General features: G+C 38.8%; 2 protein-coding genes and 1 pseudogene across 6 annotated transcripts; all 3 read right to left on the reverse strand.

Moving 5' to 3' along the window:
- Positions 1 to 8,368: 8,368 nt before the first annotated feature.
- Positions 8,369 to 11,436, reverse strand: LOC140779251 (tryptophan aminotransferase-related protein 2-like). The gene is made up of 5 exons (XM_073124259.1): positions 11,187 to 11,436; positions 10,404 to 10,707; positions 9,199 to 9,476; positions 8,814 to 9,115; positions 8,369 to 8,723 (listed from the first exon to the last, which is right to left on the reverse strand). Exons 1-5 carry the CDS (start codon positions 11,315 to 11,317, stop codon positions 8,515 to 8,517), a joined length of 1,224 nt encoding a protein of 407 aa, XP_072980360.1. The 5' UTR covers positions 11,318 to 11,436; the 3' UTR covers positions 8,369 to 8,514.
- Positions 11,437 to 15,832: 4,396 nt separating this feature from the next.
- On the reverse strand, positions 15,833 to 46,862 carry LOC140778031 (uncharacterized). 5 transcript variants are annotated; one of them, XM_073122549.1, is made up of 6 exons: positions 46,434 to 46,862; positions 30,140 to 30,218; positions 20,677 to 20,713; positions 19,784 to 20,580; positions 18,655 to 18,912; positions 15,833 to 16,249 (listed from the first exon to the last, which is right to left on the reverse strand). In XM_073122549.1, the coding sequence occupies exons 1-6, from the start codon at positions 46,795 to 46,797 to the stop codon at positions 16,090 to 16,092; spliced, it is 1,695 nt and encodes a 564-aa protein (XP_072978650.1). In that variant the 5' UTR covers positions 46,798 to 46,862; the 3' UTR covers positions 15,833 to 16,089. The 5 variants fall into 5 exon arrangements, with proteins under 5 accessions (XP_072978650.1, XP_072978649.1, XP_072978648.1 ...); XM_073122548.1 differs by having other exon boundaries at positions 30,140 to 30,239; XM_073122547.1 differs by having other exon boundaries at positions 19,784 to 20,713.
- A 91,503-nt stretch (positions 46,863 to 138,365) lies between these two features.
- Positions 138,366 to 141,843, reverse strand: LOC140776989 (uncharacterized; annotated as a pseudogene).
- Between the last annotated feature and the right edge of the window lie 2,336 nt (positions 141,844 to 144,179).

Consider the following 144,179-nt stretch of genomic DNA (forward strand, 5'->3'; position numbering starts at 1 on the left):
TGAAGGGAGATTAATTTACTTCTACTTCTAAGTAATCTTACTCTTACTCCTCAAGTAAACTCAAGGCTAGAATACTTTCTCAATGTTTCTTGGATGCTTAACAAGAAGCCCAGCCCTTCTATATATAGAGATTGGTTACAACGAGTCCCCCTAAAGGTTGACATGAGTCAAATTAGGATTTGTCTTAAAGGCTTACATGACTTAATTAGACTTGCCTTAAAAGGTTTACTTGATTTAGCTAGACTTGTCTTAAGAGCTGTCATGACTTATTTTGACTTGCCTTATTGTCTCACATAACTAAACTAGACTTGCCTAAAAGGTTTACATCACGAAAATAATTAAAAGATAAATAAACTCAATCAATCGAGCCCAATGTCCCCATGAATTGATCCGATCAAATCCGGATCACATCTCTCCACCACGCTTCCAACCACCTTGCCCTCAAGGTGAGAAGTCTGGGAAGCACTGCATCAACTCAAACTCAGACTCCCAAATTGGATCTCCCGTTGGTTCCTTGAACCACTCCACTTATACTTGCATGATCAATCTTCCATCTACCGAATCCTTCTCTTGGCTAGAACCCGAAGTGGCATAGGCTCTTGGTCATGTGTGGCTGGATTGGGTATGTTGGCTGCAACAGCTGTCTTGGCAATAACTCAGGTTCGCAAAGCTGAAACATGGAACACTAGGTGCACCTACAAGTCATTTGGAAGATCAAGTTGGTAGGCCACCTCGCCTACCCGTTCAATCACTTGGTACAGCCCAAAGTAACTATGTGCTTGTTTTTGGTTCATAATGGGTCAAACCGAGGTCTAGCGATAGGGCTAGAGTTTGATGTAGACCTAATATCCTATTGCGAACGTTTGATCATGGTGTCGCCGATTGTAGATCTGCTTCATCCAGTTATGTGCAACTGCCAAGTTGGCCTTTAGCCATCGAATCTGAGCATCCCTATCCACTAGGGTTTCTCGATGTCTGTGCATTTTGTTCGTCGAGTCGGTGCGTAGGCAACCAAGCTAGGAGGCGGCCTACCATAAACTACTTAAAAAGGCGTGATGTCTATGGCTGAGTGGTGGGCAGTGTTGTAGGCCCACTCCGCCCATGGTAAGAAGTTGATTCATCACCTTGGTTGCTTTCTGGTGTAGCACCGTAAGTATTGCTCCAAACACCAGTTCAAGACCTCTGTCTACCCGTCCGTTTATGGATGGTATGCCGAGCTCATCCAAAACGTCGTGCCTTGTAGACAAAATAATTCTTGCTAGAACTTACTAGTGAACCAATTCCTCGATAACCAAGATCAGATACTAGTTCGTGATGGTGATGGCATTTAGTGCTTCGTAATCCATGCAGAATCGCCATGAGTTGTCCTTCTTTCGCATCAATAGGACTGGTGAAGAGTAGGCACTATGGCTTGGTTGGATGATGCTTTGGTCCAACATCTGTCGTACCAACCTTGTGATATCATCCTTTTGAGCATGTGGATATCGGTAGGGCCTCACGTTCGCTGGTCCAGCTCCCAGTGTGATCTCGATCCGATGGTTGTGGTCTCGGATCAGTGATAGTCAATGCTCGAATACTTGATCAAATCATTGGAAAAGTGAGTCCAAATAAGTAGTTATTGTGTTATTTGGGTTCAATTTCTCCGTGGTTGAGACCAACCACATCAACAAGCCATGGCAGCCGGCTTGTGGCAACTCAGTTAGGGCTTGAAGGCTAAACCTAGGGTCTGGCCCCAACCCTTTGAGTCGAATTGGTCTCCCCTCATACCCATAGTTCATCTACATCATGCTGAAATCAACTAGGATTAAGGCTTAAGCCCTGAAGCCATTGAACTCCTAGGACCAAGTGGCCCCTTGAGCGCTAATGGGTGCAAGTTCAAGTGGAACATCTCACCTTGAATCTGCACCTCAACTCCATCGTACCTACTATCAGTCTGCAAGACTGTTCCATCTCCAATGGCTACATCGAATCTGATGGTTGGAGTCACCCCCAATCCAATCTATCGCACCAACTCCTCATCCATGAAATTATGTGTGCTGCTCAAGTTGATTAGTATCTCAACTCCACTACATATAAGCTCATCTCGACATGCACCTCATCCTCATGGTCTACGGCTTCCATATCCACTACCTCCTCTTCATTGCCCTATGGCTCCATTTCTTTCTCCTCGTCTCCTCTAAGGAACATGATTGTCGCAGATTGTTTTCTACACTTGTAGCTCAGAGCAAACTTCTCGTTGTAGTAGAAGCACAACCCCTTGGCCCTCCTTTCCTCGATTTATGCTGGGGTTAGCCATCGGGAGAAGCTCTTCCGTTGCCCTCCAAAGTTAGTGAGAGGAGCACTAGGTGGTAGGGACTTCCCTCCTTATGGCTGAGTGAGGACCAAATCCAGCAGTGCTCAATGGAGTCGACCAAGAACCTCTCTAGTCCGTAGGGCTAGCACATTGGAGTTCTTCCTAGCTCCTTGACCTTCTCTTCCATCATGGCTGCTATAGAAAAGGCCTCCAACAATATCCTAGTCCTCTGGCCTTGACCTCCACTTGTATGTCAGACCCGAGTCCACTGATAAAGTTGCTACCAACTCGGTACACGATTACAAATTCTCTCAAACTCTTCTTGATAAGTTCAAACCATGGTCCATGAGTTAGCTTAGTCAAGATTGCTTGGAATCCTTCATACTCAATCGAACCGAACCGAGTACATATGGTAAACTCATCACCAAGATAATTGAGTTCGTAGTGCCGCTTGGAACCATCTAATTGCGACATCCTCCAAGTGGAACGAGACTATTAGAACTTTCTGGTAGTCTAGGTCCCTTGGTTGGTGAAGAACTGATCTGCTAGATAGAACCAGTCTAATAGATTGCCTCCAGCAAACTTAGGGAAATCAAGTCGTACGATTCAAACTTGAGCCCCTACAAATGTCCTATATTCATGGATGGCATGTACTCATTCCCTGCATGGGTCCCTTCTACCACATGGAGGGAGCCCACTATGGCATCGACTCCATGACCCATTGGTTCGAACCATTGCCTGCCCTAGCCACAAGTGGCTCGGGCCAATCTCTAGCTGCGAGTCATTCAAGCCCTAGTCTTGGTGCGAGCAATTCATGCTAGGGTCTATCTTTCTATATTTTAGGCCTAACCCTAGCTGCAGGTGGCTCGGTCCAATCCCTAGGCGTGGGTGGTTTTGGCCAAGCTCTAGACACCGTCAAGTTTGACCAAGTCCCAGCCATTGGATGTGGTGGAGTTTCAGTGCGCCGAACTCCATCTCATGTGCCTAACCCTAGTGAGTTCAGCCATTGGTGTGCACACTAAGGGATGGGTCCACCCCAAACCCTATGACATCCTCCTATTCAACTGGTTCAGTGCTCATCGGTTCGGGAGCTGCAACATTCAACTGGTTCATCACGGAGTACGCAAATAGCGGACATCATTTTAGCTATGAATCCTTGTATTGATTGCAATGATTGAAGCTCCTTCAGCTGAGCTGTCAAGGGTGGTTGGGTCGGCGAATTTGGTGGTGGACTTGTGTTCTTGGGTGGTATGGTAGTCGTGACTAACGGTCGATCCCTGACCGTAGAAGTCTCCCCGGACGTTTCCTGCCATCCCTCGTGTGATTGTCATCTAGTCTGAGGATAACGACGGCTCTGATACCAAATTGTTATGGACTGACTAGAGAAGGTTCACAACAAGAGAATGTAGGCTACGATTAGGGTGAATGATGGTAGATAGAGAGAGTGGAAGAAGGGATCATGGCGGTGGTGATGGTGAGGAAGATGAAAGGCAGCAATGGCGATGATGAAGGGAGATTAATTTACTTCTACTCCTAGGTTATCCTTACTATTATGATAAACTCAAGGCTAGAATAATTTCTCAATGCTTTGATACTTAATAAAGGAGCTCAACTTCTCTATATAGAAAAGTCGGGTACAATGAGTCGGACTAGGACTAGCCCAAAAGGTTGACATGACTCAAATTAGGATTTATCATAAAGACTTACATGACTTAATTGGACTTAGGACTTACTTGCCTTAACTAAATTTACTTTAAGACATGTCATGATTTAGTTGGACTTATCTTAATGACTCATATGACTAAACTAGACTTACTAAAAGGCTTATATCATGAAATAATTAAAGAATAAATCAAGCCCAATGTCTCCACGAATCCATCCGATCAAATTCAAATCACATCATTAATAGGAAACATTGTGTCAATATCTTAATTGACTCTAAGAGCACACATAATTTTCTAGATGAGCGGCTAGTTAGAGTCATTGGATTAGAAGTGGAAGCGACAACTGGCTTCACGTTGCCATTTGAGACGGCACTATCAATGGTGCCCCACTTCCTCTCCACCGTCCTGAGCGCACATGCTAATTTTTTAGGAACGAAAGGTATTTAGGGCTGGTTTAGACATGATCATCGGGCGGGCCAAGTCGTGTTCGAATCGCACTTTTCAGGCCAACCGAACTTAAGTTTTTGTTCACGGCCCGACCCACTAATTACTCGAGTCGGGTCGGGTTTAGGCTAGGCTAGAATAGTTTAGCCCATTACCGCCTATCGGCCCATGAGAGATTAGGCCGAGCCAGCCCAAACCACCAATCACTCGGCCCAACCCACCTTTTAGCTATTTTTAGTATTTTTTTGCCACTAGTTTATTTTTTAAAAAATATTTATGTTCCTCCATTTAAAAATATATATATATATATATTAAAAAAATTTAAACGTGTGCTTAAAAAAAATGTAAAACAATACAATACCCAAATTTTCGTTGGTTTTCACTCTAGCATAACGATGAGCTACTGTAGCAGAATGAGTGGGCCTAGTTGCGGGCCAAATGAGCAGCCTTCCGTGCCGGGCTAGGTGGGCAAAGGGCTGGTCCATGCTGCCCATGGGTAGTTCGGGCTCGGGTGCAGCCGAGCCCAAACCGGGTCCGGGCCGAGCTTAGCCTAGGCCGAGCATAGGCAGGCTGAGCCTTTGATAAGGTCTAGGCTAGTTGGAGAAAGAAGAGATGTAGCGAAAAAAAAACTTTTTCTTTTCTTTTCCTTTTTCTTTTGTTCTTTTGGACTTCAGCCCAATTTTATTATTTTTGTTCAGCCCAATTTTTTGCTTGCAAATCTTTCTCAATGTTTATTTTGGTGGCAGTTCACTAGTTCTATTAAACATATATATTCAACGATATTAAATAATAAGTGTAAATAAAAATATATCTTTTGTTGCATTAAGCTATGAGTATTGTTGTAATAATACATATGCCAAAATATTTTTGACTAGTGCCACTAAAAGAATATATGCAGCCCGCATCCTTCAGCTCACCCAATTATTTTATCATTTAGTTTACTAGCATTTCCCTAATGTTACTAAAAATTTTTATCTAACGGCCTTATATAACATGTGTAGATAAAAGTACATATTTTACAGCATTAAGCTATGAGTACTGTTATGCCAACAGTTTTTGTGTAATGCTACTAAAAGAATATATTAATGGCAATATTAAGTAATGTCTTAAGAAAGCATCGCAAAATTATAACATTGTTATAGTAAAAATAATTATTATACTCTTATTTAAAAATATTAGTGAACATACAAATAATTATTCTTAGAATAAATATCTTATTTTGATAATTATAAATAGTAATTATTATTTTTATTTCAATCATATTCTATGTGTCAACGAGACTACATGGAATAGCAAAAACTATGTGGGATGAAATATTTTGCTCTAGTGTTATCTCTAATGTTGCATTTATGACGTAGGAGAAAATTATTTTTTGCTATGGTTAATACTCATAGCATGACTAACGTCATAATCATACTTAGATCTCATAAATTATGGGGAAGAATAAACATGAGTTCGCTTTTAGATATAGAATATATATTTGTGGAGGTACTTCCGATTTAACCAAGTCCTTCCTCGTGATTTTATTTTTGCTCTATGTACGCGTTCTATAAAATAATATTGTTTGAGTTAGCTACCTAATTGAATATACGTTACTTTATTTGTGAACAATTTTGTGTATAAATAGATAGAAAATCTAGGAAAACATTAGTATCACAAAATCAATGAATGAGTGATTTTTATAGTAATCCTTCAATTTGCTAAACTAGCATTCACTTTAGGAATATCTTGTTTCTTATTCTGGACTAGGACATCTTAATTGAGAATTGCAAATAAATATAATATTAGCCCTATTTTAAATTATAAATACTATTCATCAAGATTAAATCCATTACCATAGGTAAACTTCAATTAGCATTTAAATATTGATTTGAGTGAAGTTATTTGAGATATTCCCTCTCCTCTTCCTAGATACCACCTACCTATATCATTCCACAAACTTAAAAGTTTCTATCTTTCAATTTTCTGTTTCCTACTGCCCATCTCTCTTATTTTTCACTGAAATTTATTCCTGATTTAGGAAAAATAGATGTGCTAACTATATTTTAGGAAAAACAGGTATAACATGTGAAAATTAGGTTTAAAAGGTAAAATATAAAATTTAGCTAAGAAAATGGTTGTTATTATCTTTTTAACCATAGCTCAGAGAAAACATGAATAATATGTGAAAAGCAAAATAGTAATTTTAATCGTAAAGAAAGGTAATATTTATAACCACAGTTTAGAAAAAATGAGTATAAAATGTGAAAACCAACATTAATAGGAAAAATAGTAATTTTAAAGGTCAAAATGGGCAATGATATTTCTTAATTATGTTTTAGGAAAAATAAAGAAAAGTTGTGAAATATAGGTTTAAAGGGTAAAATAGTAATTTCATCGATCATAAACGGCATTAATATTTATTAATTATATTTCAGAGAAAAATTGGTATAACACGTGAAAATCAGGTTTAAAAGCCAAATAGTAATTTCTATAGTCATAACAAGCATTAATATTTCTTAATTATATTTTAGGAATAATGAGTATAACATGTAAAAAATCAGGTTTAAAAAGCAAAATAGGTATAAAATGGGTACAACATGTCAAAATGGGTCATAACATATGTTAATACTTCGTAAATGTTTTAGTGAAAAATGGGTACGATTTGTGAAAATCAGGTTTAAATAGGAAAATAATAATTTTATCTATCGAAGGGGGTGTTAATATCTCAACTACGCTTTGAAAGAATGCGTATACATTTGGAAATCAGGTTTAAAGGAAAAATAATAATAATTTAATAGTCAAAATAGATGTTAATATTTCTTAACCATATTTTAGAAAAATTGATGTATGTGAAAATTAGGTTTAGAGGGAAAATAATTTCAAATGGTCCAAGCGGGCATTAATATTTCCTAACCATGTCAGTGGAAATATGGGTACATGTGAAACTAGATTTAAAAGGCTGTACAGTAATTTAGATAGTGTTATTTGAGTCATATAAATAGTCATTCCAAAAATAAATGTTAAAAAAATATAGTACTTTAATATAATGTTTATGGCAAATGGCAAACATTGAGTACATAGTGTAAATATGTACTCATTGCTTACATATATAATATTTATGTATCTATTGTATACATAGAATGATAATATATAACAAATAATATATAACAAATAATATATATAATATGGTTAAGGTAACGCATTGCATATGTAGTTGGAGTTTTGCACACCTACAAGTTGTATATGTATAGAAGGATGATAATATGCATAGATTATGGTGCTTTAGTAGTTCATCTACCCTACCAATTTAATTATTTTATATCAATTCAAATAATTTTTTCATAATCTTTATAAAAAAGAAAATATATTTTCTATTTTTTTATCTTTAATTTATATATATAGTAACTATTATGCTATTATTCTAATTTATAAGTGAAAATAAAAATAGCTATTCTTAAAATAAATATCATAATTTAGAAGTATGAATAGTTTTATTCCATAGCGTTATTCCCAAAGCAACAAAAGACTAAGATTCCAAATTCGTTCATTGAGTTTGCAATTTTTATTGAAATCTCTCAAAGGGATTCTTATTTGATATACCTAAATGGCATTTATGTGCGGTAAAAATCACCTATTTGTGTAAATAAATTTGACTCGCCTATTTAAATATAATATTTTGCATAGAAACCTACAATAGTAAAAACCTTATTTTGATTTAAGATTAAGTTTTGAACTCGATTATTTAGTCTTATTTTTTAGTTTTAATTTTCTTAAGAGTAAATTTAATTAGATATGAAAAAGATAAAAAGATATTTGAACCATTTCAGAGAGGATTTTTTAACTCAAAGCAAATAAGGCCCAGAGAAATATAAACAATTGACGTGTATATATATAGATATATGTATATTTATATTTATATATATAATGGTGCCAAATTGGGAGGGAGCTAAAGCTTCTTACGTGTCTTTGTAACAAATAACTCGGCTCTTATTATTTTTAGCGAAGAAAACAATGGGATTTGCTTATCCACAAATGAAATAAAATTTCTAGTCTGAAAAGGTGCATAAACGCAACATGAGAATAAAAAATGATGAACCAATAAAAGATTTTTGCTCACTCATTACATTCCTGTCAAACTTTCTGGGATAAATGTGAGGAACCAAGGGATGATATTCGTTTGACGAAGAGATCAAAGTTTTCATCCCTATCCAACATGCTAACTCGAACGAATTCGGATGCTACGCCAAAATGTTTGCCACTCCGAGTTAGGATATTATGTTCCTTCAGGAAGCCCTCGCAATCTCTGATTTCCTCTTTCTCACATTTGAGCCATGCAAAAGCTGTGAACAACCATGGAAGATGGAAAGCCCAGATGCGTAAATATATGATCAAGTAAATCGTTGCTAGAAACTGGCACAAAATTTACCTACCAGGATACGTTGCCGTCCTTTCTTTGAAGAACATACAGAACCCAGAAGAGAACTCGGGCAAGCTAAAGAATCCGGAGGCCTTGACGGCCTCGTGCAACCTCTCCCACCGCGCCGCCATGAGACGTCGGCCGAAGTCAAAGAGCTTGTCCATACCATCTGGATTCGGGAGCTCATAGCCATCTGAGACTACTTTAAGGATCTTGGCTGCTCGTAGCTGCGAGTCCTTAGACACTCCGATAGTGTTCAGCTCAATAAACTTGACCATCTTCTTTGCCACGTCCCTGTCCTTCACTAGAGCCCACCTGTAGATTTTTTAATCAAATATTACTACAGATCAACTTATCTGAATGTCATCAGATATACGTGTTCGTAGTTAATTTCATACCCAAGTCTCGTTCCAGCATGGCCCGTGCTCTTAGAAACAGTGAAGAGCATGATATCATGGTCGGCTGTGCCAACTATGGCGGTGTACTGAGGCCAGTAGTAGGCTAAGTCGTGGATCGTCTTACCAAATTTAGATTTCAGCACGGCTTCCTTGATGGTGCCGTCGGGATTATTTGGCGAACAGACCAGCTCGATGTAAGTCTCGCCCTTGAAGGCATGTGCATCGCCGGACCACCGGAAAAGACCTGACCGGAGGTAGTCTGTCACCGATGGATATGACTGCCATGAAGAGGTTTAGTCTTACTTTTTATATATCTTCACTTGAGACATTAAATCGATCGTCTATTTCTTCTCTATATATGCAACTAATGGACGTAACTAAACTACAAACTTCTCAATAATCAGACGAAAAGTATGGAACTTTACAGTTCTTCAGGAAACTAAGAAAGGAAAGCAATTTGATTCATTCTCTAATGTTGGATGTCAACTGCTCAGCATGTGGAGTAACTTGATTAATTATTTGAGAACCAAAATGTCGGTCAGGTTAAACATAAATCAATTCAAAAGGAACGCAGAACCAAACATAAAAGAAAAAATAACGCACAAAAGAGTATTGAATGCATATTGAGTGCTTTCCAGAGAATGTAAACAAATAGAGGCATATTAATGGAACGACACGTCACATGAATCCAACAAACTGCATGTAGCACGGCTGTCTATATTACTATCAACACATGCAGGCTCTATGTCAGTAGCTTTCTTTGATTTAGAAAAGATGAATAGATAGACTATCCAAATCAAGATTAAGATCTACATAGATGGAATGATAATTAATAAATAATAAAGTTCCAACCCGAATTTGTCTACCCAAGACCATTAACCATCACATGAATAGAGTGGGGAGTAGTGGAAAAATGGGAACAAAGAGACAAGGTTACTTAATAAACAATGGAAGGAAGCCCACTACCACTGTCTCCATACAGTAGTCATATCTTATTGTCTTGTGTCAACGATATTAGAGACATCATTATGGAAATAACCTAAGGCGAAGGCACACAGATAGTTGATAAGTAATTTAAGTATATGCATCTGACAATTATAGAAAATATTTCTTCACGTTCACCCTACAGTTTCAAAATCTACATTTCCTGAAGTACTAACATGTCCAAAACTCCACTTACACCTATTTGATAGAATGTAACTTACTGAATAATATGGCACAGCGGATACGACGCTCATCGGTTCACTGGCATCAGGAGGAGAAAGAGCATACAGCGCGGCCTGGAATAGCTGAGTGGATCCCGTGCCGACAATAACGTGCCGTTCCTCGACTACCGCATTACCCACGAGGCCATGGAGGCGTCGCACCTCGTGGGCAAAGTCGGGCTCGAGGAACCAGCACAATTTGGTTGCATCAGAGAAGTAGCTCATGGTCTGCCACCCCGGAATGACAATGGTGCCCTTCTCTCCGATCCGCCTCCAAAACGACTCGAACATGGTCGGATCACCACTGCATAATTTTTCACATCAATGTATCGTTATGCAAATGTTAGTTAAGAAGGAGGCACTTGCATATTGATTTGATCAGTAAAAGTAAACTTTGTCCTTCATGCTCAAGACAGCTTATAGATATACATTTTGTTTTCTCTAAATTCTTATTTTAACAAGGATTGCCATGCAGGCAGTAGTACAAATAATTTTGATTTAATTGAGAAGGATGTCTATAACTAAAAGAAAATTTCTTCTAAATATGGAAGATAGATTTCAGACGAAGCAAGAAGAATACTTGACAAAGATTGATCGATCGTTTCCATATATTGATACGGATCCCAGATTCGTTTGGGATCAAATGAACGGTCCCCAGTACTTGAACTCAAAAAATCCTCTAAACGATCAAAACCCTAAAAACTTCTCACCGCCGGTAAGGTGAAATGATCCAACATAAAACAAAGAAGAAGAAGAACTGTTAGAGACGGTGAGAATACTCACTGGTCGAGGTTAATAATCGCGGACGCGTTCGTAACAGCTCGGACGCCGTTCGTAGGACCGGCATAGACACTGTCATCATTCGCCGCTGCCATCTCGTCTCCTTCCTCCAGTAAACAACTCGACGTTTGCATCCTAAACTCGCCGAATCCTCTGCCTTTATGTAGGCCGATGAGGAGGGCAACCAAGACGAGGTTCAATGTAACGGACGTGACAATAGCGAGAGCCCATATGCGGCTTGGATACTCGTGGGTCCCACCCTTTCCCTCTCTTTACCATACCCATCGCTAGAACCTACCTCCCGAAATGGGTGGTGATGTGGATTGGGAATGAATGCCCGAGAGAGCGACTAAATACGACGACAATATCGGCCAGGGAAGTAATCCCCAGGATTCACTCCTAAAGTTTCGAGTGCTTTCCTCTCTTGCGTCTCGACCCTCTTCTTTCTATTGGTTTAGATAAGCATACGACTCCTCAGGAGCACTCTTTTCGCGAACAATCTTTGAACCGATCTACACACTCTTGGAAAACATAGTTCCCAGTCAAAACCCTCAAAATTGTAGCTTTATGCTCTCAAAGCACTCAAAATTGTAGTTTTCCGAAGACCCGGACCGCACTCGGTCTCCAGTAGCAGAGCGAAGAAGGAGATGCACTGTCCTCGGTCGGAGATAGAGAGAGACATCCACCTCGTTCACGCCATTACTCCGATCTCAAAACCGAAGTATCCCACTTTCAAGAGTGTCAGCTTTTTAAAACTTCTATCTCGTAAAACGTCAGGAATAAACAAAGAAGGTGAAGCGGTCGAAGTGAAGCATCGCCGAGGAAGAGCAAGTAGGGGTGAAAATAAATCAGATAAGTAGCTCACATTTGTACCCATATTTTTATTCAGATGAATATTTATCTAATAGCAAAAATTAAAACTATATTTTTACTAAACAGATATGAATAATTTTCAAATACAGATTAGATAGTTTATAAATATGGATCGGATATAAAATAGATATGTACTAAATCTTAAATGGATTATGATCTTTCTTTTAGACACAATTAACAAAATAATAATAAATCACTTCAATTGACCATTGATACAAATAGAACTTCACAAACTTCAATTAACTTCAACATACAATCACTTCATTTACATTAATTTAAAAAATTAAATTAACACATATTCAAATACAAAGTCCAGACAAAAGTTAACATTAACTTCGGGAAAATTAAATTAACACACACAAGATCTAACAGCCACATAGATTAATAAAAAAGAATGTAAACTTACAAGTTTACTTTTAAAACAAGAATTAGATCTTCAGTAAAAAAATTGAATTAGAATTAGATGTAAACTTACAATTTTACTTTCAAAATAAAATTCAGAATCAAATAATTGCATTGAATCCAAAACAATGAAATAAACCAAATGCTAATTAAGTAAAAAAGAAGATTAAAATAAACCAAATGCTAATTAACTAGCAACTGAGCTATAAATCAAAGCAACTATAAATAGATAATTTAACTCAAATTACCTATCAAATTACATATAAATTGGTGAAGTGATGGAGCTTAGCGATGGCAACATAGTGATGATGGCAATGAAGTGGTGACTTCGGCGAAGCTTGGTGATGGCGAGCTCGAGGAAGGAGGATGCAGAGCTTGGTGATGGCGACGGAGTGGTGATGGCATGGAGCTTGGTCACAACGAGCTCGAGGAGGGAGGAGGCGGAGCTTGGTGACAGCAACAGAGTGGTGATGGCGGTGGAGCTTGATCACGACGAGCTAAAGGAGGGAGGATAAGCTTGGTGAAGCGACAAAATGGTGATGGTAGGAGAGCTTAGGTTGGCAAGCCGTCGAGCTCAATGAGAAATAGGAGGAAGCGAGGTTGGTGATGCCGCGACAAGGGAGGTAATGGCATCCGGTGATTAGTGATGGCGAGGACGCCAAGGAGAGACCTTAGAGTTCGGGATGGAGGTGGCTACAAGCTCAATAGGGATTTGGGGGAGATTGAGAAGGTAGGGCTAGGGTGTAATAGATAAGTTGGGTATTTAAATAGCAAGTAAATAGATATTTGTTATTCGAATCCGTATTCGATAATATTATTCGTATCCGTATACGGATCCAAATATTTTCTTAATAGACTATCTATATCCAAATCTGAATTTGAACAATTTACTATGCTCCTATCTGTATCCATATCCGAATTTGGATCGGATAAGATTTTTCTATCCGTATCCGATTCGATCCAGATCGGGTCGGACTTAAACTGACCCGCAAAGCATAACATTTACTAGGAGAGCCAGAACAGAGTTCATGATTATCGAGGGGGTTGAAGAAGCCATTGACATGAAAAAGCCTCTTAATTTTTTAAATTAACATATTTGAGTTCCTCTGTTTTCAACACTTTTGAACTTCTTTTACTTATTTAGCCTTAGAAAAAGGATTGACATGTCCTAAAATAGAAGAACTAATTTCTGTCAAATTAGTTTTCTTTTTTACTGATTTAGCTTTAACAAACTAAACAAAGACTATCATGTCCTAGTAATACCCAGATAATCTATTTCCTTCTTAGCATAATTTTCTAAATACCTACTCCTTTCCCTCTCTTCTTCCATCTTCTACCTCTTCTTTTTCCATCTTCTTGTATTGTTTTCTCCTCTAAAATGGTCTTTATTTGACAATCTTGGAAGATATTTTCTTAATTCAACTTCTTTTCCATCTTGTTCAATGTTTATCTTCCTCGTCTTATTCTTCTTTGATTCAAGTACTCCAAAAGAATCTACAGGTTATGTGCAATATAAGCACAAAGATTCTAAAAGTCTTTGATGTATATTTATGTAAATATGCATAAATTGTATGTTATAGTCCAACGTCCTCTTCCCGATCTGGATCTGTTGCAGGAAGATAAACATACAATCTATGCAACTGATTTGCATAGATTGTATATTTATCTTCCTTGTCTTATTCTTCTTAGATTGTATGTTTTCTTTCTGATATGGTAGAATATTTGGTAAATATTCTACCATAATCAGAATATTACGAAACTAGAGGTGGTTAATCCGTAACTTTTTTATCTATATTTTTGGTATTTATGCTCTTCATAGATTCTAATTGTAACTGGGACGAAAATATGCAAAAGTGGGGGTGATGGTAGTGATGATAATGGAGGTGAGAGTGGATGGTTTGTAGAGTTTAAGGGATAAGAATGAATGGGGAGAAGGGGCCGAGATCCCAAGGAGGAGGGATAACTCAACAGACGAGGGAGGTTAGTTTACTGACGTCGAGATAACACACGGCTATGGCTTGAATGAAGGGGAAGAAAATGATAATTATTAACCCCAGAAATAGTGAATTCTCACCATCGCGTATTTCGAGTTCTCTATCGATGCAAATGTATGCAGGCTTTCGAACGAGGCATTCGAACTCGACCCCCCCTCCCCCGCGCCCTCACGTTCTAACACGACATTCACTTTGTCCTCAAAGTGATGGGTGGATGAGTTGCTCTTGCAATCTCACTTGACTCAGTTCAGCCAGATTAATCCAATTCGACATCGCTAGTTTAACTCGAGTCATTTGCATCCCCTTCAAGTTGAGCTCAATCACCCTTGATCCATTATAGCAAGATCCCTTAAGCTTTGATTTATTGGGAGGATCTGGACTCAGAATAAGGGCTAAGTTGGCCAACCCGATTTGACATGAATTCGACTTGACTCGCCGCAATGTCGTGCTTACCATAGTACCATAGTCTCGGGTAGAGCTATCAGTGATCGAGGCAAGTCCAGTGTCTTCCTCAACCTAAGGAGGTTTCGACAACCCAACCATCTCTAGTAAGTCTTCATGACACCTGATTTGAGGCAACCCAACCATCGGTTGTAAATTGGCACTCGTACCTTAATCTTTCTTTGAATAAAGACCAATGTCAATTGGATATAAAGTTTGTCACATATGAGATTAACAAATTTGTTAGTAATGACACAAGTGTTTTATAGGCAAATAAAATGCCGACAAGTTAGCGTGTTATTTAAGCTCAGCTACAATCACATTAGCAATCGTTACCTGAAAGTGCATAAAAGAAATGTCAAACTGTTTAGTATTTCTCTTTCTAAGAAAAGTGCTCATCTAATCAGCATTTTTCTTCAAAAGATAAAACATTAAATAATTTAGCATTTTAGGTAGATCTACAATTAATTTAACCCTTTTTCGTAATAAGTTTAGACAGTAATCCATTTTGGTAATAAATTTAGGCAATAGTCCGTTTTAATAAATTAATTTGCAAACAATGTTATTTTGGTCAAAAACTCTGATGAGAGTGACAACTTGTGAAAAGTCTAACGATTTAGTGTTCAGATACAAAAATGGAGTAGAAATGATTTCTCCACTTTCTTAAAATTATTCAACTTTTCTTGCTTTACTTCAATCACTCTTCCCACATTTTATATACTATATATAATTATTAATTATAATCATACTCATTTTTAGGAAACATTTTTTTAAAACAACTAACAATCCATGATTACTTATTTTGCTAAAAATTCTCATTACTTTCTTTTCTCCGCTTCTTATCAACCAAACAAACTTGAATCTAATATGAATTGAAATACCTTTACACAACATGATCCAGCATTCATTTGGAAAATCAAGCATAACCAAATCCTAGAGTTTAGTATTAGCATGTACTGCCATGACTTTTGAGCAATAGCAGAAGATTGTTACAAAGATTTTTACATCTGAAAGCAGATAGAGGTTCAGTAAGAATTGAGTTGCCAAATATACATACATCATAATAAGCTGTGAAGGGCAATACTGATGCCGGATTGTATAGATACTGTGCATTACTCGTATATCATAATCAGTTACCGGTCAATACTGATGCCAGATTGTATAGATACTGTGCATTACTCGTATATCATAATCAGTTACCGATCTAATGACGACATGTGCATTCCTTGTAAAGACGAGCAAGAAAATGGAAGGCCATTCTTAGCTGACTTGAGGTACTTGGTCAGTTCTTCTATTTGATGTCTCATCATATATACCTCTTCAGCATGATGCTTAGTGGACCAATCCTTTAGTGCCCTGCACGCAGAAAATAACAGGAGTTAATTAGAACCAAAACCACAGGAAATTTTGTCAGCAGAATATGCAGATTCGTTGTAAAAGACCAATAACATCTGATATTTTACAGTTAACTTAAATTCATATCTAGCACATGTCCTGTGGTGAACTATAAATAAAACAGGATTTGATTCATGACAGATATTAACAGAGATGATCATCTTCCATATTGCCATGCAAACTAGCAGTTAAAAGAGTGAACACATTCCTCTCTAATTGTTTCACAATAGGAAGTAGTTGATATCTGTTCTGCATTCATTCTAGATAAATTCTCGAGACTAAGACTTCGCTGATGATGCAAGGTATGGATATCTTCACCAGAAGGTGTAGTATAATGCAGGATATTAACAACTTTATCAAGACAGCCTTCAAAACCATTTGTGAGATAAAAGGTCAAGCGTGTTATAAAACCACACCTATAAAGTTTCCATCAAGCGTGTTATAAAAGGTCACGTACATGATGCAGCTAGCAGAACTGACGCATTCTTAAATAAATACATGATATATGTGCAAAAAATACTTTGCCATTAGATCTGTTAGTTAAATTTAACCCAACATTTTGGTTAAGTTAACTATACTAAGAAGATTATAAAAATGCCTTCAACTAAACCCAACTAAATTTGACCAACTAAACCAAACCAACTAACCAACTAATACCCAACCCAACTCACTAACCAACTAAACCCAACACAAACCAACTAACCAACTAACACCCAACCTAACCCACTAATCAACTAAACCCAACCTAACCCAAACCAACTAACTAGCTAAACTCAACCCTCCTCCCTTCTCATCATCCCCACCTAACACTCCCTTCCTCCCGCCTCATTCCCTCCTCCCTCCTCCCTCCTCCCTCTTCATCATCCCAACCTCTCTTGCCCGGATTTGGCATCCTCGACGTGATGGTAGGGGTGGTCGAGGTGTTGGATAGCGAGGTCTAGCCTGAGCACAAGATCCCCTATTGAGGACGTCGGATGCCCCATCGAGCACAAGATCTCCTCGGCTACGTCACCGGGATCGAGGACTCCGCCGACTACTCTCCCTTGGTGGCAACTCAACCTCGGGGATGCGGCCTAGGGTTGAGGGCTTTGGCGAGACTTAAGAATGCCGACGAGGGGCGAGGATCCCTTGGCGGCAGCTCCGCTGAGATTAGGGATCAACCTCAGGGACACGGGCGAGACTCAAGGACGCTGACAAGGTTTGAGGATGCCAACGGTCAACTTAAGGGCATTTCTGGTATTTTAGAAATAAAATATCTTTAATTAACGGAATATTCTCATAGTGTTAGTTCAAATCTAACCCAAGATGTTTTCTGCAATTTGCAAATAGTGAAAATGTAGAGTATAAATACAAATTTAGCTAAAAGGCAGGGTGTTATATATAAATTTCTCCTAAATATATAACACATAAAGTCAACATCTAAACTGGTGATCAATGTTAAAAGAACTACTGCACTATGAAGGTGGTCAAGCCAGTAGATAGCTCAAGCAATTGAAGCTGCAAATGCAAGTGCATGTATTGTCTATTAATAAAATAATTGAAAAACAAGTCAAGGTAAGCATCCAACTAGAACAAGGAAAATTAAAATTAGTCTCATATCCCTTTTCAAAAGATGAGAACTTATGACATCTCATTTAAATCATATATTTTTCAGCGAGAACTCGAACTCTCAACTAACAAGTTGGAAACCAAATGTCTCAACCACTAAGATTCAGTTTAGAGACAAAAATGAGAGATGGTGGGAATTTATGGTTAAACCAAAAGTCACCGATGAGGGGACTAGGGTAGTCACATTCTCAACCTTCTAACGTGGAACCATTGTCGTATCAGTCAAAAGATTTAAAACTAGCTAGATATCAAAACATCTATAATTAGATACCCAAGTGCAAAAGTAACTAGGTAGAAATTTGCATGCTTAACTTGTCTACCTAAAAAATGTGAGAATATGAAGGCTTGTCCATTGCCACATTATCTAGCTTGAATATGACTAGGTGTTGTCGTAATATTGTATATGCCACATGGTCAAAAGAACATTTGTGCATATGTGGGTGCATGCACCAGTTTTTAGGCATTTTGTGACCTAGTGTGCAGCTAACAAACTGAGTGCTAATTGCGAGTCATAGGTTCATTTAGCAAATTAATGAATAAAAACAATGAGGAAAAACTTTAATTTATACAGAAATAGCTTATCTAATATTTCCTCACATAACTAATATGCAAAATGGTTTTTAATTAGTAACTACAACTGCACATCATTGATCTCTTTTGCACATAAAACAAGTGCAGCTTTCCATTTTCTTAACTTTTTAATTATATATTGAACTGGAAAATGTAAAACAGAACTAATATATGATATAATAGCATACCTTGAATCAGCTTCTGAGGCAGTACTACAGTCTGAAAACAATACCTTTGCAACAGGTCGCAGGTCTGGGGTACAATGTGGTCCAATAGAATCATTTTCAAAGCAGTAGCCAGTAGAACACCATGCCTTCAAACTTAGAAGGACTAGCTGCAGCATTGAAGTTTTGCTTTTTAAATCCTTGACAATTGTGCGGAAAGAAATTTCATCTTCTGCACATTCAACCAGCAAATTCACAAATATTTTTTGCAAGGAATGTTTCCTGCCCAAAGAAGAGCAATACAGCTCATTATCATTTTACTGCTCAAACATGATTTTCAGCATTACGCATATGATGCATATCTTGTTAAGGAATAAGGTAAAACCACTGAAATTGGTATTCAGAGTCTCCACTTGGATGAGAACCTTTATGTCTTACCCTATAGGATTATATACTACTTTCCTAAAGTGGCTCTAGAAAAGGAAAGATGAAAAGGCTGCAACAGTTGTCTCTAAACATTCCTAATAGAGTCACAGGTGGTGCTTCCTTATTCAAAGAATTGCTTCTAACATACCAAATGTTGTCGGTAGACTCAATAACTTGACGCACATATATGTTAAAATTTATTATAGTAGTATATGCATGAAATTGCTACATATGCATATGTTAGAATGTAAAATATAAAAACCACCAATCTCTAATAGCTTAGGTTCTTAGAGTGTTTAGTAAGTTAATATGGTATTTGAGTTTGAGCAAGAAATATCCAAACAGGTCTATTTGTTATTTAAAATATAAAACCTCCACTATTTAAGTTAAGCCCACTTCCCAGGCCTATCAAACTGTCAGAAGCTCAAAAGTAAGAGCAAGTATTAGAATATAAAAACTTACCAATTCTCTAATAACTTAAGTTTTTAGAACAATTGGTGAGTTAATAACATCAAATGAATAATCCAATTATAATTTCGATCAAAACATTATAAAATGGTTAAATATTCTCCTTTAGAAGGATATAGAACTTCTACAAAAAGAATCTGATGCTTTTAATGTACTCATATTCATGAAATGCTAGAAATTGTGTTCATGAGACCATATGCATGAGTGCACTTGCATGTAATTCAAAACTAGGAGTTATACATCATTAGCAGCATCTAACCTCAACACATCATGAAGTCCACCAACAGGAGCGCAAGTAGAAATATAGCATTTAAATAGTCGTACCCCTCCATCTACTGGACCTTTTGTGCTTTTAGAAGGATATGATCCAAGAGGTGATGAGCAGTTCTTACATAAAAATTCAACCCATTCTACATCACTCGAAAGGTTGGAGGACTTAAAAAGAAAACCACCACCAAGATAAGTATTATATGGCCATTTGCAACTTCTTTGGGACAGCATACTATCTATGATCTTCTGATTCTCCATTGGTGTGACTGAGAAATCATGAACAGCTTTCTCAGAAATTTTTGTATGATTACAACAATGGCATGGATTCACTGAGGATAACTCATCTGCAGACTGTTGAAAAGTTCTTTCCATATTCTCAGGACAAGAATCCAAGTTAAGTTTCAGGAAATCTGCAGCAGTAACATCTCGTGTCTCTGCCAAATTAGATTGTGCTAGATTTCCATTCACTTTGTTTTCTTCAACAAAATTGCTGAAACAATCGGTTGACGAAAGCAATGGGAAAGACAAAGTAGAATCCATTTGATGAACAAAGGTTTCTATTTGAGGACTCAAATTCATGCTCTCCACCTTGCCAGCAGCATAAGGTTGTGTAGTACTGAGATCAGGGATGTCTTCATGAAGACTTCTATAGTTGCCTTCTTTAAATAAACCTACATTATCAACTGTTTGCTGCTGTACATATTCATCTGAGGTTTCGTGAAATGTATACCCCTCAAGATCATCCTTACAGACAATAACTGAAGCAACATCCAGAAGACATGTTCCCTGCGAACAATTGTAATTGTTAATATATCGAGATACCAGTTTCTCACTTATACCTCCAAATGAGCAGCAGCAATTGCCAAACCAATTATCAGCCACCTCTTGCCAGTCCACTGATGGCATTTCCACAATGTGTCTGAAATAGAGCTATTTTACAGTTATTTAACTCAGACTAGACAAATGTAAACATGACAGAGTGCTAAATTTAACCATCAAAGGTAGATAATGTACCAACAGAATCTTACCAAGAACATGCTAGAGGATGAAGAAAAATTCAATAGGTCAGTCAGATAAACTAATGTAAGAAAATAATATAATGATAAATAATTGTTGAAAGGTAAGATCACATCATTGCATATTTTCAAACAGTTACTTCATATATTTCCACCGACTAAGAGAAGACCATCTCAAGATAAAATCATACAATCAAAAGGTAATAAAACCTTTAAGACTAATTACAAAAATATCCTTTGCTACCTTTTTGATTGAAATGAAATACTATAAAGTAAGGTACATAAAAGAGTAGTAAGAGAGAACCTCAATATTAATTCTATTAAACCAATCAAAACTAATAATGGAATACCGAAGAAATCCCCATGAAAATACAAACCAATGGAATGCTCTCATAGTCTCTTATGAAAAGCAAGGAATATGATATGCTCTGGAACCAAAGATAGGCTACGCTAATATTCCTTTAAGATCTGAATGTATTACAGGAATCAATCCGCACAACCGTAGAAAAATATTCGTCAGATATTCTCCGGTAGTCAGAAAATTATGAAACTAATTGGATTGGATCCATAACTTCCTGATCTACAACTTTCGTATTTACGCTCTTCGCAGATTCGAACTGTAGCAAGTGACGGTGGTGGTGACGGGTGAAGTGGATGTTAAAAGTTATGGATGGGTATCGAGATGAGGACGGATTATAGAAGTAATTAAGGGAAGTAGACGAAAGGAACGAAGTGGTCGAGATCCCAAAGAAGATGGGTGGCTCGACAGTCGAGGGAGATTAGAAGCTAAGAGAAACCTTGCCAACGATAGAGGTGGAAGGATGGTGAAGAGGGAGGAGGGAGGAGTCTAGAGAAAAGATAGGAGGTAAGAAATTAAGAATCCAATAGCATAATGAAGTTGGCTGCCATCCACATATTTATAGAGGCTAGCCAACAAGTCCTTAAACAATATAAAACCCTTATTCTAGCGGATTCTCGTCAATCGCGTTCGAACGCACCCGATCGCGTTCGAATGCACTCAAAAAGCTCCATCTCTGGATGTGTGAACGCGATACAGGCGTTCGAACTCGCCCGACCGCGTTCAAACGCACAATATGCGTTCTCTGTATTTGCGAACCTGATACAAGCGTTCACAAGGGCGTTCAAACGCAACCTACAAAAATTTTATTTTAATGAAAATAAACACCTAATGTAATAAGAAAAGATCCTAACTAAGTATTTCAGCCCACCACGCTTCCCCTACCTTACCCTCAAGGTGAAAAGTTAGGGAAACACTTCAAGATATCAATCTCCAACTCCCATATTGTCTTATCAGATGGCTTGCCAAGCCACTCAACTAGAATCTCCATCTCCAATCTGGTACCATGTCGTCGTCGGCGTCTAACAAGTACTCGAACTAGCTCTACGATCTCTATCTCCTGCAATAGCTCCGGTAGAACCGATCTAACAATCTCATGATCTCCAATGCACTCTCTCAACAATGAGACATGAAAGACAGGATGCACTCTCGATCCCTCTGACAGCTCCAAACGATATGCAACCAGACCAATATGTTCCAACACCCGAAACGGACCAAAGTAGTGATGTGCTAACTTTTGGTTACGCATCGGATGCAAGGTCACCTATCGATACAGTTGCACCCTCACAAACACCCAACTGCTGATGTCGAACTTTTGCTCCCTATGGCTACAATCATAAACTTGCTTCATGCGGTTGAGCAAGTTTAAGATAAGTACACAACCTCCTCAATGTGGCATCTCTATCCATCAATGCTAAGTCTACCTCCGTCCTATCTGCCGATGCCACTGGATCATAAACGCGTAACGTCGGAACTATGCGTCCATATACCACCTCAAATGGAGTCATGCCAATGCTGCTATGGTAGGCGGTGTTATAAGACCACTCCGCCCACGGTAAGAACTCCAACCATCGTCTCGGTATCTCTCTAACAAAACACCTCAAATACTGCTTAATACCTCAATTAACCACCTCGGTTTGGCCGTTCGTCTGTAGATGGTAGGCCGAACTAAAGTTTAATCGAGTCCCCTACAATCTGAAAAACTCAGTCCAAAAGTCACTCATAAATACATGATTACGATCCGAAACCACGTAACCGAGCAACATCTCTAACAAAAATTTCAACCACTGACTTGGCTGAAAACGAATGTGACAATACTGAAAAGTGCGCATACTTACTCAATCTGTCAACTACCACAAAGATAATAGAATAACCACGTACCAGCAGAAGACCCTCTATGAAGTCCATAGAAATATCCTTCCAAACACAGTTCGGTATAAGTAAAGGCTATAGTAATCCGGCCGGTTTCAATGTGGTTGCTTTAGCCCTTTGACAGACTTCGCAAGCACGGACAAAACTCTTCACATCCCGCCTCAATCCTGGCTACGTGCAACTCTAAGATATCCTTCTATAAGTCCTCAAAACACCCTCATGGCCAGCCTTTGGAGTGTGGTGAAAGTGCTCCAATAATTTCTGCCGCAATCTATCATTTGCGGGCACTCGAATGCATCGGCGGTCCAGCAGCAAACCGCCTCGATTCTCCCACTCAAGATGGCGCTCCGGATCATCCATCACCTCCTGCAACAATCTCAAAATATCTGGGTCAAATGTACATGCATACCTCAGCTCGTCAAGTAAGAAAAATGTAGGAGATGAATAGGCTGCAAGCTTAGCGGTATCAGGTTGGCGCGATAATGCATCCGTCGCTTTATTTTCCGTTCCCTTTTTGTATTGAATTTCATAATCATACCCCAACAATTTTGTGACCCATCGCTGCTGTGCCGGAGCGTGTATGCACTGTCTCATAAAGTATGGAAAGCTCTTTTGATCGGTTCAAGTAATAAATTGCCTACCGATCAAACAAGGCCTCTACTTTGTCACCGCATACAAAATTGCCAACATCTCTCTCTCATAAGTCGATAATTGCTAAGATTTTTAAAATAAAGCCTTACTAAGATAGGCAATAAGACGTCCTTCTTGCATTAGTACAGCTTCTATGCCAACACCCGACGCATCATATTCAACAATGAATTCTTTGGTGAAGTCCAGTAGCGCTAAAACGAGTGCCGTCGTCATTACTATTTTTAATTTTTCAAAGGCTGAAGTGGCTTCATCCGTCCATCTAAAAGAGTCCTTCAACAAAGAAATGAGAAGAGCAGCGATCTTGCCATATCCGGCGATAAAACGTCGATAATATCCGGTCAGCCCCAAAAATCCTCTCAATCCGATGGTAGTAGTAGGAATAGACCAAACAGTCATGCATGCAACCTTTTGTGGATCCGCCGCTACACCATCCACTAAAATGATGTGACCTAAATACTTCACCTTTGGTACTCCCCATAGGCACTTAGACTTCTTGATCTTCAATTGATTTTGCTTCAACAAATTCAGCACGTCCTTCAAATGCCGCCAATGCTCCAATTCAGTCCTGCTATACACTAAAATATCGTCAAAAATTACCAAGACATACCTTCGCAAGAGAGGCCGAAATATATCATTCATGAGGCCTTAAAAGGTAGCTGGAGCATTGGTGAGACCAAAAGACATCACACAAAACTCGTAATGCCCGTCCGGAGTCCGAAATGTAGTTTTATGCACATCCGCCGAATGAACTCTAATTTGATGATACCTGACCTTCAAGTCAAGCTTACTAAATATAGTCGCCCCTGCAAGCTCGTCCAGCAACTCCTCGATAACCGAAATGGGATACCGGTAGGGGTGAAAACGGATCAGATACGGATCGGATAGTGCTCAACCCATATCCGGATCCGTATTTTTAGTTCGGATACGGATTCAGATACGGATATTAGACGGATAGCAAAATTTAAAACCATATCCTAACTAAACGAATACGAATAATTTTCGGATAAAGGATCGGATCTTAAACGGATATTGATTGAATTTAAAATAATTATAATATTTTATTTAAATATAATTAATACAAAATTATTAAGAGTTTTACAACAAATAATTTTTTTGTATGTCAAATATATAAAAAAAATTAGAGAAATTAATCTCTATAAATAATATATAATGTATTATTAATAATAATATTAATATTTACTATTTAAATAAGCAAACTAAAAACTATAAATCATTTAAAAAAATATGCGGGTAAACGGATATCCGATATCCGTATCCGAATCCGAAAAATATATCCGACCCGTATCCAAATCTGTATCCGAATTTTTTTCAAAAATTCTATCTGTATCCGAATCCGAATCCGAATCGGATAGAAATTTTTTATTCGAATCTGATCCGAGTCGGGTCGGATAGCAGGTCAGGTTGGAGTTAATCCGACCCGTTTTCACCCCTAGATACCGGTCATTGACGGTAATAGCGTTTAATGCGCGATAGTCAACACAAAAACGCCATGTCCTGTCCTTTTTTCGCACCAAAAACACGAGGGATGAGTATGAGCTATGACTTGGTTATATGAGGCCTTTGCTCCAACATCTCGGCTACCATCTTTGTGATAACTTCCTTTTGCACATGTGGATAATGATATGGCCTCACGTTCGCCGGTACAGCCCCGGGTACTCTATACGATGGCTCGCCGCTCTCCTCGATGGCAATTTCTGTGGCTCCTCAAACAGTCCAGAAAAGTTATTTAATAAATTAGACAATTCAATGGTAATACCTGAACTCGTTTGAGGCTCATCTCCTGCTGGTCCTGACTGAAGAAGATAAGCCAAATCATACGCACAAGGTAGCCCTACCATAGGCTGCATCGCAAGAATCAATGAAGACCGAACACCATCAACACGCACATATTTGTTTCCTTGTTTATATTTCATCCACATGCTCCGAAAATTAAATGTGACGAGTCCCAAACTCTGTGACCACTGAGCACCAAGGACAATGTTCACTCCTCACAGCGCTAACGGATACAAATCTACAATGATGTCGTGTCCTTACACCCACTCGTATACCGACTCAGTGACACAAGCTCTCCGCCCTAAGCTTCGTACCATCTCCAATAGCAACGTCAAACCCCATAATCGATTCGGCATCCAAACCCAATCTCCTCACTAGCCTTTCGTCTAGAAAGTTGTGTACTCCCTGAATCGATGAGGATGTGCACACAATGCTTTCTAACGAGTCCGTCTATTCGTAACATTCTCGACGCAGAAGTACCCGAATATACATACATCGATATTTCAGCTTTGATATATTCATCCACGCCCTCCTCAACGATCTCACGGGTCTCCTCTAGACACTCCATCATCAAGAACCTCATCATCCTCCTCAGGACCATCGATGAGCATCACACTCCCGATCAGTTTAGAACACTGATGACCAGGGGTGAAACACTCATCACATCGAAAGTAAAGGCTCTTCGCTCTTCGCTCTACCTGGGCAGGTGTGAGAGTTCGAATGGGGGGTCTAGTGCCTCCTCTAACATCGGAAGGTCTCAAAGGTGGTCGTGGTCTAGTATTCACAACCACTGTTTTTAAAACTACAGAATTTTTAGCTGGCGTTCTAGGTGCAAACCGCCCATCTCGGTTGCCCCAATTTGTTTTCGCTGCCATCTTTAAAACCCTATGCTTTTGTTCTATCCTCACGGCCTTCTCAAAGGCCTCCTCAAGAGTAGTAGGACATAGAGGACGAATATCCACTTGTATCTTATCCCGCAACCCTGAAATAAATGTACTCATCAATGTCCGTTCAGGCCACAGTGGCTCACAACGACTACTAACTCTTTCAAACTCAGCTTGGTACTCCTATACGGTTGTCTTTTGGACCATCTTGTTTAATATGACAGCAAAATCTTCATATGCTGCTGTCCTAAATCTACGTGTAATTCTTCTATAAAAATCAGCTCATCTGATAAATCCACCATCATGAATAACCGATCTATACCAATACAATATCGTTCCTTGGAGGTGTAAGCTTGCCATCTAGACTTTTGCATCTTTTGCTGTACCTTGACAATTAAAATATTGTTCAACTTGAAACACCCAATCCGTTGGATCACCGCCTTGGAACTTTGGAAAGTCCAAGCGTACGGTTCTCCTCCGAATAGCGTTGTCGGGTTCGCGAAAAATCCTTAGTTTAGATCTAAACCTTTGTGTATGTTGATCACCTTCTCTAAATCCTCGAGCACATCTATCACCATCTCCATAGGGATCAACCTCATCCTCATAGTGCCAATCCTCCTCATCGACGAAACGCACCAGTGCCGCTCGGGTTCCACCACCGCCGGTCTTGGATTTTGTAACGGAGGTGGGGGGTGATGTGAAGACATATGTAGGAGAGGATTATTAACACTCAAATGACACACCTGGACCTGTGGGGTATCGGTTTGATGAGGCCTCACTACTAGTCCTTAAAACTCCGTTCATCGTCGAGGAGATGACGAACCCAATCGATTCATGACATATTCATTGAATTCATTGTGATCCTTTTGCATGTTGTCAACTCTATGCAACAATGTCTGGAACATGTCCCTAAGTTCATCAATATTCAAACCCATAGATGTTGGTTGACTCGGTCCTACTGTGGTCACTTCAAAGGAATCGACCTCACAGTTAGGGTCATCATGCATTGAGTCCTCCCTTGTCGGTGTGCTCTCCATAGGTCTCCTCATTGATGTCATCTTTCTTGTTTCAACCATTAATGGAGGTCTGAGGTTTGCCGGCTCTGATACCAATTGATATGCTCTAAACCAAAGATAGGCTACGCTAAGATTTCTTCAAGATCTGAATGTATTACAGGAATCAGTCCGCGCAACCGTGAGAAAATATTCGTCAGATATTCTCCGATAGTTAGAAAATTACGAAACCAATTTGGGTTGGATCCGTAACTTCCTGATCTACAATTTTCGTATTTACGCCCTTCGCAGATTCGAACTGTAGAAGGGAAGAAAACACCAAATAACGTGGGTGATGGTGGTGGTAACAGGTGAAGTGGATATTAGGGTTATGGATGGGTATGGAGATGAGGATGGATTGTGGAAGTGATTAAGGGAAGTAGACGAAGGGAATAAAGTGATCGAGATCCGAAAGAAGAGGGATGGCTCGATAGTCGAGGGAGATTAGAAGCTAGGATAAACCTTGCCAACGGTAGAGGTGGAAGGATGGTAAGGGAGGAGGGAGGAGTTTAGAGAGAAGATAGGAGGTAAGAAATCAAAAATCCAATAGCATAATAAAGTTGGCTGCCATCCACATATTTATAGAGGCTAGCCAACAAGTCCTAAAACAATATGAAATCTTAATTCTAGAGGATTCTCGTCAATCGCGTTTGAACGCACCCGATCACGTTCGAACGCATAATATGTGTTCTCTGTATTTACGAACCTGATGCAGGCGTTCACAAGGGCGTTCGAATGTGACCCCTCTTGCGTTCGAACGCGACCTAAAAGTTTTATTTTAATAAAAATAAACACCTAATGCAATAAGAAAAGATTCTAACTAAGTGTATCAGAATATATAAGTTTCTATTTTTTTTCCCTTACACGTGAACCATTATTTGCTCAAATTCCCCTTAATAAGAACTGAATCAGCTTTCTGACAAAAAATTCTCCTTTTTCTTTGATAATTTGGAAAATAATTTAATCCAACAAAAGTGGACCAGTACATGCCCAAAAATAAGTATAATAGACTTGCAATTCAAGTTGTAAAATTAAGCAATGATCATTTCCGTTGAAGAAAAAGTGCCTAAGTGGCAATGAAGGAAAAGAGAAAGATTGATGCTAACATCTATTTAGAAGTAAGATGGGTGCAATGCATAGGACAGTCATAGAAGAAGTTGAATCTTGGTAAAAAGAGTTGATACGAAAGAAAAGAAATAGTTTGTTGGAACTATATTTATTGCGCAACCAGTTTCACTCCAAATAATTATATAATATCAACAAGTTGAGACTTGAGAAACTCACATAGAAATGAAACACAAAAATTGCTAATCTTTAGGGTTAGGAATGTAACTATTTATCTAGGGTTCTAACTTCTAATATTAGAAATTAAGAAAAATAGGTAATTTATGGTTGCTGAATTTTATGAAAAAACAGTAAGTGGAATAGGAAGAAGTAAAGAAAAAGGAAACGAAGGGTCAGGAAACATAATTTAACAGGCTCACTCTAGTGCCACAGATCCATCATAGGATTGTAAATGGCAAAAACCTATCACACACCTCACAAGCAAGAGAAACGAAAAATTATGTCTAAACATAATTTATTGATTTATTCAACAAATAATTGACTTGAGCATGTAGTCTTAACACTTTCTATAAGAAATCATTGACTGACAAGAAAGAGGACAAAGAAAAACGAAAGAAAGATATGGACCTGAAGAGAATAAGTAGTCACGTATGATCTTATCCAAAACTTTTTATTCACATTCTACTAATTAATGAAAAATTTGATTCTGAATTTTCTCTGCTGAGATCTCAAATTTTCATCTCTTTAATCTCCATTTCTCATAACTCAAAAGAGATCTTGAATTTCTTCTTTGGACAGGACAGTAGATGATATCTCGTTCCAAGGACAATCATTTGTCTGATTGCAAATTATTACAATAAAAATAATATGATTAAAATGTAAAAACAGAGAACCTTTGTAACATAAGAACTTAGGGAGTAATGAATAAAGAAAAACAGATCACAGAAATAAATGATGGAACTAGTTCCCATTATTTTCCATTTTGGGAATTCTACATGTCTTCATATGAACTTCATATCAGAAAATAGTTCCTCTGATAAAGACTCCAAGAAAGGATCTTCTTCATAAATAACCATATGTAACGTCAAGGAAGAACTGGTTCAAAAGGTTGATTAGTCTTCTTTTGCATCAATGACATATATCCTGACCATTTCTCTTATTCATATGGCAGAATTTCCTCATTTCATTGTTATATAGAGGAGACAATGTGGGATTTAGTTTTAAGTACCTTATTCTTTTCAGAAGTTCTCTATGCATATGTAAAGTAAGTACAGATAGAATATGAAGTCAAATATTTCATGATTTTCGCAACTACAACAATACCAATGTTGAGTAAATTTATGGATGTCCATGTAAATGTTTAGTAGCATCACAATTAGCTTTGGGTGCATTGGGGAAAAGATGATACAGAAGACAACTCAACTTTACTTTCTCAAACTATTAAAGAAAACGATGCACCACCAACAGAATGTATCACATTATGCAATCTCTCATGATTAGTTGGATTGTATTTCAATAATGCTCTTAAATGGCAAGAAAAGATATTAAGCAATTTTACATACTTGTTGGCCTTCATATGTCAGAGACTGCATATAAAACGAGATTACAAGAATGACATGTTTCTCCCTGAGTTGCAAGAATGTCAATTTCTACCTTAAAGGTTGTTTTGTCAACTTTGTTGAACAAGTCTTGCAGTAAAAATGAACGCCCCCAGAAGAAAGGTTCTTTATATCTGCACCCCAACAAATCAAATCTGAATCACATGAACATAATTAAAATTTAAAATGAGAGAAAAGAGCAACAGTATTTGATCAGGATTATATTATACTAAACTTTAATATTTATATGAACAAGATCTAATAATAACTGTGATTCTGACCAGCCAGACAAATTGCAAAAATAAAATCATATTATTTCTAATGTATTTGACAGCATATTAACTTAAAACTTAACTAATGGGAAGCATAAAATACAGTAACAATTCATAAGTATATAGCCTTTTGAAAGGGAAGTTTCATGTGTTTCCTTTCAAAGAAAGATACACTTCTTTATTGAAGATAGTGCAAGTATGCAACATCACCAAACGACCTTTACTGCATGAGAAACTCTTAAAATCTATTCAAGACAAAGGGATTTCATATCAAAGATTGTAAACAAACAATACTTTATGTCCAAGGAGGTCGACACAGTGGCCACATGCTAATCATTGTAACAAGTGTCCTGTCACTGTGCCACATATAGAATCATACTGACACATGAAAGGCCAGTATCCAATAGCTACTCGACAAACCACCTTGACAAAGAGATGTTCCAATTTACAACAAAATGCAATTTTCATTTCCTGCTGTAAGTTTGAAGAGCTTCCAAGTTGCCTATTGGGATGGGAATGTCAATATTAGGATGTCATGGAGCACTGATCATTGACTGGCAAATGTAATTTTGAGATAGAAGACCATAAAATCTGTTTATATTGTTGCCTTTTGCTTTGCCATTCATTTAAACTCCCAGAATAGATTGATGCAAGGATTGATATGTTTAGCTAGCACATTGCAGCATCGGACACCCATGGGACACGTGTCGGAAGTATCCCCAAAAAAAATATCGAACATTGTTAGGACATGGGTGGTATTTTGGATAATGTTTAACAGGTTGGGTCGGGTTCAATCAAATATTGTTAACCCACATCCAAATCCGATAATAAAAACTAAAACCCAAATCGTCATCCTCACCTTCACTGTTGAGCGATGAATCAAATGATCGAAGCTCTAAAACCCTCGAGCGGCTGCCGAGCGACGATCCAAGACGCGACGGACTTATGAGTGAGCGCGACGGGCTAAGCACGACGAGGACAACAAGTTCTTCTCTATCTCTTCCTCCCTCCCTCCCTCTCTCTCATTCTCTCTCTCTCTCTCTCTCTATCTCTCTCTGCCTCTCTCTCTCTCACTGTCTCACTTTCTCTCTCTGCCTCCCTCCCTTCCTCTCTCTCATTATCTCTCTCTCTCTCTCTCTCTCTGTCTTTACCTCCCTCCCTTTCTCTCATTCTCTCTGTCTCTCTCTCACTGTCTCACTCTCTCTCATTCTCTCTCCGTTAAATTATTTTAATTTCTGTTAGTTATCTTAATCTCTGTTATTAAATTGTTAAATTATATTAAAGCTTCTCTATTTGTTAAATTGTTGATCTGCTAATACATCTCTTTATAATATAGTTTTATTGCGGTTAAAGAAAAATAAATACTGAAAATAGTCTTGATTTTAGTCAAAATACTATATCTTTTGTGGATGATAATGCTTCTTTGTGGAGATATGTTACTAAGATGGAGAAATTGGAAAAAAGTGGAGGAAATCATAATTTTATATATAATTATTATCAACAAGTTTACGAGGAATCATATTATAGAGTAAATGCTCATTTGCTGAAAATTAGTGGGCATGGAATTAGAAGTCGTCCAAAAGTGAGTAGTGAACATGTTATGGAAATAAAAAGGATTGTTAATATGGCCAAGTTGAGAATTAAAAATTCAATACCTAAACAAATTCCTTTGCCAAAATTTGGACAAGTGGCATCTTCTATTAGGTCAGTTAGAGATGTAGGTTTTGATATAGAAGGAACATTAAGAAAAAAAAAGAAACAGGAATGATACCTATTGAGAAGTTATTTAATTTTGGCCTCCCAATCAATTATATTGTGAGATTGCAAGAATGTTTTATTTAGCTGGGTTGCCTTTTGATCTGGCAAGGAACTCTCACTATGTTAAGAGCCTTTCAATTTGCAACAAATAATAGTATTTTTAGATTTGTGCCCTCTTGCTATATTAGGGTCTTTTCTTATTCTATTAGTTGTTTATTTTTATTAAAATAAAATTCTTGTACGTCGCGTTCGAACGCGGAAGGGGTCGCTGATAAGTCTCTACGGTACCAAAAGATAGGCTCTAATACCAATAATAAGTCTCTACAGTACCAAAATATAGGCTCTAATACCAATAATAAATCTCTACGGTACCAAAAGATAGTTTTTGATATCAATAATAGGTCTACAAAACAATTCCTTCAAGATCTAAATTTATTGTAGGAAGCAGTCCACGCAACCGAAAAAAAATATTCACCAAATATTCTTCCGTAGTAAAAAAATTACGAAACCAAGTGAAATCGATCCATAACTTCCTAATCTACGTTTTTTGTATTTACGCCCTTCGTAGATTCGAAATGAAACTTGGACGAAATTATGATTTAGTGCGGGTGATGGTGGTGGTGATGGGTGGAGTAAATGTTAAGGTTATGGATGGTAACGGAGATGAAGGTAGATGGATGTTGTTTAAGTGATAAAGACAAAGGAAAAGAAGTGGTCGAGATCCCAAAGAAGAGAAGGGACTCGACAGACGAGGGAGATTAAAAGTTAGGAGAGACCTTGCCAACGATAGAGGTGGTAAGTTAGTAAAGATGGGAGGAGGGAGATTAGAATAAAACAAATAGAGAGAAAATAGGAGGCAAGAAATCAATAATCCAATAGCATTATGAATTTGACTGCCATCCACACTTTCATAAAAACTAGCTAACAAGTCCTAATAACAATAATTAACCATAATCCTAGTGGAATCCCGCCGATCGCGTTCGAACGCACAAAAGGCGTTCTCTGTATGTGGGAATGTGATGTAGGCATTCGAACATGCATTTCGCATTCTCTGTATTTGCGAACCTGATGCAGGTGTTCACAAAGGCGTTTGAACGCGCCCCTAACCGCGTTCGAACGCGATCTACAGAAAATTTATTTTAACAAAAATAAACTAATACAATAAGAAAAAATCCTAACTAAATATATCAGCCCACCACACTTCCCCTATCTTGTCCTCAAGGTGAAAAGTCAGAGAAACGCTAAAAAATATCAGTCTCCAACTCCCATATCGCCTCATCGGATGGCTTGCTAAGCCACTTGACTAAAATCTCCATCTCTAATCTGGCATCATGTCATCGTCGACACCTAACAAGTACAAGAACTAGCTCTATGATTTCTGTCTCCTCCAATGGCTCTAGTAGAACTGATCCAACGACCTCATGATCTCCAATCCGCTTCCTCAACAATAAAACATGAAAAACAGAATGCACACTCGACCCCTCCGACAGCTCTAAATAATATACAACCGGACCAATACGCTCTAACACCCGAAATAGACCGAAGTAGGGATGTGCTAACTTCTAGTTTCGAATCGGACGCAAAATCACATGTCGATACGGTTACACCCTCACAAACATCTAATTGCCAATGTCGAACTTCTGCTCTCTATAACTGCAATCATAAACTTACCTCATGCAATTTTGAGCAAGTTTAAGATGGGCACGCAACCTCCTCAACGTAGCGTCTTAATCCATCTAAGCTAAGTCCACCTCCGTTTGATCTGCAGATGCCACTGGATCATAAGCGCATAATGTCGAAGCCATATATCCATACACTACCTCAAATAAAGTCATGCTAATACTGTCATGGTAGGCGGTGTTATAAGACCACTCCGCCCACGGTAAGAATTTCAACCATCGTCTCGGTATCTCTCCAACAAAGCACCTTAAGTACTGTTCAATACCTCGATTGACCACCTCGATTTAGCCGTCCATCATTTACAGGCACCCGAATGCATCCGCGATCCAGCAGCAAACCGCCTCGATTCTTCAACTCTGAATGGTGCTCCGGATCATCCATCACCTCCTATAACAATCTCAAAACATCTGCAACCACATGAGTTGCCACCAAGGAGAGCGGCGGACCATCGCATAGAGATTATACCCGGAGCTGCACCGGCGAACGTGAGGCCATATTGGTATCCACATATGCAAAAAGAAGTTATCTCAAAGATGGTAGCCGAGATGTTGGAGCAAGGCCTCATACAATCAAGTCATAATTCATACTCATCCCCCGTACTATTGATGCGAAAAAAGAATAGGACATGACGTTTTTATGTTGACTATCGGGCACTAAACACTATTACCGTCAAAGACCGATATCCTATTCTGATTATCGAGGAGTTGCTGGACGAATTTGCAAGGGCGACTATATTTAGTAAGCTTGACTTGACAGCCGGATATCATCAAATTAGAGTTCACCTGGCGGATGTGCACAAAACTACGTTTCAGACTCCGAACGAGCATTATGAGTTCCGAGTGATGCCTTTTGGTCTCACCAATGCTCTAGCTACCTTTCAAAGTTTCATTAATGATATATTTCGACCTCTATTGCGAAGATATGTCTTAGTATTTTTTAACGATATTTTCGTGTATAGCAGGACTGAATTGAAACATTAGTGACATTTGGAGGACATACTGAATTTGTTGAAACAAAACCAATTGAAGATCAAAAAGTCTAAGTGCCTATAGGGAGTACCAAAGGTGGAGTATTTAGACCACATCATTTCAACGGATGGTATAGCGGTGAATTCTCAAAAGGTTGCATGTATGACCACTTGGCCTATTCCTACTACTATCACTGGATTGAGAGGATTTTTGGGACTGACCGGATATTATCATCGATTCATCATCGGATATGGCAAAATCGCTGCTCCTCTCACTTCTTTGTTGAAAAATGACTCTTTTAAATGGACGAATGAAGCCACTATAGCTTTTAAAAATTAAAAATAGCAATGACGACGGCACCCGTTTTAGAACTATCGGACTTCACCAAAGAATTCATTATGGAATGTGATGCATCGGGTGTTGGCATCATGAGATCGTTGGATCAGTTCTATCGAAGCCATTGGAGAAGATAGAGATTGTAGAGCCAATTTGAGTACTTGTTAGATGTCGACGATATGGCACCAAATTAGAGATGAAGATTCTAGTTGAGTGGCTTGACAAGCCATCTGATGAGGCGACATGGGAGTTAGAGACTGATATCTTAGAGTGTTTCCTTGACTTTTCACCTTGAGGGTAAAGTAGGGAAAGCGTGTAGGCTGATACACTTAGTTAGGATCTTTTGTTATTGTAATAGATATTTATTTTCATTAAAATAAAATTCCTGTAGGTCGCGTTCGAACACCCTTGTGAACACCTGCATCAGGTTCACAAATACAGAGAACGCATATTGTGCGTTCGAACGAGGTCTGGCGAGTTCGAACGCCCGCGTTCGAATGCCTGTATCGCGTTCGCACATCCAGAGATGAAGCTTTCTGAGTGCGTTCGAACGCGATCAACGGGAATCTTCTAGAATTAGGGTTTCATATTGTTTTAGGACTTGTTAGCTAGCCTCTATAAATATGTAGATGGCAGCCAAATTCATTATGCTATTTGATTATTGATTTCTTACCTTTTAGCTTCTCTCTAGACTCTCTTCCCCCTCCCTCTTCACCATCCTTCCACCTCTACCGTTGGTAAGGTTTCTCTTAACTTCTAATCTCCCTTGACTGTCGAGCCACCCCTTTTCTTTAAAATCTCGACCACTTCATTCTTTTCGTCTACTTCCCTCAATCACATTCACAATCCACCTTTATCTCCATACCCATCCATAACCCTAACATCTACTCCACCCGTCACCACCACCATCACCCATATTATTTCGTGTTTCGTCCCAGTTGCAGTTCGAATCTGCGAAGGGTATAAATACGAAAGTTGTAGATCAGGAAGTTATGGATCTAACCCAATTGGTTTCGTAATTTTCTGACTACTGGAGAATATCTAATGAATATTTTTCCACGGTTGCACGGATTGATTCCTATAATACAATCTTTTAGTACAAGAACCTATCAAAGTGGTATCAGAGTCTATCAAATTGGTATCAGAGCCTATCAAAATAGTATCAGAGCTTATCAGTGTGAATATGGGCTTGGCAGATGAACTTAGGAGCATGTTCCAAACATTGCTGTATAGAGTTGACGCAATGCAGAACGATCATAATGTTTTAAAGGAATATGTCATGAACCAATTGGCTTTGTCATCTCCTCAACGATGATCGGTGCCTTAAAAAAGACTAGCAATGGGACCACACTGAACTTATACCCCATAGGTTCAGGTGCAACATGTTAGTGTCAATAATCCTCTTTTACCTATGCCTACACATCATCTCCCATCTCTGTTACAAAACCCAAAACCGGCGATGGTAAAACTCGAGAGGCGAGCGGCACTAATGCACTTCGTCGAAGAGGATTGGCACTTTGAGGATGAAGTTGATTCCTTTGGAGATGGTGATGGATGTGCTCGAGGATTTAGAGAAGGAAATCAACATGCACAAAGATTCAGACATGAACCAAGGATCTTTTGCGAACCCGACAATACTATTCGGGGGAGAACCGCATGCTTGGACTTTCCAAATATCTTTTGCGAACCCGACAATACTATTCGAGGGAGAACCGCATGCTTGGACTTTCCAAAATTCCAAGGTGGTGATCCAACAGATTGGGTGTTTCAATTAGAGCAATACTTTGATTGTCAAGGGACAGCGGAGGACACAAAGGTCTAGATGGCAAGCTTTCACCTTTAAGGAACAGCATTGCATTGGTATCAATAGGTTATTCGTGATGGAGGATTTACCGATTGGCTGACTTTTGTAAGAGGATTACACAGATTTGGGACAGCGGCATATGAAAATTTTGCTACCACATTAAGCAAAAGGTTCAGAGGATAATCGTATTATAATACCAAGCTAAATTTGAAAGAGTTAGTAGTCGTTATAAGCCACCTTGGCCCGAACCGACATTAATGAGCACATTCATTTCAGGGCTGTGGGATGAGATAAAGGCGGATGTTCGTACTCTTTGTCCTACCACTCTTGAAGAGGCCTTTAAGAAGCCCATAAGGATGGAGCAAAAGCATAAAGCTCTTAAGATAGCAGCGAAAATAAGTTGGGGCAACCGTAATGAACAGTTTGCACCTAAAACCCCAGCTAGAAATTTTACGGGTTCAAAAACAGCAGCTGCGAGTACTAGACCACCACCACCTTTGAGACCTTCCGATGTTAGAGAAAGCACAAGACCCCCCGTTCGAACTCACACCTGCTCAGGTAGAGGAGCAAAGAGCAAAGAGCCTTTACTTTCGATGTGATGTACATTTCACCCCCAATCATCGGTGTTTCAAACCGATTGGGAGTGTGATGCTCATCGACGGTCTCAAGGAGAACAATGAGATTGTTGGTGATAGAGAGTGTTCAAAGGAGGCCCATGAGGAGGCCGTTGAGGAGGGCACGCAAAAAGATATCCAAGCTGAAATATCGATGCATATATATATGGATACTTCCACACCGAGAACGTTACGAGTAGACGGACTCGTTAGAAAGCATTGTGTGCACATCTTCATCGATTTCGGAAGTACATAACTTTCTAGACAAGAGGTTAGTGAGAAGATTGGGCTTGGATGTTGAACCGACCACGCGGTTTGATGTTGCTATTAGAGATTGCACAAAACTTAAGGTGGAGAGCTTATGTCGCCGGGTCGGTATTCGGATGCAAGGACACAACATCATTGTGGACTTATATCCGTTGGCGCTGCGAGGAACGGACATTGTTCTTGGCACTCGGTGATTACAATGCTTAGGACACGTTTTGATTTTCGAAGCATATAGATGAAATTTAAGTAAGGAAACAAAGATGTGCGACTTAATGGTGTTCGATCTCCGTCGATTCCTACGATGTAGCCGATGGTGGGGCTGCTATGTGCGAGTGATTTGGCCTATCTTCTTTAGTTATGACCAACAAGAGATGAGCCTCAAATGAGTCCAGATACTACCATCGAGTTGTCTAATTTATTAGACATTTGCTAGACTATGAGGAACCAAAGGAGTTGCCACCAAGGAGAACAGCAGACCATTGCATAGATATTGTGCCCAAAGTTGCATCGGCGATTGTGAGGCCATATCGATATCCACATATGCAAAAGAACGTTATCTCCAAAATAGTAGCCGAGATGTTAGAACAAGGCCTCATTCAACTAAGTCATAACTCATGCTCCTCGCACGTACTATTACTGCGAAAAAAGAATGAGACATGACGTTTTTGTGTCGACTATCGAGCACTAAACGCTATGACCGTCAAAGACCGGTACCCCATTCTGGTTATAGAAAAGCTGCTGGACAAGTTTGCAAAGGCAACTATATTCAGCAAGCTTGACTTGAGGACCAGGTATCATTAAATTAGAGTTCACTCGGCGGATGCGCATAAGACTGCATTTCGAACTCCGAAAGGACATTACGAGTTCTAGATGATGCCTTTTGATCTCACCAATGCTCCAGCTACTTTTCAAGGCCTCATGAATGATATATTTTGGCCTCTATTGCGAAGGTATATTTTGATATTCTTTGACAACATTTTAGTGTATAGCAAGACTGAATTGAAGCATTGGCGATATTGAGAGGATGTGCTGAATTTGTTGAAGTAAAACCAGCTGAAGATCAAAAAGTCCAAGTGCCTATGGGGAGTACCACAAATAGAGTATTTAAGCCACATCATCTCAGTAGAAGGTGTAGTGGCGGATCCTCAAAAGGTGGCATGCATGACCGCTTGGCCTATTCCTACAACCACCACCAGATTGCGAGAATTTTTGGGGCTGACCGGATATTATCGCCGCTTCATCGCCGGGTATGACAAAATCGTTACTCCTCTCACTTGTTTGTTGAAGGACTTTTTTAGATGAACGGATGAAGCCACTACAACCTTTGAAAAACTAAAAACAGCAATGACGACAGCGCTCATTTTAGCGCTATCAAACTTTACCAAAGAGTTTATCGTAGAATGTGATGCATCGGGAGTTGGCATAGAAGTTGTACTAATGCAAGGAGTGCGTCTCATTGCCTTTCTTAGCAAAGTTTTATCACAAAAATCTCAATAATTATCGACTTACGAGAGATATAATGGCAATTCTATATGTGGTGATAAAATGGAGGCCTTATTTGATCGATAGGCGATTCCTTATCCGACCCGATCAAAGGAGCCTTCCATACTTTATAAGACTGCGTATTCACACTCCGGCACAGTAGAGATAGGTCACAAAATTGCTGGGAGATGATTATGAAATTCAATACAAGAAAAGAACGAAAAATAAAGCGGCGGATGCACTATCATACAAACCCGACACCGCCGAGCTTACAGCTTATTCTTCTCCCACTTTTCCTTTTTTTGATGAGCAGAGGTATGCATGTACATCTGACCTAGATATTTTGAGATTGTTACAGGAAATAATGGATAATCCAGAGTGTTATCCAGAGTAAGGGAACCGAGGTGATTTGCTGCTGGACCGCGGATGCATTTGGGTGCCCACAAATGATCGGTTGCAGCAAAAATTGTTGAAACACTTCCACCAAACTCCAAAGGCTGGTTATGAGGGTATCTTGAGGACTTATAGAAGGATATCATAGAATTGCACGTGGCCAAGATTGAGGCAGGATGTGAGGAGTTTTATCTGTGCTTGCGAAATCTTTCAAAGAGCTAAGACAACCATATTAAAACCAGCCGAATTACTATAGCCTTTACCTATACCGGACCATGTTTGGAAAGACATTTCTATGGATTTCATAGAGGGTCTTCCACTAATACGTGGTTATTCAATTATTTTTGTGGTCGTTAATAGGTTGAGCAAGTATGCACACTTTTCGGCATTATCACATCTATTTTTAGTCAAGTTAGTGGCTAAAATTTTTGTGAGAAATGTTGCTCGATTAAATGGCATACTATGAACGATTGTCTCGGATCGTGATCATATATTTATAAGCGACTTTTGGATAGAATTTTTTAGATTGCAGGGGACTCGATTGAACTTCAGTTCAGCCTACCATCCGCAGACGGATGGCCAAACCGAGGTAGTCAATCGAGACATTGAGCAATATTTGAGGTGCTTTGTTGAAGAGATGCCGAGATGATAGTTGGAGTTCTTACCGTAAGCGGAGTGGTCTTACAACACCGCCTACCATGACAGCATTGGCATGACTCTATTTAAGATGGTGTATAGACGCACAATTCCGACATTACGCGCTTATAATCTAGTGGCATCTGCAGATCGGACAGAGGTGGACTTAGCTTTGATGGATAGAAACGTCACATTGAGGTTGCATGCCAATCTTAAACTTACTCAAAATCGCATGAAGCAAGTTTTTAATTACAGCCATAAAAAGTAGGAGTTCGACATCAACAATTAGATGTTTGTAAGGTTGCAACCATATCGATAGGTAACCTTGCGTCCGATGCGAAACCAGAAATTAGCACATCGCTACATCGGTCCGTTTCGAGTGTTAGAGCGTAATGGTCCGGTTGCATATTATTTAGAGCTACCGGAGGGGTCGAGAGTGAATCCTGTCTTCCATGTTTCATTGCTGAGAGAGCAGATTGGAGATTATGAAGTCGTTGGATCAGTTCTACCAGAGCCATTAGAGGAGACAGAGATCATAGAGCCAGTTTATGTACTTGTTAGGCACCGACGACGATATGGTACCAGATTAGAGATAGAGATTCCAGTCGTGTGGCTTAGCAAGCCATCTGATAAGACGACATGGGAGTTGGAGACTGATATTTTAGAACGTTTCCCTGACTTTTCACCTTGAGGACAAAGTAGGGGAAGCATGGTGGACTAATACATTCAGTTAGAATCTTTTCTTATTCCATTAGTTGTTTATTTTCATTAAAATAAAATTTCTGTAGGTCACGCTCGAACGCCCTTACAAATGCTTGCATCAGGTTCGCAAAATCAAAGAACGCAAAATGTGCATTCAAACGCAGTCAAGCACGTTCAAACGCCTGCATCGCGTTCGCACATACAGAGAATGTCTTTTGTACGTTCGAACACGATCAGGTGCGTTTGAACGCGATCGGGTGCGTTCGAACGCGATCGGTGGGAATCTTCTAAAATTAGGGTTTATAATTGTATTTTGGCTTGTTGGTTAGCCTCTATAGAGGTGTGGATGGCAGCCAAGTTCATTATGCTATTAGATTATTGATTTTTTGCCTCCTAGCTTCTCTCTAGTCTCTTTACCCTAATCTCCCTCCTTTCTCTTCACCAACCTACCACCTCTACCATTGGCAAGATCTCTCCTAACTTCTAATCTTCCTCGTCTGTCGAGTTATCCCTCTTCTTTGGGATCTCGACCACTTCTTTTTCTTCGTCTTTATCTTTAACATCAACCATCCACTTTCATTTCTATTATCATCCATAACCCTAACATCCACTCCACCCATCACCACCATCATCATCCGCACTAAAGCATAATTTCGTCCCTGTTGCAGTGCGAATCTGTAAAGGGCGTAAATACGAAAAACGTAGATCATGAAGTTACGGATCGATTCTACTTAATTTCGTAATTTTCTGATTACGAAAAAATATTTGGTGAATATTTTTCCTCGATTACGCGAACTGCTTTCTGCAATAAATCTAGATCTTGATGGAATCGTTTCATAGACTTATCATTAGTATCTGAGCCTATCTTTTGGTACCGTAGAATTGATCAAATGCACAGAGGAGATCGCTTATAAATTTTTTAGCGGTGACTGAGAATGGCCCTTTGTTCTTGAAGGTTGTGAATTGTGAAGGAGAATATAACAACAAATTTTCTATCTCTAATTTGATCATTAAAATCATTAAAGAAGTTGGGCCTCATAATGTAGTCCAAGTAGTTATGAATAATGCACCTGTTTGTAAGACAGTAGGGATGCTTCTTGAAGCAAGGTTTTCTCACTTTTTGGACTCCATGTGTAGTTCATACTCTTAACCTAGCTTTGAAGAACATATGTGCAGCAAAAAACACTAAGGCAAATGAGATTGTGTTTGATGTGTAGCTGGATTTCAATAATTGCAAAGGATATAATGTGCATAAAAAATTTTCATCATGCAACATTCAATAAGGTTGGCTATTTTTAATAAATTTGTCAATTTAAAATTACTTGTTATTACAGAGACTCGCTTTGCTTCAGTGATTATAATGTTGAAAAGATTTAGAAAGATCAAGAAGGGTCTTCAATCAATGATAATTAGTGATAAATGGAATTCTTACAGGGAATATGATATTGGCAAAGCACAACAATCCTCGATGACACTTGGTGGGATAAAATTGAATATATACTTGTCTTCACAGAGCCTATATATAGTATGCTACAGGTTGTAAACACAGATAAACCATGCTTACATTTGATATATGAAATGTGGGATACAATAATTGAAAAGGTGAAGACAATCATATTTATGCATGAAAACAAGAAAGAAGGCGAGGAATCTATTTTTTATTTAGTGGTTCATAAGATCTTAGTGGATAGATGGGGCAAAAGCAATACACCATTAAATTGCTTAGCACATTCTTTGAATCTAAGGTTAATTTAATTTCTATAGTCATCTTTCTTATGATTAAAAATGTTATTATTCTTTCATTGCTATTATTTACTAATTAGATGATTATGTTAATAAGTATTATAGCTCATCATAGATTCAAGAGGACTCAAATCGTGTACCACCGCATAAGAATTTGGAAATTTCTAATATGAAAAATAAATACTAAAAAAGGTTATTTCCAAATGCAGAAGAACGAAAAAAGATTAGCACTTAGGTTACTTGGGCAACTTTGCTCTTCTTTAGGTTGTAAGAGATATTGGAACACTTATTCTTTTATCCATTCATTGAAAAGGAATAAGATAACTCCATAGATAACTGAAGATTTAGTATATGTGCATACTAATCTTCGCCTACTATCAAAGAGCTCTCTAGATTATTTGAGAGAGGAGACCAAGATGTGGGATATTGGAAGAGATTCTTATGATTCCTTTAATGGTGCAAGAATGTTAGGAAATAAGGCAGCTAAAGATCAATGATCTACCTTATGTTGCTATTTTGTAATGATTGTTAGTTTTTAAACTTCTATGAAACTTAGTTACTTGGATAGTTGGACATGTTCTGCACTTTTGGGGCTTGTAATGATAATCTAATAACTTTTAAGAATTTTGTACGCTTTTGATTGTCTTTCAATTTGTTCTTATCTTTAAATTAGTTCTTATAGTTTGATGTATACTTTTTAGTTCTTTGAATGATACTTCTTAGTTCTTATAGCTTGATATACGTGTATTTAACACTATTAGATTGCAAACTTTTACTTTAGATGTATCAATAATATATTTTTTTATTTTTTTATTTCGTCGTGTCCATGTCGTGTCCGTGTCCTATATTTTCAAAATTTGCCATGTTAGTATCTGTGTTCGTGCTTCATAGGCAGCACCTTAAGGCCCTTAATGACATGTGGAACAAGGGTATATCGTCCATAGTCTATGTGTCACGCCCCGATCCGGGAACATGATTGCCGCAAATCTCTAGAATAAAACCTCAGAGAAAATATAAAAGCCCAAATAATAATCAAATCATAAAATAGATTGTGTCGAAATAGTACTCAACTTTCAAAGTCCTCACTAAGTGACTTTTTAAATTCTTGTAAAATAATAAATCCTCATGAGCTAGACGTGCAGCAAGTAACACACTCTACTAAGAATATATAAGATTGATGAAATTATGATAAATATAATTTGATATAAAGTAAAATGATGGATAGATATCAAGGGTAAATTAGTAATTGGGTTAGTGTGTAGAATATAATTTTGATAAATAGTATTTATATTTTATAATATATTGAAAGGCAACCGTGGGTGGCAAGCAATCACTTCACCGCCTAGTGCTAAGGTGGAAGGCAAACGCCAAGACAATTTAGTATTTTAATATACAAAAAATAAAAAAAATTATATATAATATAATATATGTACATATATATATAAATATATCGTATATTTTTTTTAATAGTGTAATCATATATATATATATATATTGTATATTGTATTTTTTTTTAATAGTGTAATTTACAATCATAACAATAAAATATCATAATTTACAAATATGTGTGTGTGTGTGTATATATGTGTGTGTGTGTGTTTACATTACATATTTTATTAAATGTATTTAAAATTAATAAAAGTTGATCTTTGGTGCATGTCGGCTAATGAGAGGGAGAGAGAAGAACAGACATTTGTCAGCTAGTGTTTTTTCCATTTAATCAAAATTTGGGTGCATGCCATCTAGTGAGGAAGAGAGTGACATTTGTCTTCCATGTTTTCTTCTTTCAATCTCTTACTGCCATATTTGAAGTTCCTATATCCAGAGCATCAAATAGCAAACTAAATATTCTAGTTTTTCTCAGGTTTGTCAAAAGAAAAAAAAACTTCTTTTTAGACAGTCCTTCCCTTAAGAGATCCCATTTTGAGAGAGAGAAGGTGATCACTTGCTATCGCCGACGCCAAGAGTGAAAGGGAAGAAGTAAAGAAAGAGAAAAGGAAAAGAGAAGAAAGAAGAGTTACCTGTCAGCTACCACCGGCACTACTCCTGCTACCGCTATTGCTTGTTGTTGTTGTTCAAAAGAGAAGAAAGAGTTAGAGGAAGATAAGAGATCAATTGGGTATTTTGGTTAGGGTTAATAGCTAGATTTTTTTAATTAGTCACTATCCATTGGATAGTCCAACCTTACCCGACCCACTATAACAACTAAGTAGGCCACGTGGGCCACCAAAAGGAAAAGGCGGGTTGTCAGGCCGCCTAGCTACATGGTGAGGTTGTTGGGTCGCCGCCCGCAATGGTGGCCGCTAAAGCTGCCTTTAAAACCACTGGTATTTAGAATATGGTTATTATGATTTTTAGCTCTTATTCTAAATTAAGGAGCTGTATTCCAAAATGGGAGCTAGATATACTCAAAACATATCTGACCAATTGCCTATAAGCTGAACTAGAACCAATATGATTATCTCAACAAAAATAAGGATAAAGCCAAGCTTAAGTCCAGATATGAATAGGAACAGATGAGACCTAATCAATTATTTTAGTTAAGTTTGACCTAATTTGATTATCTGAAGTCATATCAGATAAAACCGAACGCAAGACCAAATCAACTTAGAATCAAGTATCTGTACATGAGCTATATTCGAGAACCAAAAAAGATTATAAACCTTATCTAGTTCTACTCTAAAAGGCTCAGTAATAGATTGAATTAAATCCTAATCTGGGTGAAGTCAAACTCACACCCCATCCTTTGATATCCGAGATCACTTTTGATCCTTTTCCAATTGATCGTTATTCTGCTAGCTAGTCTCAAAACATACCAACAGACATTGTTATTTGATATACCTATCTTTGTATTTGAGAATCTGGATAGAAATTCAAAATTGATACTTTCTTCTACAAATACTGGCAATCTGTTTCACATTTGTTTTACTACTTTTAGACATTCACACTGATTCGATAATTTAGTAACCTTAGACTCTTGTACCCCAATTAATCATCTAACAACAAATTGCACATCAAGTCTTCTTTAGTATATATATTCTTCTGATTTGTCTCTATCTCTAATCCCTCATACTACTAGTGTCGTACTATGTGATTGGTTTTCTAATTACATAAGATATTTGAAATACACTAGTGACTACACAATTATGATCTAATAGATTCCTTTTATCTTAATCTTTTCACCCTTCGAAATCACTACTTTCAGGCTCTTTTTTATGGTTACAAACTGTAATTTTTCTGACGATAGTAAATATCATGTTTAGATTAAAAAACTACAAATGGCATGCCCAGCCTAAAGTGTTATGAGATTTAAAATTCGAGATTTTATCTTCTTACATTTTGTTATGCATTTCCACACTTTATCTCTTAAATAACAAAGTTTCATATGAATCTCGCACCGCCACTATGTACAATGAAGAAGCTATTGGGGCCAAAATGAAAGGAGACATATCTAGAATAAAATGCAAATGCAGACATGGTTGCCAAAATGTAGTCTCGAGGACGTAAGTATCCTCAGTATGATTAACTAAAACTCCCAATTTTCAATAATTCCCCGGCCCCAAATAATAATAAAAAAAAAACCCATGTTTTAATTTCAATCCATTCCAAAACATGGAGTACTACTGCCAACTAAAACTGAACACAAAGTAAAGAGGCGGAAGAAACCAATAAAGACGTAAACTTTTAGACTCACCATCACCTAGAGAGAGTGGAAGCAACTGTTCCGAACCATGAGCAGCGCAGAATTCTGCAACGAGCGGGTGGTCCACGGGAAGGACCAAAGCAAGCTTCATCTCGATGTGATCGACCTTAGCACAGCAGCCGATCAGGCAGCTCGGATCGATCAAAACCCTAGGTACCGGGACCCTAAGGCGAACTTCTGCTTCGCCATGGACGAAGGAGACGAGGAGCAGGGATTCCTCGAAACGGAGAGAGGCGTGGAGATCGAAGCATTGGGCGGAAGGATCAATCTCCGGGTGGAAGAGGTAGAGGCGGAGAGTGGGGATGTGAGCTAGAATTTCCCAAGTGAAGCGCCATTGCCTACGGTTTGAGCACATCTCTCTCCAAAGCTCAACTCTCAGTCTCTCCCTTTCTAGTCCCTAGGGTTTTGTGGGCGGTGGGGTTTAACTCACTCCCACCGAATTCTCTGGAAATATTATAATTTCTGCGGTATTCTTCAAAGGATTATCTGTACCAAAAAAATCCACTTAGTTTTCGATTTGGCAGCCAAGGGTCATTTTCCATTTTTCCTGCACTTCGGACTTCTTTCATATTCTTCTTCTAATTTTGTCCTTCTCATACTCGAGTATTGCTGCTGTGTTGTAGAAATCGCAATTATTGATTTAAAATAAAAAAATATAATATTTTTATTATCTTCTTTTGTACTTAAAGAACGAAAAAAGGTTTGACTAAGGGATATTCATCATAGCCATTGTCTTCTTCTACTCTAGGGTTTTCACTTTATCGATTATATTCCTCCTCGAAATCCCGTCTAAAGTTCCCTCTAAAAGTATTCTTCATCACCGGGAAGCAAGCAAGATCTTTCACTCCATTTTTTCAACTAGTAGCATTGAGGTTATTATTTAAAAATTTTCTCTTAAATTATTGTCGGAGATTTTTGTTTTTGTTCGTATTCTATAATGAAGATTATTTTGGTTTTGAATTTGTTATTTTGGTTTCGTAGTTTATTGACAATATTTGTATTTGTTATTTGGATTTTAATTAGCAAAATTAAACATATATTTGTGTGTTGTACACTTAAATACCTGCTAGATGTTTGAAATATTATATTCTTATGATTTCTGCAGATAATTCGAATAAATATAATGGCAAAGACCAAGAAGAGATATTTCACTAATCGCGGTGAATTGAAGGGATTTCAATCAAGTCAGACACTTCTATCAAAGAGAACGAGAGATTCCACTAATCGTGGTGAATTGAAAGAATTTAAATCAAGTCAAACCCTTCTATCAAAGAGGAAGAGGGACTCTGATCATAATTTTCAAACCAATCAGACCCCTCCATTAAAGAAGAAGATTGATAAGGCCACAGAGGGGTTTGATTCTCAGAGTCGTTGGAGAAAATACAAGCTCTTTTAAATCGTGTCTGATTACTTCACAATGCTATACAAGTAAAATAAGTGAGATGTTTAAGTTCGTTTGTAATCGACATATGGAGGTTGCTTCTAAAACACCTTTCAAGTATTTATTTGACTTTCATAATATCACACAAGACATACCACTCCTTTGAGAGGTAATTAAGGGATGGAGGAGTGGATCAACATTTATTTTTGAGAAATTTAAGCTTTAATTAAAGGTAGTGAAAACTGTCATAATTCTTGGATTACCTTTAAACGGTAAAAAAATAGTCTTCGACATGAGCAATCCGAAAAGTGAAAAAGTGAATGAGAATTGGTACAACATTCCTTTTGTAAAAAGACACTTCATTCATGGAACGACAATAATAAGAAAACAAATAGAGATTGTGTCACCTTTAAACGATGAAGAGAGTGTCATTGATTTGTTAAAGTGTATATTTTGTTAATTTTCAGTACTGTTTTATCTCAGTATAGTAATTATACTTGCCCTAAGAACTAATCCCCTATATTGGTAATCTTTAATATATTTGTAAATATAATTGGGGATTGGCTGTCTATGAGTTCCTCTTTCATTCCCTCCAATTTACAATTGAGAAGGTCAACTCTATGATGGCAACGAGGAGTTTGACCAATGAAGTGTTCATGAGTGAATGTACTGTTTTATTGACTGTAATCATGATTATGTTGATGATTATAAACCTATTTATTTTGGATTTTTCTAACTATCTTTACTGTCCTCATCATAGGTTTAGTTTCTAGAGTGTTGACAAATTTTGAAACCCAATTTTTCTGACATGACTTTCAGAATATTTTGATAGGCTGGTATTATCAAGTTTTGAAAAGACACTCTTGCAACTCTTATACCTCAATTGAGTGCTGAGAAGGTAGGTCTAATTAGAAAGTTATTTATAAAAAAGTTATTTAATTATGTCCATGACATGCTTATATAAACTTTATGTTTTGCAGAACCTTCTTTTCATGCAGCTTACTAAAAAGGAAAAATAAATGGTTAAAGGATTGGATCATGGCTTAGGTGAAATTCTACTCATTTAATAAAATATGTACATGTTGAGAAAAGAAAAAGAGTTGGTCAGGTATAGATTGAGTTGTACACTTAATTATTTTTATTAGATTATCAATAAGTTTATATATATTCCAAATTTCTTTTCTTCAGGATGAATCCAAATTAGGACTCCCTAGTGAACAAGAATTATCTATTTACGTGAGCTGAACAGAGCAAGAATCATTCATCCGCAACTTATGTGCAATTCTGGATGATTTGAAGAGATGGATGAGCCAAGTAGAATGAGAAATTATCGAATTGAAGATTAAAAATTTCCAATGCAAGAGACGATTTCAGAAAATAGAAAATGAGAAGATAGTTGGGATTGCTGAGTGGACTAGTTCAAGTAGTTTGGCATTTGTGGTAGACCTAAACAAGATGTTCAGATTTCAAAGAAGTCCTTACATGTTTCGTAGTAGATCCAACATTATTGAGCTGGCTAATGATTATTTTATGTTGGTGGAAGATGAAGAAGAGGAAGAGTATTATGGTGAACAGCATAAGGAAGATGAAGAGAAGGAAGAGAAGAAAGGGGAAGAGGAGAAAGATGAAGAGAAGGAAGAGGAGAAAGGGGAAGAGAAGAAAGAGAAAGAGAGAAGGGGAAGGAGAAGGAGAAGATGAGAAAGATAATGGAAGGAGAAAGGAGATAGAACAGTCTAATCAACCTTTCTTTAATGGACCTAGAATCTGGTGGCACAGTGAGGATAGTCGATGACATGTGCAAATCGGATCAATTACTTATTACCAAACTAATTGATTCGATAGAGAACATTCTCTCCGACAAACAAGAAATTTCTTTGGAAGACAAAGACGGTAAGAAAATAAAAGCCTATTCGAAAGGAAAAAAAAGAAAAGTGCCACATTTGATTATCTTGGAACAGAATTGTTGATGGAAGATGATAAACGTTTGATTAAATTGATGCTTTCATTTCTTGATACAAGGGTCCTTGTTTGGAAAAATGATCACGCGATGGTAGAGAAGTGTCAACTTCTACCTCTATTAAATAATTATGAACTAATTGATGATGAAGTGATTAATTGTTTTAGCAGAATTTGTTTCTATCGGTAATTAGAGGATTCTGGTTTGTACATCTATTACATATTTTCATCAATATTTCTTGATCAAGGGGTTCAAATGCAAAATGACTCGATAGTTGTTGAAATGACTGAAAATTATTCTTAAGAACTTAATAATGCAAAGTTCTAGTTTATCCCTTTCACACTTGCAACCATTGGCATCTTTTGCTGATTAGCATAAAGAACCGGAAGGGCATTAATTATAATTCTCTATGAGACCCTAGATATTAACAGGCTGCAAAGAAAATTGTAAATATTTTTTTACATGACATCATTTACTTAAGTATTTGTAGTGAGATATCTTAAATACTTAATTATATATGCATATGAGATGGGACAATAGATGGCTGCGTACTTTTGCATCGCAAATATATAGTATTTTGTCTCGACAAGTGTTGAAAGAAGGAAATCGCACAAGGATTGGAAGTTGTTTAAAGCCAATTGTTCGAAATAGGCTGATTTATAAGTCCATTTAGTAAATATGATGTAAATTATTCTTGAATTCGTAACTAACTCATATTGCATTCTTTTGTAGGGCTAATTGTGCAATATTTGTAATATTATATATTGACTATATCCACAGAGGGCAAGCATTTGATTTTGAATAGGAAGACATGTGTAGACTTAAGGCTTCCACGTGCTTTACAATTGTTAGGGACAGGAATTTCAGGGTGCTACCAGTACTAAAAGATTTAATTAAGCAAGAATCTTTATCCACGATTCTTATATAACCCTATTCGTCTTTGTAATAGTGAAGTTTATGAATTCTATAGTAAATATTTGCTATAGTTGTCAATATAGTTTCTAAAATTGTTAATATTGTTCTAAAAGTTGTTAATATGTTATTAATACAAGTTGTTATTATATTTGCCAATATTGTTATACAAGAAAAGTTGTTTATATAACTAGGCGTTTTAAGGCAGTTGATACTATATTTGTGAACGTTGTTATATAACTATAAAATTTGTTTTTATATTTACGAAAATTGTTATTATAACTAGCCGTTTTAAGGCAACTTGTTATTATATTTACATAATATGTTATTATGAATAGTCGTTTAAGGCAAGTTGTTTTTCTGTATATAACTACGAAATTTGTTTATATATTTGTGAAAGTTGTCATATAACTATGAAAATTGTTAATATGTCATTAATGCAAGTTATTATTATATTTGCAAATGTTGTTATATAACTACGAAAGTTCTTATTATATTTGTGAACGTTGTTATATAACTACAAAAGTTGTTATTATATTTGCAAAATATGCTATTATGAAGGCAAGTTGTTATTTTGTATATAACTACGAAATTTGTTTATATATTTGCAAAAGTTGTTATATTTGCGACAGTTGTAAATATAGTTTCAAAAATTATTAATATAGTTCTGAAAGTTGTTAATATGTCATTAATGAAAGTTGTTATTATGTTTGCAACAAAAAGATACTTTCTATTTACATTTTTAATGAACAATATAAGTATATAATTTAGAGAGAGAAGAGAAATCACATTAAACATGTGGTCCTTTAATGGAACCTGGAATATTAAGCCAAGGTAGTACATTATGTCTAGTCCGAATGGGAGTAATATCAAAAGAATGGATAGAGGGGCCACACCTTCCATAATTGAATTCACCAAAATAGGAAACGATTCAATAATTATCTCTTCTAAAATTGGGTCATGCCATGTTGGAGATTCTCGATCTCTATGTAGCTGCTGAACCCTTTGATTTGGGCAGCTCGATCCCATGCAAATGCTTTGGCGTGAACTCCTGTAATTATTGGATTAGAAAATATGGCTAGTGAAGGTGGTGGGATTTGGCCCTATGCTATCTAAGGAGAAGTAGAAATGCTTTGCTCTACTTCAATCTTCTCTTGCACAACCGACAAGGCATTATTCCTAGCAGGATTGGAACATTTGAAATTTTCATAGGTCTCCTTTCTCCAAAGAGACCAATCAACAACAACATCGTGTGTGCATGAAATTCCAAGGATATCCCATGCACGACAATTACAAGTTCTTTTTTTAATGTTCACAACATAACTTCTATCAAATGTGTTGATCTAGAATTCAAAAACAGATGATGGAATGACATTAACAAATCGAGCATTTTCACGAGAAATGTCTAGAGCATCTTCAATTTTTTTAACTATACGAGTATTGCATTTTTTGACAAGTGCTATTCGATTAAAATGAATTCAGCTATCTTTTGTCTTGTTGTCTCCATCAAATACTATACAGGCATAGCATTCGATTGACAAATAATATTGTTTAGGCTTTCAGACATGTTGGTTATTAGTGTAGAGTATCTATCCAGAAAATAATAATTAGCACACATACTTGTAAGAATTTTACTTATGTAAGCATACTGTTGAGGAAACTCTTATTTCATCTGCTTCATGAGGTAATTGAACTCTATCTCTCTATAAGCTTGTGCTGCTGTCAAAACTTATTATACTGAGGAGAACCCTTTGGAGCATTTGGAAGGTTTCGGGAGAGGTGCATCATACAATATCCATGACAAGGTTCAGGAAATGCATCATCTACTGAACGAATCAACCCCTTTTGTCTATTTGATAATACCGTTATATGCTCGAATGGTTCAATTTGTAACAACTAGAGAAATTAAACACCCAAATCTCCAAATACATATGTAAACCGCGTGGGTAAATCCCCCCACGCGGTGCATCACATGACCTATCAATACAAGGATTTCACAAGGCACACAACAGCACAAATTCATCATAATTATACTCAACCATAAGAGTTCGGATGCAAGTTCCATAAGCTACAACAAGCCTTCTAAATACACATCCAAAATACAATGTTAAATCCAAAATACATCATCCATCATAATGCCCTCGTAGGGGCTTAATACAACTAATAAACATACTGAAAAGGAAAAGGCAGCTACTCCTCGCTACCCGCACCTGTGTCCCCTAGCTCTGAAATAATGCCACCACGAGGTTGTGAGCTTACAGCCCAGCGAGTAGGATCCATACAATCTAAAATAATGAAATCACATGTGTATATCTAATATATGCCTATATTTGCTAACAATAACAATATGCTTGTTGAAATGACTTACCATAAATTACTAAATCAATGCAATTGATAAAGATTACCAGTCACTATCCTGGAACATGCTAGTTCCTAAACATATCACGATAAGTCCACGCAGATATAAAGCTTGATACAATCTCTTATTCGTACACATCTCAATCATAGTGTTTACATGTTATGTATAGCAATAAAAGAGCCGTTTAGTCATCTTATGCTTACCAAAGTATTAATCATACTCATCATCGCTCACCGAGCTATTCACTATATAGGGTAAATACTCTCAAGAAACAATCATCCATCACATAATCATCCATCATCTCATACATCGAGGGGATATATACACATCTAGCAGTAATGCCATCTACATGTGTATGGCAACACTATAAGTGACCGGTTGTCTGTGGCCATTAGACTAAGGACCCCGATCGTAAGCCCATATCTCACTCTCTCTAAATCATCACCGCCCTTAGCGGGAGAATCGGGAGCCCTCGGCTCATCAACAAACGCCCTAACCCTATGTCGTCGGGTACCACTAGAGTTATATCCCCGCCTCACAATCATGTTCTTCTATCATCATAATCTAGTCCTGACTATGCAGTATAACTACCTGAATGCCACACAGGCTCCCGACCTCAAGTGTAGGCCGCTAATAATATAGTCATATAAAATACACTCTACCCTTAATTCTAGGCTGAGTGAGTAAGGGTAATATCTAGTTAGAATCCGACTAATAATGATAGGTGGAAGTGGTGCAGTGTCTATAAGTGTATAAAGCATGTCATAGTCATTATAATCGTTACATTCTATATTCACAACAAATATACATCTATGTAAGGGTATACCATACAGGATACATGTAGAGCATTATCACACTAATGCTTATGCTACATTAACATTCTCATAATATTATGATGAGCAAGTTATCAATAACTGCATATGTAAAGATATAACATGGTGTACTAAATGCATGCATTAATACCGACATTTCCTAAAGTGTCATGACAGGTATAATGACTGTAATTATATTATTCTAGATTTGTATAACTTTACTCACCTAGGGAATCTCCATAGTATGGTAAATCTCGTCTGCTAGCCGACTCCTCCGGAATCTCAAAATCCTCCTCACGTAGTGTCAATCCTATTAATTTACGCAAGTAACGCCATACGTAAGATTAGCGAACTAATAGAATTAATTATCTTATTAGACCATTTATGTTTGGCAAATACATGAGTCAAGGGTCTCCTAGGGCGAGTCCTATGTTATCCTAAAATTCACATGATACTAAATTGTCATTACAGGGTTAGGATAATTAAATCAGGTGGAAATAGATAAACGGGGTTATAGAGTCCAAATGGTCCCAAATGGGCTAGGCTAGAGGTATTGGGTTAGGCTCAAACCTAACCCAATAGGCAAGGGGGGCCTTGGTGGGCTACAATTTGACTGCAGCCCACAAGGTTAGCTGCAATTGGACTACAGCCCACAAGGTTAGCTGAAGTGGGCTGGGGTCCAACCACAGCCCACCAAAGGCTTGGTTGGTGGGCTGCGGTCTGCAACCCACCCAACTCAAGCCTAGTGGGCTGCCCACCAAGGGGCTCAGTGGGCTGCGCGGTATGACCGCAGCCCACTAAGGGGGAGAGGGGGGGGGGGGGGGGGGGAGGGGGGGGGGGGGGGGGGGGGGGGTTAAACAATCCCCCCCACTCTCCCTCGGTATTTCTCTTCCGAGGGAGGAGACGAAGGGAGAGAGGAAAGCCCAAGGGGCTGCGACACTGGCGGTGCGGCACGAGGCTGACAGTGCCGGCGGCATAGCATGAGGCCGAGGAGGGGAAGTAACAGGGGAGAAAAAGGAAAAAGGGGAGGAGGGCTTACCGAAGGGGGGGGGGGGGGGTTGGTCGGCAAGCTCGGCTGCTCCGGTGTCGACAACCCACGACCCACGAGAAGGAGATGGAGAGAGGTAGTGAGGTGGAGAAATGGTGCGGTCGAGAAGGGAAAGATGGGGATTAATGGAGGTGGGGGGAGGGTATAGTGCACGGTAAGGGAAAGGGAAGAAGAAGGAGAAGAGAGGACGCGAGGGGGAGGGGGGGCAGGTACCTGTGACGCACGTGCTCGGTGCGTGCGTCACAGGATGTTTTTTATTTTTTATTTATAAATTTGGGTGTTACAAGAAATATCCAAAAAAAGAAATTGAGCGCGCACTTGTAGGGCACGTGCGCCCCTTTCCTCTTTTTCCCTTCCCTCTCTCTTTCTTCTTCTCATTTTCTTTTTTTTTTCTTTCTTCCTTCTTCTCCCCACTAGCTCACTCGTCCCCCATCTCCTTCCCACCATGCCAGAGTGTCGTCGGCACCGCCGACCCCGTGGATCAAAGCGCCAAAGTTGCCTCCCCCTCCCAATAAGTCAGATCTATAATTAAATAATTATTTTGAGTTTTCTCTCTGAAAGTTTCCCCTCTCGAACTCGCCATGATTTGGCCGGCCAGTAGCTTTGTGCCTTGTCACGCCGGTCCAGTGAGCTTCCTTTGTTTGCGGGGATGCCTTTGGTGGTGTCCTCTAAAGCTCTCGTGGCTGGAATCACCAAGTGGCCCCTTGCTTTGGCCGGTAGCCTTGGCAAGGACGATCCTCACCATCGGCCACCTTTGGCAACTAGGCTCCCCCTTCGCTAGCTTCTACTAGTTGAGGGGAGGGTGCTGTTGAGGTCGGGCGAGGGTGCCGGTGATTAGGACTGCCGACAGCTTCCCCCTCCCTATCATGGGGGCTTTTGGTTGCCTTGTTTGCAGCTATCTTTTCCTTCGCCGGCCAGTTGGCACCATGGTGCCTTCCTCAGCCGGCGAGGAGTCGATCGAAGTACGCTTAGCTGCCGACGGTAGTGCTCACCAACAGCCTTTTCTCCTTCTCTTCCTTGGCAAATCTGAGTCAAGGAATGGGGGAGGGGGTGGTTGGGCTGGGTCCCAGCCTGAGTGTAACACCCAAACTCTAAACACGTGCATGGCACGAGCCAACACAGTACGTGCGTAGCACTTGACCATTTGGTTAGATACTGACAATCAAATAAACTTGTAGCAACATCATAATTTTATCCACAACATCTAAACTAAGAATAACTCAAGTCTAACTGTCAATAGCATACAAATAACCCTACATGGGCCCTACACAGGCCACAACACATCATCAAGAGCTTTTTACAACTACATATACATAACGGTAGTATATACATAATTATACAAGTACAATGTCACCCACTAAAATATAAGACAATGATACATATACACTTTGGAGGATGTCCACTATTACATCAGATAAGATAACTCATCTAGCATAAAACACTAACCACACTTTACTCCTCACTCACTGGCAAGACCTCTAAGGGAGTATCCTGCTCCTCTTGTTCATCTGGGTTTTTGGAAAGGAGAAAATAAGAGAGTCATGAGCTAAAGGCTCAGTGAATAGACCTTATCCCGAATCAGTGAAGCCAAACAGAGAGTAAATCATGTACTGGATAATATGAATCAGAAAGCAGCATGATGCGATGTATGAACATGTATATATATATCCTCAATGACATATATATGAATGAAATCAATTATCATGAATGAGCATATTATATCCTCAACCAAAAATATGTCACATGATGAAATTACTGTATAACATCACCGAATATAGCAATATATCATGTATAACAATTATGATCCAATAATATTAGTCACATCAATGATGATGCATGGTGTATGCCAACCACTAGATAATCGTATATATCAGAGCTAGATATAATCCATATATCTCTCACTATCACAATCATCCGTCTCAATTCTGAATATCATCCACCATACTGGACTACGATATCCGGCCCCAAACTCGATACACATCATTTCACAAGCTCAGAGCATACTCTGTCATACGCTAAGAGTATCTCTGTAGATAAATCATACCCTGCCATACGCTAAGGGTATCTTAGAAGGAAGTAATCATACCCTGCCATACGCTAAGGGTATCTTTGTAGATAAATCATATCCTGCCATACGCTAAGGGTATATCAATGATAGTTGTACCCTATCATACACTAAGAGTACAACCATCAACCATTACTATACTCTATCATACGCTAAGAGTATATCCAGTACCAGTCCGGACCAGATACCATTCTAGCCACCACATCACATCACATCACATCACATACACATGTATTTTAATAATTTCCTATACATGATAGATCATATGCATATCCAGTACTATAACAAATTATACAACTCAGGAATTTAGGTGGTAAAAAGCCAAGAGAAAAATGATGTAATGCAAACTCCAACCATGTATCTAACACCTGCATACTCCTACTAGTCTATCACATGCACACTCATGCTAGAAATCATCTCGGTATAAAATCATAACAGTATAATTATCTTTAATCATCTCTATATATCACCAATGTATTCATATTCCAGATCAGCCTAATCAAATGCATGATAAAATATGCTTGACTGGAATCATTTCTATATAAAGTCATATAATCATGCTGGAGGCCAAAACATGCATGTACATAATATATAATATATCCTAATTTGAGAAAGGCGTCTAGGGGATAAGACTACTCACCCTACTATAAATACCAAACCACCACTCGTTCACACTGCTACGATAACAATCAAGCTTCGATAGCTAAGTCCACGGGGTCTTGAATAGGGGGGTCGGGATCTGAAATTATTTATAACAAATATGTCAGTCTTTCTATTAATTAAAATTAACCCGACAAAAAGATAGTTTCTTGTTGTAATTATATACTCTTCATTTCTATATTTGTTTTGTTATTTATTAACCATAATTATATTATTTAATAGTGTATTTAAAACATAATTATCTACCTATTATTCTCCTTGATAATTAAGAAAATAAGAATTAAGTTACTGCAAATAATTACGTAAGAATATACGTACATAACCCTAATAATTACTATTACCTACCTAGGATTAAAATAGTAATTTATATTGCAGGTATTTTGCTAAACATGATATAATTCGAATTATTTAATAACTATGATATAATTATATTTAATTTATACAAATTAAATACATTAATTAACTAAACTAATTGAATAATTAATAACATAATCAAATATAATTAGAAATTTAAAAAATGTGCATGTATATATATATATTTATTTATATTTATATTTATATTTATATAAACTATACATAGTGCTAGGCTCAGCCCAGCACCACTTGCAGGGTGCAGTCTAAGAGGAAAGAAGGGAGGGAGGAGGAGGAGGAGAAGAAGAAGAAGAAGAAGAAGAGGAAGAAAGCGAAAGGAAGGAGAGGGTTGGGCCGTAGGGGAGGGGTGTGGCCGCTGGTGGCCACTCAGCGGCCGACCTCTCACCGATGGCTCAATCCTCCTACAGTTATGAGAGGAAGTCGACAAAGAGAGAAAGAGAGATAGAGAGAGATAGAGAGAGAAAGAGAAAGAGAAGAAGGGAGGTTCACCGGCGTTAGTGGAGGTGGCGATGGCAGCGGCAGGCCGACGGAGTGACGGTGGTAGCAGGTAGAGAGAGAGAGAAAGAGTGTTTGAGAGAGGGAGAAAGAGAGAAAGGTGAGAGAGAGCCCGAAAGAGAAAAAGAGAGAGAGAGAGAGGAAGAAATGGGAGAGAGGCGGTGGAGAGGGAGGCTATGGCGACGGGGGCCCACCGCGCCAGTTGGCCCGGCCAGGTTGGCCGGGCTAGCGCTTGGGGCGCGTGGCGCCCTTCCCAGCTGCCACTACATGGCACGAAGCTGTCGTGCCATGTAGTGAAGAATATTTTTTTTTCCTACCTTGGGTTATTACATTTTCCTTCCCCTTTTATAAAAATTTCGACCTCGAAATTTACATACCTCTAAACAATTCTGGATATTTGGATCGTATCTCATCTTCACATTCCCAAGAAGCCTCTTCTACTGCATGGTTCCTCCACAGGATTTTTACTAAAGGTATAACTTTTGTTCTTAGTACTTTATCTCTTCTAGCAAGGACTTTCATAGGCTGCTCTTCATATGATAAATTTTGCTGCAGCTGAACTGGTTCATAATGAATCACGTGCAATGGATCCGATATATATATTTTTAATACTGATACGTTGAACACATTATGAATTTGTGCTAAGTCAGGGGGTAAAGCTACTCTATTAGCTACAGACCCCACTCGTCCAAGAATCTCATAAGGTCCTATATACCTAGGACTTAACTTTCCTTTCTTTCCAAAGCGAAACACACCCTTTCAAGGTGAAACTCTTAAGAATACTTTATCTCCAACTTGAAACTCTAAATCACGCCTCCTATTATCAGCATAACTTTTCTGTCTACTTTGTGCCACCTTCATATGTTCTCTATTAAAGTTATGCAAATATAAAAATTTTATCTCTAAACAAGATAGCTAACTTTTCCATTGAATCAGTAGTACTAATTGGTAAAAAGTGTGCTGATTTAGTTAGTCTATCAATAATCACCCAAATTGCATTCTTCCCTTTCTGTGTCTTTGGTAATCCTGTCACAAAATCCATATTAATATGTTCCCATTTCTATTCAGGAATCTGCAAAGGTTGTAATGCGCCTACAGGCCTTTGATGTTCAATCTTGACTTGTTGACAAGTCAAACACTTAGCCACAAATTCCCTAATATTTCCTTTCATTCCTTCCCACCAGAATTTCTTCTTCAACTCATGATACATGTTTGTTCCCCCGGGGTGCATAGCATAAGCAAAAGTATGAGCTTCATTTAAAATTTTATTTCTAAGTCCTTCACAATTAGGAACATATAATCTGCCTCTAAAACGCAGTATCCCGGTAGAGTCTATAGAGAAATCTAATTTACTAGAATTCTGTACTTGTTTCACAATTTGCATAGCCTTAATATAAGTCTTTTGAGATGCACTAATTCTATCTATCAATGTAGGTTTGATAGTAAATTGTACAAGTAAACCAACTCCGCCATCCTTGGTCACAATTGGAACTTCTAGCCTTTGCAGATCCTTAAGTATCATAGTTTGTTGGGTAATTAAAAATGCTAGACTCAGCTGACTTCCTACTTAAGGCATCTGCAACAACATTTGCTTTACTTGGATGATAATTTATGGTACAATCATAATCCTTCACTAATTCCAACCATCTCCTTTGCCGCAAATTAAGTTCTGTCTAAATAAACAAATATTTAAGACTTTTATGATCTGTAAAAATTTCACATTTTTCCCCATATAGATAGTGTCGCCAAATCTTTAAAGCAAATACTACAGTAGCCAACTCCAAATCATGAGTAGAATAATTCTGTTCATAATCATTTAACTGCCTAAATGCATAAGCCACTACATTACCATTCTGCATTAAAACACAACCTAATCCTTTACGTGAGGCATCACAATACACTTGAAATCCTATTCCATTGGAAGGAATAATCAGAATCGGTGCACAAGTCAATCTTCTTTTTAATTCTTGAAAACTATTTTCACACTCTTCATTCCACTCAAACCTTTGATTCTTCCGAGTCAACCTGGTAAGAGGCATAGCTATATTTGCATATCCTTCTACAAACCTCCTATAATACCCAGCCAGACCAAGAAAACTACGCACTTCCGTGATATTAGTTGGTTGACTCCATTTCAGTACAACATCTATTTTGGACTGATCCACACTGATCCCTTCCTGTGATACTACATGTCCTAGGAAGACCACCTGTTCTAGCCAGAACTCACATTTTGAAAATTTGGCAAATAACTTCTTTTCTCTCAAGATCTGGAGAATTAACCTCAAGTGACATTCATGTTCTTCCTCACTAACTGAATATATTAGTATATCATCAATAAAAACTATTACAAACTGATCCAAATAAGGTTGGAAAACTCTATTCATCAGATCCATGAAGACAACTGGAGCATTGGTCAATCCAAATGGCATGACCAAAAACTCATAATGTCCATACCTAGTACGAAAGGCAGTTTTAGAAATATCCTCCTCACGGACTTTTAATTGATGGTAACCAGTCCTCAAGTCTACTTTAGAGAATACTCTAGCTCCCCTTAACTGGTCAAACAAATCATCAATGCGAGGTAGAGGATATTTATTCTTTATTGTCACTTGGTTCAGTTGCCTATAATCTATACACAGCTTGAGTATCCCATCCTTTTCGTAACAAAAAGAACAGGCGCTCCCCAAGGAGAGACACTAGGTCTTATAAAGCCTTTCTGTAGTAGTTCTTCTAACTGTACCTTAAGTTCCTTCAATTCTATTGGTGCCATTCTATAGGGGACTATAGAAATAGGTGAAATATCAGGAACTAAATCAATTGAAAAGTTTACTTCCCTATCCGGGGGTAATCCGGGGAGATCATCTGGGAAAACATCAGGAAACTCTCTAACAACTCAGACATCTTCTAATTTGATCTTTTTATCAGTATCTCCTGACAGGCTAGCTAAGACACCTGTGCATCATTTCTTTAATAATCTGCAAGCTTTAAATGCAGAGATTATCTTCATAGGGTTGCTGGATTTATTGCTCTTAATTCTATATTCTGCCCCATCAGCTAATTTCATCACAATTTCCTTTTTATAGCAATCTAAATTGGCATGATATGCAGCTAACCAATCATGTCAGCTCTAGTGGCAAAAGATCTACTTTGAACTCCTTATCCCCAAAACTAACTGTGCAAGATTTATATGCAGAATCAATAGCAACTATCTCTCCTATTGGTGTGGCAATCAACAAAATATCCTCTAAAGATTCCATTAGCATATCAGTATGGCAAGCAAAAGAACTTGAAATAAAGGAATGTGTGGCACCCGGATCAAATAAAACTCTTGCTGTATGAGAAAATAAATTCAGAGTACCTGTGGCCACATCATTGGATGCCAAAGCGTCGTGCTCCGTCATCGCGAAGATCCGGCCACCTCTAGACTTTCGCCCAGGCTGAAAGGAACCTGCCCCACTAACTCCTCTGCCTCGGCCAGTTGTAGCAGAAACCCCAATAGATGCAGTTCTAGAAGATGTTGCAGCAGTAGAGGTCGGGGCTATGGCAGCACGCGAACAGTCACGATGGATATGACGAGGCTGCCCACACTCATCACAATGAATTCAAAGAATATGTCGTGAATCGATTGGGTTCGTCATCTCCTCGACGACAAACGGAGTTCCAAGAAGAATCATCGGTGGGACCCCATCGAACCGATACCCAACAGGTCCAGGTGTGTCATATGAGTGTCAATAATCCTCTCCTACCTATGCCTTCACATCATCTCCCACCTCCGTTATAAAACCCAAGACCGACGGTGGTGGAACCCGAGAGGCGTGCCGCATCGGTGCACTTCATCGATGAGGAGGATTGGCACTATGAGGATGAGGTTGATCCCTATGGAGATAGTGATGGACGTGCTCGAGGATTTAGAAAAGGTGATCAATATGCATAAATATTTAGACCTGAACCAAGGATCTTTCGCGAACTCGATAACGCTATTCGGGGGAGAACCGCACGCTTGAACTTTTCAAAATTCCAAGGCAGTGATCCAATGGATTGGGTGTTTCAAGTTGAACAATATTTTGATTGTCAAGGTACAATGGGAGATGCAAAAATTCAAATGGCAGGCTTTCACCTCCAAGGAACGGTAATAAATTGGTATAGATCGGTTATTCGTAGTGGTGGATTTACCGGATGGGCTGATTTTTGTAGGAAGATTACACGTAGATTTGGGACAGCGGCATATGAAGATTTTGCTGCCACATTAAGCAAGATAGTTCAGAGGACGACCGTATCGGAGTACTAAGCTGAGTTTGAAAACGTTAGTAGTCGTTGTGAGCCATCTTGGCTCGAACAAACATTGATGAGTACATTTATTTTGAGGCTACAAGAGAAAATACAAGTGGATGTTCGTGCTCTATGTCCTACTAGTCTTGAGGAGGCCTTTCAGAAGGCCGTGAGGATGGAACAAAAGCATAGGGCTCTAAGGATGGCAGCGAAAAGCAATTGGGGCAATCGAGATGGGCGGTTTACACCTAGAACATCGGCTAGAAATTCTGCGATTTCAAAAACAGCGGTTGCAAGTACTAGACCACGACCACCTTTGAGACCTTCTTCCGATATTAGAGGTGGCACAAGACCCCCCGTTCAAACTCTCACACCTGCCTAGGTGGAGGAGCAAAGAGCGAAGGGCCTTTGCTTTCGATGTGATGAGCGTTTCACCCTCAGTCATCGGTGCTCTAAACCGATCGGGAGTGTGATGCTTATTGACGGTCATGAAGAGGATGATGAGGTTGTTGATGGTGAGGAGTGTCTAGAGGAGGTCCATGAGGAGGCCGTTGTGGAGGGCATGGAGGAAGATATCCAACCAGAAATATCGATGCATGCATATTCGGGTACTTCCGCACCGAGGACATTACGAGTGGACGGACTCGTTAGAAAGCATTATGTGCACATCCTCATTGATTTGAGGAGTACACATAACTTTCTAGACGAGAGGTTAGTGAGGAGATTGGGTTTGGATGCCGAACTGACTACGGAGTTTGACGTTGTTATTGGAGACGGTACGAAGCTTAGGGCGGCGAGCTTGTGTCGCCGGGTCGGTATACGAGTGCAAAAACGCAACATTATTCTGGACTTATATCCGTTGGTGCTGCGAGGAGTGGATATTGTCCATGGTGCTTAGTGGTTACAAAGTTTGGGACCCATCACATTTGATTTCCGAAGCATGTGGATGAAATATAAACAAGGAAACAAAGATGTGCGGCTTGACGGTGTTCGGTCTTCGCTGATTCCTACGATGCAGCCTATGGTGGGGCTGCCTGGTGCGTATGATTTGGCCTATCTTCTTCAGTTAGGACCAGTAGGAGATGAGCCTCAAATAAGTTCAAGTACTACCATTGAATTGTCTAATTTATTAGATAACTTTTCTGGACTAATTGAGGAGCCATAGGAGTTGCCACTGAAGAGAGCGGCGGACCATCGCATAGAGATTGTACCTAGGACTGCACCGGCGAACGTGAGGCCATATCGGTATCCACATGTGCAAAAAGAAGTTATCTCAAATATTGTAGCCGAGATATTGGAGTAAGGCCTCATACAACTAAGTCATAGCTCATACTCATCCCCTGTGCTTATGGTGCGAAAAAAGGACGGGACATGGTGTTTTCCCATTCTGGTTATTGAGGAGTTGCTGGACGAGCTTGTAGGGGTGACTATATTTAGTAAACTTGACTTAAGGACCGAGTATCATCAAATTAGAGTTCACCCGGCGGATGTTCACAAAACTTCATTTCGGACTTCGGACGGGCATTACGAGTTCCGGGTGATGCCTTTTGGTGTCACCAATGCTCCAGCTACTTTTCAAGGCCTCATGAATGATATATTTCGGCCTCTCTTGCGAAGGTATGTTTTGGTATTTTTTGATGACATTTTGGTGTATAGCAGGATTGAATTGGAGTATTAGCGGCATTTGGAGGACGTGCTGAATTTGTTGAAGCAAAAACAATTGAAAATCAAGAAGTCCAAGTGCCTATGGGGAGTACCAAAAGTGGAGTATTTCGGCCACATCATTTCAGCTGATGGTGTAGCGACGGATCCACAAAAGGTTGCATGTATGGCCGCTTGGCCTATTCTTACTACTACCACCGGATTGAGAGGATTTTTACGGCTGACCGGATATTATCGACGCTTCATCGCCAGATATGGCAAGATCGCTGCTCCTCTCACTTCTTTGTTGAAGGACTATTTTAGATGGACGGATGAAGCCACTTCAACTTTTGAAAAATTAAAAACAACAATGACGACAGCACCTGTTTTAGAGCTACTAGACTTCCCCAAAGAGTTTATTATGGAATGTGATGTGTCGGGTGTTGGCATAGGAGCTGTACTAATGCAAGAGGGACATCCCATTGCCTATCTTAGCAAAGCTTTATCACAAAAATCTCAGTAATTATCAACTTATGAGAGAGAGAGAGAGATGTTAATAATTTTGCATGTAGTGAAGGCCTTATTTGATCGGTAAACGATTCATTATCCGAACCGATCAAAAGAGCCTTCCATACTTTATGGGACAGCGCATACACACTCCGACACAGCAGCAATGGGTCACAAAATTGCTAGGGTATGATTATGAAATTCAATACAAGAAGGGAACGGAAAATATAGCGGCGGATGCACTATTGTGCCAACTTGATATCGCCGAGCTTGCAGCCTATTCATCTCATACATTTCCCTTCCTTGACGAGCTAAGGTATGCATATACATCTGACCCAGATATTTTGAGATTGTTGTTAGAGGTGATGGATGATCCATAGGAGGATATCTCAGAGTTGCACGTGGTAGGATTAAGACGGGATGTGAGGAGTTTTGTTTGTGCTTGCGAACTATGTCAAAGGGCTAAAGCAACCACATTTCTATGGACTTCATAGAGGGTCTTCCGCCGGTACGAAATTATTCTGTTATCTTTGTAGTGGTTGACATATTGAGCAAGTATACGCAATTTTTGGCATTGTCACATCCATTTTCAGCCAAGTCGGTGGCTGAAATTTTTGTTAAAGATATTGCTCGATTATATAACATGCCACACACGATTGTCTCGGATCGTGATCATATATTTATGAGCGACTTTTGGACAGATCGCAGGGGACTCGATTAAACTTCAGTTCAGCCTGTCATCCATAGACGGACGGTCAAACCGAGATCGTTAATTAAGGCATTGAGCAGTATTTGAGATGCTTTGTTGGAGAGATGCCGAGATGATGGTTGGAGTTCTTACCATGGGCGGAGTGGTCTTATAACACCGCCTATCATAGCAACATTGGCATAACTCTATTTGAGGTGGTGTATGGATGCACGGCTCCGACGTTAAGCGCTTATGATCCAGTAGCATATGCGGATCGGACGGAGGTGGACTTAGAACTAATGGATAGAGATGCCACATTAAGGAGGTTGCGTGCTCATCTTAAACTTGCTCAAAATCGCATGAAGCAAGTTTATAATCCTAGCTATAGGGAGCAAGAGTTCGACATCGGCAATTGGGTGTTTGTGAGGGTGCAACCGTATTGACAAGTGACCTTACATCCGATGCGAAACCAAAAGTTAGCACATTGCTACTTTGGTTCGTTTAAGGTGTTGGAGCGTATTGGTCCGGTTGCATATCGTTTGGAGCTGCTGGAGGAGTCGAGAGTGCACCTTATCTTTCATGTTTCATTGTTGAGAGAGCGCATTATAGATCACGAGATTGCTGGATCAGTTTTACCAAGCCATTGGAGGAGATGGAGATCATAGAGCCAGTTCTAGTTCTTGCTAGACGTCGACGACGACATGGTACCAGATTGGAGATGGAGATTCTAGTTGATTAGCTTGGCAAGCCATCTGATGAGGTGACATGGGAGTTGGAGACTGATATCTTGGAGCATTTTCCTGACTTTTCACCTTGAGGGCAAAGTGGGAGAAGCGTGGTGGGCTGATACACTTAGTTAGAATCTTTTCTTATTACGTTAGGTGTTTATTTTTATTAAAATAAAATTCCAGTAGGTTGCATTTGAACGTCCTTGTGAACGCCTACATCAGGTTCGCAAATACAGAGAATGCATATTGTGCGTTCGAACGCGGTCGGGCGTGTTCGAACGCTCACGTTTGAACGCCTATATCACGTTCGCACATCAAGAGATGGGGCTTTTTGAGTACATTCGAACGCAATCGACGAGAATCCTCTAGAATTAGGGTTTCATATTATTTTAGGACTTGTTGGCTAGCCTCTATAAATATGTGAATAGCAGCCAACTTCATTATGCTATTGGATTATTGATTTCTCACCTCCTATCTTCTCTCTAGGCTTCTCCCTCCTCCATCTTCACCATCCTTCCACATCTACCGTTGGCAAGGTTTCTCCTCGCTTCTAATCTCCCTCGTCTGTCGAGTCACCCCACTTCTTTAGGATCTCGACCACTTCGTTCCCTTCGTCTACTTCCCTTAGTCACTTCCACAGTCCACCCTTATCTTCATACCCATCCATAATCCTAACATCTACTTCACCCGTCATCACCACCATCACCCACGTTATTCTGTATTTTTGTCCCTACTACAGTTTCAATCTGTGAAGGGAGTAAATACGAAAGTTGTAGATCGGAATGTTACAGATCCAACCCAATTAGTTTCGTAATTTTGTGACTACTAGAGAATATCTGATGAATATTTTTCTACAGTTGCACAGACTTATTCCTATAATACATTCAGATTTTGAAGGAATCTTAGCGTAGCCTATCTTTGGTTGCAGAACCCATCAATTTGGTATCAGAGCCCATTAGATCGTCGAGTGGCCAAACCCGACAGCCACTGCAGCGGGAAGCTACCCCTACATTGGGGTGGCTCCGCCGTAGTTTTCTACTGCCACTACTCCATTGCAGTGGGGCCACTGGTCCCTTTCGCAGCCGCCGGGGGTCGGTGGACCGACCGGTGACACACCAGGATCACCGCTACAACAGCTCGAGCCCAAACTCCAGTTTGGCCCTCCCCCGCCGCTCATCGCCGTGAGGACTAGCTAGGGGTCGACTATCGGTGATCCCCGACGGAGCCCAAGCGGCGCCGTCCCCCATGCACCTTGTGGTGTGCCCTTTAGGCCGAATTCCAAATTCGGCCTTAGGGTTAGGTTATTGGAATGAAGGAGATGAAACACAATTTTTTAGGCAAGCTAAATTTCCACGAACCGATTCGACCACCTTGTGCGAACTAGTTTGAAACCTATGAACAAGACCCCGAGCATGAGTATGAGCCCGAGGATGAATGGTGGAATGAATCGGTGGGGCCCGCGTTGTCAGACTGAGCCGAACCCGCGTATAGCCCGGGGGCAACATGAGCCAAACCCGCGAGCCTATGACCCACGAGACCAAACTCAACCCTGAGGTCACTTCACTCATGATGACAAACCACATTTTGGGATCCAAGCTCAGACCGTCAAGCTTGATTTTCCAAAATTTTCTAAAGGAGACGCGCTAGATTGGACCTATCTAGCGGAGTAGTTTTTCATATACCATGCCACGCTTGACCACCAGAAGGTCCAACTAGCCTCATTTCACTTGGAGGGCGTGGCGATTAGGTGGTACTAGTTGGCTAAGCGGACTCGACCATTTGAGTCTTGGTAGGACTTTGCGGATGCGATTTGTGCTCGATTCGGTCCGACCTAGTACGAGGACTTTCAAGCTATGTTGACTAAGCTGACACAGTCAACAATAGTGCGAGCTTACTGGGAGGAGTTTGAGCGGATATGCAACCAAGTCATTAATTGGTCTAACTCGACCCTGAAGAGTACCTTCGTTAGTGGGCTTAGGCCTGACATTCAGGCTGAGGTCAAGGCTTGAAGCCCACTACTTCTGAAGAGGCCTTCTCCTTAGCTATTCTAATGGAGTCCAAGTTGGATCAATTGAACCAAATCCGCAAGGAGGAGAGAAAAAAGGTGGCTCAAGCCCACGGCCCACTAGAGACGGCATCTGCTCCGACTTATGCTGCACCAACGGCTTAGCCTAACCGACAGATGATCACGCGCCACTTTGTACCCATCGACTTGGAAAAGCGCCAAAAAAGGCTTATGATTTTACTATGTTGACCGATTTACCTCCAATCATAAATGCAAGCGCCAGCCAGCCCACCTCATGTTCCTAGGCGGACTCGAAGAAGACGAACCCAAATCCATTGATTGGCACGACAAGTTATATGAGTACAAGGGCATGAGAGACTAGTCACCTTGAGGATAAAGTGTTGGAAGCGTAGTGGATTGTTACGATCTGACCACATAGGTTAAGTCAAGTCAAGTCGAGTCGAGTCAAATTAGTTACTTAGCTTTATCTTTCTGTTTTGAATTTCAAATAAATTGGATAATCCGCATGTGAATCCGATCCGCTAGGGATTAGTTAGCTTTATCTTTCTATTTTGAATTTCAAATAAATCGGATAATCCGCATGTGGATCCGATACGTTAGGGATTTTTCTCCTATAAATAGGGGTGGACATGAGTTAATAAGGATCATTGAGAGAAATCTGAGTTTAGCCGGTTATTATTTTCGTCCTTATCTTTTTTTCATTTGCCGTTGGATTATCTTTATCTTCATAGGAGTAGATCTTAACCGTAGATCCCTTTCAAGCATCCAAACCCTAGCCACCTCCTACCTCTAGCAGCCACCCTACTACACGGCCGTCCACCACCACCCTTGGCCATCCACCACCCTCCGACGACCACCACAATGTTGAAAATTATCGTTCTACCCTCGCTGACCTATCTCCATAATTTTATTTTTATCTTTTTCATCCCGACCTCCGATTTAGGTGAAACTAGAGCCATTAGAACCCTATCTCACGAGGCTACCTCCACCTAAATTTTATAATCATCCTACGGACGGATCATTCTAGCTCTAGTCCATAACACTTTATCATTATAATTTACATAGAAATAAATAATAATCATACAGAGTCATGCTTTCAATTATCTAACTTATCATAACTATCTCACCACTATATTCGATTAATATCTTACTTTATTAATTAATGAGTGATTAGATAGACTCGTATAGAAAAAAAAGATAACAATTAAGGGATAGAAGAAGAAAAAGAAGTAGATTAAGAAGAAGAAAACAAGAAGAAGAAGAAGAAGAAGAAGAAGAAAAACAAGAAGAAGAAGAAGAAAAACAAGAAGAAGAATTTTTTGAAAGTTGTTAATATATGTTCTTATTTTTCTCCTACTTCTTTTCTATTATTGTTTCTTCTTCTTCTTCTTCTTCTTCTTCTTCTTCTTCTTCTTCTTCTTCTTCTTCTTCTTCTTCTTCTTCTTCTTCTCCACCTCCTTCTCCTTCTCCTTCTTCTCCTTCTTGTGAGAACTGAAAAAAATAAAAATTGAGAGAGAAGAGGGTGCACGTGTGCTGCACGTGCAACCCCCTCCATTCTCCTTCCCTGGCACGTGATGAGGTGGCCGTAGAGATCTCGCCGAATCCAAATCTAATTTAGATTTGGATTTTTACTATAAATTAAACCCTAATTCTCTCTCTCTCTCTCTCCTTAACCCCCAACCTCCTCTCCATTTTCTTCTTCTCCTCTTTCATTTTCTTCTTTCTCATTGTTAGAGTCATGTCATGGAATTAGCCTAACGGAGCGCCGCTGGAGCCATCGAAGACCACCACGTGACTTCTCGGTAAGCCCTCTCCCACCCCTCAAGTTTAATTTTAATTTAATGGATTAAAATAGAAATACCTAATTTTGGTGTTGCGGCCGGTGAACCTTGTCGGCCGGCGACTTTGGTTCACTACCGCTTTGTCATCGAAAGCTTCGTGCTTTAAGCCTTGTGTCGATCATACCTTCTATGGAAGCTCTCGTGACTTAGGCCATACTCGGCCATGGGTGGAAAGTCTTCCACTATAGGTTGCCATATGATCAATCTCCTCTTGTTCAAGTCATCGAGATCACTAGAAAGGCTTTAGTGAGGTCGGCAGGCCGTCGATGACAGTGGTCACTGGTGACTCTCTCTTTCCCTTCCCTTCCCTCTTTCTCTCTTCCCAAGCCAACTCTTTTCTTCTCTCAGGTTCATGTCTAGGTTGTGGACCCAACCCGACCCTTTAATATTAAGTCATGGGCTGCAGGCCGACCTACAGCCTAGTTCCTTGTTGGTTTTGGGTTGGGCCAAGGCCCAACCCAATTAGCATGAAGTGGAAGGGTGAGCTGCAGATATCTACCTCCTAGTCCAATTCAATGGGTTTTATTCAACCCATTGTAGACATTTATTTAGTTTAAAAAATTCAGAAACATTATTAGAAATAAAATTAAAATTTTTGTTATTTTCGTATTATTTAAAGGTGATGATGTTTAGCACGTGGACTAGGGACTAAAGATTTCAATTTTTATTACCTTGATTCAAGTGAGTGGGTTCATTCACATGTTTATTTATATTATATTTGTATCTTTGTCAGACCATGTAATTTATTATATGAAAATTTATATATTTCATTCTTATATGCAAATTTATTTATTATATTTTCTATGTGTATTTAATTATTATACTCAGTATATCATCATACCTTGTGCAAATTATAAATTTTAGTGGGAAAAATAAAACTAGTATTAATATGACTTAGAGAACAGTCCCTATATAGTTCGCTTATGGCTTCTCGTGGTGATTCAAATCTAAATGAAAGTCTAGAAGAAAGTCCCATATTAGATCACTGCGATGACTTTCTTAGGTGACTCTAGTAGGGTTAGGGAGCAGTCCCAAAATGGATCAAAAACTTTCTAAGATGAGTCTAACCTCTCTCAACAGTTAGTGGAAAAGACAGGGTATGTTGATCACAGAGTAACACCTCCTAATGACCCTAATCGGATCAGCTATGAGGAAAAGACCCGAGCATCATCTCGAAGTGACTTCTAGTTAATGTGGATCCATAGGTTAGTGAGATAAATAACATTATAAACATTGTTAAGATGTTAATATATTAAAACTGAGCAAGGCTAAAGTTATGACTCTCTATTGTTATCATTGTCATTATTTTAAAAGCATGCCTATTGGAAATTTATTATTTATATTATTAAACTTGAGTTTTATTAAGCACTATAAAATTTTAGAATTTATTTGGTTTTTGAATGGATTCCATTCATTAAGCGATAGTTGTTGACTCATGGATTTTTTCTCTCTTTTTAATTATCTGAGGTAAGGGTCAGCGTGGCGACTGAGCGAGATGCACCGAGACCCTACCTCCACTTAATTATTGATTTAATTTCATTTAAAGACATAGTAATAATGACATTGTTTTAATTTCATTGCAATTAGTTTAAATTTAATAAAATAGATCCTCTTTGTTTATTTATTCTTGCAATTGTACACTTATGAAGTATTGATAAGGCTTCGTGTATCTCATGCATATTGAGGTGCATGGCCGGTCATGATTCTGATTTCGGGTTATGACAATGTTGGTATCAGAGTCATCTTTAGTTACGTGGAGGTCTGGTTGCATAAGCTCAGGTTCGTTACGAAATTATTTGTTATATTCAGTGAAATTATTCTTATCTCATTTACAAATCTTGAAGGGGCAATATGTATACGCATTGTCGATGAGGAGTTGCGGCCCAAAGTTTATCTCTTGATAGGAGTAGGGAGCAAGAGCCGCCTCCTGCTCAAGCACCAGCACTTACACCTACTTCTATTCCTGGTTTGGGATCAGAAACTACTCTTGCCCAGAATCCTACTTCTACTTTGACTCCTGCTCTAACCCAAAATTCTACTTCGGATCGAGAAGATATTGTGAGTATTGGATTGTTCAAAGGATTAGAGGGTTGCTTTGACAACTTATATGTTTGAGGATCGGGGCAGAGCATTGGTGGTAGATGATCAAGTGCCAGTACATTGGACGAGAGAGTTGACTTGGGGAAATTTTAAGAGGATTTTCTTTGAGAAGTACTATCCTCAGGCCTTAAAAAAGAAGAAACATGTCTATGGTGGACTTTGAGGCGAGGTTCACCGAGTTGTTGTGATTTGTTCCACACATAGCAGCAAGAGGATGAGAAAGTTAGCTTCTTTGAAGGTAAGTTGCAGGTAGCCATCAGAGATGGGATATCACTTTTCTAGTGCCAAACACTTCTAGAAATGGTGTCTAAGGCACTCCTCGCCGAGAAAAACATTAGGGAGCTTCGCCAAGAATGAGAATAGCAGCATCCACAGAAGAAGCAGAGGAGATACCAGGAGTAGAACAGAGGAGGTGGTTAGTCGTCTGGACAGCCTTTGAGGGCCGAGAGTGGACCAAACCCTTCTAGGGGAGGTCCCAAATAGGGTCAACTCAGAAATTGTACAAGATATGGACGCTCCCATTGTCTAGTGTAGGATGCAATGGAGCACCTCGAAGCTGCTACAACTATGGGAGACCCAGCCACTTGGTGAGAGACTACAGAGCACCACGTGGGAGATGGCATCCAGCCTCTCAGCAGCATCGACCGTCCCAGTCTGGAGCAGCTAAAAATAGACCTCCAACAAGTAGTGAAAGTCACGGTTCAAAGCCAGAGAATAAAGGAAGAGTTTATACTTTGATGTAGGAGGAGGCTGAGCACTCACCATCTGTGGTGCAAGGTACATTGCCTATTGTTATGATTCAACCACATGGGTTAAGTCGAGTCAAAATAGTTACTTAGCTTTATCTTTTTGTTTTGAATTTCAAATAAATCAAATAATCCGCATGTGGATCCGATCTGTTAGGGATTTTACTCCTATAAATAGGGGTGGACATGAGTTGATAATGATCATTGAGAGAAATCTGAGTTTAGCCAGTTATTATTTTCGTCCTTATCTTTTTTACATTAACCGTTGGATTGTCTTTATCTTCATAGGAGTAGATCTTAACCGTAGATCCCTTTCAAGCATCCAAACCCTAGCCACCTCCTACCTCCAGCAGCCACCCTACTATACGGCCATCCACCACCCTCCGACGACCGCCACAACATCGAAAATTACTGTTCTGCCCTCTCTGACCTATCTCCACTATTTTATTTTTATCTTTTCATCCCGACCTCCGATTTAGGTGAAACTAAAGCCATTAGAACTCTTACTCACGAGGCTACCACCAAAATTTTAATAATAATCCTACAAAGGGATCATTCCAAATCTGGTCTGAAACACCTATTTCTTCTATACTAGCTAAAGTACTTATAGACTCTGGAGCCTCACACCCTTTTGGTTCACCTGATTTTATGTCTTTATTACTAGTTGCACTTGAGACCATGGAATCATATTTAGTAGTGACCACACCCAAAGGGAGGACCATACTTCTGAATCTTATTTGCATATCTTGTTTAGTGGAGATAGATGATCAAAAACTCCTAGTAGATTTTATTTGTCTATACATGCATGATTTTGACGTTATACTAGGTATGGATTGACTATCCACACATCAAGCAAATTGTAGAATGAAAAAAGTTATATTTTATATCCCGAAGAAGCTAGAATTTTTCTTCCAGGGTGAGTGAAAGATTCCTACAACTAGTATTATCACAACACTTTAAGAAAATTAATTAATGAAGAAATGATGACAAGGCTTTTTGGCATCCATAGGGGCACAACGTGTGCGGAGCAGGAGATTCATGAACTTCAAATAATGATTGAAATTCCAAATGCTTTTCCTAAAGATTTACCTAGTCTTCCACCTGATCGATAGACTTCACCATAGACCTGCTCTCTGGCACTGAACCAACATCGAAAGCACCCTATAGGATGGCACCAACAAAACTTAGAGAGCTACAGACTCAACTTCAAGAGTTGCTTGATTTCAGCGTTATTCATCCGAGTGTATCACCTTGGGGAGCACTAGTTTTATTTGTAATGAAGAAGGATGGATGGATCGATGCATCTTTGCATTAATTATCAGGAGTTAAATAAAGTAACAGTAAAGAATAGGCATCTATTATCCTAGATTGATGATCTTTTTGATAAACTACAAAGCTCTCAGGTCTTCTCTAAGATTGATCTGAGATTTGGTTATCACCAATTGAAGATAAAAAATGAAGACATTGCAAAGACAGTATTTAGGACTCGCTATGGCTATTATGAGTTCTTAGTGACGCCTTTCGGCCTCACATATACACTTGCATCTTTTAGGGACTTAATGAATCGAGTCTTCAAAACCTTCTTGGATCAGTTTGTTGTGATATTCATTGATGATATATTGATCTATTTCAAGAGCAAAGAAAAGCATGAGGAACATCTGAGGACAATACTTAAACTCTTCGTGAGGAAAAGCTTTATTGAAAGTTTAAGAAGTGAGAATTTTGGTTGGATGAGGTGGCTTTCTTAGGACATATAATCAGCAAGGATAGAGTCAAGGTGGATCAAAAGAAGATCGAGGCTATTAGCAAATAGCCTAGGCCTACTTTAGTATCCGAGGTATGCAGTTTCCTTGGATTGACAGGCTACTATAGAAGGTTTGTGGAGAGATTTTCAGGAATTGCCTTGCCACTTACTCACCTCACCAAGAAAAGGGTGGGATTTGAGTGATGAGTTGATTGTGAAAATAGTTTCCAAGAGCTCAAGCAGATATTGATCTCAGCTCCTATCCTTTCACTTCCGATAAAAGGTGGCAACTTTGTAATTTACAGTGATGCATCCTGACATGGTCTTGGTTGTGTATTGATGCAGCATGGAAAGGTGATAGCTTATGCATCCAAATAGCGTAAGATTCTTGAGAAGAACTATTCTATTTGTGACCTTAAGTTGGCTGCAATGGTTTTTGCACTAAAAATTTGGTCACTACCTTTATGGAGAATCTTGTAAAATTTTCACTAATTACAAGAGCCTCAAGTATATCTTTATTCAGAAAGAACTTAACTTGAGGCAGCACATGTGGCTAGAATTAATCAAAGATTTTGCTGTTAGCATCAATTACCATCCTAGAAAGGCAAATGTGGTAGTTGATGCATTGAGCAGGAAATCATCAGAGGGCTACTTAGCAGCACTTACTTGTCAGCAATGTATTATTAAAGAATTCAGATGCTTAAAGATTGAAGTAATATCAAATCTAGAGAGAGCAATCATTTGCAGCCGGCTAGTGGTCAAACCTATACTTTTAGATCGCATCTAGACTACTCAATTAGAGGATGCCAACCTCAAGAAGATCTTGGAAGGATTAGAGAAAGGAAAAGCTCCTAGCTATATGAGATCAAATAAAGGACTAGTCAAGTAACAGAATTAAGTTTGCATCCCAGTCAATAAAGAGTTAAAGAATGAAATTATGTTAGAGGCTTACAATTTAGGATTCAGTATCCACCCAAGCAGCACAAAAATATATAGAGATTTGCGAGTAAATTTTTGGTAGAATGGCATGAAGAAAGACAGCTAACTTTGTGGCCAGATGTCTCATCTATCAACAAATCAAGGTTGAGCACCAAAAACCTATAGGAATGTTACGGCCTTTGCCTTCATCAGAATTGAAATGGGAGGGCATGACTATGGACTTTGTCTTGAGACTTTCTTGCACCAGATCAAATCATGATGCAATGGGAGGGCATGACTATTGACTAGTCTGCTCACTTTTTGGCCATTCATATGACTTACTCCTTAGATCGTCTTACACAACTTTATATTAGGGAGATTGTCCAGCTCCATGGCACACCCTTGTCTGTCTTGTCTGATCGAGATTCTCGTTTTGTTTCTAAATTCTGGCAAAGTCTTCAATCAGCTATGGGAACACGATTGAGATTCATTGCAAACTAATGGACAATCCAAGAGGACTATCCAAACTCTTAGAGTGGAAAGGAAATTGGGATGATCATCTTCCATTCATGGAATTATTTTATAATAATAGCTAACATTCAAGTTTAGGACTAGTACCTTACGAGGTGTTGTACGGTAGAAAATGCAGATCTCCACTTTGTTGGTTTGAGGTTGGTGAAAGACAGTTATTGGGACCAATATAGTACAAGGTGCCACTTAGAAAATTGTCAAAATCAAGGAAAAGCTTCTAACAGCTCAGCCATCAAAAGAGTTATGCTAATAATCGAAGAAGAAATCTGGAGTTTCAAGTGGGTGACATAGTTTTTCTAAAGGTCTCACCGTGGAAAGGATTGATTAGGTTTGATAAGAAAGGCAAATTGAGTCATTGCTTTATTGGTCCTTTTGAGGTGTTAGAGCGCACTAGAGAGGTGGCACACCGAATAGCATTGCCACCTAGGTTAGCTAAAGTACATAATGCCTTCCATGTATCTATGTTAAGAAAGTATGTGCCTAGTGCAAACCATGTAATCGGTTTCGAGTCTTTGGAGATCCTAGAAAATCTATCTTATGAGGAGTAACCTACAAAAATTCTAGAGACTTTGCAAAGAACTCTTTGCAATAGGATAATCACATTCATGAAGATTTTATGGCAAAACCCGGAAGAAGCAACTTGGGAGCATGAAGATGAAATGAGGGAGAAGCATCCGGAGCTTTTTCCTCAGTCTTCATAGTGACTATTACTGTATTACTTTATTCTTTTATTTCAATAAATTTAATTTTGAAGATGAAATTTATTTTTGTTCAGAATAGTTGTGAGAACTAAAAATAATAATTGAGAGAGAAGAAGGTGCACGTCAAACCCCTTCCCCTCTCCCTCTCTGATACGCGACGAGGTGATAGCAAAGATCTCACCAAATCCAAATTTAATTTAGATTTAAATTTTTACTCTATAAATTAAACCCTAATTCTCTCTCTCTCCCCTTAAACCCTAGCCTCCTCTCCCTTTTTTTTTCTTCTTCTCCTCCTTCATTTTCTTCTTTCTCACCGTCAGAGTCTCGTGGAATCAGCTTACCAGAGTGTTACCGGAGACATCAAAGACCACCACGTGACTCCTTAGTAGGCCCTCTCCCACCCCTCAAGTTTAATTTTAGTTTAATGGATAAAAATAGAAATACCTAATCTCGGTGTTGCAGCCTCATCGGTGAACCTCATCGGTCGGTGGCTTCGGGTCGCTACTGCTCTATCACCGGAAGCTTTGTGCTTTAAGCCTTGTAGGGAGGCCCTCGTGGCTTGGGTCATGGTCGGCCATGGGTGGAAAGTCTTCCACTACTGGTTGCCATGATCAATCTGCCATGATCAACCTTACCTTCTCTTCTTTAGGTTGTCGAGGTTGTTAGGAAGGCTTCAGCAAGGTCAGCAGGTCGTCGACGATAGTGGTCACCCGTGATTTTCTCTCTCCCTTCGCTTTCCTCTTTATCTCTTCTTTCTCCCTCACCGATCTCTTTGGGGTCAGCCTGAGCCCAATCTTTTCTTCTCTCGGGTTCGGGTCTAGGTTGTAGACCTAACCCAACCCTTTAATATTAAGTCATGGGTTACAAGCCAACTTGTAGCCCAGTTCCTTGTTGACTTTGGGTTGGGCCTTGGCCCAGCCCAATTAGCATGAAGTGGAAGGGTAGGTTGCGGACAGCTGCAGCCCAATTCCTTGTTGACTTTGGTTGGGCCTTGGCGCAGCCCAATTAGAATGAAGTGGAAGGGTGGGCTGCGGACAGCTGCAGCCTAATCCAATCCAATGGGTTTTATTCAACCCATTATAGTCATTTATTTAGTTTTAAAAATTCAGAAACTTTATTAGGGATAAAATTAAAATTATTGTTATTCTTGTATTATTTAAAGGTGGTGATTTTTAGCACGTGGACTAGAGACTAGAGATTTCAATTGTCTTACCTTAGACTTAGGTGAGTGGTTTCACTCATATATTTATTTGTATTATATTTCGTAATTTTGTCAGACTATGTAATTTGTTGTGTGCAAATTTATTTATTTCATTCTTATGTGCAAATTTATTTATTACATTTTTTGTGTGCATTTAATTATTATACTTAGTGCATCATCATACCTTGTGCAAATCACAAATTTTAGTAGGAAAAAATAAAAGTAGTATTGGTATGACTTAGAGAACAATCCTGGTACAGTTTGCTTGCAGCTTCCCGTGATGACTCAAATCTATATGGAAGTCCAGGCGAAAGTCCTATATCAGATTACTATAATAATTTTCTTAAGTGACTTTGGCGGGGTTAGGGAATAATCCCAAGGGATGAATTAGAAACTTTCTAAGGTGACTCTACCATCTCTCAACGGTTAGTGGAAAAGGGTGTGTTGATCACATAATGACATCTCCTGATGACCCTAACCAGATCAACTATACGGAAAGACCCGAGCATCATCTCGATATGACTTTTAGTTGATGTGGATGCATGAGATATAGACCCATTGAGACAAATAACATTATAAGCATTGGAAAGATGTTAATATGTTGAAACTAAGCAAAGCTATAAGTTATGAATCTCTATTGTTATTATTGTCATTATTTTAAGAACATGCCTGTTGGAAATTTATCATTTATATTGTTGAACTTGGGTTTAATTTAACACTATAAAATTTTAGAATCTATTTAATTTTTGAGTGGATTCCACCCACTAAACTATAGTTGTTGGCTTATTGATTTCTTTTTCTCTCTTTTTTATTATCTTAGGTAATGGTCAATGTGGCGACTGAGTGAGATGCACCGGGACCCTACCTCTACTTAAGACCTATCTATTTACCTTTTCATTCTTTCGGTCTTATGTTTTAGATTAATTGTTAATTTAATTTCGTTTAGAGTCGTAGTGATGTTGTTTTATTTTTCATGCAACTAGTTTAAATTTATTAAAGCAGATCCTCTTCATTTATTTATTCTTGTCATTATACACTTAGGAAATATTAGTAAGGTTTTGTATATCTCAAGCATATTGAGGTGCATGGCCGGTCATGATTCCATTTTCGGGTTGTGACACTTCTTCTCCTTCTCCTTTTTCTACTACTTATTATTCCTCTTCTAATTCTTGTTCTTATATTTCTTCTTCTTCTACCCCTTAATCATTCTCTTTCTTTTTTCTATACAATTTAACTAATCGCTTGTTAATTAATAAAGTAAGAGATTAATCGGAGATAGTGGTGAGATAATTAGGATGAGTTAAATAACTTAAAGCTTGACTCAACATGATTATTATTTGTTGTTATATAAATTGTAATAGTGAAATATGTAAATTTCACAATGTATAGAAAAAATAATAAAAGTTGTTAAAAATCAATGAAAGTTATTATTATATTTACAAAAGTTATTAATATTTATCTTCTTTTTCTTCTACTTTTTTTGCTATTGTTTCTTCTTCTTCTTCTTCTTCTTCTTCTTCTATCCCTTAATCATTTTTTCTTTTTTCTATACAAATTTATCTAATCGCTCTTTAATTAATAAAGATATTAATTGGAGATAGTTGTGAGATAGACTCTATATGATTATTATTTATTTCTATATAAATTATAATGGTGAAGTATGTAAATTCTACAATATATAGAAAAATAATAATAAAATTTGTTAAAAATCAATAAAAGTTGTTACTATATTTGTGAAAGTTGTTAATATATTTTATTATTCTTCTTCTACTTCTTTTATGTTATTGCTTCTTTTCTTCATTCCTTAATCATTTTTATTTTTTTATATAAAAGTCTCTATAATTGCTCTTTAATTAATAAAGTAAGAAATTAATTAGAGATAGTGATAAAAAAAACTGGCTGGTCTACCTAGGGTTCCACCCTCGACCATCCATCTTTCATTGTCGACACTGCCTCACTACGTCAGCCATCTCAGATATCTCTAATCTCGCCAATCTCTAACCTCCCGTCCTCTCCCACAAAACCCCCTTGATCCCACTTTCCACTACTCCCTTCTCCTAGCGAGGCTCTCCTTCTGCCTCACCACCTCCTTGCAAGCCTATCTTCCCCTCTCCACTTCCACATCACTATCCTAGTCATCTTTTACCCCACTAACCTGCATTGGTTTTTTCCTTTCCGTGCCTTGCTTTCCTTAGATGGAGAAATCTATCTTTTTCCTACCCTATCTTTTGCCTTTCTATGTTACATGCCTTGAAGTTTGTGCTGCCACCTATCTATCACCTCTACAATCTCTCTTTTCTGAGTGTTTTCTAGACACTTATATAGAAAACGCAAAGGAGATAATGATACATTTAGTTAGAATCTTTTCTTATTATATTAGTTATTTATTTTTATTAAAATAAAATTCTTGTAGGTCGCGTTTGAACGCCCTTGCGAACACCTACATTAGATTCACAAATACAAAGGACGCGAAAAGTGCGTTCGAATGCGGTCGAGCGCATTCGAACGCCTGCATCGCGTTCGTACATACAAAGAACATCTTTTGTCCATTCGAACGTGATCGGGCGCGTTCAAACGTGATCGGCGTGATCGGGCGCGTTCGAACGCGATCGACGGGCCTTTGCTTTCAATACGATAAACATTTCAACCCTGGTCATCGGTGTTCCAAACCGATTGGGAGTGTGATGCTCATCGACGGTCTCGAGGAGGGCGCGAAGGAAGATATCCAAGTCGAAATATGGATGCATGCATATTCGGGTACTTCCATGTCGAGGACGTTACAGGTAGATGGACTCGTTAGAAAGTATTATGTGTACATCCTCATCGATTCCAAGTGTATACACAACTTTTTAGACAAGAGGTTAGTGAGGAGATTAGGTTTGGATGCTGAACCAACCACGGGATTTGACGTTATTATTGTAGACGTCACGAAGCTTAAGGCGGAGAGCATGTGTCACCAAGTCAGTATACGGGTGCAAGGACACGACATCATTGTGGACTTGTATCCATTGGCGCTGTGCAGAGTGAACATTGTCGTTGGCACTCAGAGGTTACAAAGTTTGGGACTCATCACTTTTGATTTTCGGAGCATGTGAATGAAATTTAAGCAAGGAAACAAAGATGTGCGGCTTGATGGTACTCGATCTCCACCGATTCCTACGATGCAACCGATGGTGGGGCTGCCATGTGCGAGTGATTTGGCCTATCTTCTTTAGTTAGGACCAATAGAAGATGAGCCTCAAATAAGTCTAGATACTACCATCGAGTTGTCTAATTTATTAGACAAATATGCTAGACTGTTTGAGGAACCAAAGGAGTTGCCACCAAGGAGAACGGTGGACCACTACATAGAGATTATGCCCGAAGCTACACCGACAAATGTGAGGCTATATCGGTATCCACATGTGCAAAAGGAAGTTATCTCCAAGATGGTAGCCGAGATGTTGGAGCAATGCCTTATTCAACCAAGTCATAGCTCATACTCATCCCCTGTGCTATTGGTGCGCAAAAAGGACAGGACATAGTATTTTTGTATCGACTATTGGGCACTAAACGCTATTACCGTCATGGACCGATACCCCATTCTAGTTATAGAGGAGATGCTGGACGAGCGTACAAGGGCGACTATATTTAGCAAGCTTGACTTGAGGGCCGAGTATCATCAAATTAGAGTTCACCCGGCGGATGTGCACAAGACCACATTTTGGACTCCGGACGGGCATTACGAGTTCCCAGTGATGCATTTTGGTCTCACTAATGCTCTAGTTACTTTTCAAGGCCTCATGAATGATATATTTTGGCATTTATTGTGAATGTATGTCTTGGTATTCTTTGACGATATTTTGGTGTATAGCAAGACTGAATTTGAGCATTAGCGGTATTTGGAGGATGTGCTGAAGTTGTTGAAGCAAAACCAATTGAAGATCAAGAAGTCCAAGTGCCTATGAGGAATACCACAAGTGGAGTATTTAGGTCACATCATCTTAGCGAAATGTGTAGCGGCGGATCCTCAAAAAGTAGCATGCATCCACTTGACCTATTCCTACTACTACCACTGGATTGAGAGAATTTTTGGGGCTGACAGAATATTATCATCGTTTCATCGCCCGATATGGTAAGATCGCTGCTCCTCTCACTTCTTTATTGAAAAAAGACTCTTCTAGATAGACGGATGAAGCCACTACAGCATTTAAAAAACTAAAAACAGCAATGACGACGGTGCCTGTTTTAGTGCTACCGGACTTTACCAAAGAGTTCATTGTGGAATGTGATGCATCGGGAGTAGGCATAGGAGCTATACTAATGCAAGGAGGACGTCCCATAGCCTTTCTTAGTAAGGCTTTATCATAAAAATCTTAGCAATTATCGATTTATGAAAGAGAGATGTTGGCAATTCTACATGCGGTGACAAAATAGAGGCATTATTTGATCGATAGGCGATTCAATATCCAAACCAATCAAATGAGCCTTTCATACTTTATGGGACATCGTATACACACTCCAATACTGCAGAGATGGGTCACAAAATTACTGGCATATGATTATGAAATTCAATATAAGAAAGGAACGGAAAATAGAGCGGCGGATGTATTATCACACCAACCCAATACCGTCGAGCTTGCAGCCTATTCTTCTCCCACTTTTCTTTTTCTTGATGAGTTAAGATAAGCATATACATCTGATCTAGATGTTTTGAGATTGTTACAGGAGGTGATGGATGATGCGGAGCGCTATCCAGAGTTGGAGAACCAAGGCGATTTGCTGCTCGACCACGGATGCATTCGGGTGCCTACAAATGATGGATTGTAGTAGAAATTATTGGAGCACTTTCACCAAACTCTAGAAGCTGATCATGAGGGTGTCTTGAGGACTTATTGGAGGATATCACAGAGTTGCACGTGGCCATGATTGAAGCGGGATGCGAGGAGTTTTGTTTGTGCTTGCAAAGTCCGTCAAAGAGCTAAAACAACCACATTGAAATCGGCCGGATTACTTCAACCTTTACCTATACCGGACAGTGTTTGGGAAGACATTTCTATGTATTTCATAAATGGTCTTCTACTGGTACATGGTTATTCCATTATCTTTGTGGTGGTTAATAGATTAAGTAAGTATGCGCACTTTTCGGCATTGTCACATCCATTTTTAGCGAAGTCACTGAAATTTTTGTGAGAGATGTTGCTCGATTACATGGCATGCCACGCACGATTGTCTCGCATCGTGATCATATATTTATAATCAACTTTTGTACGGAGTTTTTTAAATTGCAAGGGACTCGATTGAACTTCAGTTTGAGCAGTACTTGAGGTGCTTTATTGGAGAGATGCCGAGACGATAGTTGGAGTTCTTACCGTGGGTGAAGTGGTCTTACAACATCGCCTACGAATTTTAAAATTGAACTATTAGTTCAACTATGAATTTCATAATTGAAGTACGAATTTAGCTATGAATTTTACAATTGAACTACGACTTTAGCTACGAATTTTGAAATTGAACTATTAGTTCAACTATGAATTTCATAATTGAAGTATGAATTTAGCTATGAATTTTGCAATTGAACTATAAATTTAGCTACGAATTTCAAAATTAAACTATCAGTTCAACTACGAATTTTGTAATTGAACTACGAATTATAGTGTTTGAATCGTATCTATAATATAGATCTAGTTATGTAATCAAAAATAAAAAAGAAGTGATTCTAAACCTAATAAAGATTTTTATCTTACTTGAATTAATTCTAATTAAATAAGAGACTAACTTCAAGCTACTTAAATATTTTTAGATCCCGAACCCCCCTTATGTGAGACCCCATGGACCTTGTCGATGAGTTGACGTTTGATTAATGGATGTGAGGGACACGTGGTTCATGTCTTCTGATAAAATGTAAGGAGTCTTATCCCTTAGACGTTTTTTTCAAATTAGATTATATTATATATTATGTATATGCATGTTTTGGCCTTCAGTATGATTATATGACTCTATCTAGAGATGATTACAGTCGAACATATTTTATCATGCATGTATTTAGGCTGACCTTGGATATGAGCATGATGATGATATATAAAGATGATTAGAGATGACTATACTGTTATAATTTTATGTCCAGTTGATCTGTAGCATGAGTATGTATGTTGTGATAGATTAGCATGTATATGCATGCGTTGACTACATGGTTGGAGACTATATTACATCATTTTGAAAAACCCCTAGACACACGTATGTATCTAACCTCTAGGCAATGATATTTCTCGTTCGCTTAAGTAAAAGTCGGAAGAAATATTAAAAACGAAAGTAGAGATGAACGCCAAGATTTTAACGTGGAAAACCCAAACGGGAAAAAAACCACGGATCCAAACTCGGATCAAAACCAATCACTATGATAGTAGCAGTTACAAGACTGACTCACAAAACAACCCGTCGATCCAAACGACTTTGTTCCTCTCAGTCTTGATCGCTAGAACCCACGATTCACTACTTCTTGTGATTGAAGTCCAATCCCAGTAGCCCTCGAGATTGATCTTTCGTCTAGATAGCCCTTAAGACGAAAGATTAAGATTTGTAGATGCGAAGGGCCTTGTTTGTTGAAGAACCGATGTAGCCTCCAAAAAGTCTCCTTGAATAATCTTCTTCAACTCCCCTAGGTTAGGGCAACACTATCCTTATATATGATCTCCAAGATAGAGCCAAATCCAAGTCATATTCGTACTCACGAAAATCTAATAAATTGTAAACTTCATAGGTGCGTTCGAACGTGGCCCGAGTGCGTTCGAACGGCCTAACTTAATCTCAGGTGCGTTCGAACGGGCCCAAGTGCGTTCGAACGCGACAGCTTGAATTCTTCAAGTTGCGTTCGAACGCGTTTGTGAACGCTGCTCTCAGTCTGTGTGAATGCAGTACCCGCGTTCGAACGCGTTTGTGAACGCGGCTCTCTGTCTGTGTGAACGCAGTGCCCGCGTTCGAACGCGTTTGTGAACGCTGCTCTCGGTCTGTGTGAACGCATTACCCGCGTTCGAACGCGTTTGTGAACGCGGCTCTCTGTCTGTGTGAACGCAGTACCCGCGTTCGAACGCGTTTGTGAACGCGGCTCTCTGTCTGTGTAAACGCAGATTTCGCGTTTGAACACGTTTGTGAACGCGATGAGAACGCGAGGCTTTTCTCCAATGATCTTGCAATTCTTCACACCAGTGATATTCTAGACTTGTGTAAAGCTCAAATACATGAAAGAATACACTTAGAATATTTTGTACAAAATTGCCAATAAATAAAAAACCTAACAATCTTCCCCTTTGGCAATTTGTGACAAAACACTTAGGTTACAAGATATTACAATGACTTCAAACTGAGCAATCAACAAGTCTAGAATATTTTGCACATCAATCCCTGCAAGGAAACATATACCAATCCAAGATCAAGTGAAAATAACTTGATAAAAAAAATCAAAACACAAGTTATCACAAGAGCAAAAATTTAAACAGACAAAGATTAAACACACGTTATCACAATTACTTCAAGTTAAGTTTCAAATGCCAAGTTCAACCATCAAGTAAACTCCATCCCTAGAGTACTTACCTTTCCTTTACCTATTACCTTTGATGAATTACCATCTCCGAATGTCACAACTCCCCCTTCATGTTTTTCAAGATTAGAAAATAACGACTTGTCACCCGACATATGTCTTGAACAGCCACTGTCTAAATACCATAAATCAGAATTTAAAGCTTTCAAGGCTGTATGCACAACATAACATTTCAAATCACTTTTCTTGACCCATATGGTTTTTGTTTTCATCCCATAAATGAAAGCAGTTCTAGGTTTTTGCAAAAATTTACAATGAGGTCGAATATGCCCTAGAATGCCGCAATGATAGCATGTCGGAACAAACCCTTTTCTACTCACCTTTTGTCGAGGAGTGTGACTAAAGTTTACCTTTGGTGCCGTCAAAGATTCACCAGTTTGTAGATTCAACTTCAATTTTGAAGGATTCATCTAGGATTGCTTTGAAAATACGATTGATGGCTTCAGGTATTCTTCCTTTTGTTTACCTGCAGAAACAAAAACAGTTTTATTATTATTTGAATTACTAGTATATCCAACACCATACCTGTCTTTTCCAAAGATCTGAGCTTTTAGAATCTCGTCCAGTTTGTTCTTCCCTTTTAGGAAAGTAACTTCCTTATGCAATCGCTCTAGTTCAATTTCATCAGCCTTCATTTTATTTTTCGCATTGTCAAGTTGTTCAGAAAGGTCTTTGACACGTTCAAGCTCCAATTTGTACTTCTCCTCAAATTGAATTCTTTCTGGTTCAATTTCCTTGAGTCGTTGAAGTAGTCTAAGATTGCTTTTCTTGAGTTTAAACGACTCCAGGTACAAGTCATTATATGCCTTTTGAATTTCAGATTCATCTTTCTCAGCCGGTAGCATATCAAGATCATCTGTACTATCAGTATCATTAACAGAGTCAGTATTAAGCAGAGAAGAGGCAAAGGCTACAAAGTTTTCTTCGTCTTTATCAGAATCATCATTAGATTCATCTGAATCATCCCAAGTAACTTTCATAGCTTTGCCCTTTCTCTTAAGACTATTAGGGCATTCTTGTGCGATGTGTCCAAAACCAGAACATTCAAAACATTGAATTTTATTTTCAGAATTCTTATTTTTCTGTTTGACATTGTTGTTGCTACCACCTGTATTCGAAGTCACAGTATTCCTCTTTTTCACAAAAGTTTTGTTTTTTTCAAATTTTTCAGTATTCAACTTGTTTGGCTTCCGAAAGAATTTATTAAACTTTTTGACAAACATAGCCAACATCTCAACATCTAAATCACCTTCATCTTCAGACTCATCTAAATTTTGTTCAACAGTGGATAGAGCTATCCCTTTGGACTTCCTCGGTTTTGAAAGACTGGACTCAAATGTTTGTAGATTTCCTACCAATTGTTCAACTTTCATAGAGTCGATGTCCTTACTTTCCTCAATAGCTGTAACTTTCGTCTGAAACCTTTCTCGAAGAGACCTAAGGATCTTACAGACAAATCTATTTTCAGGAATTTTCTCTCCTAGGTTGAAACTGGAGTTGACTATATCACTTAACTTTGCATAGAACTCATCAAATGTTTCATTCTCCTCCATACGTAGGGTTTCAAAATTAGTAGTCAACCTCTGAAGTTTCGAAAGTTTTACAGCCATAGTACCTTCATGAGTTGTTTCTAAGATCATCTAGGCTTGTTTTGCTATTTCACAAGTAGATATTCTTCTAAATTCTTCCGAGGAAACACAACTAAAAATTACATTTATTGCTTTGCTATTCCAGCCAACTTTTTCATAATCTGTTTTATCCCATGACTCAATCGGTTTCTCAACTAACTCATCATTCACCATGTCCATTGGTGGACTCCAACCGTTCATAATGGCCATCCAAACTCTCTCATCTACAGACTTCAAATAAGCTCTCATCCTAGCTTTCCAATATCCATAATTTGATCCATCTAGAATAGGAGGTCTAATAGATGAGGGTCCATCTCTATGAAAATCCATGCCTATTTGATCTCTCTCAAAGAGTGAGAGAACCCGCTCTGATACCAATTGAAAAATCCCTAGACACACGTATGTATCTAACCTCTAGGCAATGATATTTCTTGTTCGCTTAAGTAAAAGTCGGAAGAAATATTAAAAACGAAAGTAGAGATGAACGCCAAGATTTTAACGTGGAAAACCCAAATGGGAAAAAAACCACGGATCCAAACTCGGATCAAAACCAATCACTATGATAGTAGCAGTTACAAGACTGACTCACAAAACAACTCGTCGATCCAAACGACTTTGTTCCTCTCAGTCTTGATCGCTAGAACCCACGATTCACTACTTCTTGTGATTGAAGTCCAATTTCAGTAGCCCTCGAGATTGATCTTTCGTCTAGATAGCCCTTAAGACGAAAGATTAAGATTTGTAGATGCGAAGGGCCTTGTTTGTTGAAGAACCGATGTAGCCTCCAAAAAGTCTTCTTGAATAATCTTATTCAACTCCCCTAGGTTAGGGCAACACTATCCTTAAATATGATCTCCAAGATAGAGCCAAATCCAAGTCATATTCGTACTTACGAAAATCTAATAAATTGCAAACTTCATAGGTGCGTTCGAACGCGGCCCGAGTGCGTTCGAACGGCCTAACTAAATCTCAGGTGCGTTCGAACGGGCCCAAGTGCGTTCGAACGCGACAGCTTGAATTCTTCAGGTTGCGTTCGAATGCGTTTGTGAACGCTGCTCTCAGTCTATGTGAACGCAGTACCCGCGTTCGAACGCGTTTGTGAACGCGGCTCTCTATCTGTGTGAACGCAGTGCCCGCGTTCGAACGCGTTTGTGAACGCTGCTCTCGGTCTGTGTGAACGCAGTACCCGCGTTCGAACGCGTTTGTGAACGCGGCTCTCTGTCTGTGTGAACGCAGTGCCCGCGTTCGAACGCGTTTGTGAACGCGGCTCTCTGTCTGTGTGAACGCAGATTTCGCGTTCGAACGCGTTTGTGAACGCGGTGAGAACGCGAGGCTTTTCTCCAATGATCTTGCAATTCTTCACACCAGTGATATTCTAGACTTGTGTAAAGCTCAAATACATGAAAGAATACACTTAGAATATTTTGTACAAAATTGCCAATAAATAAAAAACCTAACACATTTTTCTCATGATTTATATTCCACCTAAATTCTTGTTATGCATTAACATATTATCGTACTGGATATATGCATATGATCTATCATTTAGAAGGAAAGCATGAAATAAGATTGATGAATAGCTGATAGAAAGCGTGTGGATACCTGAGTGGGCATAAGGGTTAGGACACGCTTGGTGGATGATTGATTGCTTTATATAATCGCGATCTTGTGGCCTTACGTCCAAGGTCGTTAGTCTGTGTGCGCAGCAGACATTTGGACACATGTCGTTCGCTAGGGCATATGTGGCGAGTTATCCTCACGAGGTTCTTATCAGCTAGAAGGGTGCCCAGTTTGGATGGATGTTGATACCCAAGCGGGTGGCAGGGTATGGTTATATTTGAGATACTCCTTGTGGGTGGCAGAGTATACTCTAAGCCTTCGGACATGATGTTGAGACCGGGTACCGAGTGAAACACCCAGACCTCCAAATACACGTGGAAACCGCGTGGGTAAATCCCCCCACGCGGTGTATCACATGACCTGTCAGTACAAGGATTTCACAAGGCACACAACAGCACAATTTCACCATAAATAAACTCAATTATAAGAGTCCAGATACAAGTCCACAGGCCACAACAAGCCTTCCAAATATACATCCAAAATACTAAGTTAAAGTCCAAAAAGATACATCATCATCATCATACCCTCGTAGGGGCTTAATACAACTAACATACGTACTAGAAAGAAAGAAAGCGGCTACTCCTCGCTACCCACACCTGCGTCCTCTAGCTCTGAAATAATACGCCACGAGAGGTGAGCTTACAGCCCAGCGAGTAGGATTCATACAATCTAAAATAATGACATCACAGGTGTATATCCAATGTATGCCTAAATTTACTAACGATAATGACATGCTTATTACAATGACTTACCATAATTTACTAAGTCAATGCAGTTGATAAAGATTACCAATCACTATCTTGGAACATGCTAGTTCCTAAACATATTATGATAAGTTCACACAGATATAAAGTTTGAGACAATCTCTTATTCGTACACATCTCAATCATAGGTTTACATGTTATGCATAGCAATAAAATAACAGCTTAGTCATCTCATGTCTACCAAAACAATAATAATACTTATCATCGCTCACCGAGCTATTCACCACCCAGGGTAGATACTCTTACGAAACAATCATCCATCATCACATACATCGAGGGGGGATATATACACATCTAGCGGTAATGTCACCTACACGTGTATGGCGACACTACATGTGACCGGTTGTCTGTGGCCATCAGACTCAGGACCCCGGTCGTAAGCCTATATCTCACTCTCTCTAAATCATCACCGCCCTCGGCGGGAGAATCGGGAGCCCTCGGCTCATCAACAGACGCCCTAACCCTGCGTCGTCGGGTACCGCTAGAGTTATATCCCCGCCTCACAATCATGTTCTTCTATCATCATAATCTAGTCCTAACTATGCAGTATAACTACCTGAATGCCACACAGGCTTCCCGACCTCAGGTGTAGGCCGCTAATAGTATAGACATATATGATACACTCTGCCCTTAACCCTGGGCTGAGTGAGTAGGGGTACTGCCTAGTCAGAATTCGACTACTAATGATAGGTGGAAGTAGTGCAGTGTTTATGCGTGTATAAAGCATGTTATAGTCATCATGATCATTATAGTCCATATTCACAGTAATCATACATCTATGCAACGGTATACCATACAGGACACATGTAAAGCATTATCATACACATTAACATTCTCATGATACTATGATGAACAGGTTATAAATAACTACATATGCAAAAGATATAACATGGAGTACCAACTGCATGCATTAATACTGACATTTCCTACTGTATCATGTTATTCTAGATTTGTATAACTCTACTCGCCTGGGGGGTCTCCACGGTAAGGTAAAACTCGTCCGCTAGTCCGGGATCCCAAAATCTTCCTCACGCGGTGTCAATCCTATTAATTCACGCAAGTAAAGTCATTAGCGAACTAATAGAATTAATTATCTTATTAGCACATTTATGTTTGGTACGAGTCAAGGGTATCCTAGGAATCCTATATTATCCCAAAATTAAGGATCGGGCTAATCAAATTAGGTGAAAATGGTAAACAGGGTTATAGGGTCCAAATGGACCCAAATGGGCTAGGCTAGAGGCAATAGGTAGGCTCAACCCTAACCTAATAGGCAAGGGGCCAAGGTGGGCTGCAATTGGACTGCAGCCCACAAGTTTGGCCGAAGTGGGCTGGGTCCAACCACAGCCCACCAAAGGCTTGGTTGGTGGGCTGCGGTCTGCAGCCCACCCAACCCAAGCCTAGTGGGCTGGGGTCTGGACCGCAGCCCACCAAGGGGCTCGGTGGGCTGCGTCTGACCGCAGCCCACCCAAGGGCTCGGTGGGCTGCGTCTGACTGACCGCAGCCCACCCAGGGATCAGTGGGCTACGGTATGACCGCAGCCCACAAAGGGAAGGGGAAGGGCACGGGGGGTTAAACAAACCCCCCTCCCACCCACCTACCCTCCCTCGGTATTCCCCAACCGAGGGAGGAGACGAAGGGGAGGTGGAGAGGCTGATGGGCTGCGGGGCTGCGGCGGCGCGGCACGAGGCCGGCGGCGCAGCGCGGGGACGGCGACGGCACGGCGCGAGGCCGAGGGGAAGGAGAAAGGGGAGAAAGGAAGGAGGTTTACCGGAGGGGGGAGGGGTCGGCGAGTCGGCGGCTTCGGCGGCTGTCGGCAACCACGAGGGAGAGAGAGAGAAGAAGGGAGGCTGCGGTGAGGGAAGGAAGAGATAAGGGAGATGGGGGGGGAGGGTGGCGTGCACGGCAAGGAAGGGAAGAGAAGAAGAAAAGAAAAGAGGGAGGGTGGCAGGGTGGCAGGCCGACGCACGTGCTCGGCACGTGCGTCGGTCAGGGAATTTTTTTTTTTTTTTTTTTTTTTTTATTAATTTGGGGTGTTACAAGTATCCCCAACAACAAGGAATTTCGCCCTCGAAATTACGCACCTGAGTCGATAAATAAATGAGGGTAGGTAGACTGAATCTCTTCCTCAGGCTCCCATGTAGCTTCCTCTACTCCATGATGCCGCCAAAGGACCTTGACCAGCGGTACGACTCTTCTTCGGAGCGTCTTCACGCATCTATCAATGATCCGTACTGGTTGCTCCTCATAGGACAAGTCCCGATTTAGCTGGATAGGTTCTTCCCTCAAAACATGTGACGGGTCATGTAGGTACTTCCTCAACACTGACACATGAAATACATTATGAATCTGTGATAGCTCTGATGGCAAATCCACCCGGTAAGCAACCGGTCCTATCCGAGCCAAGATCTCATAAGGGCCTATATAACGGGGGCTCAGCTTGCCCTTCTTCCCAAACCGAAATACCCCTTTCCACGGCGAGACCTTGAGGAAAACCTTGTCCCCGACTAGGAACTCTAGGTCTCGACGTCGACGATCAGCATAACTCTTCTGTCGACTCTGGGCAACCTGTAAGTGTTCCCGTACCTTCCGTACTTTGTCCACGGTCTCCTGTATCAGCTCTGAGCTCTCTATCTTCCGCTCCCCCACTTCATCCCAACTGACAGGTGTCCGACATTTCCGACCATATAACGCTTCATAGGGGGGCATCCCAATGCTGGAGTGATGACTATTATTATAGGCGAACTCAATTAGGGGAAGGTGTCGGTCCCAACTGAGTCCGAAGTCTGCAACTGAGGCACGTAGCATGTCCTCCAAGGTCTGAATCGTCCGCTCGGACTGACCGTCAGTCTGAGGATGATAGGCAGTGCTAAATTGCAATTTGGTACCCAGTGACTTAGCAAAATGATGCCACAGCCTAGAGGTGAACCTAGGGTCACGATTAGAAGTAATGGAGACTGGTGCCCCATGGCGAGCAAAGATCTCATCCCGGAACAAGGTGGCTCGATGATCCATAGAATCAGTGGTACTGACTGGGAGGAAGTGAGCTGACTTCGTCAATCGATCCACAATCACCCATATAGAGTCCTTTTTCTTCAAGGTCTTCGGCAGACCCACCACAAAGTCCATGGTGATATGCTCCCACTTCCACTCAGGAATAGGTAATGGCCTGAGTGTCCCAGCCGGCCTCTGATGTTCGATTTTGACCTGCTGACAAATCAAGCATCGAGCTACAAACTCTGCAATACTCTTCTTCAATCCTGGCCACCAAAAGTATCTACGAACATCATGGTACATCTTCGTCTCCCCAGGGTGCACACTGTAAGATGTCTGGTGGGCTTCTTCTAAAATCTCCCGACGGAGTCCGCCCACGTCAGGTACACAGAATCTATCTCCAAACTTCAGGGTTCCTACTCCATCAAGGCAAAAACCCTTTTTACCTCAGTCTCGAACCTGCTGGAGGACTTGCAGTAAATAGGGGTCTTCTACCTGAGCAACTCTGATCCTCTCCGCTAGAGTCGGCCTCACAGTTAACTGGGCCAGCAGTCCAGTACCCACATCTTGGGCTACGATGTGCACGTCCATCTTCTGCAGTTCTCGAAGGATGTCCTGCTGCTGAGTAATCAAACTAGCCAAGTTCCCCATCGACTTTCTACTCAAGGCATCCGCCACTACATTTGCCTTCCCAGGGTGGTAGTTAATAGTGCAGTCATAATCATTCACCAGCTCAAGCCACCTGCGCTGTCTCATGTTCAGCTCCCTCTGGGTGAATAGGTACTTCAAACTCTTGTGGTCAGTGAAGATCTCGCACTTCTCCCCGTAAAGATAATGCCTCCAAATCTTCAGGGCGAACACTACTGCTGCTAGCTCCAAGTCGTGGGTAGGTGGGCTGCGTCTGACCACAAGAGATCTTCACTGACCGCAGCCCACCCAAGGGCTCGGTGGGCTGCGTCTGACCGCAGCCCACCCAGGGATTAGTGGGCTGCGGTATGACCGCAGCCCACAAAGGGAAGGGGAAGGGCACGGGGGGTTAAACAAACCCCCCTCCCACCCACCTACCCTCCCTCGGTATTCCCCAACCGAGGGAGGAGACGAAGGGGAGGTGGAGAGGCTGATGGGCTGCGGGGCTGCGGCGGCGCGGCACGAGGCCGGCGGCGCAGCGCGGGGACGGCGACGGCACGGCGCGAGGCCGAGGGGAAGGAGAAAGGGGAGAAAGGAAGGAGGTTTACCGGAGGGGGGAGGGGTCGGCGAGTCGGCGGCTTCGGCGGCTGTCGGCAACCACGAGGGAGAGAGAGAGAAGAAGGGAGGCTGCGGTGAGGGAAGGAAGAGATAAGGGAGATGGGGGGGGGGAGGGTGGCGTGCACGGCAAGGAAGGGAAGAGAAGAAGAAAAGAAAAGAGGGAGGGTGGCAGGGTGGCAGGCCGACGCACGTGCTCGGCACGTGCGTCGGTCAGGGATTTTTTTTTTTTTTTTTTTTTTTTTATTAATTTGGGGTGTTACACTGAGTGTTGACTGTGTATCAAGTATTGACTGTGCATAGTGGTCTAGTATGATGACATGCAAAGATGACGTTAATGGCTGAGATGTTGAGAAATATATATGATTTTATTATCATCTGATTACATGATTATCAAGTGGTCAATATACATCATATATAGTTGCATTTAATATCATAGTATGGCCATGGACGGTATGCATCATGTGTCATATTTGAGAGAGTGTATGATGATAGTATGGCGTGGAGATTTGTTTATTCATTGTCAAGGATTATATACTTTTATTAGTTATGATATGTTATCTACTTTTTATTTATATATTATTGAGAATACATTCATATATTCATTCATGGCATGATGCTATTTCTGATTCATATTATCCAGTATATGATTTACTCTCTGTTTGACATCACTAATTCGAGATAAAGTCTATTCACTAAGCCTTTTACTCATGACTCTCTCTTTATTTCTTTTCTAACCCCTCAGATATGTGGTATGTGATAGCAACTTGAGATATCCCGAGAAGATACTTTAGATTGATGAGGTGAGCTATAGGGGCGAGACGGTATAGATGATAATTGGTATAGAATTTGAGTTGTATCGTTATTTGTTATATTTGTACTTTATTGTATCAGACGATGATTTGTATAGTACATGCCAGATAATAATGTACTCACGTATCAATTGTTTAATTATATCTTGATGGTTTGTCGTGACCTGTGTGGGTCCTGTTAGATTATGTAGTGATTTAGTATATATTATTGTGGACTTAGATATTCATATGTTAATAGGTAAATTTTTAAGATGATAGTATGATTTATTTTGTTTTAGATTATGTGAGTATGGATATGTTAGTAGGTATTATTTGATGATGTCATGATTATATATGCATAGGAGTGTATCTATGCATGACGGGCCTCGCCCGACCTATCGCGTGAACCGCACGTGCTGTGTAGGTGCGTGCGCATGCACGTGCCCGTGCCGGACGGGGTTGTTACAGAATTAGCTCAAAATTATAATCACAAAAGTTCATATCCAATTGGAGATAGTTCTTGATATGTGTTATTTGTAACGGTATTCTCAGGCCATAGTCTAGCTCATTATGATTTATTTATAAAACAATTAATGTAGCGAACACTACCATCAGCTAAAAAAATATTAATTAATTAAGCCTCACGATTGCTAGCATTAAAAATAATTAAATAATAACTTAACAGTGTAAAGAGATAAATCAGGGGGTAAACACTCTATTTAGCTAGCACAAAGCCAAAATAAACCCACTAAGAATTGGCCCAAGCCTTCCATAAACTAGAAAAACACATGGATTAGGCTATAGCCCAACTCACCCCCAAGTTAGGTTGGGCTTCCTACAGCCCAAGCTTGGGCTGGGCTGCTTGCAGCACCAAACCCACCACTCACCTGGGCTAGATTGCATGTAGCCCAACCGACCCCAAATTTGGGTTGGGTTGCACCCAACCCAGCCTAGCACACGGGCTAGGCCATACCGAGTGCAGCCCAACACATAGGTTGGGGGCGCGCCAAGCCTAGCTCAACACGGGCTGGGCCATGCCTAGAATATGCCCGACACACTAGCTGGGGGCACGCGCAATCCGAGCCCGACACTCGAGCTAGAGCATGCGCAATCTGAGCCCGACACTCGGGTTAGGCCGCGCACAAACCTAGCCCGACCAAGACACTCGGTGTAATTACCCAAGGTAGGAAAAAAAATTTCTTCACTGCATGGCACGATAGCTTCGTGCCATGTAGTGGCAGCTGGGAAGGGCGCCACGCGTCCCAAGCTAGCCCGGCCAACCTGGCTAGGCCAGCTGGCGCGGTGGGCCCCCGTCGCCGCTGCCGCAGCCTCCCTCCCCACTGCCTCTCTCCCTTTTCTTCCTCTCTCTCTCTTTTTCTCTTTCGGGCTCTCTCCCACCTTTCTCTCTTTCTCCCTCTCTCAAACACTCTTTCTCTCTCTCTACTCGCCACCTCCATTAACGCCGATGAGCCTCCCTACTTCTCTCTCTCTCTCTATCTCTCTTTCTCTCTTTGTCGGCTTCCTCTCATGACTACTGGAGGATTGAGCCGTCGTGGAGAGGCCGGCCACTGAGCGGCCACCAGCGGCCGCACCCTTCCCCCACGGCCCAACCCTCTCCTTCCTTCTGCTTTCTTCTTCTTCTTCTCCTCCTCCTCCTCCTCCTCCTCCTCCTTCCCTTCTTTCCTTTTAGACTACACCCTGCAAGTGGTGCTGGGCTCGGCCCAGCGCCCTTGCAGCGCATGGCGCTAGGCTTGGCCCAGCGCCCTGCTGTGCATGGCGCTGGGCTGAGCCCAACACTATGTATAGTTTATATAAATATAAATATAAAAAATATATATATATATATATGCACATTTTTTTTTATTTCTAATTATATTTGATTATGTTATTAATTATTCAATTAGTTTAGTTAATTTAATGTATTTAATTTGTATAAATTAAATATAATTATATCGTAGTTATTAAATAATTCTAATTATATCATGTTTAGCAAAACACCTTCAATATAAATTACTATTTTAATCCTAGGTAGGTAATAGTAATTATTAGGGTTATGTACGTATATTCATACGTAATTATTTGCAGTAACTTAATTCTTATTTTCTTAATTATCAAGGAGAATAATAGGTAGATAATTATGTTTTAAATACACTATTAAATAATATAATTATGGTTAATAAATAGCAAAACAAATATAGAATGAAGAGTACATAATTACAACAAGAAACTATCTTTTTATCGGGTTAATTTTAATTAATAGAAAGACTGACATATTTGTTATAAATAATTTCAGATCCCAACCACTCTATTCAAGACCCCGTGGACTTAGCTATCGAAGCTTAATCGTTATCGTAGCAGCGTGAACGAGTGGTGGTTTGGTATTTGTAGTGGGGTGAGTAGTCTTATCCCCTAGACGCCTTTCTCAAATTATGATATATTATATATTATGTAGATGCATGTTTTGGCCTCCAGCATGATTATATGACTTTATATAGAAATGATTTTAGTCAAGTATATTTTATCATGCAATGATTAGGCTGATCTGGGATATGAATATATTGGTGATATATAAAGATGATTGGAGATGATCTCTAGTATGAGTGTGCATGTGATAGACTAGCAGGAGTATGCATGTGTTAGATATATGGTTGGAGTCTACATTACATCATTTTTCTCCTGGTTTCTTTACCACCTAAATTCCTGAGTTGTATGATCTGTTACAGTACTGGATATGCATATAATCTATCATGTATAGAAAATCATTAAAATACATGTGTATGTGGATATGTGGATTATATCTGGCTCTGATATATACGATTATCTAGTGGTTGGCATGCACCATGCATCATCATTGATGTGACTAGTATTATTGGATCATAATTGTTATACATGATATGTTGCTATATTCGGTGATGTTATATAGTAATTTCATCATGTGACATATTTTTGGTTGATGATATAATATGTTCATTCATGAGAATTGATTTCATTCATATATATGTCATTGATGATACATATATACATGTTCATACATGACATCATGCTGCTTTCTGATTCATATTATCCAGTACATGATTTATTCTCTATTTAGCTTCACTGATTTAGGGTAAGGTTTATTCACTAAGCCTTTATCTCATGACTCTCTTGTTTTCTCCTTTCCAAAAACCCAAATGAACAAGAGGAGCAGGATACTCCCTTAGAGGTCTTGCCGGTGAGTGAGGAGTAGAGTGTGGTTAGTGTTTTATGCCAGATGAGTTATCTTATCTGATGTAATAGTGGACATCCTTCAAAGTGTATCTGTATCCTTGTCTTATATTTTAGCAGGTGACATTGTACTTGTATAATTATGTATATACTACCGTTATGTATATGTAGTTATGAAAAGCTCTTAATGATGTGTTGTGGCCTGTGTAGGGCCCATGTAGGGTTATTTGTTTACTGTTGACAGTTAGACTTGAGTTATTCTTAGTTTAGATATTGTGGATAAAATTATGATGTTGCTACAGGTTTATTTGATTGTTAGTATCTAACCAAATGGTCAGGTGCTACGCACATGCTGTGTGGACTCTGCTATGCACGTGTTTAACTGTGGAGAGTGAGCAGAGGGAAAACTTATACATGGGTAGTAACGGAATAGGATATGATCATGACCGAGGTCTACTTTCCACCTGCAGAAGCTCATCTAGAAGCTGATCCTGAAGCTGTAGATCAATACGTCCTAAATTTTGACACCCTAGAAGCCAATGTAACTAGATTAAGTATTGGAGATTTATTTGTTGGCCAACAGTTCTCAAGTGTAGATAACTTTGTTAAATCGCTTAGGAAGTAAGCTATCAATCATAGATTTGAGTACCGTTAAGTTATGAAAAAAGTGAACAGGATTTAAGCACAGTGCATTGCTAAAGAATATCTACCGAAGATAAAGCAAGAAAGCTTTCCGAAGAACAAACATTCTGGATAAGATCTTTTTAGAAAGAATATACATGTAATAATTCAATTTGTGGAAGAGACCACAAGTAGTGCTCAAGTGTGTTCATCTCAAACGAAGTCTGAAAACAGGTACTAGAAGAGGAAAGGTAACTTCAGTTTATATTGTAGAGCGCAACTCTTCAGCGAATACGCATATCTATTTTCAGATTACGTAAAACCACTATGTAACCTCTAATTTTGTGATATATCTATAGGTACACTACAAAGATGGTCTGAAACGACATGGAGAATTGGTATGGTGTGGTTTCATCTTACCGGCACATATGAGGAGTCCTACCAACCAAGGTTACACGAGGGAGCTTAAAATGAGAGATCTAGAAAGTGAAGTTGCTCTTCCTTGTGATGAAAATTTCCGTTTTAAGTGAATTTACTAGGCCTTGGGTGTCTGTCTACGTTCTTTTCGAGGTCATCTACACCCATTGCTTTAGCATAGATGCTACATTCTTGACCGACAAGTATGGGGGTAACCTTACTTAATTGCACGTACTTTGGATGGAAATGAGCAAATCTTTTATATCGCATTCTATGCGGCTGAGGCATAAAACTAGGAAGCATGGATTTGGTTTTCTACATCAAATTTGACGGGCCATTGGACCTGGTGATAACCTTATTATACTTTCTGAGAGGCACATAGAGTTGCTGAATGCAGTAGAAGTAATATTTAATGTTGTGCATGAATTATATTGTTAATAATTTGATTAGTGGGCTCATATGATTAATAAAATGTATATGAGCCTACTATTTATATTAAGCCCACTTAACTGATCTATAAGTTTAAATTTATTTTAGTCTTTAGAAATATAACTAAGTTGATATGGTTCCAAATGTGTAAAAGCTCATGTCATAATTAATAGGCTTATGACGATAAAGCTTATTGGGTTGTGATCCCTGAGAGTGGTTCTAAATATCGATTCAGTTCCTATTCCCCATTACGTGTGAAACTGAAAGGTGTGAAATCCATCCCTTTGAAGTTGTCATCCATTTCCTTCATCTTTCTTCTGGCATCAATGGCAATGACTATCGATTCAGGTTAATTTTATATTATTTTAATATCTCTAAAATTATATCCATATGATTCAACTGATACTGTTTTAGATTTGAGAAAGTCTTTCAATTGGTATCAAAGCAGTGTTGAGTTATGTTTGATATAATTTTTTGAGAATTAAGGTTGCTATCATTTTCTTATAAAATTTTGGAAATTACGGTTCATGATTCAGGATATATGAAAATGAACATTTTTTTTTTAAATTTTAGAAGACTGAAGCAATTTATTGGATCGGTTCCTTTGTTCATCGAAAGGAGATTTTTTTTGTTTTGTATGGATACATGCAATTGGTAAAACAGTATATAAATCTTTCCATGTTTCAAAGGAATGCTTTACTGAATTTTTCAATCGAGATTCAATTTCAGAGCATGGTCACGTGAATCCATTTTTTTAGTGAATTCATGTCTCAAGTATTTTCTAATGGCATGGATCACATGATCTCTCCGTGAGAAAAGTTGCCGGCAGTCGCATTCTTTGCGATCTCTACAATCGTGTCTCTTAACTCGTGCTACAATGGTGACTGTAATTTTAGTTTGTAGTGGTTAGGGTTTTTTGTTTTAAAATCTTAACTGTTATTTCCTACGGTTTGGTTGTAATTATTGAAATTGCAACTTAAGTTTTTTTTTAAAAGATTATTTAAGTTAATTCTTTCAATTATGGAAATTAAAGATTTTGTTCATAATTCTCTTGGATTTTAAAGATTAACTCATAATCATTCAAGAAATATAATTCAAAATGGATTAGTTGAACAATATGTCCCCAAAGTGACCTCTATTGTGTAGATTAGTCTATTGTGAATAATTAATTGGTTATGTGTGTATGCAAATTCATGCGGATATTAGTTGGGCCAAAGGAAAATTAACATTTGCTGAATTGCATATATAGATGTGGTGATAAACATGTGACAATTGTGAGGTTTCCATGTAATTAGTAAATTTGTCCAAAGATAGAGTTATTAATTGATATGATTTATTATCAATGTTTAATCACTATGACAAGAATACCATTTACGGTTAATATTACTGTCCAAAGACTTGATATTAATGTTGTGCTAGGTATTTTTCTAGAATTAATTGTTTAATAATTTTAAATTTTTTTTTGTTTTATGTAGCAAACTCAATATCTGCTAATGTTAATAACATCCCTATGCTTAATGGCACAAATTTCAAGAAATTGAAAGGACACGTTATGATCATGTTAGGCCGCATGGATCTTGATTATGCATTTATGCATGATCGCCCTATAGATCTGAACAGCGAAAGTACTACTGAGTAGAAAACTATATTTGAGAAATGGGAGTGATCAAATCGCATGAGTCTTATAATCATAAAGCTATATTTTCTGAAATCCATCAGAGGCTCAATACCTGAGAGGAAAGTGCCAAATCTTTTCTCAAACAAATAGCAGATCGATTCACTACAAATGAAAAGGTTAAGACAAGCACTATGTTGACTAAGCTTGTCTCAATGCGTTTCGAGAAAAGGGAAGTATCCATGAGTACATTATGGAGATGTCCAATCTCGTGACAAAACTTAAAGTACTAAAGTTAGAGATATTTGATGACATATTCGTGCACTTAATCTTGATGTCTCTTCCTACACAGTTCAGTCAGTTCAAAATCAGTTATAATACACAAAAGGAAAAGTGGACTTTGAATGAGCTTATAGCTCAGTGTGTGTAAAAGGAAGAGAGACTAAAGTATGAGACATCTGAGAGTGCTTATTTGGGATTCACCTTAGAGGACTCGAGCAAGAAAAGAAAGAGGACAAACAATAAAGATAAAAATAAGAAAAATGTAGAAATGGGGACTTCAAGCCATAAAGAGCAAAAGAAATAGAATTAGAAATTCAAACTATTTCTTCTACAAGAAAGAAGGCTATATGAAGAAAGATTGCCCCAAGTACGCCAAATGGTGTGTAAAGAAAGGTATGCTTCTCAACTTTGTCAATTCAAAAGTTAATTTAGTAATTGTGCCTAATGACACTTGGTGGTTGAATACTAGTGCTACCACTCACATAAGTGTTACTATGCAGGATTGTCTCAAGAGCCGTTAGCTAACTGATGATGAAAGATACATCTTTATAGGAAATGGCAAAAGGGCTGAAGTAGAAGCTATAGATGTTTTTAGGCTTTGTTTAAGAACTAATGTATTTCTAGATTTAAAAAATACTTTTGTTGTACCATCTTTTCGACAGAATTTGGTTTCTATTTCATGTTTGGACAAATTCGGTTACACTTGTTCATTTGGAAATAAAAAATTTAATATTTTTCAAAATTAATTATGATTGGTATAGGTTCCCTGATTGATAAGCTTTACATGTTAAACACCTTAACTTCTAGTGACAACGAAATTATGCATACAAGTAACATAGGTATAAAACAAATATTGACAAATGAGAATTCTTCTATGTTGCCTAGGGCATATATCAATACAATGCCTAGAAAGGTTGATGTCACAAGGAATTCTTGAATCTCTTGATATGTTAGACTTTGATTTGTGTATAGAGTGTATTAAAGGGAAAACAACTGATAAACGAAATAAAGGTGCAAACAGCTACAATGACGTCTTAGAACTAATACATATAGATATATGTGGACCATTCCCTAAAGCTTCATGGAATGGTCAAGCATACTTTATTATGTTCATAGACAATTATTCATGCTATAGTTACTTGTACCTAATCTATGAGAAGTCGAAATCTCTAGACATGTTCAAGCTCTTCAAAGCTGAAGTTGAGAACTAACTAGGCAAGAAGATTAAAGCTGTGAAATCTGATTGTGGTAGATATGATGGATCAGGAGAACGTCCTAGGCCTTTTGCACAATACCTTGCCAAATGCGGTATCGTTCCTTAATATACTATGTTAGGAAAACCAAATCAAAAAGGTGTAGCTGAGCGATGAAATCAAACCTTAAAGGACATGGTAAGAAGTATGATGAATCATTCTTCTTTGCTAGAGTCATTGTGGGGTGAGGCAATAAAGACTGCACTTTACTTACTAAATATAGTACCTAATAAAGCAATGACAAAAACTCCTTACGAGTTATAGATAAGCAAAAAGCCTAGTATTAGGCATTTATATGTCTGGGGACGTCCAGTTGAGGCTAGTTCTTATAAGCCAAATGAAAAAAAATTGGACTCAAGAACTATCAGCTGCTACTTTATGGGTTATTCTATAAGATCGAGAGATTTCAAGTTCTATGACTCAAACAAGTCCTTTTTTGAAACAGGAAATGCCAAATTTATTGAAGATAGTGGGAGCACTAGAATAAGGAATATAGTCTTTAAAGAAAATATCAACTTTCGTATTATAGACACTACTATTGCTATAGAAGGTGGTCAGGTAACCATTCTTGACATTGTTATGTAGTGAACTTAGACACTATTGTGCTACCTTCAACTTAGTTGGAGGAAACATCCACTCAGGTTGAGAAATCACCTTCAGTGATAGCGGAAGCATCTCAACTCCCTGAAATAGTAGTGCTTTTAAGGAGATCAACAATTTTCGGTGATTATGTTGTCTATCTCCAAGAGCATGAGTTTGATATAGGATTAGAGGATGATCCTACATCTTTTAATCAAGCCAAACTATGTGCTAACTCTGAAAAGTCGATTGAAACCATGAAAGAAGAGATAAAATCTATGGAAGACAATGACATTTGGATCTTGTAGAATTGCTTAAAGGTACGACATCGATTGGTTGCAAATAGGTTTTTAAAACCAAACGGAATTTAAAAGGCAATGTCAAAAGGTATAAAGCATGTCTTGTTGCCAAAGGCTACACTCAAAAGGAAGGCATTGATTGCAAAGAAACTTTCTCATCTGTTTCAACAAAAGATTCTTTTAGAGTAATTATGACACTTGTGGCTCTTATGACTTGGAGCTACATCAAATGGACGTAAAGACTGCGTTTCTTAATGGACACATTAACGAGACAATTTATATGGTGCAACCAGAGAACTATAAATCTAAGGATTCAAAGCATTTAGTATATAAACTAAAGAAGTCTATTTATGGTTTAAAGCAAGCATCCCATCAGTGGTACCGAAAATTTGATCAAGTGATTACTTCTTTCGATTTTCAGGAGAATACTGTTGATCAATGTATATATCTCAAGTTTAGTGAGAGAAAGTTTATTATCCTTGTGCTTTATGTAGATGACATACTACTAGCAAGGAGTGATAAAGCCTTATTGTATGACATTAAGAAATTTCTATTGGTCACTTTGATATGAAGGATCATTGTGATGCATCTTTTGTGCTGGGTATACAGATCCATCGTGATCGTTCAAGGTGTATACTTGGGTTATTACAAAAGACCTATATTCAAAAGGTGCTGAGTAAGTATGGCATGCAAAAATGTGCACCTAGGGATACACCAGTTGCAAAAGGTAATAAATTTAGTTTACAATAGTGCCCTAAAATTGAACTTAAGACAAATGAAATGGAGAAATTCCCTTACGCTTTTGTTATACGAAATCTCATGTATGCTCAAGTATGTATGCGTCCGGATATAGCGTACATAATAAGGATGTTGGATAGATATCTAAATAACCCTAGATTGGATCACTAGAAAGCAACAAAATGAGTTATGCGGTATTTGTAAAGAACAAAAGATTTTATGCTCACAAATAAGAGATCTGATCATTTGGAGGTTCTTGGTTATTTAGACTCCGACTTTGCCCGGTGCTTGGATAGTAGAAGATCCACTTAAGGCTATACTTTTATACTAGTAGGAGGGGCTATTTCTTAGAAAAATATCAAACAAACACTTATAGCCACTTCTACTATGTAAGCAAAATTTATAGCTTGCGCGAGATTTGAGATCCGCGAGTGAAAACATGGATTCCTAGGTATAGAATGGAGGTGATGATAGAGTGGAGGCCGAGTAGTTGACAGAGGTGGCTCGACAATAGTTGTGGTGGTGGTGGTTTGTGGATGCGGATGCGAATGCGATAGATGGTTGAAGGCTATGATTGGCTTACAACTGTGATAAAAATCGTACGGGAGGTAGAGACGGTTAAGATAAAGAGACAAATGGGGAGAAGTAGGCCTACCCTACGGGACTAGGGGGATCGACGGTAGAGGGAGATTAGAAGCTAGACAAGATCATGCCAACGGAAGAGGTGGTGCTGGTTGGTGAATAGGGAGGAGGGAGATGTAGAGGCCAAGGGCCTAATTAAGAGAAATGCCAGGGCAAAAGCTAATTAATATTTTATTTCAAGTATACCTACGATACAAACCATAAGGCCCTATTTATAAAGATTAAATAAAAAAGTATAAAATAAATTTAATTAAATCAGTCTTCCTTATCTTCTCGGATTAACCCTTCATTTTTCCATAGATAAATTTCGAATCTAGAGAAGTCATGAATAGAAAAGTTGTAGATCTGGAGGTTAGCGATCTTATCCAACTAATTTGGTATTATTCTAATTTTTATAGAATATTCTGTGAATATTTTTTTAAAACTGCGTAGAACTGAATTTAGCTAATTAAAGAAAATCCTAATATACTAAGACTTTGACTAAACCACATAAGAATAATAAATAAGGTAACTAGACTTTATCTATCAAGCTCAATGTCTTTTGTGATTTGATCTAGTCCGAATCATATCATCTTCATGTGTTAATTGAGCATATCAGTACAAACTTTATGATAGCTGACCTACTCATGAAGGGTTTGCCACTCAAAATATTTCATGAGCACGTGGGTCATATGGGAATTCTCTTTTTGGACGATATTCCAAATTAATGGGAGCTTGTATTGCTTTTATGTTTTGATTATTTAACACATATTGATCATTAAGATATTTTTTATTTATTGTACGTACTAAGGTTCAAAAATAATCTATATGTTCGTCTTGACAACTATGACATGAAATCATGATTTACTATTGTTGTGTAACATATGGTGCTTGTAAATATGATCATTAGACCTTTTGGGTCATAAAGATGATCAGTTAAAAATAGGCATATACAGATTATTTTTATGTAATTTCCATGCTACACATCCATATTTGATCTATGTCATTAATTGCATTACTATTGTTGTGTAACATATGGTGCTTGTAAATATGATCATTAGACCTTTTGGGTCATAAAGAGGATCAATAAGAAATAGGCATATACAGATCATTTTTATGTAATTTCCATGCTACACATCAATATTTGATCTATGTCATTAATTGCATTAGTATTGTGATTATTGATTTGGCCTTATTACAGATATAGTAGCAAAGACCACTTTAGTCCTATACTTGTTTAGTTAATGGACCAGATTTGTTTAAAAGATATTTCTATAGTTGAATGATAGTTTTTAGCTCAATATAGTTATCTTTACCATGTGCATTATTATCCAGTGACATATGTAGCCCAAGTGAGAGATTGTTAATAATTTGATTAGTGGGCTCATATGTTTAATAAAATGTATATGGGTCTGCTATTTATGTTAAGCCCACTTAAGTGATCTATAAATTTAAATTTATTTTGGATTTTAAAAATATAATTAAGTTGATATGGTTCCGAATGTGTAGAAGCCCATGTCACAATTAATAGGTTTGTGACCATAAAACTTTTTGGGTTGTGATCTCTGAGGGTGGTTTTAAAATATGGATATAGGTTCTATTTCCCATTATGTGTGAAATTGAAAGTTGTGAAACCTATCCCTTAGAAGTTCTTAATCATCTTCTTCATCTTCCTTTTGATATCAATAGCAATGACTATTGATTCAGGTTAATTTTTATATTATTTTAATATTTCTAAAATTATATCTATATGATTCAACTGATCTTATTTTAAATTTGAGAAATTCTTTCATCTGTAAGTTGCATTTGTGTAGGAACGTACATGGGTTAAATATGGAACAATCCACCTTATATGATGTTCTAGGCAGCAGTAAAAGCTTACACATCAGTGCAGTTCACTAAGATCATGGAACAGTTGAGAGTTGAGAATCCAAGGCAAATATTATCAAAGATATTTGTCCCAGTATATGGGCAACGCATTGCTTTCTTGGCCGTAGAGCAGTCTCACTACCAACATGGTGAAAAGCTTGGATAATATTATGAAGTTGATAAAGTTCCTACTAATACAATTTATGATGGTGACTATAAGAAGAAAGGTGGTCAAAGTATTTCTATGATCGAAAAAGGCGGTTGATACTTTAACTACACGTCTGACAAAGAAAGCCGAAGATGCACTCTCTCAATCAAGGCGAAGGTCTAGAGCAGTAAGTATACACGTGTCTTCCTATATGGAAATACGGGCAACTTTGGATAATTCCGAGCTACGCGGTTAACATTGAAAACCGTACACGTACATGTCGAGAATAGCAGGTCCTTGGAATTCTTGGCCCTAATGCTTACGCGATAATCGTTTTTATAATGTGAGATCGATATGATAGCTACGAAGCATTTTTTACGGAAGAAACATATTTGGCTACATATTCTAATTCGATTCCAATGGCTACATCTAGAGAATTTTGGCCCATTGGAGTGGTACTTGATGTTAAATTATTGAAGATATCATTAGTGAAGATTAAACCTGACCATAAGAAAAAAAAAGAATATTATCACAGAGAGAGAAACCCGTCTCTAAATAGAAATGAGAGAACTGCAAAGTAGTAGGGCACAATTCAAGATCATGCAAACAACCTCGAAGACCTACCGCATTGGAGCCAGCACTCCATATTTGAAGTGACGAGCCAACTCATTGTTTGTGTTCTTCACAAGACCTTGTTAGTTTCTCATCAGCTTATCTGATCTCCAAGACTAAAGAGTTTTACATATGCCACCAACATAATTATAAGCAACTTAAGCAAGTGACTGAGGTAATCATAAGCTTCTTATGCAAAGCACCAACGTAATTATGCGCCTCTTAGGTAGGTCACCAACTATTAGAGTTTTATGTAGGTCACCAACTATGAGAATTTTACGTAGGTCATTTGATGTATTATACGCAAATCACTAACATAACTATAAGAGTCTTACGTTGGTCACTAACATAATTATGAGCGGCTTATGTTAGTGACCAATGTAATCATAAGCTTCTTATGTAGGGTACAATCTGAAAAAACCCCTAGATACACGTATGTATCTAACCTCTAGGCAATGATATTTCTCGTTCACTTAAATAAAAGTCGGAAGAAATATTAAAAACGAAAGTAGAGATGAACACCAAGATTTTAACGTGGAAAAACCCAAACGGGAAAAAAAACCACGGATCCAAACTCGGATCAAAACCAATCACTAAAATATTAGCAGTTACAAGACTGACTCACAAATCAACCCGTCGATCCAAACGACTTTGTTTCTCTCAGTCTTGATCGCTAGAACCCACGATTCACTACTTCTTGTGATTGAAGTCCAATCTCAGTAACCCTCGAGATTGATCTTTCGTCTAGATCACCCTTAAGACGAAAGATTAAATTCTTGTAGATGAGTGGAACCTTGTTTGTTGAAGAGCCGATGTAGCCTCAAGAAATCTCCTTCAATAATGCTTCTTCAACTGCCCTAGAGATAGTGCATTACAATCCTTATATATGATCTTCAAGATAGAGCCAAATCTGAGTCTTATCCATACTCACGAGAGTCCAATATTCTTATACTTTGTTGGTGCGTTTGAACACGGCACGGGTGCGTTCGAACGACATGACTTAATCTTAGCTGCGTTCGAATGGGCTCGGGTGCGTTCGAACGCGACAACTTGAATCCTTCAGGTTACGTTCGAACGCGTTTGTGAACGCGCCTCTCGGTCTGTGTGAACGCAGTGCCCGCGTTCGAATGCGTTTGTGAACGCGGCTCTCTGTCTGTGTGAACGCAGTGCCCGGTGTTCGAACGCGTTTGTGAACGCGAATCTCTGTCTGTCTGAACGCAGATATACACTTAGAATATTTTATACACAATTGCCAAGAAATAAAAGCCTAATAATCTCCCCCTTTGGCAATTTGTGACAAAACACCTAGGTTACAAGATATTACAAAGACTTCAAATTGAGCAATCAACAAGTCTAGAATAATTTGCACATCAAGCCTTGCAAATAAACATATACCAAACCAAGATCAAGTGAAAATAACTTGAAATGAAAAAAAAAACAATTCAAACACAAGTTATCACAAGAGCATAAATTTGAAAGTACTTAAACAGACAAAGTTCACATTCACTTCAAGCTAAGTTCAAATGCCAACGACACTAAGACAAACCAAAGTTCAAACATTCAGTAAAACTAAATATCAAGTAAACTCCACTAAACTCCCCCTATGCCCATACTCCCCCTACACACCTACACACCTAAACGCTAAGACACTCTCTCCCCCTTTTTGACACAAATGCCAAAAACTAGGAACTCGGAGGAAACTGACGATGAAGAATCGTCAACACAGAATCAAGTACAGTTCCCTGACGGGCTTACTCAGTACGTAAATCATTCACCGCCGAATGGAGATCCTGCACTTGAGTACTAAGCTGATCGAAATGGTGAGAGTACTGTGGTAACTCCCCCTCAGTGTGAGATGAGTCATCGTTAGAGCTATCATCAGAACTGTCGAGGTGCGATGAACGACCAGCGGCAGAAGAGGACGGCTTGAGAGGAGACGACTGGTCGTGAGCTTGACTCTGCTTCAGAGTAATCCGATCCAATGGTTTATACGAAGTAAGAGAAAGTTCCGAAGCATCGACACGCACCCCACTCTGAGTGCACAAATTTGTAAGAAAAATGCCAAATGGTAATCCTTCACGAGGTGCTTCTTTCTCTGCAGCTGAGAGAATCGAATCATAGATCACTGCAGCTAAATCAATAGAGACTCCCGATAACATGGCATGAAGAAGAAATGCATGATCCAGACTAATACTGGAATGTCAAGTCTTGGGGGTAACATTGTACAGACAAAAGAGGTGAAGCATGCGAGCCACATATGTCAGCTTTGCATGCGGCATCATGTTACCCTTCCAACGTTCTCCTTTGATAACCATCAGGCAGACTCAGTTCACCATCAGGCAGACTCAGTTCAATACGAATAACATCTGAATCCAGATATATAGATACACCACGAACAGTAGAACATATACAGTGATCGAAAATCGTGGCATTACTAAAGAATTCTCGAACAACTTCCACATAAGCAGTCCCGCTCATCCGACACACTGATAACCATCCTCGCTCAGTAAATATTTGTTCTATCCCCAAGGTAGAAAAATCCGAAATGACCACGGGTCGTTCACAGATGATAGGACGGGTGCCAAAATTATGTTTGTAGCGACCCGCAGCCGTTGATGAAGAAAACTTTAGAGCCGAGGACGGTGACGAAGGCGGCCTTGGTTTCTTGGTCACTGTCGTTTTTTTAGGCATTCTTGAAAAGAAAACAAGTTGCAATATTCAATATATGCCCAAAGAAAACAAAAAAAAATAGCAAGTATTCCAAGAAATTTTAGAAACCATGAAGCCCCAAAAGGAAAAGCATTTTTCACTTGAAAAACGCTAAAATATCATGTTCAATCTCACAAGAACCATCAAGAGTTTAACATTAACGTGATCAATAGTTGAGAACACACAAAATCAATCAAGATCAAGCATGTTTATTGAATAAAAAACTAGGAAAATAATGGATGATCATACCTTGCAAATGTGAGGAGAAACTCAAAGATTTGGTTGAAGGACACTAGATCCGGAGGAGATCAACCCGCAAAAAGGATTTATAGTGAAAAATTCGATGAAAAACACCAAAATCTTGAGGATTTAAGAAGGGGAAAATGAAGGGTTTTTAGGGTTTTGAAAATGGAAGATGAAACCCTTGGGTTCGGACGCAATATTTAAAGAAGCCACGAGTGCGTTCGAACGCACCAGTCCGCGCGTTCGAACGCACCACGTTCGAACTCAAGAATCCGCGTTCGAACGCCCTTTTTTTTTCTTTTTTTTTAAAACTAAAATAAATCAAAAATCTTTTTGGAGATGCACTTCTAGAATTTCAAAATATATTCAAAACATAGAATATGACAATCAAATGGAATAAGTCATACACAGATAAATCAAATCATCAAAAGCATATTATAATCGATTCGAATGCATCACTCAAAATTAAATTAATCTTGATTGATCATAACGATATGCATATGCAAGATGAGCATAGATAACATGAACCAATCTTGTTAAACAAACTTTCCTATATAAACAATGATGCAACACAGTAGTCAAACCGACTTAGTATTGAAATTTTGCACTTTTCGACTTATTCTCCATAACACAACAGGAGTTTTTCCTGTATTTTTTTTTTACTGAAACATATATGTGCAATGATGGCGTTCACACATGAGTAGGTAGCCCTTTTCTTGTAGTACAAATCAAACAATGTGCAAGAAGAATTTCACATATGTCATTTTTTTTTGTTAATTTTGCAAATAATGTACTGAGTCAAACAGGACTCTAAACAAGACGGCTTTCACACTAACTCATTGTAGCCCTTTTCATTGATCTTTTATGAACAGATTTTTAATGACTAAGCATGAGGTCAAACTATGCAAATCAAGGTTAATAGTGAGCTATTTAAAAAAATAATTCATGATATCATGCCCACTCAAGAATACACATACGTTATGAGTGCATTAAATTTGGTTTCATTATAATAGAAGTCGAGGGAGTGACAAAATCAAAATTGATACAATATACTACAAGATGACAAGATTGACTATAATAACTCATAATCAAGAGAAAAATCATATTTTTATGTCAAGAGTATATTATTGAATCTAGGAGTGCATCAATTTTATTTTATGACAAAAACTCTCGACGAATCTGAAACTAAAACCAAAGAAAATTTCAGAGTAAAAGAAAACCTAAAAAAAATGAAACAAAAGAAACTCGCAAACTAAAAAGAACTCAAATCCCAATAAAATCAGTCCAAAGCACAAATCCCTAAAGAAATACGAAGATACTCAAATCTCTGTAAATCCAAAGGTTTTGTAAACAAATCACCCAACTGTTTCTCCGTCTCAACATGTTCTAGTGCTATTGTTTTGTCTTCAACTAACTCGCGTATAAAATGATGTAGGATATCAATATGTTTTGTACGCGAGTGTTGAACATGATTTTTCGATATATTAATAGCACTCATGTTGTCACAATAAAGCACCATAGTATCTTGTTCAATGCCATAATCCTTGACCATCTGTTTCATCTATAGTAATTGAGAACAACAACTCCCTACTGCAATGTACTCGGCCTCCGCAGTAGATAAAGATATTGAGTTTTATTTCTTGCTGTGCCAAGCAACCAGATTGTTTCCAACATAAAAACATCCACCTGAAGTACTTTTTCTATCATCACATGAACCTGCCCAATCAGAATCCGTGTATCCCAATATGATAGCGCCCGAATCATAAGTAAACCAGATACCTAAATCAACTGTGCCACTGACATATTTTATGATACGTTTCACAGCAAACAAATGTGACTCCTTAGGTTCAGACTGAAACCTAGCACACACACCGACACTAAATGCAATGTCAGGTCTACTAGTAGTTAAGTACAAAAGGTTACCAATCATGCTCCTATACACTGTCTGATCAACACTTTTTCCTGACATGTCCTTACCTAGTTTGGTAGTTGTACTCATAGGAGTTCTAGCATGTTTTGCATTTTCTAAACCAAATTTAGTCACAAGATCCTTAGCATACTTGGTTTGAGCGATAAAAATCCCTCTCTCCAATTGAGTAATTTGAAGCCCTAAAAAGAACTTCAACTCACCCATCATGCTCATCTCAAAATGACTGTGTATGAGATATGCAAACTCCTTAGCTAATAATTGACTCGTCGCCCCGAAAACAATGTCATCCACATATATTTGTGCCACAACTAAACTCTTGTTTTCACATCTAATGAACAATGTCTTGTCCACTCCCTTTCGAGTGAACCCCGCATCCACTAAAAAGGTGGTCAACTTCTCATACGAAGCTCTTGGAGCTTGTTTTAGCTCGTAAAGAGCCTTTTTCAATTTAAAAACATGAGAAGGAAATTTTTGATCTTCGAAACCCTTAGGTTGTTCCACATAAACATCTTCATTCAGGATACCATTCAAAAAAGCACTTTTAACATCCATTTGAAACAATTTAAATTTTAAATGACAAGCAATGGCAAGCAGTATTCGAATAGACTCTAATCTAGCAACAAGAGCAAATGTCTCATCAAAATCTATACCCTCAACCTGAGTGTATCCCTGTGCTACTAGTCTGGCTTTATTTCGAACTATATTGCCATGTTCATCACTCTTATTCTTGTAAATCCATTTTGTCCCAATGACGTTCACATTCTTAGGTCTAGGAACTAAATACCAAACATCATTCCTAGAAAATTGCTCTAATTCCTCATGCATAGCATTAACCCAAGAATCGTCTAACAATGCTTCCTTCACATTTTTAGGATCAAAAGAAGATGTATAACAAGTAAATGATACCTCACTTTCGATTTGTCATATTGTCTTAATTGGTTCATTCACGTCTCCGATCACTTGTGATAGTGGATGATTTGATTTCACTCTAGCAAATGGTTCCGGTACGTTGCAATCATTTTTGTTCAATTCAACTTTGTCCTCGTCCTGATTCTCAATTTCCAGATCAAGCTCCTTTCCTATTTCTTCGTAATATGTATCTGCAGAAACAGAAATAGGAGTAGCTTCAGTTAAGTCAGTCGAGGATTCATCTATCATAACATTAGCAGATTCCATAACAGTAGAAGTGTCAAGATTAAATACTCTGTAGGTTCTACTATTATTCGAATACCCCAAGAAGATGCCTTCGCTACTTCTAGTGTCAAATTTATTCAAATATTCTCGATCACGCAAGATATAACATTTACTACCAAAAACTCGAAAATATTTAACACTAGGTTTCTTACCTTTCCAGATTTCATAAGCAGTCATATTTGTACCTGGTCTTAGATAAACACGATTTATCACATGTACCGCTGTATTGACCGCCTCTGCCCAAAACCTTTGAGTAACCTTTTTAGCATGAAGCATAACCCTAGCCATTTCCTGCACAACTCGGTTTTTTCTTTCAACAATCCCATTCTGTTGTGGAGTTATAGGAGCTGAAAACTCATGTTGAATAACAAGAGAATTGCAAAATATAGAAAAATTTTCATTTTCAAATTCTCTACCATGATCAGAACGAATCCTAACTAGGGTTGTAGATTTTTCATTCTGCAATTTTAAGCATAGTGATTTAAAAACTTCAAAGGTTTCAAACTTTTCACGTAGAAAGGCAACCCAGGTATATCTGGAGTAATCATCGACCATTAAGAATATATAGCATTTACCTCCAAGACTTTCCATTTTTGATGGACCTATCAAGTCCATGTGAACTAATTGTAGCACACGGTCAGTGGTAGTTGCATTTACCTTCTTGTGTGAGATACGAATTTGTTTTCCAATTTGACACGAACCGCACACTCTTTTTGACATTTCTTTCATCTTAGGTATTCCTCTTACCACTTCATGTTTAGACAGAGTAAATAATTCTGTGTGATTCACATATCCAAGACGTTGATTCCAAAGATCTACAATGTCGAAAGAGGCACTGTTACATTTCAGTTTAAGTGAAGTTCCAACGACATAGCAATTATCAGATGTTCTAGATCCATAACATATAACATTACCATCATGATCTAGAATAGTACAATCATTTTTGGAGAATTTTACCTCATAGTCTTCATCACAAAATTGACTGATGCTCAGTAGATTTGCTTTCATGCCCTTAACATAAAGAATATTTTTGAGACTAGGAATCCCTGGAGTACTTACCTTTCCTCTACCTATTACCTTTGATGAATTACCATCTCCAAATGTCACAACTCCCTCTTCATGTTTTTCAAGATTAAAGAATAACGACTTGTCACCCGACATATGTCTTGAACAGCCACTGTCTAAATACCACAAATAAGAATTTAAAGCTTTCAAGGTTGTATGCATAACATAACATTTCAAATCACTTTTCTTGACCCATATGGCTTTTGTTTTCATCCCATAAATGAAGGAAGTTCTAGGTTTTTGCAAAAATTTACAATGAGGTCGAATATGCCCTAGAATGCCGCAATGATAGCATGTTGGAACAAATCCTTTTCTACTCACCTTTTGTCGAGGAGTGTGACTAAAGTTTACCTTTGGTGCCGTTAAAGATTCACCAGTTTGTAGATTCAACTTCAATTTTGAAGGATTCATCCAGGATTACTTTGAAAATGCGATTGATGGCTTCAGGTATTCTTCCTTTTGTATACCTGCAGAAACAAAAACAGTTTTATTATTATTTGAATTACCAGTATATCCAACACCATACCTGTCTTTTCCAGAAATCTGAGCTTGTAGAATCTCGTCCAGTTTGTTCTTCCCTTTTAGAAATGTAACTTTCTTATGCAATCGCTCTAGTTCAATTTCATCAGCCTTCATTTTATTTTTCGCATTGTCAAGTTGTTCAGAAAGGTCTTTGACACGTTCAAGCTCCAATTTGTACTTCTCCTCAAATTGAATTCTTTCTGGTTCAATTTCTTTGAGTCGTTGAAGTAGTCTAAGATTTTTTTTCTTGAGTTTAAACGACTCCAGGTACAAGTCATTATATGCCTTTTGAATTTCAGATTCATCTTTCTCAGCTGGTAGCATATCAAGATCATCTGTACTATCAGTATCATTAACAGAGTCAGTATTAAGCAGAGAAGAGGCAAAGGCTACAAAGTTTTCTTCATCTTTTTCAAAATCATCATTAGATTCATCTGAATCATCCCAAGTAACTTTCATAGCTTTACCCTTTCTCTTAAGATAATTAGGGCATTCTTGTGCGATGTGTCCAAAACCAGAACATTCATAACATTGAACTTTATTCTCAGAATTCTTATTTTTCTATTTGACATTGTTGTTGCTACCACCTGTATTCGAACTCCCAGTATTCTTCTTTTTTACAAAAGCTTTGCTTTTTTCAAATTTTTTAGCATTCAACTTGTTTGGCTTCCGAAAGAATTTATTGAACTTTTTGACAAACATAGCCAACATCTCAACATCTAAATCACCTTCATCTTTAGACTCTTCTAAATTTTGTTCAACAGTGGATAGAGCCATCCCTTTGGACTTCCTTAGTTTTGAAAGACTGGACTCAAATGTTTGTAGATTTCCTACAAATTGTTCAACTTTCATAGAGTCGATGTCCTTACTTTCCTTAATAGCTGTAACTTTCGCCTGAAACCTTTCTCGAAGAGACCTAAGGATATTACGAACAATTCTATTTTTAGGAATTTTCTCTCCTAGATTGAAACTGGAGTTGACTATATCACTCAGCTTTGCATAGAACTCATCAAATGTCTCATTCTCCCCCATACGTAGGGTTTCAAAACTAGTAGTCAACCTCTGAAGTTTCGAAAGTTTTACAGCCACAGTTCCTTCATGAGTTGTTTCTAAGATCGTCCAAGCTTCTTTTGCTATTTCACAAGTAGAAATTCTTCTAAATTCTTTCGAGAAAATACAACTAAAAATTGCATTTATTGCTTTACTATTCCAGCCAACTTTTTCATAATCTGTCTTATCCCATGACTCAATCGGTTTCTCAACAAACTCATCATTCACCATGTACATTGGTGGACTCCAACCGTTCACAATGGCCATCCATACTCGCTCATCTATAGACTTCAAATAAGCTCTCATCCTAGCTTTCCAATATCCACAATTTGATCCATCTACAATAGGAGGTCTAATAGATGAGGGTCCATCTCTATGAAAATCCATGCCTATCTGATCTCTCTCAAAGGGTGAGAGAACCTGCTCTGATACCAATTAAAAAAACCCATAGACACACATATGTATCTAACCTCTAGGCAATGATATTTCTCGTTCGCTTAAGTAAAAGTCGGAAGAAATATTAAAAACGAAAGTAGAGATGAACACCAAGATTTTAACGTGGAAAAACCCAAACGGGAAAAAAAACCACAGATCCAAACTCGGATCAAAACCAATCACTAAAATATTAGCAGTTACAAGACTGACTCACAAAACAACTTGTCGATCCAAACGACTTTGTTCCTCTCAGTCTTGATCGCTAGAACCCACGATTCACTACTTCTTGTGATTGAAGTCCAATCTCAGTAACCCTCGAGATTGATCTTTCGTCTAGATCACCCTTAAGGCGAAAGATTAAATTCTTGTAGATGAGTGGAACCTTGTTCGTTGAAGAGCCGATGTAGCCTCAAGAAATCTCCTTCAATAATGCTTCTTCAACTGCCCTAGAGATAGGGCATTACAATCCTTATATATGATCTTCAAGATAGAGCCAAATCTGAGTCTTATCCATACTCACGAGAGTCCAATATTCTTATACTTTGTTGGTGCGTTCGAACACGGCACGGGTGTGTTCGAACGGCATGACTTAATCTCAGGTGTGTTCGAACGGGCTTGGGTGCGTTCGAACGCGACAACTTGAATCCTTCAGGTTGCGTTCGAACGCGTTTGTGAACGCGCCTCTCGGTCTGTGTGAACGCAGTACCCGCGTTCGAACGCGTTTGTGAACGCGGCTCTCTATCTATGTGAACGCAGTGCCCGGCGTTCGAACGCGTTTGTGAACGCGACTCTCTGTCTGTCTGAACGCAGATTTCGCGTTCGAACGCGTTTGTGAACGCGGTGTGAACGCAACAGCTTTTCTCCAATGATCTTGCAATTCTTCACACTAGAGATATTCTAGACTTGTGTAAAGCTCATATACATGTAAAAAATACACTTAGAATATTTTGTACATAATTGCCAACAAAAGAAAACCTAACACAATCATAATTATGCGTCTCTTATGAAGGTCACCAATGTAACTATAAGAGTCTTACTTAGGTTATCAATGTAATTATAAGCATCATACGCAGGTCATCAACGTAATTATAAGCAGTTTACATATGTCTCAACCTTCATAATAAAATGGGTAGATTGAAAAATAATATAAAAAAAATTTAAAACAATATTTGTAAAGAACTTGTAACATATACAATTTCAGTCTTTGTTGTTTTTTATCTTGTGGCTAAAACTCTTCTTTTGGATCCTTGGATGTTGACCCAACGTAAAAGTGGAAGATTTTAAGACATTTAAGAGTCTTTTATAAGTCAACAATAATGGAAACTTGAATCCCGGAAGGAGGGAACAGAACAACAAGAGGAATAATATCTTCAATAATAGAAAAAGCCAAGGAAAAGAATATGCATCGATAGGTTCAGTTTTGGAACTAGACCAATTATAGATAGTTCTCTCCCTTGCTTCAGCTATATCTAGTTCCATCCGATCCATAGCAGCTTCCCAAGGATTAAGAACAGAAGAGTAAGAGACTTTTGTTTCCTGGTAATTGGCCACTATAGAATAAGTCACCTAATCTTCAGGAGAAATATTAAAAAAATAGGAAATAACGTTTGTCTTCCAATGCCACCAATATTTACAGCGATAGTAATACAGTGTACCCAACCACGAATCTTGACAGCGATAGTAATACAATGACCGTCAACAAAAATAAAAGCATCGTTTGGGATGACTAATAAGTCAGCGTAAGAGATAATAGCCTAAAAACAAGAGAGATTGAAGTTCAATATTGCATCAGAATCCAAAACCTCTGTGATAGAAAAAATATTACATCCGTCACTAAACACGTGCACGTGAGTAGAACCCACGTTACCTGTTAGTTAATATTTCAATATAATATATAAGAGATAAGCCCATATTTTTATAAATAATATAGACAAAATAAGTCCATAATATCAAGATCACAACAAGCCTAAAATATATATTCATAAAAATATAAATCAATGCCTACGTAGGAGCAACAACCCATCTAGCTTAAATTACATAAATAGAATAAAATAAGAGAGAGAAGACTAAACAATAGTCTTTGCCCGATTCTCTATGGGCTTGGGTCATCTACTAATCTGAAAATAATTCCACCAAACAGTAGTGAGTAGAAAGCCTAACAAATATCATTACTATAGTCTAAAAGTAGTGCAATGAATAATACAACAATAATTAAATATAAATATGTGTATTATGATCAAATTAATGCATTAGTATCCCATACTCAACATGTTCATGTAATGTGCACATTTAGACTATCAAGTCCTCAAACTCAAACTCACACTAAGCACCGTCCATAGGCCATGTTAATACTATACCACATGATATGCATCATCTCAAACTACTAAATCTATAACATAGGCTCATGCAAAGCTATACTTGTAGGCCATTAGTACTCATACCTAACCATACACATAACCCCAAATGAGGGTAGACTCTAGTAGTAGAATCGCCAACCCACCACCTAGCAAATAACATTATTAATTGTCTATTGTCGCAGATTAAGGACCTTAGTCGTAAGCCCATTGTAAAGGTTAGTATCGCATATCGATAATACTATTTAAGCCTTTGGCTCCACATCATCGCATCACTATGCAGAAATTATGAGCCATCACTCATAGATGTGTAACACCTAAATCCTAAACATGTGCATGGTATGAGCTCACACGGTACGTGCAAGACATTTGACAACTTGCTTAGTTGCTGATAATCAAATAAATTTGTATCAACACTATAGTTTATCACAACATCTAAACTAAAAATAACTTATGTCTAAATATCAATAACATACTTATAACTTTAATAGGGCCTTACACATGCCACAACATATCATCAAGAGCTTCTCACTATTATATATACACAATAGTGGTGTATATATAATACATCAAGTACAAAGTCACATGTTTATACTAACGATAATAATAAAGACATTACTCTAAAAGTTAATTGATACATCATATAACATGTAACACCCAAATCCTAAACATGTGCATGGCACGAGCCCACACGACACGTGCAAGGCACTTGGCAACTTGGTAAGTTGCCGACAATCAAATAAACCTGTATCAAAATCATAATTTTATCTACAACATCTAAACTAAGAATAACTAAAGTCTGACGATCAACAACATACAAAACCCTAATAGGGCCCCACATAGGTTATAACGCATCATCAAGAGCTTTTCACTATTATATATAAATAACGATGGTATATATATAATTATACAAGTTCAAAGTCACCTACTAAAATATAAAACAAGGATAAAGACATACTTTAAAAAATGTCAACTGATATATCATATAACATAACACATCTAGAGTATAACACTAACCACTCTCTACTCTTCACCCACTAGTAAGCCCTCTACGGAAGTATCCTGCTCCACTTGTTCACTTGAGTTTTATAAAAGGAGAAAATAAAAAGAGTCATGAGCTAAAGGCTTAGTAAATAGACCTTATCGAGAATCGGTGATGTCAAACAAAGAGTAAATCATATACTGAATAATATGAATCAAAGAGAAGCATCATGCCGTGAATGAACATATAAGTAAGTCCTCGATAATCTCAGACTTATAGTAGATATCATATTATAACTAATCAAGAACACAAACTTATGATAATATATAAATAAATCTCAATGTCATACTATCATCGTATCACTCTCAAATATATCACATATGATGCATGCTGACTTTGATCATGTCATGATGTCAAATGTAATGGTATCTAAAGCATGATAATTACTCGATAATCATATAAGATTCTCAATATCACAATCATCACTGACATCTCGATATAGCATCATCATATTAGACTACTATGCACAGTCAACACCCGGTACCCGATCTCATAATCTAACCCAAAGGCTCAGAGCATACCCTATCAACTATTAAGGGTACCTCAATCATATAATTATACCCTGCTAACCGTTAAGGATATCATCATTATCTAGACCCAGGTACCCAACTATCTAATAGAAACTACATGAGGATAAGTGGCCACATATGCCTTGACGAACTACATGTGTTCTAATGCCTACTGCGCACACAGATTACTGAGCTTGAACGTAAGGCCTTAGGATCGCGACTATATCGAGCGATCAATCAACTCCAAGCACGCCCCAACCCTCACACCCACTTGGGTATCCTCATATTTTGTAGCAACTATCATATCAATCAGATTTCATGCTTTTTTTCTAAATAATAGATCATATGCATATATTCAGTATAATAACAAGTCGATGCATAATAGAAATTTATGTGGAATAGGAGTCAAGAGAAAAAATATACAATATAGTCTCCAACCATGTATTCAACATATGCATACCCATACTAGTCTATCATATGCATACTCATGCTACAAATTAACTCGACATAAAGTATAGATAGTCTATTTCTTTCCAATCATCTCTATATATTACCAATATACTCATATCTCAGATTAGTCTAATGCATAATAAAATATGCTCAACTTAAATTATTTCTAGATAAGATCATATAATCATGTTGGAGGCCAAAACATGCATATACGTAATTATATAATATATCCTAATTTAAGAAAGACGTCTAGGGGATAAGACTCTTCACCACAATTGTAATTACTAAACAATAACTCGTTACGTTGCTACAACAACGATCATTCCTCGATAGCTAAGTCCATGGGGTCTTGAATAGTGGGGTCGAAATCTGAAATTATTTATAATATATAATGTCAATCTTTCCACTAATTATAATTAATTAGACTAGAAAAAAATTTCTCGTTGTAATCATATACTCTTAATTCCTATATTTGTTTTGTTATTTATTAACCACAATTATATTATCTAATAATGTATGTAAAACATAATTATCTGCCTATTATTCTCTTTGATAATTAAGAAAATAGGAATTAAATTAATGCAAATAATTACATATGAATATATGTACATAACTCTAATAATTACTATATCAAGCTAGGATTAATATAGTAATTTATATTGCAGGTATTTTGCTAAACCTAGTATAATTAGATTTGATTCATATAAATTAAATATATTAGATTAATTACAATAATTAAATAACTAATGACATAAGCAAATATAATTTAAATAGTAATCAATAATGTTTTTCTTTTAAAAAAACCCTATACATAGTGCTAGGCTCTACCCAGCACCTCAACACTATAGGTGTTGGGCTGGGCCCACCACCATGTAGCTTGGGGCAATATGCTTGAGGAGAGAAAAGAAGGGGAGGAGGGGAAGAAGAAGAAGAAGAAAGAGGAGAAGAAGAAAAAGGAAATAGGAAGGGGGGCTCGGTCGTAAGGGAGGGTAATGGCCGTTGGTGGCCACTTAGCAGCGAGCCTCTCACTGGCAACTCAATCCTCTAATGACTCTGAGAGGAAACCGTGAGAACTAAAGGAGAGAGAGAGAGAGAGAGAGAGAGAGAGACAGAGAGAGAGAGAAGGAAGAAAAGAGTGACTCATTGGCGGGTAGAAGGGCCAGCGGCGGCTCTTCCCGACTATCGGTGGTTGCTGGGGAACTAAAGGGAGGGAGAGAGAGAGAGGGAGAGTTAGAGAGAGGAGAAATCGGGAGAGTGAGAGGAGGAGAAAGAGAAAATTAGAGAGAGAGAAAGAGATCAGGGTGGTCATATGGCGGTGGCAGAGTGGCTAGTAGGCTCAGTCCCACCTCCATGCGTCGCTGCGACCCTAAGAAGAGTGGCTTGGTGGAGGTCCACCACTGCCACAGTATGCAAAGCATGCTGGGCACGTGGCCGGCCACAGCGTGGCCAGTCGCGTCATGCCTAGCTAATAAGTTTTTTCTTAGTACTTGGGTTATTACATTTTCCTTCCCCCTTTATAAAACTTTCGACCTCGAAATTTACGTACCTCTAAATAATTCTGTATATTTGGATCGTATCTCATTGTCACGCTCCCAAAATGCCTCTTCTATTGCATGGTTTCTCCACAAAATTTTTACTAATGGTATAACTTTAGTTCGCAATACCTTATCTCTCCTAGCAAGGACCTTCATAGGCTACTCTTCATATGATAGATTTTGCTAAAGCTGCACTGGTTCATAATGATACACATGCGAAGGATTTGATATATATTTTCTTAATAGTGATACATGGAACATATTATGAATTTGTGCTAAGTTAGGTGGTAAAACTACACTATATGCTACAAGCCCCACCCGTCCAAGAATCTCATAAGGTCCTATATATCTAGTACTTAACTTTCCTTTCTTTCCAAAGCGAAACACCTTTTCATGGTGAAACTCTTAAGAATACTTTATCCCCAGCCTGAAACTCCAAATCATGTATTCTATCATCACCATAACTCTTCTGTCTACTTTGTGCCACCTTCATATATTCTCTAATTATCTTTATTTTCTCAACTATTGCTTGCACTAGTATTGAGTTTTCAACCTTCTTTTCTCCAACTTCTTTCTAATCAATTGGTGATCTACATTTCCTGCCAAATAATGATTTATAGGGAGGCATACAAATGCTAGCATGATGTCTGTTATTATAAGCAAACTCTATCAATTGTAAATATTTGTCTTAACCTAATCCAAAATCAATTATACATGCTCTCAACATACCATCTAATGATTGGATAGTACGTTCAGATTGACCATCTGTTTGTGGATGATAAGCTGTACTAAACTATAATTTTGTTCCAAAAGATTACTGAAACTGCTTCCAGAACTTGGACACAAAATGAGGATCTCTATTTGAAGTGACACTAATAGGAATTCTATGGTGAGCAAAAATTTCATCTCTAAACAAGATAACTAATTTTTCCATTGAATTAGTAGTACTAACTACTAAAAAGTGTGTCGATTTGGTTAGTCTATCAATAATCACCCAAATTGCATATTTTCCCTTTTGTGTCTTTGGTAATCCTATTACAAAATCCATATTAATATGTTTCCATTTCCATTCAAGAATCTGTAAAGATTGCAATGCGCCTGTAGGCCTCTGATGCTCAATCTTAACTTACTGACAAGTCAAACACTTAGCCACATTCCCACCAGAATTTCTTCTTCAACTTATGATACATTTTTGTTCCCCTAGGGTGCAGAGCATAAGCAGAAGTATGAGCTTCATTTAAAATTTCATTTCTAAGTTCTTCACAATTAGGAACAAACAATTTGCCTCTAAAGTCTATAGAGAAATCTAGTTTACTGGAATTCTGTACTTGTTTCACAATTTGTATAGCTTTAGTATCAGTCTTCTGAGATGCACTAATTTGATCTATTAATGTAGGTTTGATAGTAAATTATGCTAATAAACCAACTCCACTACCCTTGGTCACAATTGGAACTTCTAGCTTTTGCAGATCCTTAAGTATCATAGTTTGTTGGAAAAATGCTAGACTCCCAGCTGACTTTCTACTTAAAGCATCTGCAACAATATTTGCTTTACCTGGATGATAATTTATTATACAATCATAATCCTTCACTAATTCCAGCCATCTCCTTTGCCTCAAATTAAGCTCTTTCTAAGTAAACAAATATTTGATATTTTTATGATTTGTAAAAATTTCACATTTTTCCCCATAAAGATAGTGTCGCCAAATTTTTAGTGCAAACACTACAACAGGCAACTCCAAATGATGAGTAGGATATTTCTGTTCATAATCTTTCATCTGCTTAGATGCATATGCCACTACTTTACCATTATGCATTAAAACACAACCTAATCCTTTATGTGAGGCATCACAATACACTTGAAATCTTATTCCATTACAAGGAATAATTAGAATTGGTGCACAAGTCAATCTTCTTTTTACTTCCCGAAAACTATTTTCACACTCTTCATTCTACTCAAATCTTTGATTCTTTTCAGTCAACCTGGTAAGAGGCATAACTATCTTTGCATATCCTTCTACAAATCTTTTATAATACCCAGCCAAGCCAAGAAAATTACGCACTTCTATGATATTAGTCGATTGACTCCTTTTTAGTACAGCCTCTATTTTGGACTGGTCCATGCTGATCCCTTCCTATGATATCACATGTCCTAAAAAGATCACCTAATCTAGCCAAAACCCACATTTTAAAAATTTGGCAAACAATTGTTTCTCTCTTAAGATCTGAAGAATTAACCTCAAGTGATGTTCTTCTTCACTAGCTGAATATATTTGTATATTAATAAAAATTATTACAAACTGATCCAAATAAGATTCAAAAACTCGATTCGTCAGATCCATAAAAACAACTAGGAGCATTAGTCAATCCAAATGGCATGACTAAAAACTCATAATGTTCATATCTAGTGTGAAAAGCAGTTTTAGAAATATCCTCCTCACGGACTTTTAACTGATAGTAACTAGTTCTCAAGTCTATTTTAGAGAATACTCTAGCTCCCCTTAACTGGTCAAACAAATCATCAATACGAGGTAGAGGATATTTATTCTTTATACTCACTTGGTTCAACTGTCTATAGTCTATACACAGCTTGAGTGTCCTATCTTTCTTCTTAACAAAAAGAACAAGCACTCCCCAAGGTGAGACACTAGCTCTTATAAAGCCTTTTTGTAGTAGTTCTTTCAATTGTATCTTAAGTTCCTTCAATTCTATCTTAAGTTCCTTCAATTCTATTTGTGTCATTCTATAGGGGGCTTTAGAAATAGGTGAAGTATAAGGAGCTAAATCAATAGAAAAGTTTATTTTTCTATCCGGGGGTAATTTGGGGAGATCATCTGGGAAAACATCAAGAAACTCTCTAACAACTCGTACATCTTCTAATTTAATCTTTTTATCAGTATCTTTTGACAGGCTAGCTAAGACACCTGTACATCCTTCTTTAATAATCTATAAGCTTTAAATGTAGAGATTATCTTCATAGGGCTACTGGATTTATTGTCCTTAATCCTATATTCTACCCTATCAACTAAGTTCATTATAATTTCTTTTCTATAGCAATCTATATTGGCATGATATGCAGCTACTCAGTCCATCCCCAAAATAACATCAAAATTTGTCAGCTCTAGTGGCAAAAGATCTACACTAAACTCCCTATCCCCAAAACTAACTATGCAAGATTTATAAGCAGAATCAATAACAACTACCTCTCCTACTAGTGTGGCAATCAAAAGAATATCCTCTAAAAGTTCCATTAGTATATCAGCATGGCAAGCAAAAGAACTTGAAATAAAAGAATGTGTGGCCCCAATTCAAATAAAACTCCCACTGTATGTGAAAATAATTTCAGAGTACCTGTGGCCACATTATTGGATGCCAAAGCGCCGTGCTCCGTCATCGCAAAGATTCGACCACCTCTAGACTGCCGCCCAGGTTGAGGGGGACCTGCTCCTTTAGATCCCCTGCCTCGGCTAGCAGAAATAGAGACCCCAACTGGAATAGTCCTTGAAGATGCAGCAACAATAGGGATAGAGGTAGGGGCAACATGTGGACAATCACGACGCATGTGACTAGGCTGTCCACACTCATAGCATAAACGTGGGTTGGCACAATCTCGAAGATGATGCCCAAACTTCCCACACCCAAAGTAGTGATGTATCCAAACAGTTTGACCTTCAGCAGATCCACCCCCTCTACCACTGGAAGGTGTTCTAGTCCGACTAACCTGAGACACTACTTGGCTAAGTTCTCCAGATCCTCGTGAATCCAATCTATTAGCAGATAAACCAGCACTAGAACTTCCCCGATAAGGATGGTAGGAAGGGCGACGTTGTGACTGCGAAGACAGTACGCTCTAGCTAGCAAAAAGAGCTCTAAAACTCCCGCCTCGCCCAGACTGTGTCACAGATCGCTGAGCTTCCATAGCCCTCTTCTCTTGAATCACTCGCTCAAGTACCATAACCTCTCCATTGTATCAGCATAAGGAATGAGGCCTGTTATGTCCAAGCTTTGACGTATAGCATAATTCAGCCCATGTTTGAAACGTTGAGCTCTGGCTGCTTCATTTGGAACTTGATGGGGGCACAAAATATGCATTAAATTTGACCTCATATTCTACCACTGCCATAGGACCTTGACGTAAATGCAAAAAATCTTTTTCCATCTTTTCTTTAGTCCAAGCTGGAAAATGTTTTTGATCAAAGGCATCTAGAAATAACTCCCAAGTGATGATGACATCTCCTATCCTTGATTTTAGTAGTCTTTCTGTGGCTTTCCACCATTGTTTTACCTCAACCTTGAGCATAAAGGTAGTAAAAGCTACCTTCTGCTGATCACTACATCCTAGAGTATTTAACATTTTTTCTATGTCTGATAACCATCCATTGGCCTCCAGTGGATCAACGCCTCCACTGTAAATTGTGGGGTTTAATTGCATAAACTTATTTAAGGTGATACCCGCTATAGGAGGTGGCTCAAAATTCTCTACTGATATGCCAGCTCCTCTACTCCGTATGATTTCTTCAATAAGTCTTTCTTGACTGTATAGGAGGCGCAAATAGGATCATGCTTCTCTACAGATGGAGGAACTTCTAGGGTCTCAACAGGGGCCTTAGTTATGGAGGTCATCGTAGACTATGAACCTCTACGATGGGGTGTCATCTTTTTATGGAATAGTCAAATTCATAAATGGATTAGTGATTAGGCAAAACTCCAAAATTTCTCTTGCGTAATTCTAAGATAGCAATACTTCCTTAGACTCAAGGTGACAATGTACAAATGCTCTTGATGATTTGTCGGATACTTATCAAACTTTGGTTCTGCTACCACTCAAAAATATAACACCCAAACCCTAAACATGTGCATAGCACGAGCCCACACGGCACGTGTAAGGCACATGGCAACTTGGTTAGTTGCCGACAATCAAATAATCTTGTATCAACATCATAATTTTATCCACAACATCTAAACTAAGAATAACTAAAGTCTGACTGTCAACAATATATAGATAACCCTAATAGGACCCCACACAAGCCATAATACATCATCAAGAGCATTTTATTATTACATATACACAACGGTGGTATATACATAATTATACAAGTACAAAGTCACTTGCTAAAATATAAGACAAGGATAAAGATACACTTTCAAAAATGTCAACTGATATATTAGATAACATAAGACATTTAGCATATAACACTAATCACACTCTACTCTTTACCTATTGGCAAGACCTCTAAGGGAGTATCTAGCTCCACTTGTTCACCTAGATTTTTGGAAAGGAGAAAATAAAGAGAGTCATGAGCTAAAGTGAAATACCCACCTCCAAATACATATGCCTACTCATGTGGGTAGAACCTACATGGTTTCTACATGATCTGTTGGTCAATGTTTGTACATAATATATAGAATAAAACCCAATATATTCATAATAAAACAAGCTAAATGGAGTTTAAATTACTACAGGCGGCAATATGCCTCAAAATACATATCCATACACCTTAATAAGATAAATGCCCACGTATGGGCTACAATTCATATAACTTATTTTATAATACTAAAACAAATAAAGAAAAGTATAATCAAATCTTCACCAGCTCCTCCACAGACTCGAGGTCATCTAATGATTTGAAAAATATTTCCACCAAAAGATGGTGAGCACAAAGCCCTGTAAGTATTCATCTTTACATTCCAAAAATAGGATAACCAAGGATGTCACATGGTACATATGTATGCCAACATGATTATAGTAATGCATCTATGCAACCTATTCATATCAATAGCTCACATGTATTAAATAAAGAATACATGATAGGTATCATTTAAATTATCAAATCTTTTATATCAAGCTCACACCGAGCCATAACCATAATTATCATAACATGTCAAAGAGCTATCCACCACATAATAAACATAGGCTCACACATTATCTCAAACATCGAGTAGGGATAGACAACTAGTGGTAATGCCCGTACACGGGCTTCCTATGAGCCACTGTTTCCCGGACATAGGCTTCCTATGACAACAACCAGAGCCCTTGCTGCACGACGAAATAAGGAAGACAAGATTTCCCTAATAGAGGAGGGGGAAACGGCTGCGGGAACTTCCACCCGCGAAACTGCTCGACCAAATCTAAATACGGAAGAGCCTGGCATTCAAGCCATGATCGGATCACTTTTCGAACAGATGGCCATCAATAATCAAATGATAAGGGAGATGATACGGGAAATTTGGGCAACAAGAGAAGCCATGGTGATTGGAAACACACCGACGACTCCTTGAAGTGAGTCTACCACCATGAACCTGCCGCCATCGGTTCAAAATTTGCACCCACAAGAGCCTCTACTACCACCACCCTATGGGCAGAGACAAGCAAGAATGGTTCCACCAGGCCCCATTGTAGGTGAGCCCATTTGACGAGCGAACCACTATGGAGATCATCTTGGAATTTAGATAAGTGGGCGGGGCAATACGAACCAAAACTGCATTAAGTTAACCAAAATCAAAGGAGGGATCATCAACCATTCATGGTGCATCCTCCTTTGGTTAGACAAGAACTGGGATATGATCCGGATCGAGACAACGGTATCCGTGGGCAAATCGTGCGTCTCAAATTTCTCAAGTTGAAAGGTGGTGATCCGATCGATTGGTTGTATAGGCGGGAACAATTCTTCGCGTACTAGGGTACAACAAAAGAATATAAAGTGGTGCTTGCGAGCTTCCACCTTGAAGATGCGGTGCTTCGTTGGTTTCGAGCAGCCAATGCCTATGAGACAATTGAAACTTAGGCTGACTTTTGCACCGATATCACACAGCGATTTGGAGCGTTGGGGTATAAAGACTACGATGCTCTCCTCTCAAAGACGGTGCAAAGGACCACGGTTGGGGCATACAAAAAAGAATTTGAGAGGATAAGTAGCTGATGCCAACCCCCATGGACGGATCAGCAACTTCGCAGCACCTTCATCTCTAGGCTGCAGGGAGACATACAAGCCGACGTGAGGGCTTAAGGCCTAGAACCTTAAAGGAGGCCTTCGAAGATGCAGTACTCATGGAAGACAAACATTGAGCTATGAAGTTACACCTCAAACAGAACTCCACGAGCTAAGAAAGCCAAAATCCAGCTCAACCAATCGTAACGGCGGGAAGTGTTACCAGCGTACCAATAACCGTTGCTGCAATAATGCCTCCTCGAGCACCCCTGAAGCCCTCCCAAGATGTGAAGTATGCACCTAGAGGTTCAGGATAAGCACTCACACCTGCTCAAGTAGAGGAACAAAGAGCCAAAGGCCTATGCTTTCGTTGTGATGAGAAGTTTGTACCCGGACATCGCTGCACTAAATCGATAGATCAGTGATGCTAATAGACAAATTAGAGGAGGTAGAGGATGAGATTGCAGCTGAAGATGAAGGTGTGACTGGACAGCAAGGAGGAGTAAGCTGAAGAGCAACCCGTGGAGGACATGATAGTCGAAATCTCCCTCCACGCCTATTTAGGGACAACCGCGCCAAAGACTTTGCAGGTGAACGGTGTAGTCAAGGAAACTATAGTGAGAATCTTGATCGATACTGGGTCCACCCACAACTTCATTAATAAGAGGCTTCTTATGAAGATTGGGCTCGAGTCAAAACCCATAGTTGGGTTTGATGTGACGATCGGAGATGGCACCACATTGCGGGCAGATTTTATTTGTGGAGGTGTGGAATTGAAGGTGCAAGGCCAAAATTTCATATTGGATCTTTATCCGTTGGCCTTGCGAGGTGCCGACATTATCTTGGGGACTCAATGGCTTCAAAGCTTGCGGCCCGTAACATTTGATCTTTCAAACATCACACTTACATTTTGGAGAAATGGTCGAACAGTGCTGTTGGATGGAAACCAACTATGACAAAGGCCGACATTGTAACCACTATTGGGACTTCCATGTGCAGGGGACCGAGTTCTACTCTTGCAAATGGCTGTTGCTGAACCAGAACATCCATCATCAAGGGAAATACCCGCTGACATGCAAGAGCTGCTGCAGGAATTCAAGGATCTCTTCGAGGAGCCTTAAGGACTGTCGTCGACTCGTCGGCACGACCATGACATTTAGATCATTCTAGGGGCTGAACCAGCAAATGTTTGGCCATATTGGTACCCACATATCCAGAAGGAGGAGATCAGCAAATTGATGGTGGAAATGCTAGAGCAAGGGATTATTCAACTAAGTAGAAGTGCCTACTCATCGCTGGTGTTGCTGGTTTGAAAGAAAGACGGGAGTTGGCGGTTTTGCATCGATTACCGAGCCTTGAATACGATCACTGTCAAAGACCGATACCCAATACCGGTGACCGAGGAGTTGTTGGATGAACTTACAGGGTCAGCTTACTTCCGCAAACTTGATTTAAGAGCAGGGTACCATCAAATCCACGTCGACCCGGAAGATGTGCACAAAATAGCGTTTTGAACTCATGATGGACACTATGAGTTCCGAGTCATGTCATTTGGGCTCACCAATGTACCGGCTACCTTCCAAAGGCTGATGAATGATATTTTTCGCCCGCTCTTACGTCAGTACGTGCTCATCTTCTTTGACGATATTCTAGTGTATAGCAGGAATTGGAGCGAGCACTTGCGGTATGTGCATGAGGTGTTGAATATCTTGCGACAAAACCAATTAAAAGTCAAGATGAGCAAGTGCCTATGGGGTGAGTCACGAGTGGAATATTTGGGTCATATAATCTCAGCGAGAGGAGTGGAAGCCGATCCAAGCAAGATAAAAAATATGGTGGACTAGCTGATTCCCACTAATCAGTGGGAATTGAGGGGATTCCTTGGGTTGACGGGGTACTATCGATGATTCGTTGCCAACTACAACAAGATTGCTGCCCTACTGACCTCCTTACTCAGAAAAGGAGGGTTTTAATTGATGGGCAAGACGAAGGAGGCTTTCGAAGCATTGAAGACAGCCATGTCTACTGCATCGGTTTTGGCTCTACCGGATTTCAGTAAGCCCTTCGTGGTGGAATACGACGCTTTGGGTGAGGGCATCGGAGCTATTTTGTTGCAATAAGGCAGGCTCGTGGCCTATATGAGCAAGGCATTGTTGAACTAGTCGCGACAGCTATCCACCTACGAGTGTGAAATGCTAGCAATTCTACACACCGTCACCAAATGGCGACCATACTTGATTGGCCAACGGTTTACTATCCGCACGGACTAGCGTAGCTTACCCTACTTCATGGAGAAACTTGTGCACACCCCAGCACAATAACGGTGGGTCACGAAACTCCTAGGATACGACTACAAGCTAGTCTACAAAAAGTGGATCGAGAACCGAGCGGTCGATACACTTTCGAGCCAACTGGACACAAGTTAGCTCGCTTCCTTTTCAGCACCAACCCTTTCTTCTTTTTTTTATATATGTGGGGAACCACTATAGAGGATCAAATCATGGAGGAGCTTGAGTCAGAGTTCAATAACTGCTTCCCTAATTTCACACCTTGAGGACAAGGTTGCGGAAGTGTGGTTGATTGATATGATTCGGACTTCACCGATGTCGTCTCAAGCATGGATACACTTTAGGGGTGTCTTTTATTCTTGTTGTAGTGTTTAATTCATAGAAAAATAAATTTTCTGTATGTCATGTTCGAACGTGGGTGGAGTGCATTCGAATGCGCTTGCGAATGCCTATATCAAGTTTGCAAATATAGAGAGTGTAAAATATGCGTTCAGACGTGCTTGCGAACGCTTGCATTACATTTACACATACAGAGAATGTGAAATATGCGTTTGAACGCGATCAGGCGCGTTCGAACTTGGTCGGTGAAAATCTACTGTTCTAGGGTTAATAATTACTATTTTTGAATTATTTGGTTAGCCTCTAAAGGTGTGGATGGTAACTATGGAATCATTATTGAATGAATTGAGTTTTTCCCTAGTCTCTTTCATCTTTTTCTCTCTCATTCTCTCATTCCCCGGCGACACCGCTTCTAACCTCCCTCGATCGGCCACTCACCTTAGACCTTTAGGGGCGGCCCACTCCTCCCCCTTTTTCCAATCTATCTATTACCTACCCTAACCCCTTCCATCACCCATAACCTCTCCACCACCACTTATTCACCAGTGCCACCCCATTATCGCCGGTCTACCACCACCCATCATCACCTAGGATCTCGTGCATCAATCCATGGATCCATAGGTGGACTCCCTGACATTCGTCTACTTCTTGGACGATATCTCGAGATCCCACTGTTCAATTTTTCTAAAACTAGATTTGTTGGAAAGCTCTTTTCCAGGGCTACAACATATAAAACTTTTACATCGATCTGACGGCTGAATCTCTTGGGATCTATTTTAAAAGTTCCATGTCAGATCCTTTCTAGATCTGAAAATTGGGATAGATCGAGCCTTAGCCTAAAGAAGAGATCGTATCATACGACCCTTATTTATCAATCATAACTTTTGATCACCTAGTGTCTAGTCTCAGTACTCGGTAGTGTAATGCCTAATCAAACCAACAAATGTGGTGCCTAATAGTCCCCTCCTGACCTCATAACCCCAGGTATTGACCGATATAAATATAGGTGATAAATATACACTCTGCCCCCCTAACTCTAGGTTGAGTGGGTAAACGGGCACTATCGAAATGAAACTTAACTATAGGGTGATATGTGCAGGTGGTGTAGTGATAATATCATAAGACATACACATCGAAGATATCATAATAAAAATTGCTCTAATAATCCATGAATAACTATGAAGTAGTAAATAAATATAATTATGTTGAACAGTGAATAAATATTTTCAGATCAGTTTATCTATTTGTATTTGTCATGCTTCGATAAGATAGAAAGTTGGTCCAAACCCCTTAATCGGAAGACATTAATTTATAGTTTCATAAAAAAAGAAAACTAAGAAATAAATGATCAACGTTTAGCAAATAAATTTAAAATAAAATAAAAATAACATTAATAAAGAAAACCTTTAGCATATTCTAGCGTCACATATTTATGTGATTTAAAATACTAATAATAATACTGAAATATTAGTAAGTTAATTCTGATTAATGGCCCCAAGTTAATATCTGAACTCTTTCTCTATAATTATTTAAAATAAGAAAAACTAAGGGTAGTAACACCTACCAAGGAATTATTTGACGAAAGAATTTATTTATAACAATTATAGTAGCTATTTAGTGAGAACTCAAAATAACTGACAGAATAAATAATGTAAGGTTTAACAAAAGAAAAGTCCTTTACCTAACCAGTTTACTTTTAAAAAAACAAGTAAGATTACCACTAATGTAATATTCAAGATTAATAATAATAGTACCAATGGTATAAATGAAACAATTAAGATAACCTAGACTACCTAAAAGGAAAGATAACCTGACTTAATGCAACTTAGTTCTTTGTATTAATTATGAAAATCAATAGTTAGATAAGAACTACTAAGTCGACTCCATACTGACATAATAGTAATTGCATATTAAAACCTACTAACACAAGTAGATGGGCTGCAATAGAACTAGAACCTATATGGGTTGACGGCCAAAGAAAGCCAAACTCACTACCATTACCAGAATGAAAAGAATAAGTAGTTACAATGGGTGAAGAAGAATATAAAGGAGAGAGAAAAGACAAACTCATCTGCTAAAGGAGGTGCTCATTGTAGGTCACACATGGGGTGTTGCTTTAGAGGGTAGACGGAGAGGTGGTGAGGGAGAGAAGGTGGTGGCGACACGATGCGGTTGATGACGGTTGAGAACAAGCAAAGAAATCGAGTCCAATGGTGATCTCGATAGGGTCACCCGATGCTCTGGCGAAGTACAATTGTCAACAAAATGTTTTGTAGTAGGAGGGGGGAAGCATATGGAGAAACTATAAAAAAAAGGGGATTTCGTCTTGCTAGAAAGAGGGAGCTAAGAGCAAATCCAAAAATTAAGGAGAGAGAAAGGAAGAGAGGGAGGGGGAGAACGTGGTGGGAGTGGGGAAGTGGGGCATGTGCCCCTCACGTGTGCACATGCAAATTTTTTTTAATTATTATTTTATTTTGGTACGGGATATTACATAAAGGCTCAATGAATAGACCTTATTCCGGTTTAATGATGCCAAATAGAGAGTAAATCATACACTAGATAATATGAATCAGAGAGAATCATCATGCTATCAATGAACATATAAGCAAGTGCTTGATAATGTCAGATTTATAGTAGATATCATGTTATAACTGATCAAGAACACAACCTCATGACAATATAGAAATAACCCTCCATGTCATAGTATCATCATATCACTCTCAGATATATCACATATGCTGCATGCCAACTTTGACCATGTTATAATGTCAAATGTAATGATAATTATTCGATAATCATATGCAATTCTTAGTATCACAATTATCACTGACATCTCGGTATAATATCATCAAATTAGATAACTATGCATAGTCAACATCCGGTACTCCATCTCATAATCCAGCCCGAAGGCTTAGAGTATACCCTGCCAACCGTTTAGGATACCTCAATCATATAATCATACCCTATCAACCGTTAAGAGTATTATCATTATCTAGACCTAGATACCCAACTAGCTGATAGAAACTATATGATAGAAACTGCAATATAGTCTCCAACCATGTATTCAACTAATGCATACCCATACTAGTCTATCACATGCAAATGCATTCATGCTACATATCAACTCGACATAAAGTATAGATGGTCTATTGCTCTCCAATCATCTCTATTTATCACCAATTTACTCATATCTTAAATCAGTCTAATCAAATGCATGATAAAATATTTTCAACTAAAATTATCTCTAGATAAGATCTTATAATCATGCTGGAGGCTAAAGCATATACATAATTATATAATATATCCTAATTTGAGAAAGACGTCTAGGGATAAGACTACTACTCACCACAACTGTAATTACTAAACAACCACTCGTTCACGTTGCTACAACAATGATCAATCCTCAACAGCTAGTTCCACGAGGTCTTAAACAAGGGGGTCGAAATATGAAAGTATTTATAACATATAATGTCAGTCTTTCCACTAATTAGAATTAGCTTGACTAGAAGAAAATTTCTCATTGTAATCATATAATCTTAATTCCTATATTTGTTTTGTTATTTATTAACCATAATTATATTATCTAATAATGTATATACAACATAATTACCTACCTATTATTCTCTTTGATAATTAAGAAAATAAGAATTAAATTAGTGCAAATAATTACATATGAATATATGTACGTAACTCTAATAATTACTATACCTACCTAGGATTAATATAGTAATTTTATTACAAGTATTTTGCTAAACCTGGTATAATTAGATTTATTTACTAAACATGATATAATTAGATTGATTCATATAAATTAAATACATTAGATTAACTACAATAATTAAAATAACTAATAACATAATCAAATATAATTTAAATAGTAACCAATAATGTTTTTTGTTAAACAAACTATACATAGTGCTAGGTTCAGCCCAACACCTCAACACTGCAGGTGTTGGGCTGAACCCAGCACCATGCACAGTAGGGTGCCTAACACCATGCAGCTAGGGGCAATCTACTTGAGGAGAGCAAAGAAAGGGAGGAGAAGATAAAGGAAGGGGAGGGGAACGGCCGCTGGTGGCCACTCAGTGGCCGGCCTCTCACCGGTGGCATAATCCTTTGACAGCCTCGCAAGCAAACCGTGAGAACTAAAGAGAGAGAGAGAGAGAGAGAGAGAGAGAGAGAGAGAGAGAGATAAAGGGAGAAGGAAGGAAAGATAGAGACTCACCAGCAGGTAGAAGGGCCGGTGGTAGCTCTTCTCGACGATCGGTGGCTGCTGAGGAACTAGAGGGAGAGTTAGAGAGAAAAAGAGAGAGATCGAGAGAATGAGAGGAGGATAAAGAGAAAATTAGAGAGAGAGAGAGTAAAAGAGATAGATCGGGGTGGTCACGTGGCAGCGGCGAAGTGGCTGGTGGGCTTGGTCCCACCTCCATGCGTTGCTGTGACACCAAGAAGAGTGGCTCAGTGGAGGTGCGTGGCACCTCTACCACGGCCACAACTTGCAAAGCATGTTGGGCACGAGGCAAGCCAAAGCGTGGCCGGTAGCGTCGTGCCCAGCTAATAACTTTTTTTAGTACTCTATTCCTCAATCGCTAGTAAGACCTCTAATGGAGTATCCTACTCCACTTATTCACCTAAGTTTTTGGAAAGGAGAAATAAAAAGAGTCATAAGCTAAAGACTTAGTGAATAGACTTTATCCCAAATTAGTGATGTCAAATAAAGAGTAGATCATGTACTGGATAATATGAATCAGAAAGAAACGAGCATGTATTTATGTATCCTCGATAACATACATATAAATGTAATCAATATTATTTCATGAATGGGCATATTATATCCTTAACCAAAACTATATCTCATAATGATTTTACAATATAACACCACCCAACATAACAACATATGATGTATAACAATCATGATCTAATGATAATAATCATACCAGTAATGATCCATGCCAACCACTCAATATTATATATGTTAGAGTCAGATATGATCCACATCTCTTATTTTCATAGTCATTCATCTTAACTCTAAACATCATGCACCATGTTAGAGTACGGTATTTGACCCCAAACTTGATAACTGCCCTACTATCATATCGCAAGTTCAAAGTATATCCTGCCATATGCTAAGAGTATGTCCAGTACTAGTTTGGACTAGATATTGTTCCAGTCATCACATCATATAAATATGTATTTTCATAATTTCTTTATACATGATATATTATATGCATATATTGAAACACCCACTTTCAAAAATTACGTGTTCCTCACATGGAGAGTTCTACATGATTTTCACGTGACTTGTCAGTGAAATAATCTCACAAAGTAATGATATAAGTATACATTTTTCGTAGACTAATATAGGGTTCTACTGGCCTGGAATATCTCTAGAATCTGTCTTACTCTCCTAATCAGTCGGTCCCTTCTGAATTTCGAGATCCTCCCTGCACAGTAATGGGTCTAATAATTTATAGATAAAATAAACATAAGAATGATGAACTTATAGGACTAACTACTTTGTTTTATAAATTAAGTTTGATTCTCTAGGTCCGAATATATATTATTTTGTATTAATTTAAAATGGTCATTTATGGTAAAATTAGAGTCATTCACATTTGCAAGTGTCGAAAATAATTAAAAAGGCTAATAAATTCAAATGTCTATTTTAATTATGTACTGATCCTAATTTTATTAATAACATGGTTGAGAAAATAAAATAAATACAATAAATGTAGCTAACAAAAGTTAAAGAAGATAAATACAATAAATGTCTATTTTTTTCTATACACGGGTGTTACAATTACTCCCAACAAAATAAAAATTTTATCCTTGAAATTACGTACCGGAGTTATCTAGTTAGTGTAGATAAGTGGATTGGATCTCCTCCTCAAGCTCCCAAGTAGCTTCCTCTACACCATAATTCCTCCAAAGAACTTTGACCAGTGGTACGTTTCTCCACGCATCTATCAATGATCTGCTCCTCATAAGACAAATACTTCTTTAGCTGAATAGGTTCCTCTTTTAACACATGGGAGGGATCGTGTAAATATTTCCTCAATAGTGACACATGGAAAACATTGTGAATTTGAGACAACTCTGAAGGCAGATCCACGCGGTATGCAATTGACCATATCCGCTCTAGTATCTCATAAGGTCCAATGTATCGAGGGGTCAACTTGCCCTTCCTCCCAAATCGAACAACTCTTTTCTAGGGCAAGACCTTGAGGAAAACTCTATCTCCAACCTAGAATTCTAGGTCTCGACGTCGATGATCAGCATAACCCTTTTGTCGAATCTAGGCTGCCCGTAAATGCTCACGTACCTTTCAGACTTTATCAATGGTTTCCTGGATCAACTCTGAGCTCTCTATCTTCCGCTCCTCCACTTCATCCCAACTAATAGGTGTTCGGCATCTCTGACCATATAAAGCCTCATAAGGGGGCATCCCAATGCTGGAGTGATAACTGTTATTATAGGCAAAGTCAATCAAAGGAAGATGCCTATCCTAGCTAAGTCCAAAATCAGCAACTGAAGCACACAACATGTCCTCCAATGTCTGGATCGTCCGTTCTGACCCGTCGATCTGAGGATGATAAGCTATGCTGAACTACAATTTGGTACCTAGAGATCTAGCAAATTGCTGCCACAATCTAGATATAAATCTAGGGTCCCAATCTGAGGTGATAGAGACAGGAGCCCCGTGGCGAGCAAAGATCTCATCTCGAAATAAGGTAGCCTATTGCTCCATGGAATCTGTGATGTTAACTGAAAGAAAATGAGCAGACTTGGTCAACCGATCTACAACTACCCATATGGAATCTTTCTTCTTTATAGTCTTCGACAGCCCAACCACAAAATCTATAGTGATATACTCTCATTTTCACTCAGGAATGGGTAGAGGTTTGAGAGTTCTTACAGGTATTTGGTGCTCAATTTTTATCTGTTGACATGTCAGGAATCGGGATACAAACTCTTCTATGCTCCTGTTCAGTCTTGGCCACCAGAAAGACCTGCGAATATCATGATACATCTTCGTCTCCCTAGGGTGGACGCTGTAAGAAGTCTGATAAGCTTCCTCCAAAATGTCCTTTCGGAGTTCACTCACATCTGGCACATAAAATCTATCTCCAAACCTCAAGGTTCCCGTATCATCAATATGAAAACCCTCTTTGCCTGAACTTTGGACTTGCTGAATTATCTACAGAAAGTGAGGATCCTCCACCTGTGTAGTTCTGATCCTCTCAGCTAGAGTCAGTCTCATCACCAAATAAGCAAAAAGTCCTGAGCTCACTCTCTTGGAAATAATAGGAATATCAATCCTCTGCAGATCCTTTAAGATGTCCTCCTACTGGGTGATCAAACAAGCCAAGTTGCCTGTAGACTTCTGGCTCAAGGCGTCAGCTACCACATTTGTCTTTCCAAGGTGATAGCTAATAGTGCAGTCATAATCATTTACCAGTTCAAGCCATCTGCGCTGCCTCAAGTTCAGCTCCTTTTGGGTGAAAAGGTACTTGAAGCTTTTGTGATTAGTGAAAACTCACACTTCTCCCCATAAAAATAGTGCCTCCAAATTTTCAATGCAAAGACCACTGCTGCCAGCTCTAAGTCATAAGTTGGATAATTACGCTCATAATCCTTGAGTTGCCATGAAGCATAAGTGACAACTCTGCCCTCCTACATCAAAACAAACATAGCCCATGCCCATGTGTGAGGCATCACAGTAGACCCGATAGCCCACTCCACTACGAGGCACTATGAGAATAGGTGCATAAGTAAGTCTCCTCTTTAGCTCCTGGAAGCTGTCTTCACAATCATTTGTCCACACAAAATGCTAGTCCTTCTGAGTAAGCCTGGTAAAAGGGCTCGAGATTTTTGAAAAGCCCTCCACAAAGCACCGATAATATCTAGCTAGCCTAAGAAAACTGCGTACCCCTGCCATGGTGCTTGGTTGTTTCCAACCCAAGACTGCTGTGATTTTGGATTGGTCAACTCGGATGCCTTCTCCTGACACCACGTGCCCTAGAAACACCACCTCATTCAACCAAAACTCACATTTTGAAAACTTGGCAAACAACGTTTCTTTCCTCAAAGTCTATAATACCAACCGGAGATGCTCCTCATGCTCCTACTCTAAGGCTGAATATATCAAAATATCATCAATGAAGACCACAACAAATCGATCTAAGAATAGACGAAAGACTCGATTCATTAGATCAATGAAGACAGCTGGAGCATTAGTTAGCCCAAAAGGCATAACCAAGAACTTATACAAACCATAGCGAGTGCGAAAAGCAGTTTTGGAGACATCCGCTTCCCTAATCCTCAGCTGATGATATCCAGACCTCAAATCGATCTTCGAAAAGACTCGAGCTCCACGCAACTGATCAAAAAGGTCCTCAATATGAGGTAGGGGATATTTGTTCTTCACAGTCAGTTGGTTCAGTTGTCGATAATCAATGCAAAGATGAAGAGTGCCGTCTTTCTTCTTAACAAAGAGAACTGGAACTCCCCAAGGTGATGAGCAAGGCCTGATAAATCCCTGATCCAGCAAATCATCAATCTGTCCCCTAAGCTCCTCCATTTCTTTTCGAGCCATGCGATAAGGAGCCTTAGAGACTGGTCCTGCTCCTGGAATCAGATCAATTGTGAACTCGACTCCCCTATGTGGTGGAAGCCCTCGAACGTCCTCAGGAAAAGCATCCGAAAACTCCCGAACCACTAGCAAGTCAGTTAAGGCTTGGGCCCCACTAGACTCATCAGACATGATTGCCACTAACTGCGGGTGGTCCACCTGTCGATCCTTAAACAATCGACACTCTATGCCATCATTAAGCTGCAAAATAACTTCCTTGCTGTAGCAGTTAATGCTGGCGTGATAAGTGGCTAACCAGTCTATACCCAAAATTAAGTCAAAATCATACATCACAAGAGGTAAAAGGTCTGCTCTAAAATCCCATTCGCCAAAAGTCAGAGTGCAAGGACTATAAATTTGATGAATCCCCAAAGAATCACCAATTGGGGTAGCTATGAGCAGAGGTTCATCAAGAGACTCTAGGGTCATATCAGCATATCTTAGAAATGAGGTAGAAATGAAAGAATGAGTAGTCCCAGAATCGAATAGCAGTATGAGAAAATAATGTCATAATGCCTGTCATTGCATAAATAGTTTATAAACAAAACTTCTTTTATTAAGTTAGTAATAATTATGGCATCATTATTACTATTATTAGAAAGAAATAAGGAACAATTTGACTTCTATTTAAGCAGAAATTGTAAATTCTAAAGAAGCATATTTAATTGTTACTTGTCGCCACATCATTAGATGCCTCTACATCCTGCTCCGTCAAGGCAAATACTTGTCCAGTATGTTCGCCTCTACCTCTGTTAGAAGTCCCTGATTGCGCCCCGCCACGTCTTCTAGTCGCAACAATACTAGCTCCTGAGGCTCCAGAAATAGCTAGAGTAGTCGTAGTGACTGACCCACAAGCTAACAGAGGACAACGGGGTCGAATATGTCCAGCCTGTCCACAATGATGATAGGTCAACTCCCGAGTACCGGGACAATCCCGAGATAGATGTCCCTTCTGACCAGCAAGTCCTCTCCTCCAAGGTAGGCCGTCGTGTAGATCCTCCGCTACTAGTGCTGCCTGTAACCGCTGCTGGCCTCCTGGTGCTGACAAAAGATGATGCCTTACTAGGTCCGCCCGAACTCTGTGAGCCAGATTTGCTCGGAGCTGCACTAGAACTAGCACCACCAGCATATGGTCCACTCCAACTCGAACCACCTCCTCGCGGATGCCCATCCAAGCGACTTGGACGTCTGGCCACTCGCTCCTGCCACTGAGAATGCTCCTCTAGTAAATCTCTCTCGGCTATCCCTGCGTTCTCCACTAGCTCTGCATAAGTCAGGTTCCTCACCATATTCACCTATTTATGGATCTCAATCCATAATCCCATCTTGAATTGCTCAGCTCTGGCAGCATCATCTGGCACAACTATAGGGCAAAAATGGGACAAGGTATTAAACCTTTCCTCGTACTGAGCTACAGTCATATCCCCCTGTTTTCTCTAGGTAAACTCCCGTGTCAGCTCAACTCAGAGCGATACTGGAAAGTATTTTTGGTCAAAGGCATATGTGAATGCCTTCCATGTGATGTACTCTCCCATAGGTCGATCTGGCATCAAGCGCTTAGTGGCGTTCCACCACTCTTCCGCCTCCCCACGGAGAAGAAAAGTGGCGAAAGTCACCTGATGATCCTCTGGACACCTGAAAGCAGTCAGGATCTTCTTCACGTCCATAAGCCACCAGTTCGCCTCTATGGGATCAGTCGTGCCACTAAACACCGGAAGATTAAGCTGCATAAACCGGTTTAGTGGCCACGAAGATCCCCTTCCAACTTGCTTGGCTGGGAGAAGATGCTCGGACGATCCACCCCGCGTGTTTGTCCTAGCCACCGTTGTGCGTTCACGAATCGGCTCCTCAATGAACCTCTCCTGCTGTTTGACCAAACGCCCGAGGGCCTCCGTGCTGCTGGCTAAAGCATCAACAATCGGCTCATCAATTGGAGTAGAGGCTCCCTCAGAAGCAGTCGCACGGATCGATCTACTGCGTTAGGCGGCATTCCTGTTAAGTTCAAAATAATTTATTTATAATTTTCAAAATTACACCTACATGTCACTAACATCCTTATGTCCAATCTATCATGGTCTTTAAACTTCCTAAATCAATATATGGACTGTACCCTAGAGAACTTGCCGGATTATGGTGAACCTATGCTCTGATACCAAGTTGAAACACCCACTTTCAAAAATCACATGTTCCTCACATGGAGAGTTCCACATGATTCTCATGTGACCTATCAGTGAAATAATCTCACAAAGTATTTGGATAAGTCTAGAAATACCATAAATATTCCAACAAATAATTCAAAGTTACAATTATCACAGGCCTCAACAAGCCTCTAGGAATACAAGTCCATACACAAATTTTAAATATAAATACCCTCGTAGGGGCTAAGTCCAACTAAAAATAATAGAATAAACAATACTAAATAAGGAAATAAATCTGCTACTCCTCGATATCCGCGTCCTCCATAATTAGTTCTAAAATATTTCCACCAAAATGCCGGTGAGCACGGGCCCAGCAAGTAAAATCCAATAGTAATCTTTGAATATTGTATTGCATGATAAATAGAAATGCAAAACTCATAAACATGTCAAGGAATGTGTACATTCAACTTTTAATAACTTTCATCATTATAGCTCAATTTACATAAAAATTCACATAGAAACCAAGTCACGAATGATATGCCTCACAAAGCAACATAAAATTGAGGAGGACTAGTCATCTAGCGGTATTATCGCCCATACATGCCTAGCGACGCTACATATGACCGGTTGTCTTTGGCCACCAGACTAAGGACCCCCGTCGTAGGCCCATCAACATCGCTCTAATAAATCATCGCACAGAGTAGAATCATCACATACGGCGGGTAAGAGCACACAGCTTAATAGACACCCTGACCCTGCGTCCTCGGTTATCGCTAGAACTATAACCCTACCTCTCAATCATCTTTTCTAATATCATACTAGAGTAGTCTCCAACTAGGGCAATGTAATCATCTGAATGCTTCACCAGCTAACGATCTCAGGTGTAGACCACTAATATAATACTATATAATACATTCTACCCTTAATCCCGGATTGAGTGGGTGAGACGGCACTGCCTAGTTGAGACTTGACTAACAATGATACATGCACGTGGTGCCATGACCTCTATTATTTATTATATCATGATCATCAAAATAACATGTATTATAAACAATGCATAGAGCCTATCATACATGTGCAATAAGTAGTAAATATTGCAAGTAAGAATTGACATGTAATTAATACAAGCATGAAATAACATGTAATTATTACAAGTAAGAAATGACATTTAATTAATGCAGATAAGACATGATATAAGTATATATTTTTTGTAGACTAATATAGGGTTCTACTTGCCTGGAATATCTCTGGAATCCATCTTACTCTCCTAATAAGTCGGTCCCTTCTGAATTTCGAGATCCTCCCCGCACAGTAATAGGTCTAATAATTTATAGATAAAATAAACATAAGAATGATGAACTTATAGGAC

Source organism: Typha angustifolia, chromosome 15 (genome assembly GCF_048772165.1).
Source record: "Typha angustifolia cultivar Huaian chromosome 15, ASM4877216v1, whole genome shotgun sequence".
NCBI classification, from domain to species: Eukaryota; Viridiplantae; Streptophyta; class Magnoliopsida; order Poales; family Typhaceae; genus Typha; species Typha angustifolia.

Bases quoted from the DNA above. Each gene is read 5' to 3' on its own strand.
- LOC140779251 (XM_073124259.1), bottom strand. From the start codon at position 11,317: ATGCAAACGTCGAGTTGTTTACTGGAGGAAGGAGACGAGATGGCAGCG. The intron at 9,477-10,403 runs GTAAGTTACATT...TCTTCATGGCAG, and splicing joins CCGCTGTGCCATATTATTCA to TCATATCCATCGGTGACAGA. The intron at 9,116-9,198 runs GTATGAAATTAA...AAAAATCTACAG, and splicing joins CATGCTGGAACGAGACTTGG to GTGGGCTCTAGTGAAGGACA.
- LOC140778031 (XM_073122546.1), bottom strand. From the start codon at position 46,797: ATGTGCTCAAACCGTAGGCAATGGCGCTTCACTTGGGAAATTCTAGCT. The intron at 30,240-46,433 runs GTGAGTCTAAAA...CATGTGATTCAG, and splicing joins TCCACTCTCTCTAGGTGATG to ATTTGATTTGTTGGGGTGCA. The intron at 20,714-30,139 runs GTAGAAATTGAC...GCTCTATTTCAG, and splicing joins TTGACAAAACAACCTTTAAG to ACACATTGTGGAAATGCCAT.